This window comes from Heptranchias perlo, chromosome 16 (assembly GCF_035084215.1).
Source record: "Heptranchias perlo isolate sHepPer1 chromosome 16, sHepPer1.hap1, whole genome shotgun sequence".
Taxonomy (NCBI): domain Eukaryota; kingdom Metazoa; phylum Chordata; class Chondrichthyes; order Hexanchiformes; family Hexanchidae; genus Heptranchias; species Heptranchias perlo.
The window spans coordinates 62,404,199-62,548,377 of record NC_090340.1 but is presented as its reverse complement, the minus strand read 5'-3'; the positions used below and the strand labels follow the sequence as shown (position 1 = coordinate 62,548,377).

Genomic DNA, 144,179 nt, shown 5'->3' with positions numbered 1-144,179 from the left:
GGGAGGGGGGATGGGGATAGGGGAGGGGCAGGGGGAGGGGGAGGGGGGCTGCGTATTACGTGCTGTTGATCCAATATTGCCTGTTTAACACCATCGCCTAAAGGCAAAATTAACCCCTGATCTTCGTAACCTCTTTCTCTCCTCAAAATACTTTGGACTTGGGAAAGTACATTTTGTAGCTACACCGTTCTACATCCATTGGGTAAAGATTACTACAGAAAAAGACTAGAGTAGACAGAGAATCTTCTGTGAGAAGTGCCAATCATGCTTTTATATACCCTAAGCTCAAAGAAAAACCCCCTTTACATTCAATTGATCAACCTGAGTGACACATTTAACAGAAGGGTTCAACTCTTCTGCTGTCAATCATTTCTAATGGTCACGGGAGATGTGAAAATTAATGAGGCACAAATACCTAGGCATACCAAGGTCTACTTTTATTCCCTAATAAAATCATAGACATTTATGGCACAGAAGGAGGCCATTCGGCCCATTGTGTCTGTGCCAGCCGAAAAAGAGCTATCCAGCCTAATCCCACTTTCCAGCTCTTGATCCATAGGTTAACCTGTAGGTCACGGCACTGCAAGTACACATCCAAGCACCTTTTAAATGCAATGAGGGTTTCTGCCTCTATCACTCTTTCAGGCAGTGAGTTCCAGACCCCTATCATCCTCTGGGTGAAAAAAATTTTCACCTCTTTCTTTAACAAAGGGTCCTACAAAGGACCAGATAAGACATGGTATATTTTCATTCCACTGACAAGCTCTTGATAGAGTAAATAGGAAGAAGCTGTTTCCAGTGGCAGGAGGGTCAGTAACCAGAGGACACAGATTTAAGATAATTGGCAAAAGAGCCAGAGGTGAGATGAGGAGACGTGTTTTTACGCAGCGAGTTGTTATGATCTGGAACGCGCTGCCTGAAAGGGCGGTGGAAGCAGATTCAATAATAACTTTCAAAAGGAAATTGGATAAATACTTGAAGAGGAGAAATTTGCAGGGCTGTGGGGTAGGAGCAGAAGAGTAGGGCTAATTGGATTGCTCTTTCTTCAAAGAGCTGGCACAGGCACAATGGTGCATTGTTACATCGAAACCAGAACACCAAAACACCCAACTGGTGTATCCCGGTGTTTATGCTCCACATAAGCCTCCTCCCTCCCGACTTCATCTCACTCTACCAGCATATCCTCCTATTCCTTTCTCCCCCATGTGTTTATCGAGCTTCCCCTTAAATGCATCTATGCCATTCACCTCAACCACTCCTTGTGGTAGCGTGTTCCTCATTCTTACCACTCTTTGAGTAAAGAAGTTTCTCCTGAATTCCCTATTGGATTTATTAGTGGCTATTTTATATTTATGGCCTCTAGTTCTGGTCTCCCCCACAAGTGGAAACATTTTCTCTACATCTACCCTTTCATAATCTTAAAGACCTCTATCAGGTCACCCCCTCAGCCTTCTCTTTTCTAGAGAAAAGAGCCCCAGCCTGTTCAGCCTTTCCTGATAAGGATATCCTCTCAGTTCTAGTATCATCCTTGTGAATCTTTTTTGCACCTTCTCCAGTGCCTGTATATCCTTTCTATAATATGGAGACCAGAACTGTGCTCAGTACTCCAAGTGTGGTCTAACCAAGGTTCTATACAAGTTTAACATAACTTCACTGCTTTTCAATTCTATCCCTCTGGAAAGAAACCCCAGTGCTTGATTTGCCTTTTTTTATGGCCTTATTAACCTGCGTCACTACTTTTAGTGATTTGTGTATCTGTACCCCCAGATCCCTCTGCTCCTCTATCCCATTTAGACTCTTATTATCCAAGCAGTATGTGGCCCCCATACTCTACCTACCAAAATACACCACTTCACACTCATCTATATTGACATTGATTTGCCAATTAGACGCCCATTCTGCAAGTTTATTCCTGCTGGGAAGTGCATGTGCACGCGTGTATATGTGTATATGCATGTGTGTGTGCACATGTGCGTGTGCATGCTGAGTAATAGTTAAAGATTTATATCAGTCTACAATTACGAAGGGTTTTAGAGTAGAGACAGTTAGGAGAAGATTTAATACAGGTGTTCGAAATTATGAGGGGTTTTGATAGAGTAAATAAGGAGAAACTGTTTTCATTGGTAAGAGGGTCGGTAACCAGAGGACACGGATTTAAGATAATTGGCAAAAGAACCAGAGGGGAGATGAGGAGAATATTTTTATGCGCAGCAAGTTATGATCTAGAATGCACTGCCAGAGTGGTGGGTGCGGATTCAATAGTAACTTTCAAAAGGGAATTTGATAAATACTTGAAGGGGAAAAGATTGGCAGGGCTATTGGGAACGAGCAGGGGAGTGGGACTAATTGGATAGCTCTTTCAAAGTGCCAGCACAGGCACGATGGGCCGAGTGGCCTCCTTCTGCACTGTATGATTCTATTCTATGTTCTCTTGCATTATGATGCATTCCCCCTTTGTATTAACTACACCTGCCAATTTGGTGTCGTCCGCAAATTTTGAAATTGTTCTTCCGATTCCCAAATCCAAATTGTTTTTGTAAATTGTGAACAACAGTGGTCCCAGCATCGATCCCTGTGGAAAACCACTTCCCACCTTTTGAGTCATTCCAGATCTTAACAACCCTCAGTGTGAAAAATTTCTCATTTCCCCTCCAGTTCTTCGGCCAATTATTTTGAATCTATGACCTCTGGTTGCCGACCCACTTGCCAGTTTCTCCCTACTTCCTCTGTCAAAATCCCTCATAATTTTGAGCACCTCTATCAGGTCTCCCCTTAACCTTCTCTGCTCTAAGGAGAACAATCCCAGCTTATAGAATCATAGAATCATAGAAGTTACAACATGGAAACAGGCCCTTCGGCCCAACATGTCCATGTCGCCCAGTTTATACCACTAAGCTAGTCCCAATTTCCTGCACTTGGCCCATATCCCTCTATACCCATCTTACCCATGTAACTGTCCAAATGCTTTTTAAAAGACAAAATTGTACCCGCCTCTACTACTGCCTCTGGCAGCTCGTTCCAGACACTCACCACCCTTTGAGTGAAAAAATTGCCCCTCTGGACCCTTTTGTATCTCTCCCCTCTCACCTTAAATCTATGCCCCCTCGTTATAGACTCCCCTACCTTTGGGAAAAGATTTTGACTATCTACCTTATCTATGCCCCTCATTATTTTATAGACTTCTATAAGATCACCCCGAAACCTCCTACTCTCCAGGGAAAAAAGTCCCAGTCTGTCTAACCTCTCCCTATAAGTCAAACCATCAAGTCCCAGTAGCATCCTAGTAAATCTTTTCTGCACTCTTTCTAGTTTAATAATATCCTTTCTATAATAGGGTGACCAGAACTGTACACAGTATTCCAAGTGTGGCCTCACCAATGCCCTGTACAACTTCAACAAGACATCCCAACTCCTGCATTCAGTGTTCTGACCAATGAAACCAAGCATGCCGAATGCCTTCTTCACCACCCTATCCACCTGTGACTCCACTTTCAAGGAGCTATGAACCTGTACTCCTAGATCTCTTTGTTCTATAACTCTCCCCAACGCCCTACCATTAACGGAGTAGGTCCTGGCCCGATTCGATCTACCAAAATGCATCACCTCACATTTATCTAAATTAAACTCCATCTGCCATTCATCGCCCACTGGCCCAATTTATCAAGATCCCGTTGCAATCCTAGATAACCTTCTTCACTGTCCACAATGCCACCAATCTTGGTGTCATCTGCAAACTTACTAACCATGCCTCCTAAATTCTCATCCAAATCATTCATATAAATAACAAATAACAGCGGACCCAGCACCGATCCCTGAGGCACACCGCTGGACACAGGCATCCAGTTTGAAAAACAACCCTCTACAACCACCCTCTGTCTTCTGTTGTCAAGCCAATTTTGTATCCAATTGGCTACCTCACCTTGGATCCCATGAGATTTAACCTTATGTAACAACCTACCATGCGGTACCTTGTCAAAGGCTTTGCTGAAGTCCATGTAGACCACGTCTACTGCACAGCCCTCATCTATCTTCTTGGTTACCCCTTCAAAAAACTCAATCAGCTTCTCCAATCTCTCCACATAATTAAAGTCCCTCATCCTTGGTATCATCCTGGTAAACTTCCTCAGTACCCTCTCTAAGGCCTTGACATCTTTCATAAAGTGTGGTGCCCAGAATTGAACACAATACTCTAGCTAAAGTCTAACCAGTGATTTGTAAAGGTTCAGCATGACTTCCTTGTTTATGTATTCAATACCCTTATTTACAAAGCCAAGTGTCCCATACACTTCCTTAACCGCCTTATCAACTTGCCCTTCCACCTTCAAAGATTTGTGAATATGTACCCCCAGGTCTCTCTGCTCTTGCAGCCCCCTCAAAATAGTACCGTTTAGATTATACTGCCTCTCCATGTTGTTCCTCCCAAAGTGCATCACTTCACACTTATCCGCATTAAATCGTATCTGCCCATTTCACCAGTCTGTCCATGTCCTCCTGAAGTCTGTTACTATCCTCCTCACTATTTACTACGTAGCCAAGTTTTGTATCATCCGCAAACTTCAAAATTGTATTCCCTACACCCAAGTCCAGGTCATTTATATATATATATATATATTATACAAAAAGCAACGGTCCTAATACCGACGCCTGGGGGACCCCACTGCATACTTCTCTCCAGCCAGATAAACATCTGTTCACCACTACTCTCTGCCTCCTATCCTTTAGCCAATTGCATACCCAAGTTACCACCGTCTCTTTAATCCCATGTGCTTCTATTTTCCAAATAAGTCTGTTATGTGGTACTTTAGCAATTGCCTTTTGAAAGTCCATATATACATCTACTGCACTACCTTCATCAACCCTGTGTTACTTCATCAAAGAACTCAATCAGGTTAGTCAGACACAATTTGCCTTTAACAAATCCGTACTGGCTGTTCCTTATTAACCCATGCTTCTCCAAATGAGAATTAATTTTGTCCTTGACAATGTGTCTAGTAATTTTCCCACAACTGACATTAGACTGACTGGCCTGTTGTTACTAGGTTTGTCCCTCTCCCCTTTTTGAACAAGGGTGTAACTTTGCAATCCTCTCCTCCAGTCCTCTGTCACGGCTCCCATATCGAAGGAGGACTGAAAGATTGTGGTCAGAGCTTCTGCTATCTCCACCTTTACTTCCCTCAGCAACCAAGGAAACATCCCATCTGGACCAGGTGACTTCTTGACTTTGCGTGATGCCAATCTATTTAGCACCTCCTTTCTATCTATTTTTATCCTATTGAATATCTCCATTCCTCCTCCTCTCCTGCGACATTAACTTCATCCTCTTCTGTGAGGACAGATACAAAGTCCTCATTCAGTACCTCAGTCGTACCCTCTGCCTCCACAAAAGGATTTCTTTTATTATCCCTAATTGGCTCCACCATTCCTTTAACTATCCTTTTACTTTTTATATGCTTATAAAAGATTTTTGGGTTCCCTTTTGTTGCATTCTGGAAATCCAGGGAGCGGTTCATGGAGAGAGATCACAGCAGTGGTCATGTCCGTACCACTGAACTTGAGAGAGTTGTGGTTCACTTCAACAAATCAGTCAGGGTCAAAGCAACTTCAAACAGTAACAATTTATTTTGTCTAAACCGAACAAAATATAAGACAGTCGCGGGACACTAGGTAGGTTCATGGCAAATCAAGCAAGGCAATTTAACAAGAAAGTCACTGTTTCCCAGTCAGCAGCTCGACGAGGTAGGACGATGGAGAACGGGAGTATGGCAGAAGTCTTGAAAAGTCTCCAGTCGGGTTCTCTCTCTGATCTGGTTGAAGACTGTTGCCCTGCTCTGGAGCTAGTCCTTATATAGTAATGATTGTGTTCAAGTCACAATGTTCTTTGACCATATGGATGGGATCAAAACTAACAATCACCTGAGTCTGAGTAACGCCTATTCTTTCATATGATTGTCAGCTATTTCATCGCTTAGGTCAGCTATTGTCGTGTTTGTGGTTCCTTGATCTTATTCATCTGGACTTTGTAACTGAGTCCCAGCTGACTGTCATCAGTGCAGTTTATGCTCACATGCACAGAAATAAGATTTAGGTCCCGGAACAATGGGAAATCAAATGGACCTTGGTTACATATATTAATCATTACTCTACCGTCCCGATGGTCACCACTGCCTGCCCTAATCAATGCGTTGCTCTTCATTAGATATAACTTGTTCAGGGGGCATCAGGACCCTCGATGGGGAAACAATTATCAGTGATTATGTTATTAATCTGTAGTTGGTTAGCTTTTATGTTACCTGCTAATCTTTTCTCAGATTTTCCCTTTACTTTTCTTATATCCTTTTTTAATTTCCCCCTGCACTCTCCGCATTCTAATGTATTCCCATTCACCCATCGCCCCTCGCTGACCTACACTGGCTCCTGGTCCGGTAAGGACTCAAATTTAAAATTCTCATCCTTGTGTTCAAATCCCTGGTGCATTTATGTAGCACCTTTAACATAGTAAAAACGACCCAAGGCGTTCACAGGAGCGTAATCAGACAAAAACTGATACAGAGCCAAAGAAGGAGACATTGGGACAGGTGACCAAAAGCTCGGTCAAAGAGATAGGTTTTAAGGGACTATTTGAAAAAGAGCAGGTGAGTTCTCTCCGGTGAACTGGTTATTTCACAAGCGATTTCTGCGCCATTGCGTTCAATTCTGGGCACCACATGTTAGAGAGGGTGCAGAAGAGATTTTACTGGAATGGTACCAGGGATGAGGGACTTCAGTTATGTGGAAAGATTGGAGAAGCTGGGGTTGTTCTCCTTAGGACAGAGAAGGTTAAGGGGAGATTTGATAGATGTGTTCAAAATCATTAACGGTTTTGACAGAGCAAAGGAGAAACTGTTTCCAGTGGCAGAAGGGTCAGTAACCAGAGGACACAGATTTAAGGTGATCAGCAAAAGAACCAGAGGAGACATGAGGAATTATGTTTTACGCAGCGAGTTGTTATGATCTGGAATGTGCTGGCTGAAAGGGTGGTGGAAGCAGATTCATTAATAACTTTCAAAAGGGAATTAGATAAATACTTGAAGGGAAAATGTTTACAGGGATATGGGCCACGGTCAGGCTAACTGGCCTGTAGTTCCCTGTTTTCTCTCTCCCTCCTTTCTTGAATAGCGGTGTTACATTTACTACCTTCCAATCCGCTGGGACCGATCTGGAATCTAGGGAATTTTGGAAGATCACAACCAATGCATCCACTATCTCTGCAGCCACCTCTTTTAGAACCCTCGGATGTGGGCCATCAGGTCCAGGGATTTATCGGCTTTTAGTCCTATTAGTTTCTCCAGTACTTATTCTCTACTGATATTAATTACTTTTAAGTTCCTCACTCTCATTAGCCCCTTGGTTCCCCACTATAATCTCTAAATGGGGTGAAACCAGAGCTTTATATGAGCTGTGATATAATTTCCACCCCTTTGTATTCCAGCCCCCTTGAGATAAAAGCCAACATTCCATTAGCCTTTTTAATTATTTTTTGTACCTGTCCACTAACTTTTAGTGATTTCTGTACTTGGACCCCTAAATCTCTCTGTTCCTCCAGTTCTGAGTTTCTTGCCATTTAGAAAATACACTACTTTATCTTTCTTAGATCCAGGTAGCCTCTTTTGATGGGATCGTCTAATAACGGGGCTAGTCACCATTTTGAAGTGGTGTTTCACGATAACTAAGTTTAGTTAGTTGACTTTGCATGTCCCATTGAAATGGGATTTCAGTGGATCCTCCTGGTACAGTATTGGACTAGATCCCATTCAAGAGGAACAAGAGTTCCAAAACCAGTCATGGCTGTCATTTGACCTTAAGGCCAAGCCTCACCAGCTCTGACTATTCCAATGCTCTCCCAGCTGGCCTCCCCCATTCCACACTCTGTAAACTTCAGTTTGTTCAAAGCTCTGCTGTCCGTATCCTGAGTCCCGTTCACCCATCACCCCTGTGCACACTGGCTCCCGGTCCAGCAACGCCTTGATTTTATAATTCTCATCCCGGTGTTCAAAATTCCTCCATGGCCTCACACCTCCCTGTAACCTGCGCCAGCCCTTCGAGGTCTCTGCGTTCCTCTAATTCTGGTCTGTTGCACACCCCGATTACCCTCGCTCCACATAGGCAGCAATGCCTTCAGCTGCCTGGGCCCTAAGATCTGGGATTACCTCCCTAAACCTCTCCACCTCTCTCTCCTCCTTTAAGGCGCTCATTAAAACCTTTTTTTAAAGTCAAATCTTCGTCTGATAATCACTCGTGAAGCACCTTGGGATTAGGGGCGGGGGGGTACAGCTTGCAACAAAAGATCAGCCCGGCCAGGATAAAACCATCCACCGCACGACTGACCTATCCAACGTCCCCATCCCACACCACACGACTGACCTATCCAACGTCCCTATCCCACACCACACGACTGACCTATCCAACGTCCCTATCCCACACCACACGACTGACCTATCCAACGTCCCTATCCCACACCACACGACTGACCTATCCAACGTCCCTATCCCACACCACACGACTGACCTATCCAACGTCCCCATCCCACACCACTGACCTATCCAACGTCCCTATCCCACACCACACGACTGACCTATCCAACGTCCCTATCCCACACCGCACGACCGACCTATCCAACGTCCCCATCCCACACCGCACGACTGACCTATCCAACGTCCCAATCCCACACCGCACGACTGACCTATCCAACGTCCCCATCCCACACCGCACGACTGACCTATCCAACGTCCCCATCCCACACCGCACGACTGACCTATCCAACGTCCCAATCCCACACCGCACGACTGACCTATCCAACATCCCAATCCCACACCGCACGACTGACCTATCCAACGTCCCCATCCCACACCGCACGACTGACCTATCCAACGTCCCCATCCCACACCACACGACTGACCTATCCAACGTCCCTATCCCACACCACACGACTGACCTATCCAACGTCCCAATCCCACACCGCACGACCGACCTATCCAATGTCCCTATCCCACACCGCACGACTGATCTATCTAACGTCCCTATCCCACACAAGAGTGGATCAGAAAGCAGCATGGAGCAGGAGGCGAAGATAGACAGCAATTGGATAATCAAGCTCACAGCACATGGATGGAATGAACTAAGATTGAACAGTTGGGCAACAGGAGGGAAAGAGGAAAACTGGTTAAACGTTACTTCTGATCATTCCCTTCCGGGAAGTACATGTGGAGTCTGGGTGAGGACTAGATCAGGGCAGGCCGCAGTGTCCCCAGTTGAATAGCCTGCAGTTGTACTCACTGCGTTGACTCAAACGTGAAGAATAGGCACTTGGACGAGCTACTGGAAGTGGGGTGGGAAGAAATCACAGGGGAGGTTGAGCAGGAATTGTGCACCCCTGTTGTGGATGTTTCAGTGGCCGTACAGCATCTGTGTGAATGGCTATAGGTGGGGGAGGGCGTTGGTACCAATCGATCAACTCACACGCTAGGCCTGTCCCACCGTACCATTTCCCCTCTCCTTCTCTATTGGCTGCCCTCCAGTACCTCCCCCAAGAACCCATTCTACATCAGGTTATTTGATCGGGGGCGGGGGGGGGGGGGGGGGGGGGGGAGGAGGAGAGAGAAACTACAACCAAGCCCAAAAAAAGAGAAATAGAGGGAGAAGGTGCAAAAAGAGATTTACAAGGATGATACCAGAACTGAGAGTTTATAAATATCAGGAAAGATTGAACAGGCTGGAGCTCTTTTCTCTAGAAAAGAGAAGGCCAAGGGGTGACCTGATCGAGGTCTTTAAGATAATGAAAGGGTTTGATGGGGTAGACGTAGAGAAAATATTTCCACTTGTGGGGGAGACCAGAACTAGGGGCCATAAATATAAGAGTGTTGCTAATAAATCCAATAGGGAATTCAGGAAAAACTTCTTTACCCAGAGAGTGGTGAGAATGTGGAACTCGCTCCCACAAGGAGTGGTTGAGGTGAATAGTGTAGATGCATTTATGGGGAAGCTAAATAAGTACATGAGGGAGAAATGAATAGAAGGATATTCTGATGGGGTGAGATGAAGTATGGAGGGAGGAGGCTCATGTGGAGCATAAACGCTGGCACTGGCTAGTTGGGCTGTGCTGTAAATTCGATATAAAAGCCTGATCTTTTCCACACTCAATCTCCCACCTGTGCACCTTCCTGAGGGAGAAGTAATTCCAGAGGCAAATCGGGCGAGTGGTTGGCCACGATACCTGTAACTCCCATATACAGCCCTAAACATTCTGCAGTGTGTCTCCATTGGATAGTTTAAGGAGGACATGGGGGTCACACTGACACGTTTTGTAAATGCAGAACTAGGTTGGATGTTAGGCGGTTGTTCTTTTCTGTGGAACAAGCGACTGAGCAGCCAGATCGAGAGAGAAGTCATCGGTTCAACAGGTCCTGCAGCCATGTGGGAGGGAAAACAGGATCGGAGCACAACAGGAACAGGAGAAAACAGACGAGTGTAAACACAGCACTTTCAACGCACGGAAGCTTTTATTGGATCTCCCAGGACTGAGTAAGTTTCACAACTTGACAGCTGAAATCACAGCAGCAATACTGACTGCAGTCCCCAGGGCACGATGGCACTGATAGTGGGGAAAGGGCCACTTTGCACAATACCCATCTTAACAGGAACACTGCAAAAGGGACCTCGATTAAAAAAAAACAAATGAAACATTCTCACTCCTCCCAACAACCCTAAATATCATAACTGCATTAAATTATTCACTGATCTAAGTTGACTCAATTGTTTATTTTGCTGTGGTGAGTTGTGGACTGTGAATGAGTTTGGTTTTGTTGTAAAGTACGAGGGGTCGGAGTGGAATGTTCAATTCCTGTAATAAACTGCAACTCCGTCAAAGTAACATCAGCAAAACGCAGGCAGGCGGAGGTTTGTAAACCTCATTTTGTTAGAATGATCCATACCTCCCCAGAAATCATTTTCAGATATACATTTACAATGTCACTTCTCACATATTACACACATCCCGATGCAGTGTGTGTGAGCGAATGAGTGTGAGAGAGAGTGAATGAGTGTGAGTACCGATATACGGTGCCAAGGAGCTTCGGGAAGAGGGTTTGCACCTGCAGCTCCCCCCAGTAAATTCCTGATCTCAGTCATCTCACTGCAGGATAGTGCTGAGCAGAGGGCGAGAGCCCAGAATGGGGCAGTAACCCCTTCCCCCTCCTCTCCTGGGACATACAGAAACCTCCCCCTGCCTGTTCCCATCAGCTGGCTGGGACCTGACCAGCAGAGGGGCAAAGACAAACAGAAAAACAACCGGGGAAGAGAGGAGCAGCAGAGCATGGTCCCATTAAAAATAATACACCAATCATTCTCGACCTACAAACTGACACAACCCACCGATTGACTTACAGACCCTGGTCACACAAGCCATTTGTTTTTGGATTGTATCATGTGCAGAGAACCCCAGACACACGCAGAGACCCCCCCCTCCCCCCAGACACACGCAGAGACCCCCCCCCCACAAGACACACGCAGAGACCCCCCCCAAGACACACGCAGAGACCCCCCCCAAGACACACGCAGAGACACACCCACCCCCCCAGACACTCGCAGAGACACCCCCACCCCCCAATCACTCGCAGAGACGACCCCCCCCCAGACACTCGCAGAGACCCCCACCAGTCACACAGAAAGTGTTGTGATGGTTTAGCACCCGCCCTGTGTCCTTCAGGATGAATCTCACTCCATTCTCTGGTCACAACCTTGCCGACAGACACTGATTAACAACCTCCAGTAGGTGGGAATTCTCCAGGGCTGCTGCCACTCGCTCCTTATCTGCCAGCTGCTTGTTCACTGTGAAATGGAGAAGGAGATTTTACTGAGGAAGGAAGCCCAGCCCAATGTAAAGGACGACTAAAAAAAAAACTGTGCAGTTAATCTCATTGGTAGCCAATAAAAAGAGAGAAATAGAAAATGCTGAAAACCCTCAGCGGGTCAGGCAGCATCTGTGGAGAGAGAAACAGAGTTAACGTTTCAGGTCAACGACCTTTCATCAGAACTGCTGATGTTTGTCTCTTTTACCCTGTTCGGTGTCATTGCTTTCTGTTTCCCGTCTTGTCTTTGAACGCGTTTCTGCTAAAACTCACTTTCAAAGCCCCATCTCCTTCCTCAGCAACTCAGCATCCTGTGGATGGTACACACTGCAGCCACTGTGCGCCGGTGGTGAAGGGAGTGAATGTTTAGGGTGGCGGATGGGGTGCCAATCAAGCGGGCTGCTTTGTCCTGGATGGTGTCGAGCTTCTCGAGTGTTGTTGGAGCTGCACTCATCCAGGCAAGTGGAGAGTATACCATCACACTCCTGACTTGTGCCTTGTAGATGGTGGAAAGGCTTTGGGAGGTGAGTCACTCACCACAGAATACTCAGCCTCTGACCTGCTCTTGTAGCCACAGTATTTATATGGCTGGTCCAGTTAAGTTTCTGGTCAATGGTGCCCCCCAGGATGTTGATGGTGGGGGATTCGACGATGGTAATGCAATTGAATGTCAAGGGGAGGTGGTTAGACTCTCTCTTGTTGGAGATGGTCATTGCCTGGCACTTGTCTGGCGCAAATGTTACTTGCCACTTATGAGCCCAAGCCTCGATGTTGTCCAGGTCTTGCTGCATGTGGGCACGGACTGCTTCATTATCTGAGGGGTTGCGAATGGAACTGAACACTGCAATCATCAGCGAACATCCCCATTTCTGACCTTATGATGGAGGGAAGGTCATTGATGAAGCAGCTGAAGATGGTTGGGCCTAGGACACTGCCCTGAGGAACTCCTGCAGCAATGTCCTGGGGCTGAGATGATTGGCCTCCAACAACCACTACCATCTTCCTTTGTGCTAGGTATGACTCCAGCCACTGGAGTTTTCCCCCTGATTCCCATTGACTTCAATTTTACTAGGGCTCCTTGGTGCCACAATCGGTCAAATGCTGCCTTGATGTCAAGGGCAGTCACTCTCACCTCACCTCTGGAATTCAGCTCTTTTGTCCATGTTTGGACCAAGGCTGTAATGAGGTCTGGAGCTGAGTGGTTCTGGCGGAATCCAAACTGAGCATCGGTGAGCAGGTTATTGGTGAGTAAGTGCCGCTTGATAGCACTGTCGACAACACCTTCCATCACTTTGCTGATGATTGAGAGTAGACTGATGTGGCGGTAATTGGCCGGATTGGATTTGTCCTGCTTTTTGTGGACAGAACATACCTGGGCAATTTTCCACATTGTCGGGTAGATGCCAGTGTTGTAGCTGTACTGGAACAGCTTGGCTAGAGGCGCAGCTAGTTCTGGAGCACAAGTCTTCAGCACTACAGCTGGGATGCTGTCGGGGCCCATAGCCTTTGCTGTATCCAGTGCACTCAGCCGTTTCTTGATATCACGTGGAGTGAATCGAATTGGCTGATGACTGGCTTCCGTGATGGTGGGGATATCGGGAGGAGGCTGAGATGGATCATCCACTCGGCACTTCTGGCTCAAGATGATTGCAAACGCTTCAGCCTTGTCTTTTGCACTCACGTTCTGGACTCCGCCAACATTGAGGATGGGGATGTTTACAGAGCCTCCTCCTCCCATTAGTTGTTTAATTGTCCACCACCATTCACGACTGGATGTGGCAGGACTGCAGAGCTTTGATCTGATCCGTTGGTTGTGGAATCGCTTAGCTCTGTCTGTAGCATGTTGCTTCCACTGTTTAGCATGCATGTAGTCCTGAGTTGTAGCTTCACCAGGTTGGCACCTCATTTTTAGGTATGCCTGGTGCTGCTCCTGGCATGCTCTTCTACACTCCTCATTGAACCAGGGTTGATTCCCTGGTTTGTTGGTAATGGTAGAGTGAGGAATATGCCGGGCCATGAGGTTACAGATTGTGCTGGAATACAATTCTGCTGCTGCTGATGGCCCACAGCGCCTCATGGATGCCCAGTTTTGAGCTGCTAGATCTGTTCTGAATCTATCCCATTTAGCACGGTGGTAGTGCCACACAACACAATGGATGGTGTCCTCAGTGCGAAGACGGGACTTGGTCTCCACGAGGACTGTGCGGTGGTCACTCCTATCAATACTGTCATGGACAGATGCATCTGCGACAGGTAGATTGGCGAGGACAAGGTCAAGTAAGTTTCCACCGTGTTCTCTCTGTTTGCTTTATATTAATATCCTGTGGTCGCACAGCACTGATACCCGAGCAAGAGGACCTTCAGGCAGCAGGTGCATGGAAAAGCTGCTCCCAAAAGGTCTACAGTTACCAAATCAAGACTGGTTTGGGAGGGGAGGGGGAGGAACAGAGGGATAAACACAAACGGGAAATTTTGGAAATTACAAGATTAAAACTCAGATATTTCTTTACAACCATCCCTCCTGCTTCAAAAACAACTACAGAAATACTTTTTCAAAAAAAAAATTATAATTTGACCATAAAAAAGGATCGCAAAGGGTTAACCTACACTGTTCTGCTGCAGGGCGAGTGAGAGAACACTTGCCAAGAATATCTTTCAACTGCAACTCACGATGGAAGCAATTGTTTGTTTAAATATTTGCACCTATCTGTGGATCTAAACATTACAAATTCAGGAGCTAATGTCGCTCCACACCCCTCTCCCTCTCCGAGTTGTGAAGAACGACACCGCGATTCTGCATTAAAAATCTAGTTTAACCCGAACACGGAGCTCACCTAAAGAAATCTTGGCGTGCGAGACACTTCAAAGAGAACACGAGCACCACACCATAACCCCCCAGCCCCACTCCCCGCCCCGTCCCAGCGGAGCTGCATGTCAAGGTGGCGCTGTCTGAACTGTCCCGGGTTACCTGAGTTGATCCAGTATTAGCCCCGCCCCTTGCTCACCTGCGTTTTCCGAGGCGTGAGTCCCCGGAGTTATGTGAACATCCACCTGCAGGAAGAACTCGACGTTAGAAATATAAGCCGATGCAAAATGCTGCAAAACAAAAGACAGGTCCTGGGGGGGGGGGGGGGGGAAAGAGACGGGAACGAGCATCCCACAGCCTTTCAAGCTGCATTCTGAGCAGAGGGAAGTTGTGCTAAATGTATTCATCCCCTCCCTCAGTCTTAGAATCACAGAATCTCGCACAGGAGGCGGCCATTCGACCCATTGCGCCTGTGCAGGCTCTTTGAAAGAGCTATCCAGTTGGTCCCACTCCCCCAGCTCTTTTGCTATACCTCGTCCAAGTGAGCCAAGACAGTGGGTGTCAGCAGGACAGACGACCATGGGTGGGAAATCACATCTGAGCTCGGTCCTGTCCTCACCCGGTGTCCACACGTACACTTTGTGGAGTGAACAGTGGTCAGGAGCAGGAACTGTGGCTCTTTAGCCCCAACCCCCATCCCCAACCGTAGTGGGGGGGGAAATGGGAATTGCAGACCCTGACAACAGCACAGACTCAAATCGGACGACTCAGGTCAGAGATTGGACCTTGGATTTTCCTGGTTCATTTTTAGAGCAGCGCGGCATTTACCCACTGAGCCAACAATGCAGAGCCTGTCTTCAATCTTTACACACCGCCCCGGCCCACCGGCACCGCCCCGGCCCACCGGCACGCCCGCACCGCCCCGGCCCACCGGCACGCCCGCACCGCCCCGGCCCACCGGCACGCCCGCACCGGCCCACCCGCCCCGGCCCACCGGCACGCCCGCACCGCCCCGGGTCACTAACACTCACCTTGAAACGTTCAGGCAGCGATCGCAGCAACTTAACTTTGATCGACAAGCCAATCAGTGTGGCCATGCTGCAGTGAGGGATTGTGGGAGTGAAAGCCACCGACACACTGTTCTCCTGATCAGTTACCTGGGCACAGACAGGAAAGAAAAACAACTTCAACACAGTTCACAGGGAATCTTCCTTTCAAAATCCAAGCCCACCGAGGGTATTAAAGGAGGAGGGAGAGGGCGGAGAGGTTCAGGGAGGGAATTCCAGAGCTTAGGGCCGAGGCAGCTGAAGGCACGGCCGCCAATGGTGGAGCGATGGAAATCGGGGATGCGCAAGAGGCCAGAATTGGAGGAGCGCAGAGATCTCGGAGGGTTGTAGGGCTGGAGGAGGTTACAGAGATAGGGAGGGGCGAGGGCCATGGAGGGATTTGAACAGGAGGATGAGGATTTTAAAACTGACCGGGAGCCAATGTAGGTCAGCGAGCACAGGGGTGATGGGTGAACAGGACTTGGTGCAAGTTAGGATACGAGCAGCAGAGTTATGGTTATTGATCCAACTCCCTTTAATGGCAGAAAATGCTGGAAATACTCAGCAAGTCAGGCAGCATCCGCGGAGAAAGGAACAGAGTTAACATCTCAGGTCGATGACCCGTCGTCAGAACTGGCAGAGATCTGATCATCGACCTGAAATGTTAACTCTGCAAAAGAACCAAAGGCGACATGAGGAAAAACTTTTTTGCACAGCGAGTGATTAGGATCTGGAATGCACTGCCCGAGGGGGTGATGGAGGCAGATTCAATCATGGCCTTCAAAAGGGAACTGGATAAATACTTGAAAGGAAAAAAATTTGCTAGGGGGTAGGGCGGGGGGAGTGGGACTAGCTGGATTGCTCTTGCAAAGAGCTGGCGAGGACTCGATGGGCCGAATGGCCTCCTTCTGTGCTGTAACCCATGATTCTATCATTTTCTCCACCCCTGAAATCATAATGTAATTTTTTTTTTTTTTAAATTACTAACATTAGAACACACTTACATTAACTCGAACTTGTTCCACAACATTTAGTTCCTCGAGACTCAGCGGGTGCTCAGGGTCGTTGATTGATCTGATCAGATGTAGGAAGTTAAGGAAAAGTGTCAGCAACAATATCCCCTCAGGGGATGTGCTTCCTGCAAACTGCCACAGGGCTCGACCCCTTTTATTAGACTCGCGGCTGTCAGCGGTTGAGGGGCTGAGAGGGGATTGACTTTACAGGTTAGAGGACTTGAAATAACGCGATCGAATTCCCCCCTCACAAAAAAAATGTTCCTGATCCGAACCGCCCACAGATAGGGGCGGGGGGCTCCTCAAACTCAAACTAAAGATGATGTGGAGATGCCGGTGATGGACTGGGGTTAATAAATGTAAAGAATTGTGATTTTCAAATAAAATTGTTGGACTATAACCTGGTGTTGTAAGATTCTTTACATTTGTCAAACTAAAGAGCCAGTGGGTCAGAGTGAACTCTGGACCCCAGTTCCCAGAGTATGTAAATCCCCCTCCCCCACCCCGAGCAGCTCCCCCAGCCCGGGGGCCCCCTGTAAACCCCCCCCCCCCCACAGCCTGGGGGCCCCCTGTAAACCCCCCCCCCCCACAGCCTGGGGGCCCCCTGTAAACCCCCCCACCCCACAGCCTGGGGGCCACCTGTAAACCCCCCCACCCCACAGCCTGGGGGCCACCTGTAAATCCCCCCCCCCACAGCCCGGGGGGCCCCCTGTAAACCCCCCCACCCCACAGCCTGGGGGCCCCCTGTAAATCCCCACCCCACAGCCCGGGGGCCCCCTGTAAACCCCCCCCCTCACCCCACAGCCTGGGGGCCCCCTGTAAACCCCCCCCCCCCCACAGCCCGGGGGCCCCCTGTAAACCCCCCCACCCCACAGCCTGGGGGCCACCTGTAAATCCCCCCCCCCACAGCCCGGGGGCCCCCTGTAAACCCCCCCACCCCACAGCCTGGGGGCCCCCTGTAAATCCCCACCCCACAGCCCGGGGGCCCCCTGTAAACCCCCCCCTCACCCCACAGCCCGGGGGCCCCCTGTAAACCCCCCCACCACAGCCCGGGGGCCCCCTGTAAATCCCCCCCCCACCCCACAGCCCGGGGGCCCCCTGTAAACCCCCCCCCCCCCACAGCCCGGGGGCCCCCTGTAAATCCCCCTCCCCCCAGCCCAGGGCCCCCTGTAAATCCCCCCCCCCCCCACAGCCCGGGGGCCCCCTGTAAATCCCCCCCCCCCACCCCACAGCCCGGGGGCCCCCTGTAAACCCCCCCCCCCCCCACAGCCCGGGGGCCCCCTGTAAATCCCCCCCCCCACCCCACAGCCTGGGGGCCCCCTGTAAATCCCCCACCCCCCAGCCCAGGGCCCCCTGTAAATCCCCCCCCCCCCACAGCCCGGGGGCCCCCTGTAAACCCCCCCCCCCACAGCCCGGGGGCCCCCTGTAAACCCCCCCCCCACAGCCCGGGGGCCCCCTGTAAACCCCCCCCCCCCCACAGCCCGGGGGCCCCCTGTAAACCCCCCCACCCCACAGCCCGGGGGCCCCCTGTAAATCCCCCCCCCCCACCCCACAGCCCGGGGGCCCCCTGTAAATCCCCCCCCCACCCCACAGCCCGGGGGCCCCCTGTAAATCCCCACAGCCCGGGGGCCCCCTGTAAATCCCCCCCCCCACCCCACAGCCCGGGGGCCCCCTGTAAATCCCCCCCCCCACCCCACAGCCCGGGGGCCCCCTGTAAACCCCCCCCACCCCACAGCCCGGGGGCCCCCTGTAAATCCCCCCCCCCACCCCACAGCCCGGGGGCCCCCTGTAAATCCCCCCCCCCACCCCACAGCCCGGGGGCCCCCTGTAAATCCCCACAGCCCGGGGGCCCCCTGTAAATCCCCCCCCCACCCCACAGCCCGGGGGCCCCCTGTAAATCCCCCCCCCCCACCCCACAGCCCGGGGGCCCCCTGTAAATCCCCCCCCCCACCCCACAGCCCGGGGGCCCCCTGTAAACCCCCCTCCCCACAGCCCGGGGGCCCCCTGTAAATCCCCCCCCCCCAGCCCGGGGGCCCCCTGTAAACCCCCCCCCCCCCACAGCCCGGGGGCCCCCTGTAAACCCCCCCCCCCCACAGCCCGGGGGCCCCCCCCCACAGCCCGGGGGCCCCCTGTAAACCCCCCACCCCCGGGGGCCCCCTCTCTCTCTCAGTCCCCTGTCCCCCGGATTTTAGTTCCCCCGCCGCCGGATATCGAAGATCTCCCTGTCGTCGATGGCATCGGCCGCCTCCTCATCCTGCTCCCGGGCGGTGAGCGGCCGCTCCGAGCTCCGCCGGTAAATCAGCGGGTTCGCGTTCTCCAACTGCGGGCCCGCCGCCATCACACCCCCCACTTCCGCTTCCGGGTCAGAGAGCGCACAGTCATTGGGCCAGGAGAGGGGCGGGGCCAGAACGGCACTGCTGTCAATCACAGCCCAGCAACACAGTACGGAGTATTACAGGGAGTAATAATACTATAGAGGGAGTATTACAGGGAGTAATAAAACTACAGGGGGAGTATCACAGGGAGTAATAAAACTATAGGGGGAGTATCACAGGGAGTAATAAAACTACAGGGGGAGTATCACAGGGAGTAATAAAACTATAGGGGGAGTATTACAGGCAGTAATAATACTACAGGGGAGAGTATTACAGGGAGTAATGATACTACAGGGGGAGTATTATAGGGAGTAATAATACTACAGGGGGAGTATTACAGGGAGTACTAATACTACAGGGGGAGTATTACAGGGAGTAATAAAACTACAGGGGGAGTATTACAGGGAGTAATAATACTACAGGGGGGAGTATTACAGGAAGTACTAATACTACAGGGGGAGTATTACAGGGAGTAATAAAACTATAGGGGGAGTATTACAGGCAGTAATAATACTACGGGGAGTATTGCAGGCAGTAATAAAACTACAGGGGGAGTATTACAGGGAGTAATAATACTGCAGGAGGAGTATTACAGTGGGTAATAATACTACAGGGGGGAGTATTACAGGGTGTAATAATACTACAGGGGGAGTATTACAGGGCTTAATAAAACTACAGGGGGGAGTATTACAGGGAGTAATAATTTTTTAATTCATTCTCAGGATGTGGGCGTCGCTGGCGAGGCCGGCATTTATTGCCCATCCCTAATTGCCCTTGAGAAGGTGGTGGTGAGCCGCCTTCTTGAACCGCTGCAGTCCGTGTGGTGAAGGTTCTCCCACAGTGCTGTTAGGAAGGGAGTTCCAGGATTTTGACCCAGCGACGATGAAGGAACGGCGATATATTTCCAAGTCGGGATGGTGTGTGACTTGGAGGGGAACGTGCAGGTGGTGTTGTTCCCATGCGCCTGCTGCTCTTGTCCTTCTAGGTGGTAGAGGTCGCGGGTTTGGGAGGTGCTGTTGAAGAAGCCTTGGCGAGTTGCTGCAGTGCATCCTGTGGATGGTACACACTGCAGCCACAGTGCGCCGGTGGTGAAGGGAGTGAATGTTTAGGGTGGTGGATGGGGTGCCAATCAAGTGGGCTGCTTTGTCCTGGATGGTGTCGAGCCTCTTGAGTGTTGTTGGAGCTGCACTCATCCAGGCAAGTGAAGAGTATTCCATCACACTCCTGACCCGTAATAATACTACAGGGGGAGTATTACAGGGAGAAATAATACTACGGGGAGTAATAATATTACGGGAGAGTATTACAGGGAGAAATTATACTACAGGGGAGAGTGTTACAGGGAGAAATACTACACAGGAGAGTGTTACAGGAAGAAATAATACTACAGGGGAGAGTATTATAGGGAGAAAGGTGCAAAATAGATTTACCAGGATGATACCAGAACTGAGAGAAAGGAATAGAATAATATTCTGATAGGGTTAGATGAATTAGGGAGGAAGGAGGCTCGTGTGGAACATAAACACCGGCATAGACCTCTTGGGCCGAATGGCCTGTTTCTCTGCTGTACATTCTATGTAATTCTATGTAAGTAATACTACAGGGGAGATCATTACAGGGAAAAATAATACTACAATACTACTAATACTACAAAATGGTACAATTCTAAAGGGGGTGCAGGAGCAGAGAGATCTGGGGGTACATGTGTACAGATCGTTGAAGGTGGCAGGGCAGGTAGAGAAAGCGGTTGAAAAAGCATAGGATGTCCTGGGCATAGATACAAAAGCAAGGAGGTCATGATGAACCTTTATAAACACTGGTTCGACCACAACTGGAGTATTGTGTGTAATTCTGGGCACTGCACTTTAGGAAAGATGTGAAGGCTTTAGAGAGGGTGCAGAAGAGATTTACTAGAATGGTTCCAGGGATGAGGGACTTCAGTTATGTGGATAGACTGGAGAAGCTGGGGTTGTTCTCCTTAGAGCAGAGAAGGTTGCAAGGGGATTTGATAGAAGTGTTCAAAATCATGAGGGGTCTAGACAGAGTAGATAGAGAGAAGGGTTGAGAACCAGAGGACACTGATTTAAGATGATTCGTAAAAGAAGCAAAGGCGACATGAGGAAAACTTTTTTACGCAGCGAGTGGTTATGATCTGGAATGCACTGCCTGTAAGGGTGGTGGAGGCAGATTCAATCGTGGCTTTCAAAAGGGAATTGGATAGGTACTTAAAAGAAAAAAAATTGCAGGGCTACGGGGGAAAGGGTGGGGGAGTGGGACTAGCTGGATTGCTCTTGCAGAGAGCCGGCATGGACTCGACGGGCCGAATGGCCTCATTCTGTGCTGTAACCTTTCTATGATTCCATGATACGGGGGGAGAATAGGTGCAGAGCCACTCAAAGATCAGCTTCCAGAAGTAACAGGGACAAATAATACTACATGAGAAAGAGGAGGACTGAGATGAGGAGAAATTTCTTCACTCAGAGAGTTGTAAATCTTTGGAATTCTCTACCCCAGAGGGCTGTGGATGCTCACTCGTTGAGTAAAGTCAAGACTGAGATCGATAGATTTTTGGACTCTAAGGGAATCAAGGGATATGGGGATCGGGCGGGAAAGTGGAGTTGAGGTTGAAGATCAGCCATGATCTTAATGAATGGCGGAGCAGGCTCGAGGGGCCGTATGGCCTACTGCTGCTCCTATTTCCTATGTTCTTATGAGAGAGTACTACAGGGAGAAATAATACTACAGGGGAGTGTTTGATGGGACAGTGTAGAGGGAGCTTTACTCTGTATCTAACCCATGCTGTACCTGCCCTGGGAGTGTTTGATGGGACAGTGTAGAGGGAGCTTTACTCTGTATCTAACCCGTGCTGTACCTGCCCTGGGAGTATTTGATGGGACAGTGTAGAGGGAGCTTTACTCTGTAACTAACCCGTGCTGTACCTGTCCTGGGAGTGTTTGATGGGACAGTGTAGAGGGAGCTTTACTCTGTATCTAACCCGTGCTGTACCTGCCCTGGGAGTGTTTGATGGGACACTGTAGAGGGAGCTTTACTCTGTATCTAACCCGTGCTGTACTTGCCCTGGGAGTGTTCTCTGGGACACTGCTCATCCTGCACTCCCTCTGCTCTACTTCTGGAAGCTGATCTTTGAGTCGCTCTGCACCTATTCTTTGAATGTGTGAGGTGGTGCGTTTTGGTAGGAAGAATAAGGGGGCCTCATACTTCTTGGATAATAAGAGTCTAAATGGGATAGAGGAGCAGAGGGATCTGGGGGTACAGATACACAAATCACTAAAAGTAGCGATGCAGGTTAATAAAGCCATAAAGAAAAGCAAACCAAGCACTGGGGTTCATTTCTAGAGGGATAGAATTGAAAAGCAGAGTTCTGTTAAACTTGTATAGAACCTTGGTTAGACCACACTCGGAGTACTGAGCACAGTTCTGGTCATCATATTATAAAAAGGATATAGAGGCTCAGGAGAAAGTGCAAGAAAGATTCACAAGAATGATACCAGAATGGAGAGGTTATAATTATCAGGAAAGGCTGAACAGGCTGGGGCTCTTTTCTCTAGAAAAGGGAAGGCTGAGGGGGTGACCTGATCGAGGTCTTTAAGATTACGAAAGGGTTTGATAGGGTAGGCGTAGGGGAGATGTTTCCACTTGTGGGGGGAGACCAAAATTAGGGGCCATAAATATAAGATAGTCACTAATAAATCCAATAGGGAATTCAGGAGAAACTTCTTTACCCAGAGAGTGGTGAGAATGTGGAACTCGCTCCCACAAGGAGTAGTTGAGGCGAATAGTGTAGATACATTTAAGGGGAAGCTGGATAAACACATGAGGGAGAAAGGAATAGAAGGATATGCTGATAGGGTGAGATGAAGTGGGGAGGGAGGAGGCTCGTGTGGAGCCGAATGGCCTGTTTCTGTGCTGTAGACTCGATGTAACTCCACGGATGTAGAACCTTGCTATCTTTCTCCCCCTTCTTCAAAAGCTCTGTCAGTACGTTAAATTAGAGTCATAGAGTCATAGAGTTATACAGCACGGATAGAGGCCCTTCGGCCCATCGTGTCCGCGCCGGCCATCAGCCCTGTCTACTCTAATCCCATATTCCAGCATTTGGTCCGTAGCCTTGTATGCTATGGCATTCCAAGTGCTCATCCAAATGCTTCTTGAATGTTGTGAGGGTTCCTGCCTCCACAACCCTTTCAGGCAGTGAGTTCCACACTCCAACCAATTGTGCTTTCAATTTTTTTAAACTTCCCTGCCTCCCACCTTTGGTTGGCACTCTCTTCTAATCTGAAATGCCGTACGAACACAAGTTATTCTCCTCACTCCCCCCACCCCCCCCCCCGCTCTCTGCTCGTTCCCCCCCCCCCCCCCACCCCGGGGTGCAATGCAGTCCATATCACCAGGAGGTGGCGCTGTGCCACAACTTTCCTGAAGCAAGCGGTTTGAGGCAGTACCGGCGCTGATCAGATAGGGGTCGCTGTTCCCCCCCCCGACGCTAATTGAACAAACAGAATGGAATCATATTGACTGTGAAAGGAAATGGGCAATAAGCCAGTGGGCAAGAACGCCACAAATGTTCATTCTGCCTCACTGCTTTCCCACAGACAGGCAGCACGTGAAGTCAGGGAAAGGGAAACAAAAAAAAAACCAAAGGCCTCGGAGAGGGTGCAGAGGAGATTTACTAGGACGGTGCCAGGGATGAGGGACTTCAGTTACGTGGAGAGACTGGAGAAGCGGGAATTGTTCTCCTTAGAGCAGAGAGGGTTAAGGGGAGATTTGATAAGAGGGGTTCAAAATCACGAAGGGTTTTGATAGAGGAAATAAGGAGAAGCTGTTTCCAGTGGCAGAAGGGTCGGTAACCAGAGGACACAGATTGAAGATAGTTGGCAAAAACACCAGAGGGGAGACGAGGAGAAATTTATTTATGCAGCGAGTTGTTCTGATCTGGAATGCGCTGCCTGAAAGGGCGGTGGAAGCAGATTCAATAATAACTTTCAAAAGGGAATTGGATAAATACTTGAAGGGGAAAAATTTGCAGGGCTATGGGGGAAGAGCAGGGGAGTGGGACTAATGGGATAGCTCTTTCAAAGAGTCAGCACAGGCACGATGGGCCGAATGGCCGCTCTCTGTGCTGTACCATTCTATGACTCTATGAATTCTGGGTCAGCTGGGTCACAAGCAGGGATCTGTTTGCCCAATATGGACAGACCGTAGGGACAACCCACACCATCCCACTTACCCAAGTCCAGAGAGCTTAGGTGCAGACTCAGGGACTCCCAGGGGTGCACAAGGTAAACTTGACCTCATCCAAAACTCTGCTGCCCGAATCCTAACTCGTGCCAAGTCCCGTTCACCCATCACCCCCGTTGCTCGCTGACCTACATTGGCTCCCGGTCCGGCAACGCCTCGATTTTAAAATTCCCATCCTTGTTTTCAAATCCCTCCATGGCTTCACCCCCTCCCTTTCTCTGTAACCTCCTCCAGCCCTACAACCCTCCGAGATCTCTGCGCTCCTCCAATTCTGGTCTCAAGCCCATCCCCGATTTTAATCACTCCACCATTGGCTGTGACTTCAGCTGCCTAGGCCTGTGATTGAGACCATGGGAGTAGAGAGGCCACAGAAGATGGCATGGTTCTGGCCGTAGGAGAGTTTATATAGAGGGAGAGGTTAAGGGAGGACAGTTGAGGAGTTCCACTCCTGGATTTGGGAACATAATCTAGGCTGACACTCCAGTGCAGTTCTGAGGGAGTGCTGCACTGTCGGAGGTGCCGTCTTTCAATTGTGACATTAAACCAAGACCCCGCTCAGCTGAATGTAGAAGATCGCACAACATTATTCAAAGGGTACAGGAGGCTATTGGTCATGGTACTGGATTATCAATGCAAGGGTTATAAATTCAAATCTCACCTTCCATGGCGAGCTCTGGAACTGAGTTCAATAAATCTGGTGATTTGTAAGCTGGCACCAGAAAAAAATCAACACCAATATTCATCCCATTGCTGTCTGTGGGGCCTTGCTCTGTGCAAATTGCCATCATAGGAAAGACGAACTGGAATACAATCCCAGGAAAGGGACATGGGAAAATCTGGAATACCAGGAAAGGGCCACTGGAATACAATCCCAGGAAAAACACTGGAATACAATCCCAGGAAAGACACTGGAATACAATGCCAGGAAAGGGACATGGGAATACATGGAATACCAGGAAAGGGCCACTGGAATACAATCCCAGGAAAGACACTGGAATACAATCCCAGGAAAGAGACATGGGAATACCTGGAATACCAGGAAAGGGCCACTGGTGTACACTCCCAGGAAAGCCACTGGAATACAATCCCAGGAAAGGGACATGGGAATACCTGGAATACCAGGAAAGGGCCACTGGAATACAATCCCAGGAAAGACACTGGAATACAATCCCAGGAAAGGGACATGGGAAAATCTGGAATACCAGGAAAGGGCCACTGGAATACAATCCCAGGAAAGACACTGGAATACAATCCCAGGAAAGGGACATGGGAAAATCTGGAATACCAGGAGAAACACTGGAATACAATCCCAGGAAAGAGACATGGGAATACCTGGAATACCAGGAAAGGGACACTGGAATACAATCCCAGGAAAGACACTGGAATACAATCCCAGGAAAGAGACATGGGAAGACCTGGAATACCAGGAAAGGGCCACTGGAATACAATCCCAGGAAAGGGACATGGGAATACCTGGAATACCAGGAAAGGGGTACTGGCATACCATCCCGGGAAAGACACTGGAATACCATCCCAGAAAAGAAGCACAGAGAATTTTCTCCCAGAAAAGAAATACTGGAGATTCTGTTTCAGAAAAAAAGACACTGGGAATACTATCCCAGGAAGGAGACACTGGAATTCCATCCCAGGAAAGAACCTCTGAGAATTCTGTCCTTGAAAGAACCCCTGGAAATACCATCTTAGGAAAGGGACAAGTGGAATACCCTCCCGGGTATTTGTGTCAAAGCTCCACTGGACCCAATTGTGGGAAGATGATTCAACACACCTGTGGCACATTAAAGGTTAACATCGTTAGGGAGCAGGAAACCACAGGCTGAGTGTATACCGCTGAGGCATTCTTGTAACTTTATACAATGTACCACGTCATTTACTGTATAAAAATACCAGGGACAAGTAACGTGGAGTAACCTGATATGGAGGCCAATTGCACAGCTCATGTAGAACATCCATTGACCACTTATATCTGGGCTAAAAAAGAAAGGGCTGAAAGAGCGAAGATTTATTTCAGTTTCCTATGCAATCATCATTGAAAGAATCCTCCTCCTCAGATGTTAGACATTCCAAAGTCACAAAGCCCTGCGTGTTAGCTTCACCTCTACCAGATGATTCACCCACCATCCGACCTCCTCTGCTGATTCCTCAGCATGAAATATGGTCACATCCGAGGGAAGGGGAATCTGATGATTTTTTTAAGGATGTGAAATTGGCTTTTCATAGGTAGAATCAACATCCTCACCCAAAGGTTGAGGACGTCTGGGGAGAGGGCTAGAAAGAATGAAGTGACAGGTCAGCCAAGGGGTTGCCTCTTTAGCGCCCAGTCATCCCATAATATGAGACCGTAAGTGCCCCAAGTGTTTAGGTTGTTGACGTGTGGCTCAGTAGGTCGCATCCTCACCTCTGAGTCAGCCAGGTCATAGGTTCAAATCTCCCTCCAGTGACTTGAGCAAGCTTAATCCAGGCTGACCCTCCCAGTGTAGTACTGAGGAAGTGCTGTACTGTTGGAGGGGCCACCTTTTGGATGAGACTTAAACCGAGTCCACATTTACCCTCTCAGGTGGTTTTAAAAGATCCCATGACACTCTTTTAAAGATCTGGGGCATTCTCCCTGGTGTCCCGACCAATATTTGTCACTCACCCAACATCACTAAAATAGATTATCTGGTCATTTATCATATTGCTGTTTGTGGGATCTTGCTGTGCGCAAATTGGCTGCTGCCTTTCCTACATTACAACAGTGACGGCACTTCAAAGGCACTTCATTGGCTGTAAAGCGCTTTGGGACGTCCTGAGATTGTGACAGGTGCTATAGAAATGCAATTCTTTCTTTCCCAAAACTCCTTAAAGAGGGAATAAGAGCTTCTGAGCCCCTTTACAAAGGGAAGGGTGAAAATGGGACCCGCTTAAAGAGAAAACGTTTCCGACTGGGACCCAAAGGAAAGACGTAATATTACAACGAAGGGGAGCTACAGTCCAGGTGACTTCCCATCAAACTCTGAAAAGGGTGGAAACATTGACTGGAACACTTACAAAACCTGACACTTCACCCTGAATAAACCATCCGACTGCAGCCGTGCAAGGAATGAACCCGCACTCCTTCCCAGGAGAGTGACTTGAGCAAATGTGTCCCAGAAGTGTTTGGCGGCCGAGTCTGAGCCGGTCGGCAGCAGTTTGCAATGGTCCTGCTGTGTATCATCCAGCTGTCATCAGAGATTAAAAACAGCAAACTCCCAGTGCTGACTTCCCAGCAACAACTCAATGAGCAACAGCAACCTGGTAACACATGGCAGTGCCAACAGCCGCCCAGAGATACCTGCCAACTATTCCACACCAAAAATATTTGATGAAAGGGCCATTAAAACGGCCAGATTCCCAAGCCCGGTAATACATTGAGACGTAGCACTATCTCTGGGCTGTTGTTGACAGTGTTGATGTAATGAGCGGAGAGTATTGGCTGATTTGGTGATGTTGGACTGACAGCAGGATCTTGTTAATGGTTCATTTGTTCCTTCTTCTTCCCGAAGGTGTTTTCCATTGACTGCCAGGAAACGACGGAGGTTTCCAAATAAGAAAACCATTGAGAACACTGATGTGTTAACATATTTACGAGGACAGAATGTACTGGGGTTACACACAAGTCTCTCCCGATCTTTGAGCAGTGACAAAGCCCTTAGACTGCAAGATAGACATGAATGATGAAGGCCATTCGGCCCATCCAGAAAGACCTCACAGTCTCTCCATTGCAGCATCCAATTGGTTCTCAAATGGTTCCAGGGTCTTCGCCCCTAATCACCTACCCAGGAGTCCATTCTATGTGTTGGTTAGTCTCTGTGTGAAGGGTTTGTCGACATCAGTCCTAAATTTCCCTTCACCCAGGGTGACCTTGCCTCCCCCCTCCCACCTCCCATCCCCCCATCGTACTGTCATGGTTTAGTTTGAAGATACACTCCTGATCTATTTTTTCTATACACTTAACTATCTCATATCCTCGCTTTCCAGGCTGAGGAGCCCACACTGCTCCGTTTTTCCTCATAACTCAGACCTCTGACACTAAGGAACAGCCCTACGGGTCTTATCTGCATTGTCTTCAATGCTTGACTGTCCGCCTTGTGTCTTTGTGACCAGAACTGGACACAGTACTTAAGGTGTGGTCTGACCAGAAATGATGTGGAGATGCCGGTGATGGACTGGGGTGGACAAATGTAAGGAGTCTTACAACACCAGGTTATAGTCCAACAGCTTTATTTGAAATCACACCTGACGAAGGAGGAAGCCTCCGAAAGCTTGTGATTTCAAATAAAGCTGTTGGACTATAACCTGGTGTTTTAAGACTCCTTACATTTGACCAGAAATGGACACAGTGCTCAAGGTGTGGTCTGACCAGAACTGGCAGCATTATAATATAGAGGATGAATTTCCTCAAGGTTCTTCCAGCGCTGCTGACATAACTGTGATGGGAACACTGATTATGCGTGTAACCGGGACACCCACCAAACTTCCCCCCAAGTTAGAAAGAAAGACTTGTGTTTCTACAGCGCCTTTCATGGCCTCAGGACGTCCCAAAACACTTTGCAGCCAATGAAGTACTTTTGAAGTGTAGTCACTGTTATAATGTATGGTGTAGGGTACGGTAGCATAGTGGTTATGTTTCTGGACTAGTAATCCAGAGTTATGAATTCAAATCCGACCATGGTAGCTGTGGAATTTAAATTCAATTAATTAAATAAAATCTGGAATTAAAATACTAGTATCAGTAATGGTGACCATGAAACTACCGGATTGTCGTAAAAACCCATCTGGTTCACGAATGTCCTTTAGGGAAGGAAACCTGCCGCCCTTACCCGGCCTGGCCTATATGTGACTCCAGACCCACAGCAATGTGGTTGATTCTTAATTGCCCTCTGAAATGGCCTAGCAAGCCACTCAGTTGTAAAATCTCGCTAAAAAAAGTCATAAGAGTAAAACCGGACGGACCACTGGGCACTGGACACGACAAAGGCAAACCAAGCCCAGTTGACCCTGCAAAGTCCTCCTCACTAACATCTGGGGACTTGTGCCAAAATTGGGAGAGCTGTCCCACAGACTAATCAAGCAACAGCCTGACAGAGCCATACTCACAGAATCATATCTTTCAGCCAACATCCCAAACTCTTCCATCACCATCCCTGGGTATGTCCTGTCCCACCGGCAGGACAGACCGACCAGAGGTGGCGGTACAGTGATATACAGTCAGGAGGGAGTGGCCCTGGGAGTCTTCAACATTGACTCTGGACTCTCGACCCCATCAGGTCAAACTATGGGCAAGGAAACCTCCTGCTGATTACCACCTACCGCCCTCCCTCAGCTGATGAATCAGTCCTCCTCCATGTTGAACACCACTACCTGGAGGAAGCACTGAGGGTAGCAAGGGCACAGAATGTACTCTGGGTGGGGACTTCAATGTCCATCACCAAGAGTGGCTCGGTAGTACTACTGCTGGCCGAGTCCTGAAGGACATGGCTGCCAGTCTGGGCCTGCGGCAGGTGGTGAGCGAACCAACACGAGGGAAAAACCTACTTGTCCTCACCAATCTACCTGTCGCAGATGCATCTGTCCATGACAGTATTGGTAGGAGTGACCACCGCACAGTCCTCGTGGAGACCAAGTCCCATCTTCGCACTGAGGACACCATCCAACGTGTTATGTGGCACTATCACCGTGCTAAATGGGACAGATTCAGAACAGATCTAGCAGCTCAAAACTGGGCATCCATGAGGTGCTGTGGGCCATCAGCAGCAGAATTGTATTCCAGTACAATTTGTAACCTCATGGCCTGGCATATTCCTCACTCTACCATTACCAACAAGCCAGGGGATCAACCCTGGCTCAATGAGGAGTGTAGAAGAGCATGCCAGGAGCAGCACCAGGCGTACCTAAAAATGAGGTGCCAACCTGGTGAAGCTACAACTCAGGACTACATGCATGCTAAACAGCGGAAGCAACATGCGATAGACAGAGCTAAGCGATTCCACAACCAACGGATCAGATCAAAGCTCTGCAGTCCTGCCATATCCAGCCGTGAATGGTGGTGGACAATTAAACAACTAACGGGAGGAGGAGGCTCAGCAAACATTCCCATCCTCAATGATGGTGGAGTCCAGCATGTGAGTGCAAAAGACAAGGCTGAAGCGTTTGCAATCATCTTCAGCCAGAAGTGTCGAGTGGATGATCCATCTCGGCCTCCTCCCAATATCCCCACCAGTCTGCAGCCAATTCGATTCACTACCACGTGATATCAAGAAACAACTGAGTGCACTGGATACAACAAAGGCTATGGGCCCCGACAACATCCCAGCTGCAGTGCTGAAGACTTGTGCTCCAGAACTAGCTGCGCCTCTAGCCAAGCTGTTCCAGTACAGCTACAACACTGGCATCTACCTGACATTGTGGAAAATTGCCCAGGTATGTCCTGTCCACAAAAAGCAGGACAAATCCAATCTGGCCAATTACTGCCCCATCAGTCTACTCTCAATCATCAGCAAAGTGATGGAAGGTGTTGTCGACAGTGCTATCATGTGGCACTTACTCACCAATAACCTGCTCACTGATGCTCAGTTTGGGTTCCGCCAGGACCACTCGGCTCCAGACCTCATTACAGCCTTGGTCCAAACATGGACGAAAGAGCCGAATTCCAGAGGTGAGGTGAGAGTGACTGCCCTTGACATCAAGGCAGCATTTGACCGAGTGTGGCACCAAGGAGCCCTAGTAAAATTGAAGTCAATAGGAATCGGGGGAAAACTCCCCAGTGGCTGGAGTCATACCCAGCACAAAGGAAGATGGTAGTGATTGTTGGAGGCAAATCATCTCAGCCCCAGGGCATTGCTGCAGGAGTTCCTCAGGGCAGTGTCCTAGGCCCAACCATCTTCAGCTGCTTCATCAATGACCTTCCCTCCATCATAAGGTCAGAAATGGGGATGTTCACTGATGATTGCACAGTGTTCAGTTCCATTCACAACCCCTCAGATAATGAAGCAGTCCGAGCCCGCATGCAGCAAGACCTGGACAACATCCAGGCTTGGGCTCATAAGTGGCAAGTGACATTCGCGCCAGACAAGTGCCAGGCAATGACCAGGCAAGTGTGATGGAATACTCTCCACTTGCCTGGATGAGTGCAGCTCCAACAACACTCAAGAAGCTCGACACCATCCAGGACAAAGCAGCCCGCTTGATTGGCACCCTATCCACCACCCTAAACATTCACTCCCTTCACCACCGGCGCACCGTGGCTGCAGTGTGTACCATCCACAGGATTCACTGCAGCAACACGCCAAGGCTTCTTCGAGAGCACCTCCCAAACCCGCGACCTCTACCACCTAGAAGGACAAGAGCAGCAGGTACATGGGAACACCACCACCTGCATGTTCCCCTCCAAGTCACACACCATCCCGACTTGGAAATATATCGCCGTTCCTTCATCGTAGCTGGGTCAAAATCCTGGAACTCCCTTCCTAACAACACTGTGGGAGAACCTTCACCACACAGACTGCAGCGGTTCAAGAAGGCGGCTCACCACCACCTTCTCAAGGGCAATTAGGGATGGGCAATAAATGCCAGCCTCGCCAGCGACGCCCACATCCCATGAACGATTTAAAAAAATGTAACCCAGCAGCCAATTTGCACACAGCAAGGTCCCACAAACAGCAATGTGATAATAACCAGATAATGTGTTTTAATGATGTTGGTTGAGAGATAAATATTAGTCAGGATATTGGAGAGAATTCCCCTGCTCTTCTTCAAATAGCTCTTTCAAAGCACTGGCACAGGCACAATGGGCCGAATGGCCTCCTCCTGTGCTGTATCTACCATGAAGAAGGCATTCGGCATGCTTGGTTTCGTTGGTCAGAACATTGAATACAGGAGTTGGGATGTCTTGTTGAAGTTGTACAAGACATTAGTAAGGCCACACTTGGAATACTGTGTACAGTTCTGGTCACCCTATTATAGAAAGGATATTATTAAACTAGAAAGAGTGCAGAAAAGATTTACTAGGATGCTACTGGGACTTGATGGTTTGACTTATAGGGAGAGGTTAGATAGACTGGGACTTTTTTCCCTGGAGAGTAGGAGGTTTAGGGGTGATCTTATAGAAGTCTATAAAATAATGAGGGGCATAGATAAGGTAGATAGTCAAAATCTTTTCCCAAAGGTAGGGGAGTCTATAACGAGGGGACATAGATTTAAGGTGAGAGGGGAGAGATACAAAAGGGTCCAGAGGGGCAATTTTTTCACTCAAAGGGTGGTGAGTGTCTGGAACGAGCTGCCAGAGGCAGTAGTAGAGGCGGGTACAATTTTGTCTTTTAAAAAGCATTTGGACAGTTACATGGGTAAGATGGGTATAGAGGGATATGGGCCAAGTGCAGACAATTGGGACGAGCTTAGTGGTATAAACTGGGCGACATGGACATGTTGGGCCGAAGGGCCTATTTCCATGTTGTAACTTCTATGATTCTATGATAGTACCATGGGATCTTTTACATCCACCTGAGAGGGCTGACAGGGACTCAGTTTAACATCTCATCATGAAAGATGGCCCCTCCAACAGTGCAGCACTCCTTCAGTACTGCATTGGGAGTGTCAGCCTAGATTATGTGTTCAAGTCTCATGGCATGTGGTTCGAACCCATGACCTTCATGACTCAGATGATGAGAGTGCTACGCACTGAGCCACGGCTGGACATAGCTGAGCAAAGAGAAGCCCTGAGGAAATTCACCCCTAATTGTTTTAGCAACAGTTTAATGAAAGCTTTAGCACAGTATAAATATGGTGTAACCCAGCTATAAGAGGACGCCGTGATGGTGTGACTTATATACCAATCTTACCGTAATATCAGTTACCTGCATATGATGCCCTAGCCTCAGTTGTCACCTGATTCTTCCACTCTAATTCGATGCCAAGTCAGTGAGGTACATTTCCAAGTCTAATCTGCAGAATGCCAGTTAACGTGGGCAGGCTGCCAATGGAATGCCAATGTAAAACGGAACATATGGTAATGAATCTCTCCCCTCCGCTTGTGTCTAGACTCTTTGACCTTGCTTCAAGGTACTCCTTGACTAGAATTAATAACCCTCTGTATCAACAACATGGTCAGTTGACTCCTCTACTTGCACCTTCTCCTTAACCTACAACTGACAAGTCACCAAGTCATGAGTTGGGCACAAGACAAAACTTATTCAATGGGCTAAAGCTCACTCATTGGAAACATGACAGTTCTTCACAGGGGTGAGTCAGCCCCTTGACTGTAGGATAATAACTAGTAATGAGTTAACACTGTAACCCTGACCAGATAACACACCACCCAAGTTATCACTAGTGAGTGATGGTGTCTCACTGCCAACTGTGGCACCCTCTACTTGTACATCAGTGCAGCAAGGCTTCTTCAGCAGCACCTTCCAAACCCGCTACCTCCACGGCCTAGAAGGACAAGGGCAGCAGGCACACGGGAACAACACCACCTCCAAGTCACACACCATCCCGACTTGGAAATATATCGGCCGTTTCTTCATTGTCACTGGGTCAAAATCCTTGAACTCCCTTCCTAACAGCACTGTGGGAGAACCTTCACCACATGGACTGCAGCGGTTCAAGAGGGCGGCTCACCACCACCTTCTCAAGGGCAATTAGGGATGGGCGATAAATGCCGGCCTCGCCAGCGAAGCCCACATCCCGAGAATGAATTAAAAAACTCTGGTCTCTGACTCAGAAGGTCATGGGTTCAAGATCCATTCCAGGACGTAACACCTACTCTCGGCTGCCCCTCCAGTGCATTACTGAGGGAGTGCTGCATTGCCAGGGGTGTTGACCTTTGAATAAGATGTTATGCTGAGGTCCTGTTACTGTTCTGGTGCTTGTGATAGATGCCACTGTCCTAGTCATAGAGGGTTCTCCTGCCTCAGACAATGACAACCATTTTGACTACGACCACCAACAAAATGTTGCCTCCTTATTTCTTGCTCTCCCTGGGACCTCTGAGCCTCACTGACACATGCGCTGGGAAATTCCCCAGGGATTCTCCCAATCGACTGCCCTGTTTTGGTTTCTGCCGGGGTTACGCCTCCCCTTCCCCCGAGGAAACTCCCAGGGCGGAGTGGGGAATACACCCCATGACAAAAATAAGATTTGTGGGGACACTTCCCCCTCAGCTCAGGCGGTTTCTATAAAGGGCGGCTGATCCGCAAACATTAGATTTACACCCGGGGCAGGAAGTTTAAAATCTACCCCATGGTGTCCCGCCTGCCCTCCGGGTGGATGTAAAAGATCCCACGGCCGCTATTTCGAAGAAGAGATGGGGAGTTCTCCCCGGTGTCCTGGGCCAATATTTATCCCTCAACCAATATCAGTAGAACAGATTATCTGATCATTATCTCATTGCTGTTTGAGGGAGCTTGCTGAGTGCAAATTGGCTGCTGTGTTTAACGTACCTTATAAAAAAACAAAGTAAAAGATAAAACTAGAAAAGCACATTGAAAATCTTGCAGTATGGGGTGGGGGCACAAGACTAATCCCCTCCCTCTCCAACACTCCCTTTGGGCAGCAGAGATGGTCACACACACCAGCAGGACATCCCAGTACCAGCAGAAGTTCCCACTATTAGCAGGACATCCCAGTAGCAACAGGACATCCCAGTACCAGCAGAACATCCCAGTACCAACAGGATATCCCAGTACCAGCGGAACATCCCAGTACTAGTGGAACATCCCAGTACCAGCAGGACATCCCAGTACCAGCAGGACATCCCAGTACCAACAGGATATCCCAGTACCAACAGGATATCCCAGTACCAGCGGAACATCCCAGTACTAGCAGGGCATCCCAGTACCAGCAGGGCATCCCAGTACCGGCAGGGCATCCCAGTACCAGCAGGACATCCCAGTACCAACAGGACATCCCAGTACTAGCGGAACATCCCAGTACCAACAGGACATCCCAGTACCAACAGGACATCCCAGTACTAGCGGAACATCCCAGTACCAGCAGGGCATCCCAGTGCATACAGGATGTCCCAATACCAGCAGGACATCCCAGTACCAGCAGGAGCTGGAACTAGAGCCTGTGATGACACCTGTTTTTTTTTCAGGAGGAAAAGAATTGCGATCTATATAAAAAAAAACCTATGGATGAAATAAATAGATGAGTGAGGGGGCGGAGAGCTTCTGAGAAACCCTTGGACTGTGTCTCCTCAACTCAGGGTCAGCTGTTCTCTGCCTAATGGAGGCTATTCTGGGCACTGATAGTAATCGAGCTGGGTGATGTCAGGGGCTGACTTGACTGACTAGGGGATTATAAATAGAGCCTGGGCTGGGGATCAGCGCAGCAAATAGAGTCAGATCCCAGCTCAGCAAGAGCTGGACAGAGGACTGGTTAATTACAAACAACTCCAAAAGAGAACAGGTAGGGAGCTCTGCTTTTAATCGTTTGGGAGCGGTATGGAGTTTAAAAAAAGCTCTTGTGGGTCAGTGACTGAGGGCTGAACAATGTCCGGGACAGGGCTCGGAGAGTTTCAGGGGCTCTGAGCTAACACTGACTGTATTGCAGGATTCGCTCTGATCTCGGTTGCAAACAGGAGAGTTGTTGGGATCGTTCTGTGCAGCCTCCTCTACAGTCACTTCTGAGACTGACTGGTGGACAGTAAGGAACGACTTTCTCTGATTTAACCTTTAAAAAAAAACGGGGGAACAGAACTGGCCGTGAAGATATTTAGTATGGATAAAAATATTAATAATGAAAGAGAACTGGGTGTTCAGTGGGGATTTATGTGACGTGCCTGAAGTCGGCAAGAATATCAAAAAAGCCGGAGAAAGAATTTTAAAGACATATTTTACCCTTTCTCTCGGATCATTACTAATTCTCACTGACTTTATTATTTACGAGAGGTAGATGAGTGGACAGAAATCTGATTTAAATCTTGAACTGGCAGCTCGGTCATTTCTCAGATGGACTGGGTGAAGAGGCAGATCTGATTTAAAAGGGTGAGTCAGCCTGACAGAGCGAGTGAATCCCAGACTCACCCTCTGTCTCACTCACTCTCACTGATTCTCACTCACTCACTATCTCACTCAAACTCACTCTCTGTCTCACTCACTCTCACTCTCTCACTGATTCTCACTCACTCACTCACTATCTCACTCTCTCACTCAAACTCACCCTCTGTCTCACTCACTCTCACTCTCTCACTGATTCTCACTCACTCACTATCTCACTCTCTCACTCAAACTCACTCTCTGTCTCACTCACTCTCACTCTCTCACTGATTCTCACTCACTCACTATCTCACTCTCTCACTCAAACTCACTCTCTGTCTCACTCACTCTCACTCTCTCACTGATTCTCACTCACTCACTCACTCTCTCACTCAAACTCACTCTCTGTCTCACTCACTCTCACTCTCACTGATTCTCACTCACTGTCTCACTCTGTCCCACACTCTCACTCACCTCTCACTCACTCACTGTCTCACTCACTCACTCTGCCTCTCTCTCTCTCTCTCACTCACTCACTCAGTATTTCTCTGATCTGAGACCATCCAATGTCGATGGGATAAGGAGCCTGAACTGTAAACACATTGAGTGCAGTGAATCAATTTAAAGGGGCATGGACTTAAAGAGAAAGTATTTGGCAAATATTTGGGGTGGAAAATTGGTAACAAAAATGTTAATATGTTCGCATGAAACTTAAAATAAATGACATTCCCTTAGAGCAGCAGACGGGAGAGAGGAGGATTAAATCCTTGTGTTTATATAAGGCCGTAACAGGTCCTGAACCTACACACACAATCAATTACTTTGACCTGTTGTTAATGTAGGTAAATACAGTAGCCATTTTGAGCACAGCAAGATCACATGAATAGTAACAAGGTGACTGTTCAAGATTAAGGAGTAATGTGATCAGAACAACTCCCCTTTGTTTTGAGCAATGCTTATGGGTTATCCCGAATATACATCACAAACAGGAAGAACCTCAGTCAAAGGCTAGTACCTCCGACAGTGCAGCACTCCCTCAGTACTGACCCTCCGACAGTGCAGCGCTCCCTCAGTACTGACCCTCCGACAGTGCAGCACTCCTTCAGTACTGACCCTCCGACAGTGCAGCGCTCCCTCAGTACTGACCCTCCGACAGTGCAGCACTCCCTCAGTACTGACCCTCCGACAGTGCAGCACTCCCTCAGTACTGACCCTCCGACAGTGCAGCACTCCCTCAGTACTGACCCTCCGACAGTGCAGCGCTCCCTCAGTACTGACCCTCCAACAGTGCAGCGCTCCCTCAGTACTGACCCTCCGACAGTGCAGCGCTCCCTCAATACTGCACCTCTGACAGTGCAGCGCTCCCTCAATACTGCACCTCTGACAGTGCAGCGCTCCCTCAGTACTGACCCTCCGACAGTGCAGCGCTCCCTCAGTATTGACCCTCCAACAGTGCAGCGCTCCCTCAATACTGCACCTCTGACAGTGCAGCGCTCCCTCAGTACTGACCCTCCGACAGTGCAGTGCTCCCTCAGTACTGACCCTCCGACAGTGCAGTGCTCCCTCAGTACTGCCCCTCCGACAGTGCAGCGCTCCCTCAGTACTGCTCCTCCGACAGTGCAGCGCTCCCTCAGTACTGCCCCTCCAACAGTGCAGCGCTCCCTCAATACTGACCCTCCGACAGTGCAGCGCTCCCTCTGTACTGCCCCTCCGACAGTGCAGCGCTCCCTCAGTACTGCCCCTCTGACGGTGCAGCGCTCCCTCATTACTGACCCTCTGACAGTGCAGCGCTCCCTCAGTATTGCACTGGAGTGTGAGTCTGGATTATTTTCCCAAATCTCTCGAGTGGGGCTTGAACCCATGACCTTCTGACTCAGAGGTGAGAGGGAAATGATATATAAATTTGTGAACGTGTCAGTTACTAATCTCACAGGCCCTCTCCTGGCCTGGAGATCGAGTCCAGGCAGCAAGAGGCATTATTTCCAGCTCACTGTTCTCAGGTGTAAGTCCTGTGGGATCTCTTTAATCTGATTTACATCCTCACAATCTATATTTAGAAATAGAGACCACTTGCAAAACATTTTCTCAGAAATTGTATTCTCTTTAAATGATTATCAGACGTGATATTTAAAACAGATGTGATATTTAGAATCATGTTAAATTTTAAAAAACTGTACTAATTGTTGACCTTATGTAAATTAAAGGAGCAGTGTCATCAATGAATAAATAACCGGAGGGAGTTTCATATTGACATGCTTTAGTGCAGATGATGTCATCGGATGACACGTTTTAGTGCAGATGATGTCATCGGATGACACGTTTTAGTGCAGATTATGTCATCGGATGACACATTTTAGTGCAGATGATGTCATCTGATGACACGTTTCAGTGCAGATGATGTCATCTGATGACACGTTTTAGTGCAGATGATGTCATCTGATGACACGTTTCAGTGCAGTCTTTCTTTTCCCCCTCCAGTTTCCCCCCTTTCCTGGGGTTTGGGGTCCACGACCATTCCTCACGTAGGACCCCAGGTCGGCAGTGTCGGTGGGCTATATATCATGAGGGGCATCGCAGCCAAGCCCCATCCTGCCCTGTACAGTCGCACCAAACCCGTTTGACAAAAGAAATGTTGGCCAAACACATTTGATAAAGGCTCCGCCCCTTTAAATAAGAAAATGCCAGAAACACACAGTTGGCCAGTCAGTATGTGAAAGAGAAAACCTTTCGTGCAGAGAACTGATCATAGAACCATAGAAAGTTACGGCACAGAAGGAGGCCATTTGGCCCATCGTGTCCGTGCCGGCCAAAAAAGAGCTATCCAGCTTAACCCCACTTCCCAGCACTTGGTCCGTAGCCCTGTAGGTTACGGCACTTCAAGTGCACATCCAAGTACTTTTTAAATGAGTTGAGGGTTTCTGCCTCTACCACCCTTTCAGACTTGAGTTCCAGACCCCCCACCACCCTCTGGGTGAAAAGATTTCTCCTCAGCTCCCCTCTAATCCTTCTACCAATTACTTTAAATTGATGTCCCCTGGTCACTGACCCCTCTGCTAAGGGAAATAGGTCCTCCCTATCCACTCTATCTAGTCCCGTCATAATTTTATACACCTCAATTAAATCTCCCCTCAGCCTCCTTTGTTCCAAAGAAAACAACCCCAGCCTATCCAATCTTTCCTCATAGCTAAAATTCTCCAGCCCTGGCAACATCCTTGTAAATCTCCTCTGTACCCTCTCGAGTGCGATTACATCTTTCCTGTAATGTGGTGACCAGAACTGTACGCAGTACTCAAGCTGTGGCCTATCTAGTGTTTCATACAGTTCCAGCATAACCTCCCTGCTCTTATAGTTTACGCTTTGGCTAATAAAGGAAAGCATTCCATACGCCTTCTTAACCACCTTATCTACCTGTCCTGCTACCTTCAGGGATCTGTGGACATGCACTCCAAGGTCCCTCACTTCCTCTACGCCTCTCAGTATCCTCCCATTTATTGTGTACTCCCTTGCCTTGTTTGCCCTCCCCAAATACATTACCTCACACTTCTCCGGATTGAATTCCATTTGCCACTTTTCTGCCCACCTGACCAGTCCATTGATATCTTCCTGCAGTCTACAGCTTTCCTCCTCACTATCAACCACACGGCCAATTTTTGTATCATCTGCAAACTTCTTTATCATGCCCCTTACATTTAAGTCCAAATCATTAATATATTTCACAAAAAGCAAGGGACCCAGTACTGAGCCCCGCGGAACCCCACTGGAAACAGCCTTCCAGTCGCAAAAACACCCGTCGACCATTACCCTTTGCTTCCTGCCACTGAGCCAGTTTTGGATCCAATTTGCCACTTTCCCTTAGACCCCATGAGCTTTTACCAGTCTGCCATGTGGGGCCTTGTCAAAAGCTTTGCTAAAATCCATGTGCACTACACCAAACGTGTTACCCTCATTGACCATCCTTGTTACTGGCTCAAAAAATTCAATCAAGTTAGTTAGACATGACCTTCCCTTAACAAATCCATGCTGACTGTCCTTGATTACTCCGTGCCTTTCTAAATGACAATTTATGCTGTCCCTCAGAATCAATTCCAATAATTTGCCCACCACCGAGGTTAGACTGACTGGCCTATAATTACTCAGTCTATCTCTTTCTCCCTTTTTAAACAACGGTACAACATTAGCAGTCCTCCAATCCTCCGGCACCACGCCTGTAGCCAGAGAGGATTGGAAAATGATGGTCAGAGTCTCCGCTATTTCCTCTCTTGCTTCTCTTAGCAGCCTGGGATATATTTCATCTGGTCCTGATGATATATATACTTTCAAAGATGCTAATCCCCTTAATACTTCCTCTCTCACTATGTTTATCCCATCTAATCTCTGCATCATCCCTCTCTTTTGTGAGGACAGACGCAAAGTATTCATTAAGAACCATCCCCACATCTTCCGCCTCCACACATAGGTTATCTTTTTGGTCTCCAATAGGCCCTACTCTTTCCTTTGTTATCCTCTTCCTCAATGTATTTATAAAATATCTTTGGGTTTTCCTTAATTTTACTTGCCAATATTTTTTCATGTCCTCTCTTTGCTTTCCTAATTTCCTTTTTAATTTCACCCCTGCACTTTCTATACTCCTCTAGGCTTTCTGCAGTATTAAGAGCTCTCGGTGTCTGACATAAGCTTCCCTTTTTTGCCTTATTTTATCCTGTCTGCCCTTTGTCATCCAGGGGCCTCTAGATTTGGCAGTCCCACCCTTTTTCTTTGTGGGAACATGTTTACTCTGAACCCCTTGAATCTCTCCCTTGAATGCCTCCCACTGCTCTGACACTGATTTACCTTCAAGCAGTTGTTTCCAGTCCACTTTTGCTAAATCACTTCTCAGCTCAGTAAAGCAACTTAGAACACCGTTATCCAAGGCATCAACTGATTGTTTCTCTTTCAGCTGCTGACCAATGCTGTCTGTTTCCAGCATTCTCTGTTTTAATTTCAAATTTCTGATGTTCATGTTTTTTTTAACTTTCCATCATATCCCTTTAAATAATCTCTCCTGTCTCTCCCATCTCTCACTCCTCCTCTCTCCCACCTCTCTCTCCCCTCTCTCTTCCCCCTCTCTCTCCTTCTCTCCCCTTCTCTCTCCCCCTCTCTCTTCTCTTGCCTCTCTCCCCTCTCCTCAAACTCTATCTCTCTCTTCTCTCCCTCCTTCTCTCCTCTCTCTCTTCGATCTCCCTTCCCTCTTTATCCCTTCTCCCACCTCTCTATCTCCTCTTTCTCTTTCCCCTCTCCATCTCCTCTCACCCTGCTTTCACCTCTCTCCTCTCTCACCTCTCTCTCCTCTTTCTCTTCTCCCTCTCTCTCCCCTCTCGCTCTTCCCTCTCTTTCCCACCTCTCCCTCCTTCTCTCTCCTCTCTCCCTCTCCCACCTCCCTCTCCCCTCTTTCTCTTCCCCGTCTCTCTCCCCTCTCGCTCTCCCCTCTCTTTCCCACCTCTTCCTCCTTCTCTCTCCTTTCTCCCTCTCCCACCTCTCTCTCTTCCCCTCTCTCCTCTCTCTCTCCCCCCTCTTTCTCCCCCCCCCTCTCCTCTCTCTCTCCCCATGCTCTATCTCCCCACTCCCTCTTTCTCACTCCCCTCTCTCCTCTCTCTCTCCCCCCCCCCCCCTCTCCTCTCTCTCTCCCCATGCTCTATCTCCCCACTCCCTCTTTCTCACTCCCCTCTCTCCTCTCTCTCTCACTCTCCCTTCTCCCTCCCTCTATCAATCTCTCCTTCTAGGTGAGTAAGATGACTCTAAACAAGACGGACAAAACCAAGACCCTGGACAAGCGGCGGGGGAGCATACCCGTGCACATCCACCACCAGTTACACCGGAGGAGTATGCCAGTGGATGACCGGGAGCTGCGCGCCTCGCTCCAGGCGGGGAACCTGTCCAACCTCGTCCGCTGTACCTCCTACAACCCGGGCGAGCCCCAGCGGGACAGCTGGGCATCGGGCTCCTCGGACTCGGTCATCTCCAGCGGGAGTGAGTCCGACACCAGCGTTTACAAGGTGGTCCTGCTCGGAGAGCATCGTGTGGGCAAATCCAGCCTGGCACGGATATTCGGAGGGGTGGAGGAAAGCGACCCACATGAGACTGAAGGGAGAGGTGAGTGCGACTGCAGGGGTGGGTATAGCGGAGTGAAAGTGTGTGACAGAGAGGGGGAGAGAGAGACAGAGAGAGGGAGAGAGGGAAAGAGAGAGAGAGAGAGGGGGGGAGAGAGAGAGAGGGGGGGAGAGAGAGAGAGAGGGGGAGAGAGACAGAGAGGGGGAAAGAGAGACAGAGAGAGAGAGAGAGAGAGGGAGAGAGACAGAGAGAGGGAAAGAGAGAGAGAGAGAGGGGGAGAGAGACAGAGAGAGGGAAAGAGCGACAGAGAGAGGGAAAGAGAGACAGACAGAGAGGGGGAGAGAGACAGAGAGAGAGAAAGAGAGACAGACAGAGAGAGAAAGAGAGACAGACAGAGAGAGGGAGAGAGAGAGAGAGAGAGAGAAAGAAAGACAGAGGGGGACAGAGAGAGAGAAATGCAGAGAGAGAGGGAGGGAAAGAGAGAGAGAGGGGGGAGAGAGACAGAGAGAGGGAAAGAGAGAGAGACAGAGAGGGAGAGAGAGAGAGAAAGAGAGACAGAGAGGGAGAGACAGAGAGAAGGCTAGAGACAGAGAGAGAGAGAGAGACACAGAGAGAGGGAAAGAGAGAGAGAGAGAAAGGGGGGGAGAGAGAGAGAAAGAGAAAGAGACAGAGGGGGACAGAGAGAGAGAAATACAGAGAGAGAGGGAGAGGGAGAGACAGAGAGAAGGCTAGAGACACAGAGAGAGAGAGAGACAGAGAGAGAGAGAGACAGAGAGAGTGAGATACAGAGAGAGAAGAATAGAGAGACTGAAAGAGGGATAGAGTGACCGAGAGACAGAGAGAGAGGGAGACAGAGAGAGGGAGATGGAGAGATAGAGAGAGAGTGAGATACAGAGAGAGAGAGACAGAGACAGAGAGAGAGACTGGGATTAGAGAGATAGAGAGAGTGAGAGAGAGAATACTCACTGGGGTGTGTGACAGGCCCCTGTATGTGATAGTGCTGTGGCTGGAGAGACAAAGGGAGGGAAGATAAGGAGAAACCAAAACCTACATGGTCACTTTTACTGGTTTTTATTTCCAGATTTTTAAAACTGAACTCAAATTCTTAAAGTGACAGGATTGTGAACACAGCGTCTCTGGATTATTAGTCTGGTAACAGTTACACTACCAAACCAGTTCCTTCACTAACTCATTCTTTCTCAGGATGTCAACATGGCGGAACTCCTCACCTCCCTTAGTCTTCCCGTCCTCCTACAATCTACAGGTTTTTAAACCCGTTTGTTGTCATTTAACCCTTAAGTGTCAGCCATGGGTCAGTGGGTAGTACTCTGACATCATGGGTCCAAGCCCCACTCCAGAGACTTTAAGAACATAATGTAGGCCGACACTCCGAGTGCAGTACTGAGGGAGCGCTGCACTGTTGGAGGTGCTGTCTTTTGGATGAGACGTTAAACCGAGGCCCCGTCTGCCCTCTCAAGTGGATGTAAAAGATCCCACAGCCACTATTCGTAGAAGAGCAGGGGAGTTCTCCCCGACGTCCTGGGCCGATATTTATCCCTCAACCAACATCACTAAAACAGATTATCTGGTAATGATCATATTTCTGATTGTGGGATCTTGCTGTGCGCAAATTGACTGCCCGTTTCCTAAATTACAACAGTGACTACACTTCAAAAAGTGGCTGTAAAGCGCTTTGGGACGTCCTGAGGTCCCAGGTGCTATATAAATCCAAGTATTTTCTATCGCATCTCCTACGGTCTCCTCCCTTGGCGCTGTCCTGCTATCTGCGCCTCGCTCCTTTATCTGGGTTTCCCAGCGCTATAAAAATAAAAACATTGTGCAGCTCCGAGTCTGGAATCACGAGCTCTGGGAACCTGAAACACTTCATTGATTCTGTGAAAATTGGCCCTGTAAGATCCAGTTCCTGGCTCCTGTGTCAGCAATTTGCAAGGCTTGCTCGTGTTATTAATAGATTCCTCCTCCCTAGATCGCGGTTTCTCCCGATAGCTAGAATAAACATTAATCATTTCAACCTACAATAAGTGATAGAAAATTAAACCTCTTTGCTTGTACCCAGATAGTGATGGCTGGAGGCCTGTGCATTAAACAGAGTGTGCCAGCTGCAGGCTCACTCTAGAGTATCGATGGTCCAGAGACTGCCAACAGCTTAATCCCATTGCCTGAGCCACATAGGCTTTAATAATGGAGGGGTAGAGGGTGCAGAGTTAGGGCCCCAGCACTGACCACTGTCCAGAGTCAGGTCAGACTGGCACTGCACAAGCCAGGAAGTTATCTCAGAGCAACTTAGGGCTTCCTAACAAGTGTGATAAACTGGGAGTCACCATTGTACACCTGGGAATCACCCTGAGAATCACCATTGTACACTTGGGAATCACCCTGAGAATCACCATTGTACACTTGGGAATCATCCTGAGAATCACCATTGTACACCTGGGAATCATCCTGAGAATCACCATTGTACACCAGGGAATCGCCATTGTACACCTGGGAATCACCATTGTACACCTGGGAATCACCATTGTTCACCAGGGAATCACCATTGTACACCCGGGAATCACCATTGTACACCTGGGAATCATCATTGTACACCCGGGAGTCACCATTGTACACCCGGGAATCACCATTGTTCACCAGGGAATCACCATTGTACACCCGGGAGTCACCATTGTACACCCGGGAGTCACCATTGTTCACCAGGGAATCACCATTGTACACCCGGGAATCACCATTGTACACCTGGGAATCATCATTGTACACCCGGGAGTCACCATTGTACACCCGGGAGTCACCATTGTACACCTGGGAGTCACCATTGTACACCCGGGAATCACCATTGTTCACCAGGGAATCACCATTGTACACCCGGGAATCACCATTGTACACCCGGGAATCACCATTGTACACCCGGGAATCACCATTGTACACCCGGGAATCACCATTGTACACCCGGAAATCACCATTGTTCACCTGGGAATCACCATTGTACACCTGGGAATCACCATTGTACACCCGGGAGTCACCATTGTACACCTGGGAATCACCATTGTACACCCGGGAATCACCATTGTACACCCGGGAGTCACCATTGTACACCCGGGAGTCACCATTGTACACCTGGGAATCACCATTGTACACCCGGGAATCACCACTGTACACCTGGGAATCACCATTGTACACCTGGGAATCACCATTGTACACCCGGGAGTCACCATTGTACACCCGGGAGTCACCATTGTACACCCGGGAATCACCATTGTACACCTGGGAATCACCACTGTACACCCGGGAATCACCATTGTACACCAGGGAATCACCATTGTACACCTGGGAATCACCATTGTACACCCGGGAATCACCATTGTACACCCGGGAGTCACCATTGTACACCCGGGAATCACCATTGTACACCCGGGAATCACCATTGTACACCTGGGAATCACCACTGTACACCCGGGAATCACCATTGTACACCAGGGAATCACCATTGTACACCTGGGAATCACCATTGTACACCCGGGAGTCACCATTGTACACCTGGGAATCACCATTGTACACCTGGGAATCACCACTGTACACCCGGGAATCACCACTGTACACCCGGGAGTCACCATTGTACACCTGGGAATCACCATTGTACACCCGGGAGTCACCATTGTACACCTGGGAATCACCATTGTACACCCAGGAGTCACCATTGTACACCTGGGAATCACCATTGTACACCTGGGAATCACCATTGTACACCTGGGAATCACCACTGTACACCCGGGAGTCACCACTGTACACCCGGGAATCACCACTGTACACCCAGGAGTCACCACTGTACATCCGGGAATCACCATTGTACACCCGGGAATCACCATTGTACACCCGGGAATCACCATTGTACACCTGGAATCTTTAAATCCACAACCCAACGTCCCTGAGGGGGAGAGGAAAGCCTACAGGTTCGTTCTGGATGGATAGGTGAAGATGGGTCTATGACCTCCCTCATCCTGATCTACCTTGGGATCTTGCCTAAAGCACAGTGACCGCTCATATTCACATGGAGAATGCAGAGTCAGAGGTCATGAGGTCATGTGTCTGGTCACTCAAGGGTTTAGTCGCGTGTTTTTGTCTTTGCGGAGTTATAACGAGACCCGATCTAAATCCAATCTCCTTTCTTTCAGGAGACACGTTCGACAGATCGTTCATGGTGGACGGAGAGGAAGCAAATCTCCTCGTGTTCGATATTTGGGAGCAGGTACTTGCCTTGTTATGTGTAGTCCCATTCTCCGTACAAGGCTCTTGCTTTCTGGTTTTCTCCTGAAGGTCGTCGACCCCTCACTCTGGTGCCTCGATGCGTGAAGCTGGATGTTGAATGTCAGCAGGCCCGTCCTCACCTGATGCACATACTCACTTTCCAAGAACACCCACTTCCATCTCTGTAACACCTCCCGTCTCCACCCCGCCTCAGCTCATCTGCTGCTGAAATCCTCATCCATGCCTTTGCTACCTCCAGACTCGATTATTCCGATGCTCTCCTGGCCGGCCTCCCACCTCCACCCTCCATAAACTTGAGCTCATCCAAAACTCTGCTGCCCGTATCCTAACTCGCACCAAGTCCCGTTCACCCATCACCCCCTGTGCTCGCTGACCTACATTGGCTCCCATCCTTGTTTTCAAATCTCTCCATGGCCCTCGCCCCTCCCTATCTCTGTAACCTCCTCCAGCCCTACAACCCTCCGAGATCTCTGCGCTCCTCCAATTCTGGCCTCTTGCATGTCCCTGATTTTAATCGCTCCACCATTGGCGGCCGTGCCTTCAGCTGCCTGGGCCCTAAGCTCTGGAATTCCCTCCCTAAACCTCTCCGCCTCTCTCTCCTCCTTTAAGACGCTCCTTAAAACCTACCTCTTTGACCAAGCTTTTGGTCACCTGTCCTAATGTCTCCTCCTTTGGCTCGATGTCAAATTTTGTTTTATAACGCACCTGTGAAGCGCCTTGGGACGTTTTACTACGTTAAAGGCGCTGTAAAAATGCAAGTTGCTGTTGTTGTTTCCAGCAGGGGATCACTGGGAGGGTGGAAACCCCGGCTGATTTCTGTCTAATAGCAAGGATTCTTCAGGCCAATTTTTGAGTCAGAGCAAAATAAATTCCAAAACAAAGGATACAATCCGAAGTTAGGGAGCTGGCCAATGAGAACAGGGAGGAGCTACGACAGAGCACAAGTAAACTGATTAACACAAAAAGATTAGTGAGCGAGGGGCCCCCCCGGCGGACGGGAGGGTAGCAATTACTCCGTACCTGGCCGCTGATCCACTTTCCTTTCCAATCTCGCCAAAGCTGCAGTGCCGCCTGTCCAATCAGAGGGAGACATTACCCACCTTGGGTGTTCAACCAAAGTTGGATTGCACATTGATGGAATGGCACCAACGCAAAGTGCCTGGTTTTGAACCATTATTTGTCACATTTCACGTGGGCGCAGTGTGTGTGTGTGGCCCCAGCACAGGATAGATTGACATTACATCGAGCTGCATTGAAACTACACCACAGAAAAAGGCCATTCGGCCCAACAGGTCTGTGCCAGCGTTTATGCTCCACACGAGCCTCCTCCCTCCCTACTTCATCTCACTCTCTCAGCATATCCCTTCTATTCCTTTCTTCCTCATGTGCTTATCTAGATTCCCCTTAAATGCATCTATTTGCCTCAACTACTCCTTGTGGTAGTGTATTCCATATTCTTACCAGTCATTGGGTAAAGAAGTTTCTCCTGAATTCCCAATTGGATTTATTAGAGACTATCTTATATTTATGACCTCTAGTTTTAGACTCCCCCACAAGTGGAAACATTTTCTCTATGTTTACCCTATCAAACCCAATCATTATCCTAAAGACCTCTATCAGGTCACACCTCATCCTTCTCTTTTCTAGAGAAAAGAGCCCCAGCCTATTCAATCTTTCCTGATAAGGATATTCTCTCAGTTCTGGTATTATCCTTGTGAATCGTTTTTGCACCTTCTCCAGTGCCTCTAAATCCTTTCTGTAATTTGGAGACCAGAACTGTGCACAATACTCCAAGTGTGGTCTAACCAAGGTTCGATACAAGTTTAATATAACTCCTTTGCTTTTCAATTCTATCCCTCTGGAAATGAACCCTGACGTTGGTCCCAGTAATAGTGCAAGCATCTCAGAATGTGGCTGAGATATATTTGTTCCTATCAGGAGAGTAAAAACCTGATCTTTGTTCATCATTCAAGGATGACACGAACTGGATCCGGGATCACTGCATGAAGCTGGGAGACGCCTACATCATAGTGTATTCCGTGACTGACCGGAGCAGCTTCGAGAAAGCCTCAGAGCTGCGGATCCAGCTGAGGAGAGCCAGGCAGGCGGAGGACATCCCCATCATCCTGGTCGGGAACAAAAGTGACTTGGTGCGGTCCAGAGAGGTGTCGGTGGATGGTAAGTGGGCCTCGCCATCGTGCACTCGCCGCTTCGGAAAACAGCGTCTGAAACGGGAACAAGTCAACGCTCAATCTGAGAGAGCTCCAAATTGGAAGACCCTCCAAGCGCTCAATCCAAAGGGAAGCAAATTCTGAGCCCTGGGGCTGAAGGGGAATTACTCATGAATAGTCGGGAGTATCTCTCTGTCTCTCTCTCCCTCTCTCTCTCTGTCTGTCTCTCGATCTCACACTCCTTCTCTCTATCTCTTTGTGTGTCTCTATCTATCTGTGCCTGTATTGTTTTTCTCCATGTTAGCTGTGGCTCAGTGGGTAGCACTCGTGCCTCTGAGTCTGTGGTTTCAAGCCCCACTCCAGAGACTTGAGCCCATAATCCAGGCTGACACTCCCAGTGCAGTACAGAGAGAGTGCTGCATTTAAGGAAGGATATACTTGCCTTAGAGGCGGTGCAACAAAGGTTCACTAGATTAATTCCTGGGCTGAGAGGGTTGTCTCATGAGGAGAGGTTGAGTAGAATGGGCCTATACTCTCTGGAGTTTAGAAGAATGAGAGGTGATCTCATTGAAACATATAAGATTCTGTGGGGGCTTGACAGGGTAGATGCTGAGAGGTTATTTCCCATGGCTGGAGAGTCTAGAACTAGGGGGCATAGTCGCAGGATAAGAAGTCGGCCATTTAAGACTGAGATGAGGAGGAATTTCTTCACTCAGAAGGTTGTGAATCTTTGGAATTCTCTACCGTAGAGGGCTGTGGATGCTCAGTCGTTAAATATATTCAAAGTTGAGATAAATAGGTTTTTGGACTGTAGGGGAATCAAGGGATAGGGGGATTAGGCAGGAAAGTGGAAGTGGAGTTGAAGTTGAAGAACAGCCATGATCTGATTGAATGGCGGAGCAGGCTCGAGGGTGCCGTACGGCCTACTCCTGCTCCTATTTCTTATGTTCTTACGTTCTGCACTGTCGGAGGTGCTGTCCTTCGGATGAGACATTAAACCGAGGCCCCGTCTGCCCTCTCAGGTGGACGTAAAAGGTACCATAGCCACTATTCAAAGAAGAGCAGTGGCCAATATTCATCCCTCAACTAACATTACTAAAAAAACAGATGATCTGGCCATTATCACATTGCTGTTTGTGGGATCTTGCTGTGCGCAAATTGGCTGCCGCGTTTCCTACATTACAACAGTGACCAAACTTCAAAAGTACTTAATTGGCTGTAAAGCACTTTGGGATGTCCTGACGTCCTGGTGAAAGGCGCAAGTTCTTCCTATCTTTCTACTTAAACGCTAATGCGATTCTCGGTTTTCTCCGCAGAAGGGAGGGCCTGCGCTGTGGTATTCGACTGCAAGTTCATCGAGACCTCTGCTGCTCTTCATCACAATGTGAGGGACCTCTTTGAGGGCATCATCCGGCAGATCAGGCTACGCAAAGACAGCAAGGAGGACAACGAAAGGCGGCTGGCGAGCACCAAGAGGCGGGAGAGCATCGGGCAGAAGGCCAAGCGGTTCCTGGGCCGCCTCGTAGCCAGGAACAACAAGAAGATGGCCTTCAAGCAGAAATCCAAGTCCTGCCACGACCTGTCTGTCCTCTGAAGTTAGATTGAGAAGATGCAGTGGGTCACCTTGGATGCTGTGCAACTGTTAATCAAACGTGTGTGGGTATTGAATGAAAAATATTGGACTCGGAGATTAAAGTCAATGAGAACCAACAATGCAAAAGGAATCTGAGGGCTGCCTGGTGGTGTGGCAGTGCATTTCTTGCATGTTGCCTTTTCTGCAGCCCAAAGACCGCCCTCAGACACTGTGACGCCAATAAGGTCCATGACTTCGCAGCCCTGGAGCTCCTCCTCGGATAGCGCAACTATACGATTAATAATCTCTTCACCACCAATATCAGTGCCGTCCTACTGCCACGGTCGCCTGCAATCTAGACCAAAGTATTTTAACTTGTCTTCTGGCACGTCTTATCTCGCTCACATGTCCATCTCCCCTCCAGTGCCAATGGCGAGCCATCTCATCAGCGACAGACAGACACCTGATGGAGGTGGGCTGCCAGTGGGAGCTGGGGCACAATGAAAATGTTATGGTAACATACCAGAAGTGACATTGCCTTGTTTTTCAGGCCGATGCCTTACAGTATGGAGCGACCTGAAGGTTCCTGTTGTTAACAAGGCCCCAAGTTTTTGAAAAAAATGTAAATTTTTTCCCCAAAGGTTATTGGCATAACTTTAAAGAGTAAGGGTCAAGAGTGGGAAATACAGGGAGTGGAATCTCACTGGGTGACCTCCGTCACTCAGGGGTCAATTTCAAGCTCTGTTTGATTGGAATCAAGAGGAGGAGGACAATCGGGGAGAAGGGGTGAGGTTGCCAATCTAGATAGACACTGTAGAGCAGATCCAAGTTCTCCCAGTTGGGCAGTCTGCCAACCTAATCAGATACATCAGGTCAAGTCAGCCCTGGGTCAGGGTTGTGGACGGCAGGTTTAGGTCAGAAGTATTTCTTTACACAGAATTTGATCAACAAGAGGTTTCTAGGAAGGGTGGTCGAAGAGAGGACACTGGACTCATTTAAGAAAGAGTTGGATGCTGTAATGGGGAGATTGTAAGGTTGGTATTCCGGAAGGATGAGACCCAATGGGCTGAAAAGCTTTCTTCATCCAAACTCTTCTTGTGATCCCGTGAATTAAGTCTGCTGCAGTATCCCATCTTCTGCCACTAGGTGTCACAGGTGTAATTGGTAAATGTTATAGTCCATTCAAAGCTCGCTATCGACACCTAGGGGCAGAAAAGGATCACTGCATCAGTTCCTCAATCCAATATTGGACTATTGAACATTGGCCAGTAGGAGTTAGAGAAGCTGGGATTCTTCTCCATAGAACAGAAAAAGTTCAGGGGAGGTTTAATAGAGATGTTCAAAATTATGATGCTGAATCTGTTTCCACTGGCAGGAGGGTCAGTAACCAGAGGACACAGATTTAAAATAATTGGCAAAAGAACCAGGGGGGAGGGGAAGAGCAATTTTTTTTACGCAGCGAATTGTTGTGATCTGGAATTCACTACCTGAAAGGGCGGTGGGAGCAGATTCAACAGTAACTGTCAAAAGGGAATTGGATAAATACTTGAAAAGGAGAAATTTGCCAGGGCTATGGGGAAAGACTAGGGGGAGTGGGACTAATTGGATAGCTCGTTCAAAGAGCCGGCACAGGCAGGATGGGCCGAATGGCCTCCTTCTGTGCTGTAAGATTCTGTGATTCTATAGGAGTCCGAATGGACTCACTAGCCCTGAAATTGTGACTCTCCGTCCCAACGTGCGGGAGTGTTGGGCATTCATTGGCATGTAGTGTCCTGGTGAATCTAATCATTGTGACCAACAGATGCTGACTGGCCGAGGAATGTGGCAATTTCAGGGCTGTTGTTTCAGAATCGGAGATGTGACCTGGATTGTCTTGTTTTTTTGGTGTGACCAATCGCCAACAATAACAGGGTGGGTGAGGCGGGGACTTCAAATTTATTTAAAAGGAACAGTTAACCAACCTTACCTTTTCTGATTTATAAAGCAGTGTGGCGGTGTAATTGGCAGGATACTTTTTGAAAAGCACCAAGATTGGTGGGATTTTAGTTGTGAGCGGGTTTATTGAACTGACCTTTGAACAATATAAAAGGAAACTGAAGACTGTCTAGGTCTGTTTGAAGAATCGTAAAGTGCGCAGGTTCGTACAAAATGATCGCATAGGATAGTCGGTCGTGTAATGATCACAAATCCACGTGGGCAGCTGATGAGAAATAAATAAATAAGCAATAATACAACATCGCTGCGTTTCACTGCTAGATTCTGTCAGGTTCATTTGCACTTCTGTGTAATATTATTCAAATAATTTCTTAACTGTTTACATATAAATTTTTGTATTTAAAATAAAATTTATTTAGCATTGCAATCCTGTGTGTTGAATTGTTTCTCCAATGGTGAGGATTTACTGTAACATAATGTCCACTCGACTCGATGCGAACACTCATCTCAGTCTGTGTTACTGATGTTAATCCCGCTCCCTCACACTGTCCCTCAGTAACCCCTCCCTCCAACGCCCTGTGTTACTGACTGTTTCTCTACTGATGTTAATCCCCCTCCCTCACACTGTCACTCAGTAACCCCTCTCCCCCAGCACCCTGTGTTACTGACTGTTTCTGTACTGATGTTAATCCCCCTCCCTCACACTGTCACTCAGTAACCACCCTCCCCCCAGCGCCCTGTGTTACTGACTGTATCTCTACTGATGTTAATCCAGCTCTCTCATACTGTCACTTAAAACCCACCCCCCCAGCACCCTGCGTTACTGACTGTATCTGGCGGCCTGAAAAGCTTTGAAATAGTGACGTATAAGTGGCTGGATGTAATTTTATTAACAGCAGAATATATCAGCCTCTCCTGAGTTTCTGAGCAATGGATTTCTTCTGTGTGGACAGACACAAGTGCTGCAATGTTGGGCATACTTGCAGTTTAAGGCAAGTGAAGCCTGTGTCCCACTGCACTTTCAGTGTAACTATTTGTTATCACATATCTTGGGCTTATATTTAGGGCTGTTTTTGAGTTGTCCGCTTTGTTGGGAGCTGTATCGGCTGTGTTGAAGCCAGTGGTGAACTTTTTCTAGGCTGGCATGTGTGCTGGAGTCTGGTGCCGATGAGGAGAAGATTCCAGGCTTCCGTCTTTCAGATGAGACCTTAAACCGAGGCCCCTTCTTCCCTCTCAGGAGGATGTAAAAGATCCCATGGCACGATTTGAAGAAGAGCAGGGGAGTTCTTCCCGGTGTCCTGGCTAACATTTATCCCTCAACCAATACCTAAAAACACATTATCTAGTCATTCTCACATTGCTGTTTGTGGGATCTTGCTGTGCGCAAATTGGCTGCCACATTTCCTACATTACAACAGTGACTACACTTCAAAAACACTTCATTGGCTGTGAAGCACTTTGGGACATCCTGAGGTCATGAAAGGTGCTAAATAAATGCAAGTGAAAAACACTGGCACAGACTTGATGGGCCAAATGGCCTGTTTCTGTACTTTAATATTCTTTCATTTGTTTTTCTTTCTCTCTGCTCATTGTCTCTGTCTCAGTCTACCAATTTGTGCCTCTCTCTTTGTCCATCTATCTGTGCTTCTCTGTCTGTCTGTTTATCTCTTTCTCTGTGGTTCTGCCTGTTTGTTTTTCTCTGCTCACCCTCTGCCCTTCTGTCTCATTTCTCCGTGCCTCTGCTCATTTTGTCCATCTCTTGCCTCCTCCTACCTCTCCTCACTCTCTGCCCATCTCTGTCTTGGTCTCTCTTTGTTTCTCTCTATTTGTCTCTCTCTGTCTATCTGCCTCTGTCAGTTTGTCTGTTTCTGTCTACCGTTTCTTTCTGATTGTTTGCAGCCCTGACTCTATCTATCTTTCTGTTTTTTCCTCTCTGTCTGTATCCCTCTCTCTATCTCTGACTCTGTCTCTCTGTTTCTCTCCCTCTGTCTGTCTGTCTCCTTCCGTCTCTGTCTGTCTTTCTGTTTTTCTCTCTCTCTCTCTTTCTATGCTTCTGCACTCTCTCTATCCCTCTGTTCCTCTGTCCCTCTATCTCTTCCTCTCGTTTTGTCTACCCTCCCTCTCTCTGTCTCCCCATCTGAAAAGAAGTAGGATGTAGAAGAGGTGACTGTGGATTGTGAAGGGTTTAGGATTGGTCTGTGTGAAACAAAAAGTCAATGATTAACGTTGAATTATTAGTCGTTTATAAGAATGTTTCCCTGAGGCTCGGAACTGTCTGAGACACGGGGCAGATCGACCAGGTAAGGACTATTCCTTTCGATGGCTTGTATCTGACTCTACCTTTCATTTAACCTGAAAACTAAAAGTGAAGAGAGGTTTTAAAAGCTGACGGGCCTGTGACAGACCGTGGGGAGAGAGGATGAACCTACCTGTTGATCCATCCTCCCCGTGAGATCAGAAAATCACGTTTACACCTTCCCATCGACAAGGAAAAATCTTACTTGCATTTCATTAAAATCAAAATAATCCGGCTTTCTGAATTTCAGCAATGTGTACGCAGCCTCAAGCTGAAATTTGGGGAATGTTTTTAGAATCTTCAATCCTTGAAGAGTTCGCATTAGAAAAATGACCAGTTATTAAAAATATTTTTCCTAAATGTTAGATGTGGGGGAATGAACATACTCCTTATTGCTTAAAGATTAGATGAGACATATGTGAGATTACTCACTTCGCTCACTGAGGGTTTTCTATGTATGTGTTACGGTTTATATTGTAAACAGAAAACTGGAGTTCAAGGTCACCCTGAATCTGTTGAATTTGCCTTTAAACTATATTTTACTGCTGTATAAGCCGCATTAACTGGAATCAAAATGTCATTAAACGGGAAGGAAAAGAAACAGGTCATTTCCATTGTTGGAGCTGACGCTGAATGATTGGGGGAGGGGGAAAAAGAGAGGCAGGGAGGGAAGGAGGGAGACAGGCAAGCAAAGGAGAGACAGAGAAAATGAGAGAGCAGCTGGGAGAGAGAGAGAGAGAGACAGCAAGAGAGTCGTAGAGGGAGAGAGGAGAGAACAAGAGAGAGGTGAGAGAACAAGAGAGAGCGACAGAGGGAGAGCTAGAGAGGGAGAGAGCGACAGAGAGAGAGGAGAGAGCGAGCGAAAGACAGGGAGAGACACAGAGAGAGAAAGGAGAGAGGGAGGAAGAGAGAGACAGAGGGAGAAAGACAGAAGGAGAAAGAGAGAGAGCAAGAAAGAGACAGAGAGAGAACAACTGGGAGGAGAGAGAAAAACAGAGGGAAAGACAGTCAGGGAGAAAGTGAGAGACAGATACAGAGCGATGGACAGAGAGAAACAGAGACAAAGAGAGAGAGAGAGAGAGAGAGAGAGATCAGCCAAGAATGCTGGTATGTGACTTTAGAAAGGAGAAAGGGAATGAAGTCCTTGGGTTCAGGTCACTGAAACAAGGTCATTACAAAGACGATTTTAAATGAGGAAGCACGTGAATAATGGTAGCTGCAGGAGTGGAAAGGTCACCCTGTCTGTGAGGTCCCAGACTCTGAGTGCTGGCACTCATTGAATTGGCTTTTAACCATGGATTTTCTGGGGGCTTTTGCTCCGTTTCTGGGGGGGCTTCACTAACAGCTGATGTACTTCTGATCTGCAGACTCCGCAGCAATGATTCCCACGGGATTTCTGCACATCAAAGAATTCAGCCAGGTGGGTAATTGCAGCACCCACATCTCCGCAACCCGTCTCAAAACTGGGCAACGTTTGGGATAGAGAATAGTTTTTGAAGGATATTTGGAGAATAAAATTGCTTTCATCCGCTCTGTCTCACTTTGCTTTAATTCTTTTTCTCGCTCTCTATTTCTGTCTCACTTTTCTTTCTCACTCTTCTTTTCACTTCTTTTCTTTAATTTTTATCTCCCTAATTCTTTTTCTCAATTTTTTCTCTTTCACTTTTTTTTCTCTCACCTCCTTTTCCTCTGATTTTCCTTGCTCACTCTCTTTTTCTCTCCTCTCATCTCTCAATTTTTTTTTACTAATTCTGCTTATTTCTCACTCTCATTTTCTCTTCCGCTCTCTTTTGTCTACTTTTCTTTTTCATTCTTTTTTCTCTCTCACTCAACCGTTTCACTCTAATTCTTCACTTTATTTTTCCTCACCTTTACTTTGTCACTTTTTCTTCTTCTTCTTCTCACTCTCTTTTAGTCTCTCATTCTCTTTCTTTCCCTTTCTTGCTGTTGTTCTCTATTCCTTCTCACTCTCGTTTTCTCTCTTCATTTGTCATTTTCTTTCATATTCTTTATCTCTCTGTTTCTGTTACTTTCTTTCCTTTGTTTACACTTGATCATATCAAATTGACGGGCAGGGAAAGACCAACTGGTCCATCCAGCCTGCCCCACACACCATGATGCCCGGAACATCGCGACGAGACGCTCCCTCCCTCCCCGCAGGCATGTAATCTCCTGGGGAGAGGCAAAAAAAAAGCAAAAAAACCACAGGGCCAATAAGACTTGTCTTCCTCTGTCTATCTTCTCTTTTTTTCTATCCTCAATGGATAGCATGGATTTGTTAAGGGAAGGTCGAGTCTGACTAACTTGATTGAATTTTTTGAGGCGCTAGCAAGGAGGCTCGATGAGGGTGGCCCATTTGATGTAATCTACATGGATTTTAGGAAGCCTTTTGACAAGGCCCCACATGGCAGACTGGTCAGAAAAGTAAAAGCCCATGGGGTCCAAGGGAAAGTGACAAATTGGATCCAAAATTGGCTCAGTGGCAGGAAGCAAAGGGTAATGGTCGACGGGAGTTTTTGTGACTGGAAATTTATTTCCAGTGGGGTTCTGCAGGGCTCAGTACTAGGTCCTTTGCTTTTTGTGGTATATATTAATGATTTGGACTTAAATGTAGGGGGCATGATTAAGAAGTTTGCAGATGATACAAAAAATGGCCGTGTGGTTGATATTGAAAGCTGTAGACTGCAGGAAGATATCAATGGACTGGTCAGGTGGGCAGAAAATTGGCAAATGGAATTCAATCTGGAGAAATGTGAGGTAATGCATTTGGGGAGGGCAAACAAGGCAAGGGAATACACAATAAATGGGAGGATACTGAGAGGTGTAGAGGAAGTGAGGGACCTTGGAGTGCATGTCCACAGATCCCTGAAGGTAGCAGGACAGGTAGATAAGGTGGTTCAGAAGGCATATGGGATACTTTCCTTTATTAGCCAAGGCATAGAATATAAAAGCAGGGAGGTCATGCTAGAACTGTATAAAACATTCATTTGGCCACAGCTTGAGTACTGCATACAGTTCTGGTCACCACATTACAGGAAAGATGTGATTGCACTAGAGAGGGTACAGAGGAGATTTACAAGGATGTTGCCAGGGTTGGAGAATTTTAGCTATGAGTAAAGATTGGATAGGCTGGATTTGAGATTTAATTGAGGTGTATAAAATTATGAGGGGCCTGGATAGAGTGGATAGGGAGGACCTATTTCCCTTATCAGAGAGGTCATAACCAAGAGGCACAGATTTAAAGTAATTGGTAGAAGGATTAGAGGGAAGTTGAAGATAATTTTTTTTCACCCAGAGGATGGTGGGGGTCTGGAACTCACTGCCCGAAAGGGTGGTCGAGGCAGAAACCCTCATCACATTTAAAAAGTACTTGGATGTGCACTTGAAGTGCTGCAACCTACAGGGCTACGGACCAAGAGCTGGAAAGTGGGATTTGGCTGGATAGGTCTTTTTCGGCCAGCACAGACACGATGGGCCAAATGGCCTCCTTCTGTGCCATACATTTCTATGAATCTATGAATTCTATGAATCTGTTGTTCTCTCTACCCCTACCAATCTATATTAGCTCTGCTTAATGTTCCAGTTCTGACCCAAAGATCTGTCTCTGGGATATGAGTTTTGGAGATAGGGTCTGTGCTGAGTTCCCCATTTTTAGCTGGGACAGTGGTTGGGGTAATACAACTGGCTCCAAAATCCCTGACCTCGGGAGGAGAGAAATCAGCTGGGGTTCCCTGTTTATGTGACTCGGTGCCAAATTTTGTCTGATAATCGCTCCTGTGAAGCAACTTGGGATGTTTTACTTTGTTAAAGGCGCTATATAAATGCAAGTTGTTGTTGTTGATTACCATCCAGTAACCACTGCCGAAAAGGGTGTGTGTAGGGATAGAAAGAAAGAAAGACTTGCATTTATATAGCGCCTTTCACGACCTAAGGATGTCCCAAAGCGCTTCGCTGCCAATGAAGTAACTTTGAAGTGTGGTCATTGTTGTAATGTAGGAAATGCGGCAGCCAATTTGTGCACAGCAAGATCCCACAAACAGCAATGAGATAAATAACCAGATAATCTGTTTTAGTGATGTTGGTTGAGGAATAAATATTGGCCCAGGACACTGGGGAGAACTCCCCTGCTCTTCTTCGAATATTGACGTGGGATCTTTTACATCCACCTGAGAGGGCAGACAGGGGCCTCGGTTTAACAAAATGAACTTTAATTTCTTCAAACATATGCTGCCTGACTCCATCTTCTCAAATCAGGTGGTCGGCCATAGTTGTGCCGTAGGACTTTGGTGATGTCAGGATCTTCGTTTGAGAAGCACATCCTGTAGTTGAGAATTGCTATTAACTATTTAATTTCATTAATTTATATATGTATACATTGACCCAACTCCTTTTACAAACCATATCCAACTTACCCTATCATGGACTCCAACCCCCCATTTAATCTCCTCCCACGGCCCATCTACACTCTCCCCTATCATGGACTCTACCCCCCCATTTAATCTCCTCCCACGGCCCATCTACACTCTCCCCTATCATGGACTCTACCTTCCCCCCCCCCCTATTAAACTCCTTCAATACCCCCAGATCCAATAGCACAGGAGCTATCATATCCCAATGTAATTTCTCTCCCAGATAAAGACGGGATGGGGCTGGTATTTCAGGTGTTGATACTTTTGACCGAAGCCGGAGAGGAATTTGCTGAACTCGGAGCTGCTTTTGTTTGCAGTGCATTTCCTGGTTGGCGAGCACCTTCCTTCAGCTTGCAGGTTTGATGAGTGAAGCATGTTACAAAACTATTTCCTCTCATTAAGGGAACTGGTTCAGTGAATTCCAAGTGCAGAAACACTCATTTCCCAAAACTCAACCTGACTGACTGAAGAAACAGGAGCTTTTAGTGTCAGCCGTGTCTCCGGGGGTAGCACCCTCTCTCGCCTAATTTATAGAAGGTCATGAGTTCAAATCCTCACTCCAGAGACTTGAACACATAAACCAGGCTGACACTCCCGGTGCCAGTACTGAGGGAGTGCTGCACTGTTGGAGGTGCTGTTTTTTGGATGAGATGTTAAACATCTGCCCTGCCAGGTGAATGTTTAAAAATCCCATGTTGCTATTTCGAAGAAGAGCAGGGGAGTTCTCCGTGGTGTCTTGGTTAATGTTTATCCCTCAACCAACATCTAAAACAAATTATCCGGTCATTATCAAATTGCTGTTTGTGGGATCTTGCTGTGCACAAATTGGCTGCTGCGTTTCCTACATTACAACAATGACTACACTTCAAAAGTACTTCATTGGTTGTAAAGCGCTTTGGGACTTCCTGAGATCGTGCTGTACTGTGTAAATGCAAGTTCATTCTTTCTTTTATATGGGCTGTGGAAGGAGATTAAATGGGTGGGTTGGGGTCCAGTGCAACACAGGTTAGATACAGAGCAAAGCTCCCTCTACACTGTCCCATCAAACACTCCCAGGGCAGGTACAGCACGGGTTAGATACAGATTAAAGCTCCCTCTACACTGTCCCATCAAACACTCCCAGGGCTGGTACAGCACAGGTTAGATAGAGAGTAAAGCTCCCTCTACACTGTCCCATCAAACACTCCCGGGGCAGGTACAGCACGGGTTAGATATAGAGTAAAGCTCCCTCTACACTGTCCCATCAAACACTCCCAGGGCAGGTACAGCACGGGTTAGAAACAGAGTAAAGCTCCCTCTACACTGTCCCATCAGTCTGCCTCAACCAGCCTCTGAAGAGCACCTCTTAGTATACCATTATAAATTCCTTAAATCTCATTCCAGCCATCCTTGTAGTCTCTCACAGTGAGTTTGCTGATTTACTTCTTGTTGTTGCAAGGTTTCGTGCTGCAGAATCAGACCTGCAAGGAACTCAGTTGAAACGATCCCAAACTCTTTTCACTTAGGACTTGCAACCAGAAAAGAAATGGGATAGTGGGCATGATTCTAACCTGAACAAGGGAAAGACAGTGGTTTAACCAATTAATCCACATAGTCTCACACTCCCCTAGGAAGAGCTTTCTCCTTTCTTTTATTCGTTCATGGGATGTGGGCGTCGCTGGTGAGGCCGGCATTTATTGCCCATCCCTAATTGCCCTTGAGAAGGTGGTGGTGAGCCGCCTTCTTGAACCGCTGCAGTCCGTGTGGTGAAGGTTCTCCCACAGTGCTGTTAGGAAGGGAGTTCCAGGATTTTGACCCAGTGACGATGAAGGAACCTGAAGGGGGGTGGGTTAAAACACCCCGGTCCATTGCAAGACCTAAGACCGCCCAATATTGACTGCTTTGATCTCACTGGGACTTCTAGTCATCAGAGAATCATAAGAACATAAGAAATAGGAGCAGGAGTAGGCCATACGGCCCATCGATCCTGATCCTCCATTCAAGAAGATCATGGCTGATCTTCGACCTCAGCTCCACTTTCTCGCCTGATCCCCTTATCCCTTGGTTCCCCTAGAGTCCAAAAATCTATCAATCTCAGTCGTGAATATACTCAACGACTCAGCAACCACAGCCCTCTGGGGTAGAGAATTCCAAAGATTCACAACCCTCTGAGTGAAGAAATTCCTCCTCATGTGAGTCCAAAATGGCTGACCCCTTATCCTGAGACTATGTCCCCTAGTTCCAGACTCTCCAGCCAGGGGAAACAGCCTCTCAGCATCTACCTTGTCAAGCCCCCTCAGAATCTTATATGTTTCAATGAGATCACCTCTCATTCTTCTAAACTCCAAGGAGTATAGGCCCATTCTACACAATCTATCCTCATAGGACAACCCTCTCATCCCAGGAATCAATCCAGTGAACCTTTGTTGCACCGCCTCTAAGGCAAGTATATCCTTCCTTAGATAAGGACACCAAAACTGTGCACAGTGCTCCAGGTGAGGTCTCACCAAAGCCCTGTACAATTGTAGCAAGACTTCCTTCCTCTTGTACTCCAACTCCCTTGCAATAAAGGCCAATGTACCATTTGCCTTCCTAATTGCTTGCTGTAACTGCATGTTAACTTTCTGTGTTTTATGTACAAGAACATGATAGAATCATACAGCACAGAAGGAGGCCATTCGGCCCATCGTGCCTGTGCTGGCTTTTTGAAAATTAGTCCCACTCCCCCTGCTTTTTCCACATAGCCCTTCAAATCTTTCCTTTTCAAATATATATCCACTTCCCTTTTGAAAGTTATTATTGAATCTGCTTCCACCGCCCTTTCAGGCGGTGTATTCCAGATCATAACAACTCGCTGCGTAAAAAAAATTCTCCTCATCTCCCCCCTGGTTCTTTTTCTAATTATCTTAAATCCGTGTCCTCTGGTTACCGACCCTCCTGCCACTGGAAACAGTTTCTCCTTATTTACTCTATCAAAACCCCTCATGATTTTGAACACCTCTATTAAATCTCCCCTTCACCTTCTCTGTTCAAAGGAGAACAACCCCAGCTTCTCCAGTCTCTCCACATAACTGAAGTCCCTCATCCCTGGTACCATTCTAGTAAATCTCCTCTGCACCCTCTCTAAGGCCTTGACATCCTTCCTAAAGTGCGGTGCCCAGAATTGGACACAATACTCCAGCTGGGGCCAAACCAGTGATTTTATTAAAGGTTTACCATAACTTTGTTGCTTTTGTACTCTATACCTCTGTTTATAAGGGTTAAGAAATAGTCACTAAAACGTTTGCTTCTTATCAGGTCATTGTTGTGTTGTCCACACTCAGCATCCTGCTCGCTGCTAGACAAGTGACCGTGCCAGAGAATTACGATGGTGAATTTCCCTGGTTCCTGACGAGGGTGAGAAGCCCCTTTTTTTTAAAAGAGTGGTTGTTGTCGGCTTTGCTCAGTGTGGTCCTGAGCCAGTTTCCATTGACAGTGGGTACTGAGATCAATAATCTCCGGTAGGATGGCAGCAGGGGGGACCTTGTATTTGGCCTCAGTGTCATGGTGGGGTGGGCGGGTGGGGGTCATGAGGGAGGGAAGAGGAAAAAAAAACCACCATCTGTTTAAAGAAAACATTTCTAATTTCAGATTGACACAGGTGTTACTGGCGAATTCAAACTCCATCTTGTCGATGATTACAACGGGACCTTTGGGATTGAAGGGCGAGCCCTGCTCTTCACTCTCATGTCCTTCGACCGAGAAGAGCAAGCTACGTACGAGCTGGAGGTATGTATCTGTAAAGGAGAGGCTCTCGTTCCACGGCAGAGGAGCAAAGCTCTGCACTAGACAGTTACATAGTTACATCCACCTGCATCTCCCACTCTGGTCACATCAGGGAAGAGAACGAAAAAAAATAAAAGAACGTCTTGTTACATAGAATTTACAGCTCAGAAACCAGCCATTCGGCCCATCCGGTCTATGCTCCACACGAGCCTCCTCCCTCCCGACTTCATCTCACCCTATCAGCATATCCTTCTATTCCTTTCTCCCTCATGTGTTTACCGAGCTTCCCCTTAAATGTATCTACACTATTCGCCTCAACTACTCCTTGTGGGAGCGAGTTCCTCATTCTAACCACTCTCTGGGTAAAGAAGTTTCTCCTGAATTCCCTATTGGATTTATTAGTGACTATCTTATATTGATGACTCCTAGTTCTGGTCTCCCCCACAAGTGGAAACATTTTCTCTACATCTACCCTATCAAACCCCTTCATAATTTTAAAGACCTCTATCAGGTCACCCCTCAGTCATCTCTTTTCTAGAGAAAAGATCCCCGGCCTGCCCAGTTGTCTAGGTACAGGCAGGTTCCATCTCCATCCACTCTCATTTCTATTTGGTTTTCTTTGCTCTCTGAAGTTATCACCTCTCATCACCCGTTCACCATTCAATAGAGGCATTTGAAAGGGTGTCACACGAACCATCCCCACCTGGTATTGCCTTATACTTCATAACAAGAAGCAAACCAAGCACTGGGGTTCATTTCTAGAGGGAGAGAATTGAAAAGCAGTGAAGTTATGTTAAACTTGTATAGAAGCTTGGTTAGACCACACTTGGAGCACTGTGTACAGTTCTGGTTTCCATATTATAAAAAAGATACAGAGACACTGGAGAAAGTGCAAAAAAGATTTACAAAGATGATACCAGAACGGAGAGGTTATAACTATCAGGAAAGGCTGAACAGGCTGGGGCTCTTTTCTCTAGAAAAGAGAAGACTGAGGGGTGACCTGATAGAGGCCTTTAAAATTATGAAGGGATTTTATAGGATAGACGTAGAGAAGGTGTTTCCATTTATGAGAGAAACCAAAACTAGGGGCTATAAATATAAGAGAGTCACTAATAAATCCAATAAGGAATTCAGGAGAAACTTCTTTACCCAGAGAGTGGTGAGAATGTGGAACTCACTCCCACAAGGAGTAGTTGAGGTGAATAGTGTAGATACATTTAAGGGGAAGCTGGATAAACACATGAGGGAGAAAGGAATAGAAGGATATGCTGATAGGGTGAGATGAAGTAGGGAGGGAGGAGGCTCGTTTGGAGCATAAACACCGGGATAGATCTGTTGGGCCGAATGGCCTGTTTCTGTGCTGTACATTCTGTGTAATTCTATGATACCTGGGTGCATCCAGATTGGCATCCATTTTGGGACGTTTTGTTTTTCACTAACCTCGGCAACCCAGAATTGGAGGAGCGCAGAGATCTCGGAGGGTTGTGGGGCTGGAGGAGGCTACAGAGATAGGGAGGGGGGGGGCGAGGGGCCACGGAGGGATTTGAAAACAAGGATGAGAAATTTAAATCGAGGTGTTCCCGGATCGGGAGCCAATGTAGGTCAGCGAGCACAGGGGGTGATGGGTTAACGGGACTCGGTGCGAGTTAGGATACGGGCAGCAGAGTTTTGGATGAGCTCAAGTTTACAGAGAGTGGAAGGTGGGAGGCTGGAGAGGAGAGCAAAGCTGTCCAACTCGTATTCTTTCCACAGAGAGTATACAAATTGCCCTATCATTGATCACACACAATTTACTCAATCACTTTAAGAAAAGTTCTGGAATATTTGTCCCTGACTCCAAAAGTCAATCAAGTGCAATCTCAGAAAATATCTATCTAACCTTCAGCATTCATCTCTGATGAGTTGCTTCCCAGAACATGACATCTGCAGAGACTAAGCAGCCCAGGAATTGGACCATGTGCAATAGTCGGTCATGACATCCCTTTGCAAGGCAACAATATGTCAGCCTTGGCTCAGTGGGTAGCACTCCCGCGTCTTAGTCAGGAGGTTGTTGGGTCAAGTCCCACTCCAGAGATTTAAGCATAAAATCCAGGCTGACACTCCCAGTGCAGTGCTGAGGGAGTGCTGCACTGTCGGAGGTGCCGTCTTTCAGATGAGAGGTTAAACTGAGGCCCAGTTTGCTCTCTCAGGTGGATGGAAAACATCGCAAGGCACTATTTCAAAAAAGAGCAGGGGAGTTCTCCCCGGTTTCCTGGCCAATATTTACCCCTCAACCAACGCCTGAAATGGATAATCTGGTCATTATCTCGCTGTTTGTGGGACCTTGCTGTGCGTAAATTGGCTGCGGCATTTCCTACTTAACAACAGTGACTACACCTCAAAAACATTTCATTTGCTGTAAAGCGGTTTGGGGGCAACCTGAGGTTATGAAAGGTGCGATATAAATGCAAGTCCTTTCTTTTTTCTTTCTGATTTTCTTTTTCTTTTGTCCTAGGTGAATGTCACAGACGCTGAGGGAAGGCAACTTGACGATCCCATTTCTATTGCGATCATTGTCAACGATAAGAATGATAATGCTCCACTGTTTGAGCAGGAGAGATTTTTAGCAAGTGTCCACCAGGGATCAAAATCAGGTAACAATACCAGAAAAAGTAAAGTACTGCAGGTGCTGGAAATCAAGAACAGAAAATGCTTGAAGCACTCAGCAAGTCAGGCAGCGTCTGTACAGAAAGGAAACATGTTGATCTTTCTGACATGTTTCTTCATCTGATGGTGACTGACTTGCTGAGCGTTTCCAGCAAAATACCAACCAGCCAATCGCTCAATTAGTCCAACCATCAGCCAAACTAACTGAGCAAAGCAAACCAGCTATTCCACCAATCTAGCTAATCAACTGTTCAATTGAACAAACAAGCAACCCTTCAACTCAACCAACCAACCAGCAAACAAACCCAACCAGTTACCCCAACCAGCCAAACTCTCCAAATTGCTCAACCAGTAACAGGACAGCCCATCAAATTAGCCAGTCGTGGAACTAATCGAAACAACCAGCTGACTATCCCGACCGAATAGCTCAGCTGTTTCAAACAGGACTGACCGAAAGAGCCAGCCAAACAACGAGCCAAACCAGCCAACCAACCGTTCAACTTACACAACCAGCCGGCAAATAAAGGGAATTAGTGGCAGCTGGTGCCGATCCAGGTATTTACACTGGACAATCCGGCCTGTTTCGGGAGGGCCTCAGATGAGACGCTAACTTCAAGGGCGCCCGCCATTTTCAGGCAAGTTTCGGAACCTCCGCCCCCCCCTACCAACCCCAAAAGTCCGCTAGGGTCAACGATGTAAGTGTCGGGATAGCGGACCTGTGGATGTTTAGAGCTACTGGGGGCAGGAGGGAAATTTCCATCACGATCCCATCTGAACTCGGGGCACGATTGCGGGCGGAGGTGGCAGGAAAACGGGCTGGTGAGGCCGATCGTCCTGACCGGGGGTTGCCCTACCCCTGCCCCCTGCCGGGAGCACCACGGCCCGCCCCTCCCCCACCCACCGCAGTGTAAACTACCCTGGACGAGAGGGGAGGGGGGCTGAGGTCCCGGGGGGATGTTTACTCTTTTCCGCCCGTGTCATCGCCGGTTCCCGAGTGGAAGCTCAGTGGGTATCGGACTCTCTCCTCTGAGTCAGAAGGTCATGGGTTCAAGCCCCGCTCCAGAGGCTTGAGCCCCATAATCCAGGCTGACCCTCCCAGTGCCAGCACTGAGGGAGTGCTGCATTGTCGGAGGTGCCGTCTTTCACATGAGATATTAAACCGAGGTCCCCGTCTTCCCCCTCAGGTGGACGTAAAGGATCCCATGGCACTATTTCAAAGAAGAGCAGGGGAGTTCTCCCCGGTTTCCGGGGGCCAATATTTATCCCTCAACCAACATCACTAAAACAGATTATCCGGTCATTATCACATTGCTGTCTGTGGGATCTTGCCGTGCGCAAATTGGCTGCCGTGTTTTCTACATTACAACAGTGACCACGCTTCGAAAAAAGTACTTCATTGGCTGTAAAGCACTTTGGGACGTCCTGAGTTTGTGAAAGATGCCAATTAATTCAAGTCCTTCTTTCTATAATCGTGGGCGTCAAGTGAGGAGGAAAGTGTGGGGAGAACAGGGTGGAAATCGGTTAACTCATTAACCCGCCGATTCAGATGATCGAGAGATAGGACTGAGAGCAGCGTGTGATCTGCAGTCTCTGCCCTCGCCAACCGAGGTCCTCACAGAGTGAAGCGATGGATGGTCAACTGTTAGTGAGCCGGTCGGTTCCATTTTAAGCTCACTTTATCTCTGCTCGTTTTAACTGCTCGATATCTATGGGTGATTTACAACTGCATGACAGCACTCTCATCTATTCCTGGCCAAGAGCGTTTCATATTTGTGTAAAGACACGGATAGTTTAACCCTTTAAAGAACTGAATGCCTGTAGCAGCTTCACCAGCTCATTTCTCCAAATGTTAACGCAAGAACTTGCATTTCTACAGCGCCTTTCATGACCTCAGGACGTCCCAAAGTGCTTCACAGCCAATGAAATACTTTTGAAGGGTAGTCACTGTTGTAATGCAGGGAAACGAGGCAGCCAATTTGTGTACAGCAAGATCCCACAAACAGCAACGTGATAATGATCAGATAATCCGTTGTAGTGATTTTGGCTGAGGGATAAATATTGGCCCAGTTCATTGGGGAGAAGACCCCTACTCTTCTTCGAAATATTGGCCGTTGGATCTTTTACATCCACCTGAGGGGGCAGACGGGGCCTCGGTTTAATGTCTCATCCAAAAGACGGCACCTCCGACAGTGCAGCACTCCCTCAGCACTACACTGGGAGTGTCAGCCTGGATTTTGTGCTCAAGTCTTAGGAGTGGGACTTGGACCCACGACCTTCTGACTCAGAGGTGAGAGAGCTGCCCACTGAGACACGGCTTCTTTTTAAATTCATTCATGGGATGTGGGCGTCGCTGGCGAGGCCGGCATTTATTGCCCATCCCTAATTGCCCTTAAGAAGGTGGTGATGAGCCGCCTTCTTGAACCGCTGCAGTCCGTGTGGTGAAGGTTCTCCCACAGTGCTGTTAGGAAGGGAGTTCCAGGATTTTGACCCAGCGACGATGAAGGAACAGCGATATATTTCCAAGTCGAGATGGTGTGTGACTTGGAGGGGAACGTGCAGGTGGTGTTGTTCCCATGTGCCTGCTGCCCTTGTCCTTCTAGGTGGTAGAGGTCGCGGGTTTGGGAGGTGCTGTTGAAGAAGCCTTGGCGAGTTGCTGCAGTGCATCCTGTGGATGGTACACACTGCAGCCACAGTGCGCCGGTGGTGAAGGGAGTGAATGTTTAGGGTGGTGGATGGGGTGCCAATCAAGCGGGCTGCTTTGTCCTGGATAGTGTCGAGCTTCTTGAGTGTTGTTGGAGCTGCACTCATCCAGGCAAGGGGAGAGTATTCCATCACACTCCTGACTTGTGCCTTGTAGATAGTGAAAAGGCTTTGGGGAGTCAGGAGGTGAGTCACTCGCCACAGAATACCCAGCCTCTGACCTGCTCTCGTAGCCACAGTATTTATATGGCTGGTCCAGTTAAGTTTCTGGTCAATGGTGACCCCCAGGATGTTGATTGTGGGGGATTCGGCGATGGTAATGCTGTTGAATGTCATGGGGAGGTGGTTAGACTCTCTCTTGTTGGAGATGGTCATTGTCTGGCACTTGTCTGGTGCGAATGTTACTTGCCACTTTACAGCCCAAGTTGTCCAGGTCTTGCTGCATGCAGAAACGGACTGCTTCATTATTTGAGGGGTTGCGAATGGAACTGAACACTGTGCAATCATCAGCGAACATCCCCATTTCTGACCTTATGATGGAGGGAAGGTCATTGATGAAGCAGCTGAAGATGGTTGGGCCTAGGACACTGCCCTGAGGAACTCCTGCAGCAATGTCCTGGGGCTGAGATGATTGGCGTCCAACAACCACTACCATCTTCCTTTGTGCTAGGTATGACTCCAGCCACTGGAGAGTTTTCCCCCTGATTCCCATTGACTTCAATTTTACTAGGGCTCCTTGGTGCCACATCGGTCAAATGCTGCCTTGATGTCAAGGGCAGTCACTCTCACCTTACCTCGGGAATTCAGCTCTTTTGTCCATGTTTGGACCAAGGCTGTAATGAGCTCTGGAGCCGAGTGGTCCTGGTGGAACCCAAATTGAGCATTGTTGAGCAGGTTATTGGTGAGTAAGTGCTGCTTGATAGTGCTGTCAATGACACCTTCCATCACTTTGCTGATGATTGAGAGTAGACTGATGGGGCGTTAATTGGCCGGATTGGATTTGTCCTGCTTTTTGTGGACAGGACATACCTGGGCAATTTTCCACATTGTCTGGTAGATGCCAGTGTTGTAGCTGTACTGGAACAGTTTGGCTAGAGGCGCTGCTAGTTCTGGAGCACAAGTCTTCAGCACTACAGCCGGGATGTTGTGGGGGCCCATAGCCTTTGCTGTATCCAGTGCACTCAGCCGTTCCTTGATATCACGTGGAGTGAATCGAATTGGCTGAAGATTGGCTTCTGTGATGGTGGGGATATCGAGAGGAGGCTGAGATGGATCATCCACTCGGCACTTCTGGCTAAAGATGGTTGCAAATGCTTCAGCCTTGTCTTTTGCACTCACGTGCTGGACTCCGCCATCATTGAGGATGGGGATGTTTACAGAGCCTCCTCCTCCTGTTAGTTGTTTAATTGTCCACCACCATTCACGACTGGATGTGGCAGGACTGCAGAGCTTTGATCTGATCCGTTGGTTGTGGAATCGCTTAGCTCTGTCTATAGCATGTTGCATCCGCTGTTTAGCATGCATGTCGTCCTGTGTTGTAGCTTCACCAGGTTGGCACCTCATTTTTAGGTACGCCTGATATTATAGATGCACTTGCTGAAATAGTAAAGGAACTTCATACAAACTTATTAACATATTCATTACTAATATCACACAGCGTGAATTACATGTTATTATGTGTTTAAGAAGGGGACCATTTAACTGTTAGTCACTGCTCATTAGCAGGGTGGATTTCACATTTCACAGTTCACAATCACAACTCTGGCAGTGGTTCAATTTGGCACATGCACCGTCTGGTGTGGTACTGAACCACGCCGGAGAGGGAGATCACATGTTCAGATACCTGGGCTACGGTTAGATAACCGGCCTTTGCCAGGGCAGTCGTTTGAGGTGAGAGAGGCTGCAATAGTCCTCAGTGGCTCTGGGTTAGAAGGAGAGAAACCGCCCAGGGTTCCCGCTCCTGACTGTTATCTGGTGCCTCCCCCTCCGAGACATTCAGGTGTGTGGATGTTGGTTGAGAATGGGGTGCGATGCTCTTATAGCTGAATAGCTAACCACCACTCACTGTCTAAGCTCACACGGGTGAATGAGCATCGGGGTCACTAAGTGACCCCTGAAAATATATCCCAGCAAGGGGATAGGAGGGGAGAAATATGCAGAAAGATATTTTCTTTTAAAACACAGCGAACAATCAAATCCGTTTGGTTTGCAGAGATAACCACATTTGCCCTCTGAACTCCTTGTTTGTTTATTTTCATAAATATAAGAGAGTCACTAATAAATGCAATAGGGAATTCAGGAGAAACTTTTTACCCAGAGAGTGGTGAGAATGTGGAACTCGCTCCCACAAGGAGTAGTTGAGGTGAATAGCATGGATGGATTTAAGGGGAAGCTCGATAAACACATGAGGGAGAAAGGAATAGAAGGATATGCTGATAGGGTGAGATGAAGCAGGGAGGGAGGAGGCTCGTGAGGAGCATAAACACCGGGATAGACCTGTTGGGCCGAATGGCCTGTTTCTGTGCTGTACGTTCCATGTAATTCTATTTTCTGTCGTAGGATACAGAATCTTGTCCACAATGGCCACCGACCTGGACGACCCCTCACTTCCCAGTGCTGACCTGCGCTACGCAATCCTCTCGCAGATTCCGGCACAGCCCTCCGAGAACATGTTCCAGATCGACGTCCTGACTGGCGACATTTCACTGACTGCGGAAGGTAAGGCCTCTCTCTCCCCACCCCATGGCGCAGTAGAAAAACAGCGACTCAGCAGCCAGTCTGTGCCATGCCAGGCTGTGCCATGCCAGGCTGTGCCATGCCAGGCTGGTTTCAGTCCCATTGATGCTCCCCCTTTTACTAAGTCCAAAGCCAACACAGGCGAGGTTTGGTTCAGGGACTTGGAGTGCGTTGCTGATCAATTTTGCAGATGTGAATCGAGGTCTTTAAAATGACGAAGGGATTCAATCGGGTCGATTCCGCTGGTGGGGGAATCCAGAACAAGGGGAATATAATGTTAAAATTAGAGCCAGGCCGTTCAGGAGTGAAATCAGGAAACACTTATTCCACACAAGGGGTGGTGGAAATCTGGATCCCTCTCCCCTAGAAAGGTTGTGGTCAATTGAAGCTTTCAAGACTGAGATCGATAGATTTTTGTTGGGTGAAGGTATCGAGGGATATGGAGCAAAGGCGGGTAAATGGAGGTTGAGATACAGATCAGCCACGATGTAATAGAATGGCAGAACAGGCTCGAGGGGCTGAATGGCCTCCTCCTGTTCCTATGTTTCCAATGTTAAATTCTCGGCTGGGGAACCATGAGCACAGAGCCGGGCCCATCGCTCTGTGGCCTGAGGTCCCAACGCTGCGGAGAGTTCTCCATGATCCGCGCCCTCCAACACTCAGTGAGCCTCTGGAGAGAACCAGTGGGTAACACTGGACCAGTCTACGAAAGATACCTCCCTTCAGGTTTATTCATTCTCTGATTTCTCCTCCCCCAGTCTCTGGAGACAGAGAACATAAGCAAAGTCCATCCTCTTTATCTAAGGAAGGATATACTTGCCTTTGAGGCGGTGCAATGAAGGTTCTCTAGATTAATTCCTGGGCTGAGAGGGTTGTCCTATGAGGAGAGGTTGAGTAGAATGGGCCTATACTCTCTGGAGTTTAGAAGAATGAGAGGTGATCTCACTGAAACATATAAGATTCTGAGGGGGGCTTGACGGGGTAGATGCTGAGAGGCTGTTTCCCCTGGCTGGAGAGTCTAGAACTAGGGGTCATAGTCTCAAGATACGGGGTCGGCCAATTAGGACTGAGATGGGAAGGAATTTCTTCACTCAGAGTGTTGTGAATCTTTGGAATTCTCTACCCCAGAGGGCTGTGGATGCTGAGTCGTTGAATATATTCAAGGCTGAGATCGATAGATTTTTGGACTCTAGGGGAATCAAGGAATATGGGGATCGGGCGGGAAAGTGGAGTTGAGGTTGAAGATCAGCCATGATCTGATTGAATGGTGGAGCAGGCTCGAGGGGCCGTATGGACTACTCCTGCTCCTATTTCTTATGTTCTTATGTTCCGTTACTGCGCCCAAGTCTCCATCCTTCACTGTGACCATACACAGTGAGTATCGGCAAGCTGTTCAACTGTGAGAGCATCAAACCGAGCTCGATCGTGTCTATGCTCAACATGCAGATAAGTGCACTTTCTGGATCTGGGACTGGGCTCAGGATAGGAGCTCAGGCTGATCCTGTACCACCCCCACCCCCAAGATCCTGGTGAAGTGAATTGTACATCGAAACTGCAGCCCAGAAACAGGCCATTCGGCCCAACTGGTCCATGCCGGTGTTTATGCTCCAAACGAGCCTCCTCCCTCTCTACTTCATCTCACCCTATCAGCATATCCCTTCTATTCTTTCTCCCTCATGTGTTTATCCAGCTTCCCCTTAATTGATCTACGCTATTCACCTCAATTATTCCATGAGGTAGTGAGTTCCACATTCTCACCATTCTCTGGGTAATGAAGTTTCTCCTGAATTCCCTATTGCATTTATTAGTGACTCTCTTATTTTTATGGCCTCTAGTTCTGGTCTCCCCCACAAGTGGAAACAGCTTCTCTACGTCTACCCTGTCGAACTCCTTCATAATTTTAAAGACCTCTACCAGGTCACCCCTCAGTCTTCTCTTTTCTAGAGAGAGGAGCCCCAGCCTGTTCAATCTTTCCTGTGTCGGTGCTTCTCCTCCACATAAACATTCACCGTAGCAATCCTCCTGCAATCAGCTACTGAGCTGGGTCTGATCTGTGAGGGTCTGTTCCACACTGGGGCGATTGCACTTAGCACAGAGTTTGACTGCACTTCTAATGAAATCCCAACACTGGCAAGAGCATGACCTTCAGTGAATTAGCAAGGGAAGAACATCAGCCAGGCATGTAATAGAATACTAACAATACCTGCAGTTAAATGGAACCTTATCACAGTGAAACAGCTCCCCGCTTCACACAATGAATTAGTTTTTGAAGTGTGCTGACTGAAGTGTTGTATCATAGCAGGAGATGACTCAACCGTCCTTGTCTATAGCTGTTAAAATGACGTCTACTCGTTATGATTCCTTGATCAAACTTTTACTCACAACAAATGTCATTGCCAGTTGTCATAGCAACGTCAGTAAGCTGTTTCTGAAACAGCCGTCAAGGTTGAGAGGAGTGAGACGCCGTTTCCCTCGAGTGGACGAAACACTTCGTTGGTGCAAAGAAACAGAGGTTGGAAATGGTTTTTGAAAGAAAAAGAAACATTGGCTTTTCACTCCGTTCCTCTGTTCTTTCGAACTGATTCATTTGAGCTATTTGATGAGCACCCTGTGTCGCACTGATTTGCAGATGACACCAAGATTGGTGGCATTGTGGACAGTGAAGAAGGTTATCTAGGATTGCAACGGGATCTTGATAAATTGGGCCAGTGGGCCGATGAATGGCAGATGGAGTTTAATTTAGATAAATGTGAGGTGATGCATTTTGGTAGATCGAATCGGGCCAGGACCTACTCCGTTAATGGTAGGGCGTTGGGGAGAGTTATAGAACAAAGAGATCTAGGAGTACAGGTTCATAGCTCCTTGAAAGTGGAGTCACAGGTGGATAGGGTGGTGAAGAAGGCATTCAGCATGCTTGGTTTCATTGGTCAGAACATTGAATACAGGAGTTGGGATGTCTTGTTGAAGTTGTACAAGACATTAGTAAGGCCACACTTGGAATACTGTGTACAGTTCTGGTCACCCTATTATAGAAAGGATATTATTAAACTAGAAAGAGTGCAGAAAAGATTTACTAGGATGCTACCGGGACTTGATGGTTTGACTTATAGGGAGAGGATGGATAGGCTGAGACTTTTTTCCCTGGAGAGTAGGAGGTTTCGGGGTGATCTTATAGAAGTCTATAAAATAACGAGGGGCATAGATAAGGTAGATAGTCAAAATCTTTTCCCAAAGGTAGGGGAGTCTATAACGAGGGGGCATAGATTTAAGGTGAGAGGGGAGAGATACAAAAGGGTCCAGAGGGGCAATTTTTTCACTCAAAGGGTGATGAGTGTCTGGAACGAGCTGCCAGAGGCAGTAGTAGAGGCGGGTACAATTTTGTCTTTTAAAAAGCATTTGGACAGTTACATGGGTAAGATGGGTCTAGAGGGATATGGGCCAAGTGCAGGCAATTGGGACTAGCTTAGTGGTATAAACTGGGCGACATGGACATGTTGGGCCGAAGGGCCTGTTTCCATGTTGTAAACTTCTATGATTCTATGATTCTATGATTACTATCCATACCTCAAACTCATCCTGGCCTCATCCCCCACCCCCCCTCCTTCTCAGCCCCAGGATTTACTCTCCTTTGTTCTTTTTAACGTGCTTTCTCTTCCAAATATTTTTTTTTGGCTGATCCTTCCACCCATCACAAGGGGGTACATTATCGTCTAATAATAATCTGCCGGAGAGAATCTCCCGCCCTCTGTAGATCCTGCCCAATATCCTTGCCGGTGAAATCGGTGCAGTTAAAATCAGGCCGGTTCTGGAACTGGCGGACAATCCACTCCTCATGAGGACCACCCATGGAGACGAAGAATTTACCCCAAGGTGACAAGATTGGTTTGGATACACATGGTCTTTCAGTATCAATAAATATAGGAACATTAGGAACAGGAGGAGGCCATTCAGCCCCTCAAGACTGCTGCACCATTCAATCAGCTCATGGCTGACATGTACCTAAACTCCATTTACCCGCCTTTGCTTCATGTCCCCGATACCCTTACCCAACAAAAATCGAACAATCTCAGTCTTAAAAAATTCAAGTGACCCCTAGTTTCCACTGCCTTTTGGGGGAGAGAGTTCCTGATTTGCACCACCCTTCCTGATTTCACTCCGAAATGGCCTTAAGATTGTGCCCCCTTGTTCTTGATTCCCCCATCAGAAGAAAGGATCTCTCTGCATCTACCCTATCGAATCCTTTCATCACTTTGAACCCCTCGATTTGATCAGCCCTTAACCTTCTAAACTCAAGGGAATACAAATACTTCCTGAATTCTGCCCCAAACCCGCCCTCCGCACCCTGACCCCGTGCCCTCTTGCCCTGCTTGTTCCAGGTTTCTTTACTCTATTTCTTTCAGAAGTTGTAACGTTCTTGCGTCTGATATTTTCAGGAGCTGCATCGTTGGACTGTAGCATAATTGACCAATATGAGCTGATCGTGCAAGTTAAAGACATGGGGGATCTAAACCAGGGCCACTACGCACGTGCGGGCGTCATAATCACTGTCACAGAAAACGTCTGGGTCCCTCTTAATCCTGTCGCTGTGCGGGAGAACCACGAAGGGCCGTACCCCCTGGTTATCTCAAAGGTAAGGAACCTGCAACTAGAGCTGGAGCACTTGAAAGAGGGACTTGGACTGATATGGGGCCTGTCACCTTTTGGGTTCCGATACTAGTCATTTCCTCGGGTTTAGCACCACCGGAGCTCCCATAAGTGGACCTCAAGACCCTTACGATCCGGAGTGCACCTTTCCTGCTCAATATCTGGGTAAACAGTAGCAAGACCCAGAGATGGGGGGACATGATTGAGGTGTACAAAATTATGAGGGGCACAGATAGGATGGATACTAAGGAGCTTTTTCCCTTCGTTGAGGGTACTATAACAAGGGGACATAGATTCAAGGTAAAAGGCGGGAGGTTTAGAGGGGATTTGAGAAAGAACTTTTTCACCCAGAGGGTGGTTGGAGTCTGGAACTCACTGCCTGAAAGGGTTGTGGAGGCAGGAACCCTCACAACATTCAAGAAGCATTTGGATGAGCACTTGAAATGCCATAGCATACAAGGCTACGGACCAAATGCTGGAATATGGGATTAGAGTAGACAGGGCTGATGGCCGGCGCGGACACGATGGGCCGAAGGGCCTCTATCCGTGCTGTATAACTCTATGACTCTATGACTCTATGGAACATAATCTGTACTATGGGATATCAGCAACTGGAATGTGCTGTAACATGGTTCTCTCATCTTCCAAAAGGAAACTGAATGTAGATTATATCCAAACAAAATTCATCAACTACTTGCATTTATATAGCGCCTTTAACGTGGTAAAACGTCCCAAGTCACTTCACAGGAGCGTAACCAGACAAAAATTGACACCGAGCCAAAGAAGGGGACATTAGGACAGGTGACCAAATCTGTATCTTAACTCCATTTACCCACCTTGTTCCATATCCCTTAATACCCTTACCTAACAAAAATGTAACCCATAGTAACATAGGAACAGGAGGAAGCCTTTCAGCCTCTCGAGTCTGTTCGCCATTCAATTAGATCATGGCTGATCTGTATCTTAACTCCATTTACCCACCTTGGTTCCGTAACCCTTAATATCCTTACCCAACAAAAACTTCAGAGGCGAGAGTGCTGCCCACTGAGATCTCAGTTTTGAAAGCTCCAATTGACCCCCAGCCTCAACAGCTTTTAGGGGGGAAGAGAGTTCCAGATTTCCACTCCCCTTTGTGTGAAGAAGTGCTTCCTGACATCACCCCTGAACGGCCTGGCTCTAATTTTAAGGTTCTGCCCCCTTGTTCTGGACTCCCCCCACCAGAGGAAATAGTTTCTCTCTATCTACCCTATCAAATCCTTTAATCGTCTTAAACACCTCAATTAGATCATTCCTTAATCTTCTATACTTGAGGGAATACAAGCCTAGTCTAGACTAATCAGGAGACAGGGATTATTGCCCATGAGAGGGAACAGAGGAGGCCACAAACGATCACAAATATCAGAATTTAAAGTATGAGAGCAGGTTAAGGGAGTTGCAAATGTTTTCATTGGAAAAAAGATTTTGAGGTGACCTGTGGCGAAGAGTCAAATCCAAGGGGACAGAAGTCAAAATTGAGGAAGTTAAAAAAGAAAAAAAAAGACTTGCTTTCACGACCTCAGGACGCCCCAAAGCGCTTTACAGCCAATGAAGTACTTTTGAAATGTAGTCACTGTTGTAATTTAGGAAACACGGCAACCAATTTGTGCACAGCAAGATCCCACAAACAGCAATATGATAAATGACCAGTTGATCTGTTTTTTAGTGATGTTGGTTGGGGGATAAATATCGGCCAGAACACCGGGGAGAACTCCCTTGCTTTTCTTCAAAATAGTGGCATGGGATCTTTTACATCCGTCTGAGAGGGTAATGTCTGATCCAAAAGACGGTACCTCTGACAGTGCAGCACTCCCTCAGTACTGCACTAGGAGAGTCAGCCTGGATTACAGGCTCATGTCTCTGGAGTGGGACTTGAACCCATAACTTTCTGACTCAGAGGCGAGAGGGCTGCTACTTCAGTTAGAAGTACAAAGGGAAGTCAAGAGGGAACTTTATCAGCCCAAAGGGGTTATCGAGTTACGGAATAAGTTACCAGCGGAGGACATTGAAGTGGATTCAAAGAGCAACTGGATGGGCTTCTGGAGAGAGAAGGGACTGAGGGACATGAGAAGGAAGGGGATGGAAAGGAGGGGGAGGGGGTTGTTTATCAAAGAAAGGGACAAGCTCGGCCAGCCTCATGACCTCTCGCTGGTCTTCCAGTTGTTTGCGTGGCACTGGGATCACATTCCCTTAATGAGCCGTGTGGTGAAGGAACTTGCCGAGATAATGGAAACCTGCTTGAGGTATCAGTTTGAAGGCAGGGTCAGAGAGGGGGAGAAGAGCAGGGTCAGGGGTCAGAGAGGGGGAGAAGAGCAGGGTCAGGGGTCAGAGAGGGGGAGAAGAGCAGGGTCAGGGGTCAGAGAGGGGGAGGAGAGCAGGGTCAGTGGTCAGAGAGGTGGAGAAGAGCAGGGTCAGGAGTCAGAGAGGGGGAGAAGAGCAGGGTCAGGAGTCAGAGAGGGGGAGAAGAGCAGGGTCAGGAGTCAGAGAGGGGGAGAAGAGCAGGGTCAGGGGTCAGAGAGGGGGAGGAGAGCAGGGTCAGTGGTCAGAGAGGGGGAGAAGAGCAGGGTCAGGGGTCAGAGAGGGGGAGAAGAGCAGGGTCAGGAGTCAGAGAGGGGGAGAAGAGCAGGGTCAGGGGTCAGAGAGGGGGAGGAGAGCAGGGTCAGTGGTCAGAGAGGGGGAGAAGAGCAGGGTCAGGGGTCAGAGAGGGGGAGAAGAGCAGGGTCAGGGGTCAGTGAGGGGGAGAAGAGCAGGGTCAGGCAGTCTGGGACGGTGGAGGGTGGGCACCGAAGGGAGATAATGGGCTCTGATATGAGTCAGAGCAGCTGCTATTATTCTAGTCATGATTTTTATTTTTGTCCTTTTCTGAAACAAAACCTCAGGGATATCGAGCTGTATTTAAATATAGAACCAAGCTGTGTAAAGGAGAGAAGCTGAGCTAATTCTGGACAGAAAACTCAATAAAATATTTATTTTTCTAGATGGAGATGGTGTAATTATTTGCTGGGCTGACAAGGAGTGTCAGTCAGTGATGGGATTTCTCCTTTATAGGGTTTGTTATTGTGGGAGAAGAGACGGGGCCAGATTCTGAGACAGGCTTGTCTCAATGTTCTGGTATTTTCATTTTATAAACACTTTGCCCTAACTCCCCTGTTGGGGCTGCAGCCTATGATGGGGAGAGTCTATCCAACCATCACTCTCTGATCCCTTCCTAAATTCTGTCCTTCTCCCTCTGTCCTTACTCTTCAGCCTCATCATTTGGCATTGTCTGTCTGTCTTTTTATTTTTTGTTCTCTCTCTCTCTCTTTCTCCGTCTCCTCTCTCTCTTTCTCTCTCTCCGTCTCTCTCCCTCTGTCCGCCTCTTTCTATCCCTCTCTCTCTGTCTCTCCCTCTCTCTCTCTTTCTCTGCCTCACTGTCTCTTTCTCACTGTCTCTTTCTATCTCTCCCTGTCTCCCTCTTTCTTTCTGGCTTCCTCTCTCTCTCTGTCTCTCTCTCTCCTTGCCTCTCTCTCTCTGCCTCTCTCCCTCTCTCTCCGTCTCTTTCTCTCTCTCCCTGTCTCCCTCATTCTTTCTGGCTTCCTCTCTCTCTCTGCCTCTCTCTCCTTGCCTCTCTCTCTCTGCCTCTCTCCTTCTCTCTCCGTCTATTTCTCTCTCTCCCTGTCTCCCTCTCTCTTTCTGGCTCCCTCCCTCTCCCTGCCTCTCTCTCCCTGCCTCTCTCTCTCTGCCTCTCTCCTTCGCTCTCTCTTTCTCTCTCTCCTTACCTCTCTCCCTCTGCCTCTCCCCATCTCTCTCTCTTTCTATCTCAACCGAGTCGATTCTCTGCAGCCATTTGGCCATTCAATCCTGGAGCCAAGCAGGCGTATAGTACTCGAGGGATGGGGGTGTTGGTTGACCAGCCCACCTCCCTCTTTGATGGAACCTGGAGAGATGAACCTGGGATTTGAGGTTCATCATGATAGTGGAAATCTGGAACTGTCTCCCCAAAAAAAGCTGTTGAGGCTGGGGGTCAATTGAAAATTTCAAAACTGAGATTGATAGATTTTTGTCGGGTAAGGGTATTAAGGGATATGGAACCAAAGCGGGTAGATGGAGTTAAGATACAGATCAGCCAAGATTTAATTGAATGGCAGAACAGGTTTGCATTTATATAGTGCCTTTCACAACCTCAGAATGAACCAAAATGCTTTGCAGTCAATGATGTACTTTTTTGTGAAGTGCAGTCACTGTTGTAATGTGGGAAACGCGGCAACCAATTTGCGCACAGCAAGATCCCACAAACAGCAATGAGATAAATGACCAGATAATCTGTTTTAGTGATGTTGGTTGAGGGATTGGCCCAGGACACCGGGGAGAATTCCCCTGCTCCTCTCCGAATAGTGCCATGGGATGTTTTACATCCGCCTTAGAGGGCGATCGGGACCTCGTTTTAACGTCTCACCCAAAAGACAGCACCACTGACAGTGCGGCACTCTCGCAGTACTGCATTGGGAGTGTCAGCCTGGATTTTATGCTCAAGTCTCTGGAGTGGGATTTGAACCCACGACCTTCTGACTCAGAGGGTAGAGCCCTACCCGCTGACACACATGACACAACGCACCTGTGTGTTCTCCCGAGCGTTACCAGACGACAATCTGGGAACAAGAAAGGCAAGGCTGCGCTACACAGTTTATTTTTGTTGTTGAAACTTCTCAAAGTCTGAATGACTCCGGTTCTCATTTGGAATTGTGATCCTTAGGTTCAATGGAACAATGACCGAGTGGATTACAGACTGGAGAGCAAACTGCCCTACCCCGAGGGACTGTTTATCATTGACGGAGAGGGCAGCGTTTACCTGACCCAACCTTTAGACCGGGAGCAAGAAGCAGAGGTAAACTATCTGTGACCAAAAGCACAAGCCCTAAATTGGACTTGAATCATCCCAGGGCTGGATTGTTAATATGGGCACCAAGATGTTTGACCAACCTTACTGAATTCTTTGAAGAAGTAACAGAAAGGGTAGACAAGGGGAATGCAGTAGATGTAATATATTTGGATTTTTCGATAAGGTGCTGCATATTAGACTCATGATTAAGGTCAGAGCACGCGGAGTCAGGGGACAAGTAGCAGAATGGATAGCAAGCTGGCTACAAAACAGAAAACAGAGAGTAGGGGTTAAAGGTAGTTACTCAGACTGGCAAAAGGTGGGAAGTGGTGTTCCACAGGGATCGGTGCTGGGACCACTGTTGTTCACCATTTACAGAAACAATTTGGACTTGGGAATCGGAAGTACAATTTCAAAATTTGCGGATGACACCAAATTTGGGGGATAGTTAATACCGAGGAGGACAGCGATAAAATACAGGAAGACATTAATAAACTTGCAGAATGGGCTTGTAATTGGCAAATGAATTTCAATATAGATGAGTGTTAGATATTACATTTTGGTAGGAAGAATAAGGAGGCCACACACTGCTTGGATAATAAGAATTTAAATGGGGTAGAGGAGCAGAGGGATCTGGGGGTACAGACACACAAATCACTAAAAGTAGTGACGCAGGTTAATAAGGCCATAAAAAAGGCAAACCAAGCACTGGGGTTCATTTCTAGAGGGATAGAATTGAAAAGCAGAGAAGTTATGTTAAACTTGTATAGAACCTTGGTTAGACCACACTTGGAGTACTGTGCACAGTTGAAGCACTGAAGAAGGTGCTAAAAAAGATTCATTAGGATGATACCAGAGCTGAGAGGTTACACCCATCAAGAAAGATTGAACAGGCTGGGACTCTTTTCTCTAGTGTAAATTCTATGTAATTCTAGGTAAGCGTCCCCGGGTTAGGAGCGTTCCTGCTCCTGATCACATCCAGTAACTCCCCCGCCCTGGAAAATACCTGTGGTTAGAGCTCTCCCGAGGACAGGATTGACTGGCCTGTGATGCCTTCTGTGGCTTAACAGCCTCCCAACATCCTCGTCAGTGAAGGAAGTGACCACTTGGACACGAGATCCCTCACAGCAAAAGTCAGCTCCTTCAGAGGTGGGAGGGGGTGGGGGCGGATAAATGGAGCGAATTCTGCTGTTAAAACCCGGGATTATTTTTCCGGAGCAGTTTTCTGACGTTTGTGGAAGGAGTGAAGTATTACTCGTGTTTAAAGCTGTGTCCCTCTCCCTCTTTAGTACCTGTTGCTAATTTCTGCGGTGGGTTTTGACGGAGAACTTTACGACGAGCCGCTGGAACTGAGAGTGACGGTCACCGATGAAAATGACAACGCACCCGCGTGTTCTCCAAAGAGTTACCAGGCAACAGTCCGAGAAGGAGAGGTCAAAGGTGCAGGGGCAGATGACATGCTTAATGCTGAGGGGGGAGTGTTTACACCGCAATAAACACAACAGAGAACTGTTTATAGAGGAAAAAGAAAGAAAGACTTGCATTTATATAGCGCCTTATGAGATGGACAATGGTTGGATAATGGAATGGGTGAGGACAGGCTGGCCTCGCCTCCCATAGTTGGACTTTGGTGAGGACAGGACTGGGCTGGGCTGGTGATAGTCCCCTCACTGTCCAAGCTCACATGAGCAGAATGGGCACCTGGCTGAGTTACCAGGTGGGATTGTCTCGCAGCAGGAGAGGAAGGATAAAGATTGTTAGTGGGTGAGGGGAGGGGTAGAGGGAGTTGGGAGTGTGACATTTTCGCAAAAACCATTTTAATATTTCATGTAAGTTATGAACCAGAATGTAAAGAAAGACAGACTCCCATTTATACAGCGCCTTTCGTGACCTCAGGACGTCCTAAAAAGCTTCACAGCCAATCAATTACTTTTGAAATGTAGCCACTGTTGTAATGTAGGAAATGCGGCAGCCAATTTGTGCACAGCAAGATCCCACAAACAGCAATGTGACAATGACCAGATCATCTGTTTTAGTGATGTTGGTTGAGGGATAAATATTGGCCCCAGGACACCAGGGTGAACTCCGCTGCTCTTCTTCGAAATAGTGGCCGTGGGATCTTTTGCGTCCACCTGAGAGGGCAGGCGGGGCCTCGGTTTAACGTCTCTTCCAAAAGACATTACAATTTGCGATATTGGTCTGTCATATCTCTGTCTGCGATTTTAATGGACTCATTAACCTGTTTACAGTAAATGCCCTATCTGTGCGATGAACATTTGCCCAATATCACTTGGGTGTCTGTAACTGTGCGTGAGGAGCCTTGGGGTATGTAGCAAGTTATGGTAAACCTTTAATAAAACCACTGGTTCGGCTCCAGCTGGAGTATTGTGTTCAATTCTGGGCACCGCACTTTAGGAAGGATGTCAAGGCCTTAGAGAGGGTGCAGAGGAGATTTACTAGGACGGTGCCAGGGATGAGGGACTTCAGTTATGTGGAGAGACTGGAGAAGCTGGGGTTGTTCTCCTTAGAACAGAGAAGGTTAAGAGAAGATTTGATAGAGGTGTTCAAAATCATGAATGGTTTTGATAGAGTAAATAGGGAGAAACTGTTTCCAGTGGCAGGAGGGTCGGTAACCAGAGGACACAGATTTAACGCGATCGGCAAAAGAACCAGAGGGGAGATGAGGAGACATTTTTTTATGCAGCGAGTTGTGATGATCTGGAATGCACTGCCTGAAAGGGCGGTGGAAGTAGATTCAATAGCAACTTTTGAATGGTTAATTGGATAAATACTTGAAAAGGAAAAATTTGCAGGGCTATGGGGGAAGAGCAGGGGAGTGGGACTAATTGGACAGCTCTTTCAAAGAGCCGGCACAGGCACGATGGGCTGAATGGCCTTCTCCTGTGCTTATGATTCTGTGCATTACTCACCGTTTTCCAGGGGCACCTGTAGTTACTCTGAGGGCAGCTGATCAGGATGACCCCTCGACAGTGAATGCGCGTCTCTCCTTCCGAATCCTTGGCCAGGAACCGCGGGGTCCCAACGACTCCCTCTTCACGATCAATGCCGAAGGGATCGTCACGTTGGCCAGGGACATGACGGGCTACAGCTCGATGGAATACCAGCTGGAGATCGAGGTAGCTGACCTCGCTGGAGAAGAGGGAGGTAAGTGTACGCAGGGGGTGATCTCACCTGAAATGTTGTTTAAACACATATTTCGTAGAATTGCATAGAACTTTACAGCACAGAAACAGGTCATTCAGCTCAACGGGTCTATGTCGGTGTTTATGCTCCACACGAGCCTCCTCCCTCCCCTCTTCATCTCAACCTATCAGCATATCCTTCTATTCCTTTCTCCCTCATCTACTTATCTAGCTTCCCCATAAATGCATCTGTGCTATTCTCCTCAACTCCTCCTTGTAAGAACATAAGAAATAGGAGCAGGAGTAGGCCATCCGGCCCCTCGAGCCTGCTCCGCCATTCAACAAGATCATGGCTGATCTTCTACCTCAACGCCATTTTCCTGCACTATCCCCATATCCCTTGATGCCTTTAATATCTAGAAATCTATCGATCTCTGTTTTGAATGTACTCAATGACTGAGCCTCCACAGCCCTCTGGGGTAGAGAATTCCAAAGATTCACCACCCTCTGAGTGAAGAAATTTCTCCTCATCTCAGTCCTAAATGGTCTACCCCTTATTCTGAGACTGTGACCCCTGGTTCTAGACTCCCCAGCCAGGGGAAACATCCTCCCTGCATCTACCCTGTCGAGCCCTGTAAGAATTTTGTATGTTTCAATGAGATCACCTCTCAATCTTCTAAACTCTAGAGAATACAGGCCCAGTCTACTCAATCTCTCCTCATACGACAATCCCGCCATCCCAGGAATCAGCCTGGTGAACCTTTGTTGCACTCCCTCTATGGCAAGTATATTCTTTCTTAGGTAAGGAGACCAAAATTGTACACAATACTCCAGGTGCGGTCTCACCAAGGCCCTATATAATTGCAGTAAGACATCTTTACTCCTGTACTCAAATCCTCTTGTAATAAAGGCCAATATACCATTTGCCTTCCTAATTGCTTGCTGCACCTGCATGTTAGCTTTCAGTGACTCATGTACAAGGACACCCAGGTCCCTTTGTACATCAACATTTCCCAATCTGTCACCATTTAAAAAATACTCTGCCTTTCTGTTTTTCCTACCAAAGTGGATAACTTCACATTTTTCCACATTATATTCCATCTGCCATGTTCTTGCCCACTCACTTGGCCTGTCTATATCCCCTTGAAGCCTCTCTGCATCCTCCTCACAACTCACATTCCCACTAGTTTTGTGTCATCAGCAAACTTGGAAATATTACATTTGGTCCCTTCATCCAAATCATTGATATAGATTGTGAATAGCTGGGGCCCAAGCACCGATCCCTGCGGTACCCCACTAGTCACAGTCTGCCAACCTGAAAAAGACCCATTCATTCATAACTCTGTTTTCTGTCTGTTAACCAATTCTCAATCCATGCCAGTATATTACCCCCAATTCCATGTGCTCTAACTCTGTTCACCAACCTCTTGTGTGGGACCTTATCGAAAGCCTTCTGAAAATCCAAATACACCACATCCACTGGTTGCCCCTTATCTATTCTACTTGTTACATCCTCAAAGGATGGTAGTGAGTTCCACATTCTCACCACTCTCTGGGTAAAGACGTTTCTCCTGAATTCCTTACTTGATTTATTAGTGACTAACTTAAATTTATAGCCCCTAGATTTGGTCTCCCCCATAAATGGAAACATCTTCTCCACCCTTTCGAACTCCTTCATAATTTTAAAGACCTCTGTCAGTTCACCTTTTCATTTAATTTCTCTTTATTTTTGCTCGGGGATTATGTACTGATTTTATGTCTAAATAAGTGGTGTGGGACTGGGAGTGCGGACGGTTTCATGGCCAACAATCTCATCTGTAGTTGGGTGAAATCGAAAGTCAATGGCATCATTCACTTCACATCCCTTTGCCAATGTCAACGGTTTTTGAAAAATCTTTCATCTTGTGTTCATTAAATAAAGCATCTTAGTGCTGCAGAATGAGACACTATCCATTTCAAGATTCCAGTGTCCCATCAAATACTCCCAGGGCAGGTACAGCACGGGTTAGATACAGAGTAAAGCTCCCTCTACACTGTCCCATCAAATACTCCCAGGGCAGGTACAGCACGGGTTAGATACAGAGTAAAGCTCCCTCTACACTGTCCCATCAAACACTCCCAGGGCAGGTACAGCACGGGTTAGATACAGAGTAAAGCTCCCTCTACACTGTCCCATCAAATACTCCCAGGGCAGGTACAGCACGGGTTAGATACAGAGTAAAGCTCCCTCTACACTGTCCCATCAAACACTCCCAGGGCAGGTACAGCACGGGTTAGATACAGAGTAAAGCTCCCTCTACACTGTCCCATCAAACACTCCCAGGGCAGGTACAGCACGGGTTAGATACAGAGTAAAGCTCCCTCTACACTGTCCCATCAAACACTCCCAGGGCAGGTACAGCACGGGTTAGATACAGAGTAAAGCTCCCTCTCCATCCATGTGTGGTCCAAAGGTGAGACAAGAACTACAGAAAGATCTTGCATTGATATGATGTCTTATCATCACCCTGGGAACCTTCTAAAGGCCTTTACTGTTTCTATGCCGACAGATACCGCAGTCAGTGAAAATGATATAAGGGTTAAATGAAGTATGGAGGGGGGAGGCTTGTGTGCAGCATAAACACCGGCATAGACCTGTTGGGCCGAATGGCCTGTTCCTGTGCTATAAATTCTCTGCAATAAACGAGCAGTTAATCTGTTTTTTTTCATGGTGCTCGTTGGGGGAGGAATGTTGGCCCAGGACACTGGGGAGAACTCTCTCCTTCTCTTCAAATCACACCGTGGAATCTTTAACAACCACCTGAGCATGTAGGCAGGACTACGGTTTCAAGTCTGATGTGAAAGACACCTCTCCAACAATGCAGCACTCCCTCCGTGCTGCACTCGAGTGTCAGTCAAGGTTACACCCTGGAACGGGGCTTAAACCCACAACCTTCTGACTCAGAGGGGCAACTGAGCCAAGCTGACATTGAATGTAGTGATGTGGGGGCTTGTCCCATATCTGGGTGAGGGTGGCCTTCAGTACTACTCCGCTGTATTGTGTGTCCTCACAGGTGCCTGATCTACAATCTAACTTTGAGGATATGCCTTATTTTATTTGACAGGCTTGTCAAGTGTCTGCACGGTCACAGTAAATGTGGATGAATTGAACGACAATCCTCCTGTGTTCCCACAGAAACAGGTATTGGAGCAGAGATCTGTCGCTTGGTTTAGTACATTTAACAACAAAAGTGTAAAGTTCAGGAAAAGTCATGTTGCTCAAGAATGAATCTGTCAATCTCAGATTATAGATCCCTCTACACTGTCCCGTCAAACACTCCCTCTACACTGTCCCATCAGACACTCCCCCTACACTGTCCCATCAAACACTCCCTCTACACTGTCCCATCAAACACTCCCTCTACACTGTCCCATCAAACACTCCCTCTACACTGTCCCATCAAACACTCCCCCAACACTGTCCCATCAAACACTCCCTCTACACTGTCCCATCAAACACTCCCCCTACACTGTCCCATCAAACACTCCCTCTACACTGTCCCATCAAACACTCCCCCAACACTGTCCCATCAAACACTCCCCCTACACTGTCCCATCAAACACTCCCCCTACACTGTCCCATCAAACACTCCCTCTACACTGTCCCATCAAACACTCCCTCTACACTGTCCCATCAAACACTCCCTCTACACTGTCCCATCAAACACTCCCTCTACACTGTCCCATCAAACACTCCCTCTACACTGTCCCATCAAACACTCCCCCTACACTGTCCCATCAAACACTCCCTCTACACTGTCCCATCAAACACTCCCTCTACACTGTCCCATCAAACACTCCCTCTACACTGTCCCATCAAACACTCCCTCTACACTGTCCCATCAAACACTCCCTCTACACTGTCCCATCAAACACTCCCTCTACACTGTCCCATCAAACACTCCCTCTACACTGTCCCATCAAACACTCCCTCTACACTGTCCCATCAAACACTCCCTCTACACTGTCCCATCAAACACTCCCTCTACACTGTTCCATCAAACACTCCCCCTACACTGTCCCATCAAACACTCCCTCTACACTGTCCCATCAAACACTCCCTCTACACTGTCCCATCAAACACTCCCTCTACACTGTCCCATCAAACACTCCCTCTACACTGTCCCATCAAACACTCCCTCTACACTGTCCCATCAAACACTCCCTCTACACTGTCCCATCAAACACTCCCTCTACACTGTCCCATCAAACACTCCCTCTACACTGTCCCATCAAACACTCCCCCTACACTGTCCCATCAGACACTCCCTCTACACTGTCCCATCAGACACTCCCTCTACACTGTCCCATCAAACACTCCCCCTACACTGTCCCATCAGACACTCCCTCTACACTGTTCCATCAAACACTCCCCCTACACTGTCCCGTCAAACACTCCCTCTACACTGTCCCGTCAAACACTCCTTCTACACTGTCCCGTCAAACACTCCCTCTACACTGTCCCGTCAAACACTCCCTCTACACTGTCCCGTCAAACACTCCCTCTACACTGTCCCGTCAAACGCTCCCTCTACACTGTCCCGTCAAACGCTCCCTCTACACTGCCCCGTCAAACGCTCCCTCTACACTGTCCCGTCCAACACTCCCGGGTTAGATACGGAGTAAAGCTCCCTCTACACTGTCCCATCAAACACTCCCAGGGCAGGTACAGCATGGGTTAGATACAGAGTAAAGCTCCCTCTACACTGTCCCATCAAAAACTCCCAGAGTACCTAACCCATGTGCAAAATACTCACTGGCCTAAAATTCAGGCCTGGGATATTTTAGCTCTGAGTCCCATTTAAATGCCATTGGTCAATTTCCCCCTGGAATGTGTGGTTTGAGGACGCAGAGTGGCTCTCCCCCCTCGCCCTCCCATTCCCATCCCCTCCTCCCCGTCCCTCTCCCCCCTACCCCAGCTTCCAGTTGTGATGGGAAAGAGGTTTCGGGAGAGTCTCGTGGAAGAGAAGGGGTGGGGTGGGGGGGACGGAGAGGGAGTCTGGGGCGGGGGAGGCCATGACTTTTCTCATGGGACCTGGTGGAGCCCTCCTGCTCCTCCTGGCCCCATAAAAGGAAAGTCCCACCTGCTCCAGCCCCGTGGGAGAACCCCGGGCAGCTTCCCCGCTCAGGACCCCAGTTAAAATTCCTCATTTGGGGGTCCCATTGATGTCTTAGGGCCCTGATTGCGTTGATGCATGGGGCACCCACTTGAGTCCGGGGCGGTGGAGAGTGGGGGGGCCTTGTCCACCCCAAGACCCTCAGCGATGGAATCGGGGGAAATGGAGCAGGAAATGGCCTGAACCCGCTCACAAGAAGAGTCAAAACCCCTCCCTTTGTAAATCGGATCTGAGAGGGCAAACGGGGCCTTGGTTTAATGTCTCATCCAAAAGACGGCACTTCCAACAGTGCAGCACTCCCTCAGTACTGCACTGGGAGTGTCAACCGAGATTATGTGCTCAAGTCTCTGGACTTGAACCCATGACTTTCTAACTCAGTTGGTGAGAGAGATACCCATCGAGCCACCAGCTGATTGGAGAGAGAGTGAGGAAGAGTGACTGGGAATGGTCCTATGGATTTAAAGCTCTAAACTATGAGGAGAGACTCACCAAGAGATTAGTTGGTTTTATTTTTAAATGGAAAAGATTGAGTGGGGCATGATTCAGGGTGTTTAAAACATTGGATGGAATGTTGATTCAAACATATTAGTTTGGGTCTCACAACAATAATCAAATAGAGAATCTGAGTATAAAACTAATGAGACCAGAATAAAACCCTCCGACAAGGTCATTGTCATATGGAAAAGTCTCTCGCTGATGCTGAGGTGATTTAACTCTTTCCAAAAAGGAGTTGGATAAACGTCTGGTTGGGAGCGGGAGTTTGCTGCTTCCTGTAAGGCACCTCCGAACATCCTCCCCCCACCATGTGACCAATGAGAGGCTTTGGTAACTGTGATTGGCTGATGTTCGGACCCATGAGTATTCTGTTAACTTTTCATTGGCCTTTTTTTCCCCTTGCAGTATGGTCCAATCGCCATACCTGAGGACATTAACATTGGACATCTCGTCACCACCATCAATGCTACAGATGACGACTACCACATGACAGAGAGCTGGTTTGTTACGTACGCTTTTGAGTCTGGGAATGAAGAGCAAACATTTGGAATTCTCCAAGAGGGACAAAGCAATGTAGGGAGCCTCATCCTCTACAAGGTGCAGCAAGTATCCCATCTCTATCTCTCTATATCAGTCAGTTTGTCTCTCCATTTATCTCTGTGATAGAATCATAGAATCATAGAAAGGCTACCGCACGGAAGGAGGCCATTCAGCCCATCGAGTCCGCACTGGCTTTATACAATCCAGCCAGTCCCACTGCCCCACCCTATCCCCGTAGCCCTGCAAAATAACCCTGTCTTCCTTTCTCAATCTCCTTCCATCTCTGGTCATGTCTCTGTCTGTCTCTCCTCCATATATCTCTCCAGTGTCATCTGTGGGTAGCATTCTTGCCCCTGATGTTATAAGGTTATGGGTTAAAGTTCCACTCCAGAGACTTGAGTACATGATCCCAGGGTGACACTCCCAGTGCCAGTACCGAGGGAGTGCTGCGCTGTCAGAGGTGCCGTCTTTCGGATGAGACATTAAACCAAGGCCCCATCTGCCCACTCCAGTGGACGTAAATGATCCCGTGACCACTATTCAGTCACTAGTTATCCCTCAACCAACATCACTAGGACAGATTATCTGGTCATTATCTCATTGCTGTTTGTGGGATCTTGCTGTGCACAAATTGGCTGCTGTGTTTCCTACACTACAACAGTGACTACACTTCAAGAGTGCTTCATTGGCTGTAAAGCGCTTTGGGACGTCCTGAGTTTGTGAAAGGTGCTATTGAAACACAAGTCTTTCTTTCTTTCCTGTATCCCACTCTGTCTCCATCTCTTTCTTTCCCTGTCTCTATCTCCCCTTTATGTCTCGATCTCTGTCTGTTTCCCATTCTGTTCACTGTCTCTGTCTGTCTCTCCTCCGTGTATATCTCTTTCTCTCTGTCTCCATCTCTCTTTCCATCTTTCACTCTCCCTGTCGACTCTCCTCCGTGTATCTATCTCTCTCTGTTTCCCACTCTGCCTCCATCTCTCTTCCTTTCCATCTCTGTCTCACTGCATCTGTTTGTCTGTCTCTCCACCTCTCACTCTCTTGTCTGTCTGTAACTCTCTCAGTCTGCCTCTCTGTGTCTCTTTCCATTTCTGTCACTCTCTTTTCCACATATCTGTATCTCTCACTCTCTGACTGTCTTCCTCTCTCTGCCTCTTCCCATCTCTGTTTCGGTCACTCTGCTTCTCTGTCTCTTTCCATCTTTCTCTCTGTCTGTCTCCATCTCTCTTTGCCTCTAAGTCTCTCTCCATCAGTTTCTTTGTCTCTTTCCATGTCTGTGTCTGTATCACTTTCTCCATCTACCTGTGTCTGTCTCTCTCTCCATCTCTCTGTCTGCCTCCATCTCTCTCTGTCTCTCGAAGTCTCTTTCCATCTCTGTCTCTGTTTTTTTTGGCTGTCTCCCGGTTTCTGTCTCTTCCCACGTGCGTGTCTCTGTTTCTTTCCATGCCTGTCTCTATCTCTCTCCATCTCCATGTGTCTGCCTGTCTCTCTCGCCGACTCCGAAAAGGTTAAGTGTTCCCTGCGCTCACATTTCTCACATCAACGATCACAAAGCTCCATTTAAAAAAAAGATAAATTGACAGGAAACAGGAAGGTGATGGGTCCCAGTGAGTGCGACATTTCCAACGTTCAAACTGTGCTTCCAGGCTCTGGACTACGAGACAGTGAGTGAGTACAGCCTGGTCATCTCCGTCAGGAATCTGGCTGAGCTGGTTGGGTCGGAGTATGGCCCCAGCTCCACGGCAACGGTCTCCATCCTGGTCGGAGATGTCAATGAAGCGCCAATACTTTCGCAGAGCGAGTACGAGGTGACAGTTCCCAAGGACGCTCGGTCGGGCAGCGTGCTACTGACGGTGGAGGGGCATGACCCCGACGTTCCTCCCACTCCCGTTAGGTAAGGACGTGCCAGGAAATGTGACCAACTCAACAACTACAACATAGGAACATGGGGACAGAAGGAGGCCATTCAGCCCCTCGAGCCTGTGCCGCCACTCGATTAGATCATGCCTGATCTGTATCTTAACTCCATCCACCCGCCTCGGACCCGTAACCCTTAATCCCCTTACCCAACAAAAATCTATCGATCTCAGTTTTTAAACTTTCAATTGGCCTCAACACCATCTTTGGGGGAGAGAGTTCCAGATTTCCACTCCCCTTTGTGTGAAGAAGTGCTTCCTGACATCACCCCCGAACGGCCTGGCTCTAATTTTAAGGTTAGGTCCCCTTGTTGTAGCGTGTGCACCGGCTGTTGTAGCGTGGGCACCGGCTGTTGTAGCGTGGGCACCGGCTGTTGTAGCGTGGGCACCGGCTGTTGTAGCGTGTGCACCGGCTGTTGTAGCGTGTGCACCGGCTGTTGTGGCGTGTGCACTGGCTGTTGTAACGTGTGCACCGGCTGTTGTAACGTGTGCACCGGCTGTTGTAGCGTGTGCACCGGCTGTTGTAGCGTGTGCACCGGCTGTTGTAGCGTGTGCACCGGCTGTTGTAGCGTGTGCACCGGCTGTTGTAGCGTGTGCACCGGCTGTTGTAGCGTGTGCACCGGCTGTTGTAGCGTGTGCACCGGCAGTTGTAGCGTGTGCACCGGCTGTTGTAGCGTGTGCACCGGCTGTTGTAGCGTGTGCACCGGCTGTTGTAGCGTGTGCACCGGCTGTTGTAGCGTGGGCACCGGCTGTTGTAGCGTGTGCACCGGCTGTTGTAGCGTGTGCACCGGCTGTTGTAGCGTGTGCACCGGCTGTTGTAGCGTGTGCACCGGCTGTTGTAACGTGGGCACCGGCTGTTGTAGCGTGTGCACCGGCTGTTGTAGCGTGTGCACCGGCTGTTGTAGCGTGTGCACCGGCTGTTGTAGCGTGTGCACCGGCTGTTGTAGCGTGTGCACCGGCTGTTGTAGCGTGGGCACCGGCTGTTGTAGCGTGTGCACCGGCTGTTGTAGCGTGTGCACCGGCTGTTGTAGCGTGTGCACCGGCAGTTGTAGCGTGTGCACCGGCTGTTGTAGCGTGTGCACCGGCTGTTGTAGCGTGTGCACCGGCTGTTGTAGCGTGTGCACCGGCTGTTGTAGCGTGGGCACCGGCTGTTGTAGCGTGTGCACCGGCTGTTGTAGCGTGTGCACCGGCTGTTGTAGCGTGTGCACCGGCTGTTGTAGCGTGTGCACCAGTGTGCACACACACCCTGAATGCTTCTCCTCAGACTAAATTCTGCAGAGGATGTGTGGGTGGAAATGACTGCTCGACTTGTGTAAGTGTAACGGGAGACTTTATTGCGTTTCGCAGATACCGCCTGGGCAATGGTACGAGCCGGTGGTTCTCGGTCGACGCAGAGTCCGGGCAGGTCATTCTCCTCGGCCGAGACCGGGCAGGAGGCAGTCACGCGGTGGAGGTGTTGGTGGAAGATGGAGGTAAGGAACCAAAGTTAGTCAAAGTTAGAGACAAGCGTTCACAGATTTCCCGAGGTTCGGCTCCAGGCGCCTATAGGAGCATAGGAGCAGGAGTAGGCCATTCAGCCCCTCAGGCCTGTTCCGCCATTCAATGAGATCATGTCTGATCTGTATCCTAACTCCATTTACCCACCTTGGCTCCATATCCCTTAATACCCTGGGTGAGCAAAAATCTATCGATCTCTGATTTAGAATTATTAATTGAGCATCGACTGCTGCTTGTTGGAGAGAGTTCCACACTTCTCCCACCCTTTGTGTGAAGAAGTGTTTCCCAACTTCTCTCCTGAACAGCCTGGCTCTGATTTTAAGGTTATGTCCCCTTGTCCCGGACTCCCTCACCAGCGGAGAAAGTTTCTCCCTCTCTACCCTATCAATTCCTTTCAAAATCCTAAAAACCTCAATCAAATCACCCCTTAACCTTCTATATTCCAGGGAATACAAGCCCAGTTTATGTAATCTCTCCTCATAATCTAACCCTTGGAGCCCTGGTAACATTCTGGTGAATCTGGGCTGCACTCCTTCCAAGGCCAATATATCCTCTCTAAGGTCCGGTGCCAGTATCGACCGGCGGGAGCTGTAAGGCATCGCGAGAGATATCGGGCAGCATCCCACTCATGAGATGTCTGGGGCAGAACTGTAGCAATCCCTGGGCCACACATTCCAGCCAAGAGCTCTCTCGGTCTTCCTGTTTCTATCTCTCTGATTGTGTCTGCCTTTTTCTTGGTTTCTATTCCCTTCTCTCTCTCTCTCTTTTTCTATGTTAGTCCCTATCTCTGTCTCCCTTTCTCTCTCTCTCTCTCTCTCTGTCAATGTGCTCTCAACCCTCTCTTTCACGCTGTCCCTCCATCTCTCTCTCTCGTGTGTCTCTATCTCTTATTTCTATTTATCGTTTCTTTTCAAAGAAATTCCTCTCTGTTACTTTTAAGAAGAAAAAAGACGTGAGTATAAAATAGTGAAATATCATTTTTTACTTTTTTGCATTAGTTAGAAAAGAATTTTACCGTCTGTCTTATTCTTTTTGTCTCTGTTTCTGTCTCTGCCTTTCTGTCTCTCACAGTCTTCTTGTTCTCTCTCTCTCTCTATATCTCTCTCTCTTTCTGTCTTTCTCTCTTTCTGTCTTTCTCTCTCTCTGTCTCTCTCTCTTTCTGTCTCTCTCTCTCTGTCTCTCTGTCTGTCTGTCTTTCTCTCTCTGTCTCTCTCTCTGTCTGTCTCTCTCTCTCTCTCTCTCTCTGTCTCTCTCTCTCTGTCTGCCTCTGTCTGTCTGTCTCTCTCTCTCTGTCTGCCTCTGCCTCTATCTGTCTGTCTCTCTTTTTTTCTCACTTTACTCCTTCTTTGTCACCATCTCTCTATGTCTTCCTTTGTGAATCTAGTCTCTTTTTTCATCTCTCCTCTTGTCTCTATCTGCTCATTTCCTGCTCACTAACTCTCCTCTCCCTCCCTCCCTCTGGTAACACTATCACTCTCGTCTCCCTCTCTCTCTCTCTCTGTTTGTCTCCCTCTATCTCTTGCCTCTTGCTTTTGATAGATCAGTTTGAATTGAAGAATTCAGTGACGTGCCTTTAACATCCGTTAGTGCTGTATTAATGTAAAAAAAATAAGCAACCAGTTAGATCCAGACTGAAGAAGTCAGTCAGCCTGCAAGGCCAGTTTGAGAAGCACTGGTTTGAGCTGCCGTAAATCAAAGTGTAACAATAAAGCTGGAATAAATCGAGGTGTTATCCCCTTTGTTGCTCAATGCTGTTCGAAGCCCAGTGACAATAAACAGAAGCTCCTTCGGCTCTCCTCCGTTTATCTGATGGTGTTTGTTGACCACACGTCCGGTCACTACACCGCGTCACCCCAAACCCTCGATGAAATCCCAGACTATTCAGGCGGCTCGTGGTTTACGTTCCCGACGCTCGTCTTGTGCTCGAGCTCATGAAAACTGCCCAACTCCCTCAGCGAACTGTCCGCCCCTGAGGATAGGGGGCTGTCAGCTTTGGCTGCGCTGCGTTCACATAAACTCTTGCCTGCTGTGGAGAGGGAGAGGGAGGGCCTGCGGGCCGACTGATTCATGTCCCGGCGATTCTCTCTCCGGTCTTTGGTTAACCCTGTCAGGGAGAAGGTTCCATCCTCCTGCTGGGGCTTTCATCGCTGGTCACCGTTGGGTCTGATGGAACAGTCCTGTCTCGGGGTTGCCAACACTCCAGGATTGTCCAGGAATTGAAGATTAATCTCCAGGTCACTGCTGGGAGCAAAGAAAACCGGGAGAAGCATCATTGAGGCAATTAAAAAAAAATATTGTGGGTTTTTTTCATTTTCTTTGAACAGCTTCGCTTATTAGTTACTAAAATATTGGAGATGAGAGGAAAAATCTTTGAGAGTCGAGAATCATCCAATCGGGTAACGAGGAGTCTGTCCATTTTCCAATTGGCCATGGGAAGGCGGGGCACCGAGAGGACGGACATGTTGGGTGACCAATGGTGGGAGTGTGGGGGTGGGGCAGTTGGATAAAGGAGGCCATGTGATGAAACCTCCAGGAATCCGTCCAACCAGAGTTGGCGACCCTAGTCCTGTCAGATATGTTTTTTAACTGCCTTTATTTAGAGCACTGTGCACAGTTCTGGTCTCCATATTACTAAAAAGATATAGAGACATTGGAGAAGGCACAAAAAAGATTTACAAGGATGATACCAGAACTGAGAGGTTATAACTATCAGGAAAGGCTGAACAGGCTGGGGCTCTTTTCTCTAGAAAAGTGAAGACTGAGGGGTGACCTGATAGAGGTCTTTAAAATTATGAAGGGGTTTGATAGGGTAGATGTAGAGAAGATGTTTCCACTTGTGGGGGCCATAAATATAAAATAGTCAATAATAAATCCAATGGGGAATTCAGGAGAAACTTCTTTACCCAGAGAGCGGTGAGAATGTGGAACTCACTCCCACATGGAGTAGTTGAGGCGAATAGTGTAGATACATTTAAGAACATAAGAACGTAAGAAATAGGAGCAGGAGTAGGCCAATCGGCCCTTCGAGCCTGCTCCGCCATTCAATAAGATCATGGCTGATCTGATCCTAACCTCAAATCTAAATTCATGTCCAATTTAAGGGGAAGCTAGATCAACACATGAGGGAGAAAGGAATAGAAGGAAATGCTGATAGGGTGAGATGAAGTAGGGTGAGAGGAGGCTCGTGTGGAGCATAAACACCGGCATGGACCTGATGGGCCGAATGGCCTTTTTCTGTGCTGTAAATTCTATGTAAATTCATTTTCATAGAGAAGGATGTGAAGCTGGGATTGTTCTCTTTAGAGCAGAGAAGGTTAAGGGGAGATTTAATAGAGATGTTTAAAATCATGAATGGTTTTGATAGAGTAAATAAGGAGAAACCGATTCCAGTGGCAGAAGGGTCGATAACCAGAGGACACAGATTTAAGATAATTGACAAAAGAACCAGAGGGAGAGATGAGGAATTTTTTTTTTACGCAGCGAGTTGTTCTGATCTGGAATGCGCTGCCTGAAAGGGCGGTGGAAGCAGATTCAATAATAACTTTCAAAAGAGAATCAGATCAATATTGAAAAGGATAAAAATTTCAAGAGCTTTGGGGAAAGAGCAGGGAGGAGTGAGTCTAATTGGAAAGCTCTTTCAAAGAGACGGCACAGGCTCGATGGGCTGAATGGCCTCCTTCTATGCCCTACGATTCTATGATCTTCAAGGCGTTCAGTCTTCTTCAGAGCAAAGGTGCTTGGCAAACCTCTTTGCTCGTCAAACACGTTAAGTTGTTAGTGTGGGAATGGGTCAGTTACACGGGATGTGATCGAGTTGACGTTGCCTGTTGTGGCTCCACTTACTGTGTCCAAGTCGAGATTGTGCGGACCAGGTGGTGCAGTGTGCTGGACACAATAAGGTGACAGCCTCTGAGGTGTCAGCCATGGCTCAGTCGGTCGAGCTCTCGCCCCTGAATCAGAAGGTCATGGGTTAAGGCCGCCAACTCTGATTGGACATATCCCCGGAGGTTTCATCACATGACCCCCCGCCATTGGTCGCCCGACACATCCAACCTTGCAACGCCCTGCCTTCCCCAGCCAATCGGAATGCGAGCAGACTCATCTTTAGCTGATTGGATGATCCTTGACTGTCAATCAAATAACCTATCTTCCCATCTCCAATATTTTTATGATGTGGAGATGCCGGTGATGGACTGGGGTTGACAATTGTAAACAATTTTACAACACCAAGTTATAGTCCAACGATTTTATTTGAAATTTACAAGCTTTCGGAGGCTTCCTCCTTCCTCAGGTAAATGTCAGGAACTCCTCGAAGCCTACGCATTTATAAATCACAGAACAATACATGGTGATTACAGACAGTCTTTGCAACTGCCCGTTGCCAAGGCAATCACCGTGTTCAGACAGAGAGGTGTTACCTACAGAGCCCCCGAATGTACAGTCAACAAAAAAAACCAAACAAACAGAAAAAAAAAACAGAGAGAGAGAGGCAGAAACATCCGGAAGGCAGAGAAAGCCAGCAAATGACCCGTTATAATAAAAACAGGTAGCTTTTGTTCGCTGGTGGGCTTACGTGTAGCGTGACATGAACCCAAGATCCCGGTTGAGGCCGTCCTCCAGGAGACTCCAGGACAATCTTATAAATCAGAAGGTTGTGGGTTCAAGTCCCACTCCTGAGGCTCGAGCACATAACCCAGGCCGACACCTCCCAGAGGCAGTACTGAGGGAGCGGAACCTTGCAAAATTAATTCTCGGGCTTCCCTGAACGGGAAAATATTCCATGCCCCAACACCAACGCTCCCTGAAATCAAAACCGCAAATTCCTGGATTGCACAGCAGGCCGGTCAGCCTGTGAAAAGGGTAAAGACAGATCAGCGTTTCGGGTGGGGACCTTGGATGGGAACTTCAAGAAATGTTTCTCACCCGAATCGTTAACTCTTTCTCCCCCTTTTCAGAGGCTGACTGACCCGGTGGATACTGCTGGCATTTGCTGTTTCGATTTCGGGTTCTAGCATCTTGTGTCCCTTTTCATCACCAAACACCCCTCACCTTGTTGAGCGAAAAATAGCACGCGCAGAAATAGACCATCGTTTGTAAGGACAGTGCTGTGATTCCAGTAACATGAATGGTGATAAGGAAGGCAGCCACGCATCTCCATAGCAACCCAGCTGTGTTGCACTCACAATGATGTGATGGTTCAGTAATGTTTGTGGAACACAGAGTCTAATATTTATCCTGGCTCCACTCAACTTGACAGGCCGTTTATTGCGGTTATTTCATCACCCAGGTTACTGCACCCATGCACGTTACAGTCAGGATGACACAGTAACTGACACCAGACTCCCACACACAGTTATAGTGGTGTCAGCTGTGGCTCACCTCTGAGTCAGAAGGTCGGCGGTTCGAGTCCCGCTCCGGACACTTGAGCACATAATTTAGGCCGACGCTCCCAGTGCGGAACTGAGGGAGTGCTGCTCTGTTGGAGGTGCCGTCTTTTGGATGAGATGTTAAACCGAGGCCCCGTCTGCCCCCCTCAGGTGGACGTCAAAGATCCTAAACGCGATCCTTTAGGGCATGTTCATGAATTCGCAGGGAATAGGAAGCAGATGGAATCTCCCCTTGGGCGTTCCATGTAAGGAGGGGATGAGTGGACTCAGTGCCCAAGGTCACCTCTGGCACCTGGTTTCAAACCCAGCCTCGTCCCCAATGAGATGCAAGCCTCCTCTCTCCTGCAGTCTGTAAGAATCCTACGTGAGGCAAAACTGCCTTCCATGGGATGGAGGATCAGGGGCTGGGGGTTACACGGATTCCCGATATCAACTCCTCGTGATCCCAGCTCCAAGTGAGAAGCTCGAAAGCAAAAAATTCCCCCTATAGTGAATCAGAAAATCAGAAAAATACGGCATAGAAGGAGGCCATTCGGCCCATCGTGTTTCTTACAACAACAACAACAACAACAACTACTACTACTACTACTACTACTACTCGCATTTATAGAGATCATAGAATCATAGAAAGGTTACAGCACGGAAGGAAGCCATTCGGCCCATCGAGTTTACACTGCCTCTATGCAAGAGCAATCCAGCTAGTCCCACTCCCCCGCCCTATCCCCGTAGCCCTGCAAATTTTTGCCTTTCAAGTATTTATCCAGTTCCCTTTTGAAAGCCATGATTGAATCTGCCTCCACCACCCCCTCGGGCAGTGCATTCCAGATCATAATCACTCGCTGTGTAAAAAAGTTTTTCCTCATGTCACCTTTGCTTCTTTTGCCAATCACCTTAAATCTGTGTCCTCTGGTCCTTGATGCTTCCGCCAATGGGAACAGTTTCTCTCTATCTACTCTGTCTAGACCCTTCATGATTTTGAACACCTCGATCAAATCTCCTCTCAACCTTCTCTGTTCCAAGGAGAACAACCCCAGCTTCTCTAGTCTATCCACGTAACTGAAGTCCCTCATCCCTGGAATCATTCTAGTAAATCTCTTCTGCACCCTCTCTAAGGCCTTCACATCTTCCCTAAAGTGCGGTGCCCAGAACTGGACATAATGCTCCAGTTGTGGCCGAACCAGTGTTTTATGAAGGTTCATCATGATTTCCTTGCTTTTGTACTCTGTGCCTCTATTTATAAAGCCCAGGATCCCGTATGCTTTTTTAACCGCTTTCTCAACCTGCTCTGCCTCCTTCAACAGTTTGTGCACATATACCCCCAGATCTCTGTTCCTGTACCCGTTTTAGAGTTGTGCCTATAACATAGTAAAACGTCCCAAGGCATTTCACAGGATTATCAAACAAAATTTGACACCAAACCACATAAGGAGATATTAGGACAGGTGACCAAAAGCTTGGTCGAAGAGGTAGGTTTAAAGGAGCGACTTAAAGGATGAGAGAGAGGCGGAGAGGTTTAGGGAGGGATCTCCAGGGCTTAGGGCCTAGGCAGCTGAAGGCACGGCCGCCAATGGTGGAGCAATTAAAATCGAGGATGCGCAAGAGGCCAGAATTGGAGGAGCGCAGAGATCTCGGAGGATTGTAGGGCTGGAGGAGGTTACAGAGATAGGGAGGGGTGAGGCCACGGATGGATTTGAACACGAGGATGAGAATTTTAAAATCGAGGCGTTCCCGGACCGGGAGCCAATGTAGGTCAACGAGCACAGGGGGTGATGGATGAACGGGACGTGGAGCAAGTTAGGATTTCCTTCCCCTTTAAGCTTACAAGCTCTGAAACCCATCTATTAGTGCTCAGGAAACAATTTAATAAAGATTTGTTCACGTTGCAGTAAGTGATGGTAACTCCATTTTCTTTTTCAAAAAAAAAATTGTAGCCAACCCTTCTTTATTCGTGACTGCGCATTTGGTGATTCACATCGAAGAAGCCTGGGAAGAGGAACCCTCCGCACTGCTGGAATATTTCGGAGATTTCCTGTGCACACCACGGAGAGAGGAGCAGTCGATCACCATCACCGCCTCGCATCATGACGGAAGAGGAGACAGCGTACCGATAATTTTCTCCGTCGATGGCAAGCCAATGGAACGAAGGAACTGGAAGATCAATCAAGTCAATGGTAAGGTGAGGGCAGGCGGTGATCGAAATAGTCCACAGTGTCATTCCCATCTTCACCAAAATCTGATCAGCTGTGGCTCAGTGGGCAGCACTCTCGCCTCTGAGTCAAAACGTCATGTGTTCAAATCCCATCCCAGAGACTTGAGCACCAAATCTAAGCTGACATTCCTGGTGCCAGTACTGAGGGAGTGCCGCACTGTCGGAGGTGCCGTCTTTTGGATGAGATATTAAACTGAGGCCCCGTCTGCCCCCTCGGGTGGACACGAAAGGTCCCACGGCACAATTTTGAAGAAGAGCTGGGGAGTTCTGGCCAATATTTATCCCTCAACCAACATCACTAAAACAGATGATCTGGTTATTATATCAATGCTGTTTGTGGGATCTTGCTGTGTGCTAATTAGCTGCCACGTTTCCGACATTACAACAGTGACTACACTTCAAAAAGTACATCATTGGCTGTAAGATGCTTTGGGACATCCTGAGGTCGCGAAAGGTGCTATATAAATAAATTCTTTCCTTTTATAATGGTATTCCGCTGATAATCAATCAGCCCTGGTAGATCTCAGATCACTGGGTTTACAGAATCAGTGCACACTTCACAGTATTTACGCGTTATTCCCAATCTGACTCTCCGTGTCTCTTTCAGGCACACATGCCTTTCTGTCTATTGCACTTAGCTGGGTGGATCCAGGAGTGCATCAGGTTCCCATTGTCCTCAGCGAGAAAGGAGAAACCAGCCAGAAGCAGAGTGAGACCATATCAGGTAAAGCAAAGGGTTTTAATGTCCTAACAACACCCGCGTTATGTAGGATCACTCGCTGCTGTGTACGTGCATATTAATAACTGTTATGGTTCTCAATTAATTAGATATTTCAATTAATTAGATATTACAAAGTGCTCCAGTGAAAAGAAAATCCTCAATAAAAACTCTGGAAGCCTTCCATGGTTCACCCGGACAATCAGAACCCAGGACAATAATTAGATAACATTCGAATACATTCATGGTGCAGACCTAGACAATAATGACATTTTTTAGTAGTCTGGGGTAGTCCGCTTGCTGTCAGAGTTTGACGTGAAACTCAGGCAGTCCCAACAGTCCTTAGTTGACATCTTACTCTCAGAGAGGAAATAAGGACAACAATAGGAAAGGTCACTTTGAATTTTTGGATTAAGGCAGATTATTGGGAGAGTGTAGAGGGAGCTTTACTCTGTATCTAACCCTGTACCTGCCCTGGGAGTGTTTGATGGGACAGTGTAGAGGGAGCTTTACTCTGTATCTAACCCTGTACCTGCCCTGGGAGTGTTTGATGGGACAGTGTAGAGGGAGCTTTACTCTGTATCTAACCCTGTACCTGCCCTGGGAGTGTTTGATGGGACAGTGTAGAGGGAGCTTTACTCTGTATCTAACCCTGTACCTGCCCTGGGAGTGTTTGATGGGACAGTGTAGAGGGAGCTTTACTATGTTTATAACCCGTGCTGTACCTGCCCTGGGAGTGTTTGATGGGGCAGTGTAGAGGGAGCTTTACTATGTTTATAACCCGTGCTGTACCTGCCCTGGGAGTGTTTGATGGGACAGTGTAGAGGGAGCTTTACTATGTTTATAACCCGTGCTGTACCTGCCCTGGGAATGTTTGATGGGACAATGTGGAGGGAGCTTTACTCTGTACCTAACCTGTGCTGTTCCTACCCTGGGAGTGTTTGAAGGGACAGTGTAGAGGGAGCTTTACTCTGTATCTATCCCGTGCTGTACCTGCCCTGGGAGTGTTTGAGGGGAGAGTGTAGAGGGAGCTTTACTCTGTATCTAACCCGTGCTGTACCTGCCCTGGGAGTGTTTGAGGGGAGAGTGTAGAGGGAGCTTTACTCTGTATCTATCCCGTGCTGTACCTGCCCTGGGAGTGTTTGATGGGACAGTGTAGAGGGAGCTTTACTCTGTATCTATCCCGTGCTGTACCTGCCCTGGGAGTGTTTGAGTGGAGAGTGTAGAGGGAGCTTTACTCTGTATCTAACCCGTGCTGTACCTGCCCTGGGAGTGTTTGAGGGGAGAGTGTAGAGGGAGCTTTACTCTGTATCTAACCCATGCTGTACCTGCCCTGGGAGTGTTTGAGGGGAAAGGATAATCAAATGATACAAGGGCAAGGCACTAATAAATATGTGAGACATGGACAAGTGTAGAATGCAAACATCTCTTTGAACTTGATTGATTGACAACTCTTCATTCAGAGACCTTTCGACCTGGACTGTGTACTGGAGACTTCCCTCAATATCTTTAGTTCAGTTCAGTTCCATGAGATCAACATAGGAATTACCTTGTAAAGAGGATCTTTTAATCCATTGTGGACCGATTTCATCTCCATTGTTTTAAACGCTTTTCTTTCAGTTTCTTGCTGGCTTACTGCTTCTGTGTAATTATCTAACTTGTAAATAGACACCACCGTTAATTTTAGCCTGAATGTAAGGGTCTGACAGTGCACTCTTCACCACTGTTTGGAGAAGACAGGAGATTCATTTTGGTAGGAAGAATGAGAAGAGGCAATATAAACTAAATGGTACAATTTTAAAGGGGGTGCAGGAACAGAGAGACCTGGGGGTGCACATACACAAATCTTTGAAGGTGGCAGGACAAGTTGAGATGGCTGTTAAAGAAGCATATGGGATCCTGGGCTTTATTAATAGAGGCACAGAGTACAAAAGCAAGGAGGTTCCCAGTGTCCTGGAAATAGTTTTTTCCTACTTACTCCATCAAAACCCTTCATGATTTTGAACACCTCAATTAAATCTCCCCTTAACCTTCTCTGCTATAAGGAGAACAATCCCAGATTCTCCAATCTCTCCACATAACTGAAGTCCCTCATCCCTGATTTCATTGCTAAGAAACGTATTTAAAATTATACACCATATCTTCATGGGTTCTTGCCCGAATCTTCCTTGACCTGTCCATTCTTACAACTACACTATCACAGCGGTGGAACTTAGGATCAGCACCTCTTAGTACTGAGGACCTGATCTTAGCCATGCAGCTGTGAGAAGGTGCTGGGAAAGGATATGGTGGGGAATGGGGGCGGGGGGGGTTAATGGAATCAGAACGATGTTCAACCCCAGACTGGTCCCACACTTCTACTGAGGCAGCAATGGAGCCCACCCACAAAAACACAAACCCCCAGCCCTGCATAAAAGCAAAATGCCATCAATTCCAAAAACCTGGTCCAAACCCTCGGGTGAGGTAATTTAATGGGAATTGTAGGCATGAAATCTGAAATGTGAGTCTCACCTTCTCTCATTCCCTTTCGCAGTGAATATTTGTACTTGCAGTTCCAGAGGTGAATGCATGACACAAGTTGGGCCTATTCCGGGTAAACCCACTATACTGACCACAGTGGGCACCACTGTTGGCACATTGGGTGTGATAGGTAAGGAACTCGGTTCATATAGATTCATTACTTGATGCATTACAAGACTGAGAACCTGAGTAGGAATGTAAAAGTATAAAGAGTTCCCACAGGGATTGAGTGTGGCAATCCATTGGGTTGTCTCCGGGAGGAGTGCTGGGGTCCGCAGGGGAGGGAACACTGCCCGATCTCCCGCCAGAGAGGGTGAGCGAGCGAGCTTCAGATCAAAAACTGCCAGCTGTGTCTCAGTGGGGAGCACTGGCCTCTGAGTCAGAAGGTCGTGGGTTCAAGTCCCACTCCAGAAACAAGAGCACGTTAATCCAGGCTGACACTCCCAGTGAGGGAGTGCTGCACTGTCGGAGGTGCCGTCTCTCGGTATGAGACGTAAAAGATCCCACGGCCAGTATTCGAAGAAAAGCAAGGGAATTCTCTCTGGTGTCCTGGCCAATGTTTATCTCTTAACCAATATACCTAAAAACAGATTATCTGGTCATTATCACATTGCTGTTTGTGGGATCTTGCTGTGCACAAATTGGCTGCTACATTACAACAGTGACTACACTTCAAAAAGTACTTAATTGGCTTTGAAACGTGCTGAGTTTGTGAAAGGCGCTATATAAATGCAAATTCTTTTCTCCTTTCATTGCTATCGTGAAGATAATTCCTTCATTGTCCTTCTTCTCTTTCCCCACGGACAGGCTTTTTCCTGATCATCATCTTTGTGCACTTGTCTATTTCTGGAAACCAGCGCAAGAAGAAGAAAAGGAACCTCAGCATTGACTCCACTCCTTTACGCTCTTCAGCGTAACACGGACCAGCCCAGCTCACCGCCCTCTGCCCACCAGCCCGACCCACCCAACTGATTGGACAGGTTAATTTGAACATCCCGTCGAATGGGTGGAGAGAACATTCCCTCTCTTTGGTGTATCAAATCCTAGACGTGAGACTCTCCACCTGAAGGCTAAAGTGTTACAGAGTCAGGGTGTACACCGGGATCAGGGTGTACACGGGGATCATGGTGTACACCGGGATCAGGGTGTACACCGGGATCAGGGTGTACACGGGGATCAGGGTGTACACCGGGATCAGGGTGTAAATTGGATTTCTTCTATTTCATTTATCACTATACTATTTGATGACACATTGTTGAACGGTGATTGTAACCAGGGTTGACACAATGTAGAACAGATAGGGACTGTTTTATCTCCTCATTATAGATAAAAGCCAGGGGAATCAGAGCATTTTTAGCCCCGATTTTAACCTAACTCATTTTACACTCTGCCCTCCTGAATTTTGCTCTGTGTGGTAACCAGGATTGCATGTCTTGCACAGGCTGCATGTGTCCCACAGAGTCAGTGCAGTTGCCTCAAGTCGGGGGGGTCGGGAGGGGGGGAACACCATGGATACGAACATACGAAAATGATGGGCAAGAAAAGGCCAGCTGGTCCATCCAGCCTGCCCGACACTCATTATAGCTGGAGCATCGTGTCTGGACACTTCCTACCCCCCCCTTCCCTCCGCAGCCATAATGGCTGGAGCACTGTGTCTAGACACTTTCCACCCCGCCTCCCCCCCCCCCCCCCCCCACAGCCATGTAACCTCCTGGGAGAGGCAAAATAAATAGAAAAACCCCTGGGCTAATAAGGGAAAAAAAACTTTATCAGATCAGAGTCTGCCCGGCCCATCCATAATATACAGTCCAGTGTTATTCACAGTGACGTGTAATCCTAATCTTTACAAGTCTCCCAGTCTATCGAAATTGTTTGTGGTGTATCCCAATCTCAATCAATGTTGCAGGCAAACTTCTCACTGCATTCTTCAATTGCTCACATACTCCAGTGTGTGGAGTACGGGATATTGAATATGTGGGATATTATGTGTGTGACTTATTACGTGTATGGTATTTTGGATGTGTGGTACATTGTGTGAGTGGTATATTAGGGGTGTGATATATTATGGGTGTGGTATATTGGGGAGGGAGACATAATGGGTGTGGTATATTTGGGGTATGGTGCATTGCTGGTGTGATATATAATGGGTATGGTATATTGGGGGTGTGATATATAATGGGTGTGGTATATTAGGGCTGTAATATTATGTGTGTGGTATATTGGGGGAGATATATAATGGGTGTGGCATATTAGGGGTGTGATATATTATGGGTGTGTAATATATAATGGGTGTAATATATAATAGATGTGATATATTGGGAGTATGATATATAACGGGTGTGGTATATAAGAACATAAGAAATTGGAGCAGGAGTAGGCCATACGGCCCCTCGAGCCTGTTCTGCCATTCAGTAAGATCATGGCTGATCTTCGACCTCAACTCCACTTTCCCCATATCCCTTGATTCCCCGAGAGTCCAAAAATCTATCGATCTCAGCCTTGAATATAATCAACAACTGAGCATCCACAAGCCTCTGGGGTAGAGAATTCCAAAGATTCACAACCCTCTGAGTGAAGAAATTCCTCCTCATCTCAGTCCCAAATGGCCAACCCCGCATCTTGAGACTATGACCTCTAGTTCTAGACTCTCAAGCCAAGGGAAACAGCCTCTCAGCATCTGCCCTGTCAAGCCCTCACAGAATTTTATATGTTTCAATGAGATCACCTCTAATTCTTCTAAACTCCAGAGAGTATAGGCCCATTCTACTCAATCTCTCCTCGTGGGACAACCTTCTCATCCCAGGAATCAATCTAGTGAACCTTCGTTGCACCGCCTCTAAGGCAAGTATATCCTTCCTCAGATAAGGAGACCAAAACTGTACACAGTACTCCAGGAGTGGTCTCACCAAAGCTCTATACAATTGCAGCAAGGCCTCCTTACTCTTATACTCCAACCTCCTTACAATAAAGGCCAACATACCATTTGCCTTCCTAATTGCTTGCTGTACCTGCATGTTAACTTTCTGCGTTTCGTGTACAAGGACACCCAAATCCCTCTGAACACCAACATTTAAGTTTTTCACCATGTAAAAAATATTCTGTTTTTCTATTCTTCCTACCAAAGTGAATAACCTCACATTTCCCCACATTATACTCTATCTGCCACCTTCTTGCCCACTCACTTAACCTGTCTATATCCCTTTGCAGACTCTTTGTGTCCTCCTCACAGCTTACTTTCCCACCTAGCTTTGTATTGTCAGCAAACTTGGATACATTACACTCGGTCCCTTCATCTACGTCATTATAGACATAGATTGTAAATAGCTGAGGCCCAAGCACTGATCCTTGTGGCACCCCACTAGTTACAGCCTGCCAACCTGGGAATGACCCGTTTATCACTACTCTCTTTTCTATCAGTTAACAATCCTCTATCCATGCAAATATATAGAGAGGGAGGGAGATCGATAGAGAGAGAGTGGAGATAGATAGATAGAGAGAGAGGAGATAGATAGATAGAGAGAGAGAGGAGATAGATAGAGAGAGAGAGGAGATAGATAGATAGAGAGAGAGAGGAGATAGATAGATAGAGAGAGAGGAGATAGATAGATAGAGAGAGAGAGGAGATAGATAGATAGAGAGAGAGGAGATAGATAGATAGAGAGAGAGAGGGGAGATAGAGAGAAAGAGAGAGAGAGAGGGGAGATAGAGAGAGAGAGAGGAGATAGAGAGAGAGAGAGAGGGGAGATAGAGAGAGAGAGAGAGAGGAGATAGAGAGAGAGGGGAGATAGAGAGAGAGCGAGAGGGGAGATAGAGAGAGAGAGAGAGGAGATAGAGAGAGAGAGGAGATAGATAGATAGAGAGAGAGGAGCTAGATAGAGAGAGAGAGGAGAGAGAGGAGAGAGAGAGAGGAGATAGATAGAGAGAGGAGATAAATAGAGAGAGGAGATAGATAGAGAGAGAGGAGATAGATAGATAGAGAGAGAGAGGAGATAGATAGAGAGAGAGAGAGAGGAGATAGAGAGAGAGAGAGAGAGGAGATAGATAGAGAGAGAGAGGAGATAGATAGATAGAGAGAGAGAGCAAGAGGGAGGAGAGAGAGAGAGGGAGGGAGGAGATAGAGATAGAGAGAGGGGAGGGAGGGAGAGGGAGAGATATGGGGGGTGTAACATATAATGGCTCTAAAAACTGAACAGGCTGGGGCTCTTTTAGAATCATAGAATGATACAGCACAGAAGGAGGCCATTTGGCCCATCGTACCTATGCCGGCTCCTTGAAAGAGCTATCCAATTAGTCCCACTCCCTTGCTCTTTCCCCATAGCCCTGTAATTTCCCCCTTCAAGTATTTATCCATTCCCTTTTGAAAGTTATTATTGAATCTGCTTCCACCGCCCTTTCAGGCAGCGCATTCCAGATCATAACAACTCGCTGCGTAAAAAAATTTCTCTTCATCTCCCCTCTGGCTCTTTTGCCAATTATCTAAAATCTGTGTCCTCTGGTTACCGATCAGCTTTAATAGAGGTCTTTAAAATTACAAAGGGGTAGACGTAGGGAAGATATCTCCACTTGTGGAGAGTCCAAAATTAGAGGACACAAATATATGAAACAGTCACTAATAAATCCAATAAGGAATTCAGGAGAAACTTCTTTACCCAGAAAGTAATTAGAATGTGGAACTTGCTACCACATGGAGTGATTGAGGCAAATAGCATAGATGCATTGAAAGGGAAGCTCGATAAACACATGAGGGAGAAAGGAATAGAAGGATATGCTGATAGGGTGAGATGTAGTAGGGGGGAGGAGGCTCGTGTGGAGCATAAACACCGGCACGGACCATTTGCCGAATGGCCTGTTTCTGTGCCGTAAATTCTATGTAATTCTACGTAATTATGTGTGTGTTATAATGGGAGTGTGGTGTATTTTGTACATGATATATTGGGTTCACGGTACATTATGTACATGGTGCATTATGCATATTATATATTAGATGTGTGGAATACTGGGGGTTTAGTACATTATGGGTGCAATACATTATGAATGTGTTGTGTTGGGTGTGTGATGTACTATGTGCATGGAATACCATGCCCATAGTATATTGGGTGTGTGCTATATTATGTATTGGTATATTGGCCATGTGGGATACTGTTCCTGTGGTGTAACCTGACATGTGGGGTATAATGATCATGTGGAATATCGGCACTTGGTCTGTTGATTTCTTGTCCTCTGCAGTTCTTGCTCAGTGTTTCTTCTCCTTCAATCTCCTGCCATTCTGATGAAGAGTTCATTTATTGAAGGACTCGAGCGAGAGCTGGAGAGACGAGAGGGATCGGTACAATCGGAACAGTCACAAAGTCCTTGTAGTCTCGCCTGGATTTATTTGCCTCTCTGTGATGGAAACGTGAATTGTATCTGTGCCTGAGATTTAAAAGTGAATTCGATGGAGGTATCATTAATGAAGACCTATCATTATTGGTATCGATATGAAGTGTAAAACTGTGCTACCCGCCCAGTGGTAGAGTTCCCATTAAAACATGCTCTGTGATTGAAGGCTCTTGCTCTACATTGGTTTCCTTGAAGTGTTGGAGCCTGAGAAAAACAAAAGGGACGAATATATTGGTGGGATAAGTGCCTAATCTCACCTTTTAGAGGTCGTAATCTCTCAATAAAATGATTCAAGTACGCAGAGGAGCAAAACAATAGACTCAATCAGCTCTATTCTACCCCTCTGTCCAAGAATTGCACTTTATATATTTTGTTTCTTTGTTTATGAAGGAGTGTAGAGACAACAGGAAGAGGGCCAGGTGTGTCACAGTCCTTGACCCTGATGGTCACAGCAAGCACACAGAGATTTGGAAGTTTTGCACTGGGATATTACACGGTACGTCAGCCTTGGAGGGCGCCAAATCTGGTTGGAAGTTTTTTGCGATCTTTCATCACATGACCTCCCGCCTCCAACTGCCCCAACCCCATTGGTCGCCGACGCGTGACGCCCCGTCTTCCCCACGGCCAATCAGAAAGCGAACACACTCTTAGCTACCCCCATTGGCTGATTCTTAACTGTCAGTAGAACTGCCTTTTTTTTTCCCCCATCGCCAAAATTTTTATATCTGATCAACAAAAGTGTTCAAAGAAAATTTTTAAAATCCAATTTTTTTTAATTGTCCCAATGATTTTTCTCCGGGGTTTTTGCTTGCTGCAGTGTCTGGGGAGATTAGTCTTTCAATTCCTGGAGACTCCAGGCCAATCCTGGAGGTTTGGCATCCTCTATCCCAATGACATCATCAGTATGTGACATGCCAATGTAAAGAAGGACCTTGATGGCTATGGGGTGGGGTTCTTTCTGCCTGCTCAGAAGAATGGGTTAAAAACGTGTTTGACAAGTTCCTGGCGTCACCAGAGCAGGTAAGTAACTCGAGGAACTTTAACTGCCCAGATTCCGCAGGGCAGGAAGGGTTAAAATCGCCAACGCCCGGCAGGATTCAGGAACGAGGGCAGGGAGAGAAGTGACACAGGATGTGTAGCAAAGGCACTTAGACTGAGGTTTTATTTCTGATTATCTCTAGATTTGAGCCGTTGCCTTATTCAACACTTTGTGAAATAAATTTTTCCTCTGCCTTCCCGCCCTCCCAGGGTCACATGCCTTTAGGGTTGCCAACTCTGGTTGGAGGCATTCCTGGAGGATTGATCACGTGACATTCTGACCACATGGCATCTGACTGTTGATCGCATGACTTCTAGAAATGTTATTGCATTTTCCTTAAAGGTTGCGTCCCCAAACACACAAGACCCTTACAACCAGCAGAGAAAAGAGTCGTCTCCTGTTAGTCAGCACTGGAGTCAAACGTAGCTCCCAGAGATGAGAAGGACTATGATTGTCCCCTGTGTCCTCACTATATTTAATAGCTTTCTATAAATACATTTAAAAAGTAAATTAGGATATATAGATTCAGCCAGGCTCACATCTAATGACCTGCTAATGGATGGAAACTGATGAAAGTGCCTCAGAGAACCAGCAGGGAAAACCCTTTCTGCAATACGTGAGTGACTCACTGTCACATTTTCCAACTTAGACCACAGTTAGAAGTCGCACTGCCTGAATTAACCCATGATTCACCCGACAACACTGTGACTGGAACCTCCTCCTGCACCCGACCGCTCCACACTACCAACCTTGCACCTCTCCCTCACATCCTCCTCCTCTCCCTCACATCCTCCTCCTCTCCCTCACATCCTCCTCCTCCTCTCCCCAACAGAGTCCTGCTCCTCTCCCTCACATCCTCCTCCTCCTCTCCCCAACAGAGTCCTGCTCCTCTCCCTCACATCCTCCTCCTCTCCCTCGCATCCTCCTCCTCCTCCTCTCCCCAACAGAGTCCTCCTCCTCTCCCTCGCATCCTCCTCCTCCTCCTCTCCCCAACAGAGTCCTGCTCCTCTCCCTCACATCCTCCTCCTCCTCTCCCCAACAGAGTCCTGCTCCTCTCCCTCACATCCTCCTCCTCCTCTCCCCAACAGAGTCCTGCTCCTCTCCCTCACATCCTCCTCCTCTCCCTCGCATCCTCCTCCTCCTCTCCCCAACAGAGTCCTGCTCCTCTCCCTCACATCCTCCTCCTCCTCTCCCCAACAGAGTCCTGCTCCTCTCCCTCACATCCTCCTCCTCTCCCTCGCATCCTCCTCCTCCTCTCCCCAACAGAGTCCTCCTCCTCTCCCTCGCATCCTCCTCCTCCTCCTCTCCCCAACAGAGTCCTCCTCCTCTCCCTCGCATCCTCCTCCTCCTCCTCTCCCCAACAGAGTCCTCCTCCTCTCCCTCACATCCTGCTCCTCTCCCTCACATCCTCCTCCTCCTCTCCCCAACAGTGTCCTATACCTCCCCCAAACCCCCTCCCCCTCCCTCGCCCCTTCCTCTCCCTCACCCCCTCTCCTCTTCCTCCTTCCTCTCTCCCCTGCGATGGCCGTTGGGCCCGGATTACGGCCGTTGGGCCTGGATTACGGCCGTTGGGCCTGGATTACGGCCATTGGGCCCGGATTACGGCCGTTGGGCCTGGATTATGGGCAGCTTTGCCCTCGTACTCATCAGGCACTAGGTTCTACTTGCCCCTAAACTCATTGCACTTAAGACCCGTCCTTCGAATGAAATGTTAAACCGAGGCCCTGCCTGCCCTCTAAGGCAGATGTAAAAGATCCCATTGCACCATTTTGAAGAATCCTGGCCAATGTTTATCCCTCAACCAACACCTAAAAAAACAGATTATCTGGTCATTATCTCATTGCTGTTTGTGGGATCTTGCTGTGCGCAAATTGGCTGCTGCGTTTCCTACATTACAACAGTGACTACACTTCAAAAAGTACTTCATTGGCTGTAAAGCGCTTTGGGATGTCCTGAGGTCATGAAAGGCGCTGTAGAAATGCAAGTCTTTATTTTTCTTTTATGAAGGAAAGGGTATCCTGGTCTTCTAGCTTCTGGCCTTCTCTACGCGATGATATCTCTACCCAAATAATTATTTAGTTTGGAACACTGCCAGAGTTTGGCTCAGAATTTGGAAACTTCCTAAGTGATCTTAAATCATTATCACTGTATCTCAGGATTACACAAACTTTATTTATTTTCCTTTCTATTTTCTGTTCCTACCAAAATTTTACAACACCAAGTTAAAATCCACAATAAAATTGTTGGACTATAACTTGGTGTTGTAAAATTGTTTACAATTTAATAGATGGCTTTCACAACCACGGTGCATTGTGGGATTTCCTCTCCTCCATTGCAGTCTTTTTCGGTAAAGCTGTGCAAAGTGGATATAGAGAAAGGGGAACGGGGAGAAAGGTGAAACAGAGGATGAGAGAGAGAGAGAGAGAGGAGGGAAGAATACAATAACACCCACTTGGTAGGAACAGAAAATAGAAAGGAAAATAAATAAAGTTTGTGTAATCCTGAGATACAGTGATAATGATTTAAGATCACTTAGGAAGTTTCCAAATTCTTTCGGAGGCTTCCTCCTTCCTCAGGTGAATGTGGAACTGAAATCCTCGAACCTATCGCATTTATAAATCACAGAACAATGCCTGGTGATTACAGAGAGTCTTTTCAACTGCCCGTTGCCAAGGCAACCAAAGTGTTCAGACAGATAGGTGTTACCTACAGGCCCACCGAATATACAAACGGCCAGAACTAAAAAAACAGATGATGTGGAGATGCCAATTAAAAAAACAGAGCGAGAGAGGCAGAAACATAGAAACATCCGGAAGGAAAAGACAGCAATTGACCCGTTATATTAAAAACAGATAACATTTGTTCGCTGGTGGGGTAACGTGTAGCGTGACATGAACCCAAGATCCCGGTTGAGGCCGTCCTCATGGGTGCGGAACTTGGCTATCCTCTGCTGTTCGGGGAACAGTCGGGGAACACTTCAGCAGTCAAGGACAGTCAGCCACCGACCTTCGGGTAAGCGTACTCCAAGGCAGCCTTCGAGACACTCAACAACGCAAAATCGTCGAGCAGAAATTGATAGCCAAGTTCCGCACCCATGAGGACGGCCTCAACCGGGATCTTGGGTTCATGTCACGCTACACGTTACCCCACCAGCGAACAAATGTTATCTGTTTTTAATATAACGGGTCAATTGCTGTCTTTTCCTTCCGGATGTTTCTATGTTTCTACCTCTCTCGCTCTTTTTTTAATTGGCATCTCCACATCATCTGTTTTTTTAGTTCTGGCCGTTTGTATATGCGGTGGGCCTGTAGGTAACACCTATCTGTCTGAACACTTTGGTTGCCTTGGCAACGGGCAGTTGAAAAGACTCTCTGTAATCACCAGGCATTGTTCTGTGATTTATAAATGCGAAAGGTTCGAGGATTTCAGTTCCACATTCACCTGAGGAAGGAGGAAGCCTCCGAAAGCTTGTGGATTTTAAAATAAAATTGTTGGACTATAACTTGGTGTTGTAAAATTGTTTACAATTGTCAACCCCAGTCCATCACCGGCATCTCCACACCATCTATTAAAGTCATAGGTCTGGCAATTGCCAGCGCGATGCCACCCAGATTGTAATCTGATGCGTGAGACTCCTAGGTGAGTTGGCAGGTCTGGAGAGAGACCAATCCAGGTTTAATTCATGGCTCCAAGTTGGTAAATATGCCAGAGGGAAGGGATCAAATCAATGCCTCACCAGGTGTGACAGGGGCGAAGCCTTCAGGCGAAATGATTTGGTCATAAAACTTGGGATCATGATACCGTACGATGCATTTCTGTTTTTGAATTGATCAATAAAGAAAACCATATCAAGTATTATTTTAATTTTTAGAGAAAAAAATATTAGTGATTTTTTTTTCTTGCCATCTTGATTTTTAAACTCCTATCCTTATGTTCAAATCCCTCCCTATCTCTGTCACCTCCTCCAGCCCTACAACCCTCCGAGAACTCTGCGCTCCTCCAATTCTGGCCTCTTGTGGATCCCCCCCACTCCCTTCGACCCACCATTGGGGGCCGTGCCTTCAGCCAACTGGGCCCCAAGCTCTGGATTTCCTGCCCTAAACTCTGCTCCTTTCTCCTCCTTTTAAGATACGCCTTAAAACCTCCCTCTTTGATCAAACTTTTGATCACCTGTCCTGATATCTCCTTATTTGGCTCGGTGTCAATTTGTGTTTGATAATCGCTCCTGTGAACCGCCTTGGGAGATTTTACCACGTTAAAGGCATTGACTAAATGCAAGTTGTTGTGAGATAGGGAACTTGCCACCAGGCAGGGAAATCATTGCCAGTTAAGTACATTCTAATGTTCTGTGCTGCAGAATGTTGATGTACCAGAGTTAATCAGTAACTTTCTGTTAAGGGCTTTCCTCAAGAAAGTCACATCAAACTGTACAGAGCTCTGGCCAGACCCACCTCGAGCACTGCGTCCAGTTCCAGTCAGACCCACCTCGAGCACTGTGTCCACTTCCGGTCAGACCCACCTCGAGCACTGCGTCCAGTTCCGGTCAGACCCACCTCGAGCACTGTGTCCACTTCCGGTCAGACCCACCTCGAGCACTGTGTCCAGCTCCGGTCAGACCCACCTCGAGCACTGTGTCCAGCTCCGGTCAGACCCACCTCGAGCACTGTGTCCAGTTCCGGTCAGACCCACCTCGAGCACTGTGTCCACTTCCGGTCAGACCCACCTCGAGCACTGTGTCCAGCTCCGGTCAGACCCACCTCGAGCACTGTGTCCAGTTCTGGTCAGACCCACCTCAAACACTGTGTCCAGTTCCGGTCAGACCCACCTCAAACATTGTGTCCAGTTCCGGTCAGACCCACCTCAAACACTGTGTCCAGTTCCGGTCAGACCCACCTCAAACACTGTGTCCAGTTCCAGTCAGACCCACCTCGAGCACTGCGTCCAGTTCCGGTCAGACCCACTTCAAACACTGTGTCCAGTTCCGGTCAGACCCACCTCGAGCACTGCGTCCAGCTCCGGTCAGACCCACCTCGAGCACTGCGTCCAGTTCCGGTCAGACCCACCTTGAGCACTGCGTCCAGTTCCGGTCAGACCCACCTTGAGCACTGCGTCCAGCTCCGCGGAGTCAGACCCACCTCGAGCACTGCGTCCAGTTCCAGTCAGACCCACCTCGAGCACTGCGTCCAGTTCCAGTCAGACCCACCTCGAGCACTGCGTCCAGTTCCGGTCAGACCCACCTCGAGCACTGCGTCCAGTTCCGGTCAGACCCACCTCGAGCACTGCGTCCAGTTCCGGTCAGACCCACCTCGAGCACTGCGTCCAGCTCCGGTCAGACCTACCTTGAACACTGCGTCCAGTTCCGGTCAGACCCACCTCGAGCACTGTGTCCAGTTCCGGTCAGACCCACCTCGAGCACTGCGTCCAGTTCCGGTCAGACCCACCTCGAGCACTGCGTCCAGTTCCGGTCAGACCCACCTCGAGCACCGTGTCCAGTTCCGGTCACAGAGACACAGGAGACAGTCGGACTGTGGACGGGATACAGAGAAGAACCGTGAGATTGATCCTGAGCACGAGAGGACTGAGTGATGAGGAAAGACTGGAGAAACCTGAGCTTCTCAGCTTTGAAAGGCGGTGACTGAGAGGGGTCCTCATATAGGAACGTAAGATAGTAAAATGGACAGATTAGGAACATCACTTCAAACTAAACTGTGGCAATAAAACAAGAGATTCAAATGAGTAAAAAATAAATTTAGTATGGATAGGAACAGAGAGACCTGGAGGAGTACGTAGACAAACCTTTGAAGGTGGCAGGACAAGTTGAAAAGGCTGTTAAAAAAGCATATGGGGTCCTGGGCTTTATAAACAGAGGCATAGAGTACAAAAGCAAGGAAGTCATTCTAAACCTTTATAAAACACTGGTCAGGCCCCAGCTGGAGTTTTGTGTCCAATTCTGGGCACCGCACTTTAGGAAGGATGTCAAGGCCTTGGAGAGGGTGCAGAGGAGAGTTACTAGAATGGTTCCAGGGATGAGGGAATTCAGTTATGTGGAGAGACTGGAGAAGCTGGGATTGTTCTCCTTAGAACAGATAGGGTTAAGAGGAGATTTAATCGAGGTGTTCAAAATCATGAAGGGTTTTGATCGAGTAAATAAGGAGAAATTTTTCCCGTGGCAGAAGGGTCAGTAACCAGAGGACACAAGTTTAAAGTAAATTGGCAAAAGAACCAGGGGGGAGATGAGGAGAATCTTTTTTACACAGCGAGTTGTTATGATCTGGAATGTGCTGCCTGAAAGGGCGGTGGAAGCAGATTCAATAGTAACTTTCAAAAAGGAATTCCATAAATACTTGAAGGGGGAAGGGCAAGGGAGCAGGACTAATTGGGTGGCTCTTTCAAAGAGCCGGCACAGGCACGATGGGCTGAATGGCCTCCTTCTGTGCTGTACCATTCTATGATTTTATGATTCTATGAATAGTAGGCCATTCAGCTCTTTGAGTCTGTTCTGCCATTCAATTAGATTGTGGCTGATCTGTACCTCGACTCAGTTCACCCACCATTGTTCCAGATTCCTTGCTACCCTTACCTAATAAAAATATATCGATCTCAGCCTTGAAAGTTTCAATTTCCGGGTATCTGTTATTCTATATATAAACCCCCCCGAACCCCTCGATTAGATTCCAGCCTGTAACTCGCTCCCGGGTATCTGTTATTCTACATATAAACCCCCCGAACCCCTCGATTAGATTCCAGCCTGTAACTCACTCCCGGGTATCTGTTATTCTATATATAAACCCCCCGAACCCCTCGATTAGATTCCAGCCTGTAACTCACTCCCGGGTATCTGTTATTCTATATATAAACCCCCCGAACCCCTCGATTAGATTCCAGCCTGTAACTCACTCCCGGGTATCTGTTATTCTATATATAAACCCCCCGAACCCCTCAATTAGATTCCAGCCTTTGTTTATTTATTTTGCTTTATTTTGCTGATATTGTGCCGATCCTGGCCTGTGGAAAACTGATCAGTGAAGGCCGTTAAATTAAGGCCGAATGTGGCCTGCCTCACTCTCTCTGGGAACACCCTGAAATGCTTCGCACTCTGCCCGTGAGCACGATCCCCTGAATTAGCAGCGTGATAACTAAATGCAGCCGGGAGAGTCAGGGAGATGGAATATTTCTGACCCTGCTATCAGGCAGCTGCCCAACAAACACATTCCCCCTTATCAGACACATTTACTGGAAACTTGGAGTCAGCCCATGATTGGGGGAATGGCCCTGTCAGTTAGTGTTTCTAAGGAGGTTTTATTTTGATGTTTACTAAATAGAAGCTGTAGCTTCCCGGTCCCAGTGTCAAGCTTGGCTTTGAAGAGCATCTGTCAGCGCATTGCATATAAATACACCTCAGGGACCTAACTGACGTGAATATATGTGTGTGTTGCTGCTTTCAGTTTGTCTTAGATTAGGGCTTTTTATTTTGGTTTAAGCATTTGCTATTTATAACGGTGACCGTGGATTGATTTCAAGCACGTGGCAGCTGATACATGTACATTGTTCATTCAGACTACAGTGATGAAGCCTGCTGCGGAGAGACAGAGAAACATGCTAGGCCTGAGGCTGGGGCCTGAGGCTGAGGGTGAGGCAGAAATTGAGGCTGAGGCTTTTTAATCCGTCCTCAGAATATGGAAGTTGTTGGCACGGCCGGAATTTATTGCCGAACCCTAGTGTCCGGGGCGGGGGGTGGGGGGCACTGACCAGTTACCGAGAGTGATGTCACAACTGCAGGGACAGAGGTCCTGAACGATTGGGAGAATTGCCGCATTATCCTTCACACTTGATTTCTCGCCTCCGCTCCTGGTATGTCAGGGAGTGTGGGATGAAAAGTCTATCTGTGAATGGAGGGAGGGAGGTGGAAAGTCTATCTGTGAATGGAGGGAGGTGGAAAGTCTATCTGTGAATGGAGGGAGGTGGAAAGTCTATCTGTGAATGGAGAGAGGTGGAAAGTCTATCTGTGAATGGAGGGAGGGAGGTGGAAAGTCTATCTGTGAATGGAGGGAGGGAGGTGGAAAGTCTATCTGTGAATGGAGGGAGGTGGAAAGTCTATCTGTGAATGGAGGGAGGGAGGTGGAAAGTCTATCTGTGAATGGAGGGAGGTGGAAAGTCTATCTGTGAATGGAGGGAGGTGGAAAGTCTATCTGTGAATGGAGAGAGGTGGAAAGTCTATCTGTGAATGGAGAGAGGTGGAAAGTCTATCTGTGAATGGAGGGAGGTGGAAAGTCTATCTGTGAATGGAGAGAGGTGGAAAGTCTATCTGTGAATGGAGGGAGGTGGAAAGTCTATCTGTGAATGGAGAGAGGGAGGTGGAAAGTCTATCTGTGAATGGAGGGAGGTGGAAAGTCTATCTGTGAATGGAGGGAGGTGGAAAGTCTATCTGTGAATGGAGAGAGGGAGGTGGAAAGTCTATCTGTGAATGGAGGGAGGTGGAAAGTCTATCTGTGAATGGAGAGAGGGAGGTGGAAAGTCTATCTGTGAATGGAGGGAGGTGGAAAGTCTATCTGTGAATGGAGGGAGGTGGAAAGTCTATCTGTGAATGGAGAGAGGGAGGTGGAAAGTCTATCTGTGAATGGAGGGAGGTGGAAAGTCTATCTGTGAATGGAGGGAGGGAGGTGGAAAGTCTATCTGTGAATGGAGGGAGGTGGAAAGTCTATCTGTGAATGGAGAGAGGGAGGTGGAAAGTCTATCTGTGAATGGAGAGAGGTGGAAAGTCTATCTGTGAATGGAGAGAGGGAGGTGGAAAGTCTATCTGTGAATGGAGGGAGGTGGAAAGCCTATCTGTGAATGGAGAGAGGTGGAAAGTCTATCTGTGAATGGAGAGAGGGAGGTGGAAAGTCTATCTGTGAATGGAGGGAGGTGGAAAGTCTATCTGTGAATGGAGGGAGGGAGGTGGAAAGTCTATCTGTGAATGGAGGGAGGGAGGTGGAAAGTCTATCTGTGAATGGAGGGAGGGAGGTGGAAAGTCTATCTGTGAATGGAGGGAGGTGGAAAGTCTATCTGTGAATGGAGGGAGGTGGAAAGTCTATCTGTGAATGGAGAGAGGGAGGTGGAAAGTCTATCTGTGAATGGAGGGAGGGAGGTGGAAAGTCTATCTGTGAATGGAGGGAGGGAGGTGGAAAGTCTATCTGTGAATGGAGGGAGGGAGGTGGAAAGTCTATCTGTGAATGGAGGGAGGTGGAAAGTCTATCTGTGAATGGAGAGAGGGAGGTGGAAAGTCTATCTGTGAATGGAGGGAGGGAGGTGGAAAGTCTATCTGTGAATGGAGGGAGGTGGAAAGTCTATCTGTGAATGGAGGGAGGGAGGTGGAAAGTCTATCTGTGAATGGAGGGAGGTGGAAAGTCTATCTGTGAATGGAGGAAGGTGAAAGTCTATCTGTGAATGGAGGAAGGTGAAAGTCTATCTGTGAATGGAGGGAGGGAGGTGGAAAGTCTATCTGTGAATGGAGGGAGGTGGAAAGTCTATCTGTGAATGGAGGGAGGGAGGTGGAAAGTCTATCTGTGAATGGAGGGAGGTGGAAAGTCTATCTGTGAATGGAGAGAGGTGGAAAGTCTATCTGTGAATGGAGGAAGGTGAAAGTCTATCTGTGAATGGAGGAAGGTGAAAGTCTATCTGTGAATGGAGAGAGGTGGAAAGTCTATCTGTGAATGGAGGAAGGTGAAAGTCTATCTGTGAATGGAGAGAGGTGGAAAGTCTATCTGTGAATGGAGGAAGGTGAAAGTCTATCTGTGAATGGAGGAAGGTGAAAGTCTATCTGTGAATGGAGGGAGGGAGGTGGAAAGTCTATCTGTGAATGGAGGGAGGTGGAAAGTCTATCTGTGAATGGAGGGAGGGAGGTGGAAAGTCTATCTGTGAATGGAGGGAGGTGGAAAGTCTATCTGTGAATGGAGAGAGGTGGAAAGTCTATCTGTGAATGGAGGAAGGTGAAAGTCTATCTGTGAATGGAGGGAGGGAGGTGGAAAGTCTATCTGTGAATGGAGGGAGGTGGAAAGTCTATCTGTGAATGGAGGGAGGGAGGTGGAAAGTCTATCTGTGAATGGAGGGAGGTGGAAAGTCTATCTGTGAATGGAGGAAGGTGAAAGTCTATCTGTGAATGGAGGGAGGGAGGTGGAAAGTCTATCTGTGAATGGAGGAAGGTGAAAGTCTATCTGTGAATGGAGAGAGGTGAAAGTCTATCTGTGAATGGAGGGGGGCAGGTGGAAAGTCTATCTGTGAATGGAGAGAGTGATAGTGGATTTAACTTTTCTCTCCTGTTTTCAGTTGCTCACTTTGCTAAATTGAGCACTGGCCCGAGCTCTGAGTCATAGCCATTTGAGAATCTTTGATTCCCTGAGCTGCCTACTCCTCTCCTCCACCAGGCTGGTCTCAGTAGAGATTCTTGTGGTGATATATTCAGTCGCTCACAAACAAGGCTATTTTGGGGGACGTTCCTAGTTTATTACGTTTCTACTTTTATTAGGTAAGGGTATCAGGGGACGTGGACCAAAGGCTGGTTAATTTAGTTGAGGTACAGATCAGCCATGAGTTAATTGAATGGCAGAACAGTCTCGAGCAGCTGAATGGCCTCCTCCTGCTCCTATGTTCCAATGATTCAGGAGGCCCTACATGAATAAAGCAAATCCTGCACCATCTCCTCTCAAACTGTAACTAAATAAAGGAAATCACACTCTGTTTATAGGCTGATCTATTCACCGATCTCTATCTGTTGTTAAAGCTCTTGTGAGTGTAATTATTGTAGGATTTTATTGAGCCTCTAATGTAGCTGACTAGTCAGTAGTATTATGCGGTTAGCAATGGACCAAACAGATTGCCTAATGCTAACCACGTGAGACCACCGGTCAATCAGAGTGATGTCAGAGTGAGCGTAGTCTGGGTCAGCACGGTGTGAATGGAGGGAGGGAGGTACATTGAATTGCATAGCGATAACAACACCAAATACGTCATTCGGCCCAACAAGTCCATGTTGGTGTTTATCCTTCACATGAGCAATAGTCTTAATCCCAAGTGCCCACTCTGTTCCCATATCCCTTTATCCCCCTTTCCTACAACCACCTATCTAACCTATCAGCTCAGTGGGTAGCACTCTTGCCTTCTGAATCAGAGGGTTGTAGATTCAGGTCCCACTCCAGAGACTTGAGCACGAAATTCAGGCTAACGCAGCACCGAGGGAGCGCTGCACTGTCGGAAGTGCCGACTTTTGGATGCGACGTTAAACCGAGGCCCCGTCTGCCCTCTTAGGTGGACATAAAAGATCCCACGGCCTCTATTTTGAAGAAGAGCACAGAAACAGGAGGAGGCCATTTAGCCCCTCGAGCCTGTTCCGCCATTCAATGGGATCATGGCTGATGTGTGGAGTTCTCCCCGGTGTCCTGGCCAATGTTTATCCATCGACAGATTATCTGGTCATTAACACGTTGCCTTTTGTGGGATCTTGCTGTGCGCAAATCAGCTGCTGCGTTTCCTGCATTACAACAGTGACTACACTCCAAAAGTACTTCATTGGCTGCAAAGCACTTTGGGATGTCCTGAGGTCATGAAAGATGCTATATAAATACAAACTCTTTCTTTAAACTATTCTTAAATATTGACATGATCTCTGCTTCAATCACTAACTCCAGCAGTGGATTCCAAGGCCTCACAACCTGTTTAAAAGAAAAAGTTTCTCCTGCTCTCTGTCCTAAATCTTATTTAACCTTATATCCATGTCCCCTCATTCTGCACCTCCTCAATCATTGGAAACAGTCTGTTTCTATCTATTCTGCCTCAATCCTTCATAAGTTTTAAACATCTGTATCAAATCACCCCATAATCTCCTCTGTTCTAAAGTAATTTAAAAGAAAGGGTTAATTTTTTTTTTAAAAGGGTGCTTTTTTTTTTAACAAAAACAATTTGAAAGACAGAAATGACGGCTGAATCCTCCCGGCTGCCATCATGGCACCCAGTGAACGTATCCCGGGAGGCTCTCTGCTCATGCTGTTGGCCTGGACTGATTCGAGTTCTGACATTCAACGAATCTCCTCTCACCTTTTATCAGGAGGCCTCGGACATGGCCTGCTGAGTGTTTGTGTGAGATGTTTACTTGGTGCAAGCACTGATTGGCAAGTGTCAGGAGCGAGCGAGTGTTAACCATCGCCATCACCTGGGAACCCCAGCTTTTGGCTCTAGCAGTGGAAAGTTTATTACTGCTCGGCTAAATTCCAGCAATTTATCTTTCCCAATGCTCCCTGGTTAGTCAAATCAGAAACGCGATACTACACTTTATACAGCAGCAGTGTGAAGCCAAAGGTAATGTTGATTTAAAAATATGTTTTTAACTTCTATTTTAGTGCCAGTTTTCACCCCTCCCCCACTGCGTTTCCCCCGCCCCCGGGTCACCAACTCTGGTTGAACATATTCCGGGAGGATTCGTCACATGGCCTCCTGCCGCCAACCGCCCCGTCCCTCCCCACGCCTCCGCCATTGGTCGCCCGACACATCCATCTTGATGGTGCCCCGCCCCTTCGCCCCCACCATTGGTCGCCCGACATGTCCATCCTCCAACCAACCCCCCCCCCCAACACATGCGCCATTGGTCGCCCAACACATCCATCTTGATGGTGCCCCGCCCCTTCGCCCCCACCATTGGTCGCCCGACGTGTCCATCCTCTAACCGCACCCCCCACACACACACACACTCGTGCCATTGGTCGCCCAACACATCCATCTTGATAGTGCCCCGCCCCTCACTCCCGCCATTGGTCGCTTGACGTGTGATGCCCCGCCTTCCCATCCAATTGGAAAACGAACAGACTCTTTGTTACCTGATTGGATGATTCTTGACTGTCAGTCAAACAGCCTTTTTTCCTATCTCCAATATTTTTATAATTAATAAACAAAATTGTTTGAGGAAAATGAAACAGAATACACAATTTTAAAAAATAAAACTGGAACTCTCTTCCCCCAAAAGGCTGTGGATGCTGGGAGTCAATTGGAGCTTTCAAGACTGAGATCGATAGATTTTTTGTTGGGTAAGGGTATCGAGGGATATGGAGCAAAGGCGGGAATCTTGAACGCCTCAATTAGATCATCCCTTAACCTTCTATACTCGAGGGAATACAGGCCTAGTCTATACAAACTGTCCTCATAATTTAATCTCTTTAGCCCTGATATCACTCTGGTGAATCTGCACTGCACCCACTCCAAGGTCAATATATCCTTCCTGAGATGCGGTGTCCAGAACGAATGCAGTCTCCAGATGGGCTCTGACCAGAGGAAAGAATCGTTCCCTTTTACCCGCTGTGTACTGAACATGTACAGGAGCTGACACTGAGACACACACGGGCCGTACAGCACCAGACCGGAGTGAATCGTTCCCTTTTACCCGCTGTGTATTGTATATGTACAGGAGCTGACACTGAGACACACGCGGGCTGTACAGTACCAGACGGGAGTGAATCGTTCCCTTTTACCCGCTGTGTATTGTATATGTACAGGAGCTGACACTGAGACACACGCGGGCTGTACAGTACCAGACGGGAGTGAATGGTTCCCTTTTACCCACTGTGTACAGTACGTGTACAGGAGCTGACACTGAGACACATGATGGTCAGTTTCCTGAATCAGAGCAGACACTCCTAGATCTGAACACGTAGCACAATTTTATCACATGAGGTCTACGAAATGTGAAGATGCTTTTCATCTCCCTTAACTGGTTAGATCATAAAAACATTTAATCATTTAACAAATATAGACTGTGTATATGCTTCATAAACAAAGTGTGTCGTGTAGATAAATATACTCACTCAGGCAGTTAATTATTACTCTCTCCGTCTTGTCTACTCAATCTCACTTCTGGACTCTCCTGTTCTATCTCAGAATTGTCCAAGGCGAATCCCTTGGTTACCTAACATATATGGAGCGTGACTACTGAACCTCCAGGACACGGGGTCAAATTTAGTTCAAACTGATGGGATGAGAATCTTTTCAGTGCTGGCTGCGAGTGGCTCTGGGGCTGTTTCTATCAGGCAGGGAGTCCCCAGTACCGATTTGCCCTGCAATATGCTCTTCTCTCCTCTGCCAAAACTGCTCACTATTCCAGCATCACCCCGAAATGTAAAGGTGACCCCCCCACCCCCGGCTTCTCTTCTCCACTACAAACCGTCTCCTTAAATCCCTCCCCCCTGCTCCCTCCACCCTCACCTCCAACAACAGGTGCGAGGAGCTCATGGACTTCTTTGTCTCTAAGATTGAGACTATCTGTTCAGCTGCCTCTGCCTTTTCCCTCCCTTCCCCTAGCCCACCGAGCCAAACTTCCCCTAGGGTTCCCCCCTGCCCTAGCCCTGAACTCCCATCTTTCTCTAGTTTCTCTCCTATCTCCCCTCATGCCCTCTCCGAGCTCACCTTGACCATGAGACCCACCTCCTGCTCCCTCGACCCTATTCCCACTAAACTGCTGACCATCCGACTTCCCTTCCTGGCCCCCATGTTCACTGATATTGTTAACGGTTCCCTCTCCTCAGGTACTGTCCCCCTCCCCTTCAAATCTGCTGTCATCACCCCCCTCCTCAAAAATCCCACCCTTGACCCCTCTGTCCTTGCAAACTACTGCCCCTTCTCCACCCTCCCTTTCCTCTCCAAACGTGTTGTCGCCTCCCAAATCCGTGCCCATCTTTCCCATAACTCCATGTTTGAATCCCTCCAATCAGGTTTCCACCCCTGCCACAGTACTGAAATGGCCCTCATGAAAGTCACAAATGACATCCTATGTGACAGTGACCGTTGTAAACTATCCCTCCTCATCCTTCTCCACCTGTCTGCAGCCTTTGACACTGTTGACCACACCGTCCTCCTCCAATGCCTCTCCTCCGTCGTCCAGCTGGGCGGGACTGCCCTCGCCTGGTTCCATTCTTATCGATCCAGTTGTAGCCAGAGAATCTCCTGCAATGACTTCTCTTCCTGCTCCCGCACCGTTACCTCTGGAGTCCCCCAAGGATCTATCCTTGGCCCCCTCCTATTTCTCATCTACCTGCTGCCCCTCAACGACATCATCCGAAAACACAACGTCAGATTGCACCCGTACGCTGACGACACCCAGCTCTACCTCACCACCACCTCCCTCGACCCCTCCACTGTCTCTGATTTCTCACACTGCTTGTCCAGTATCCAGTACCGGATTACCAAAACTTCCTCCAACTAAATATTGGGAAGACGGAAGCCATTGTCTTCGGGCCCCGCTGCAAACACCATTCTCTAACCACCGACTCCATCCCTCTCTCTGGCCACTGTCTGACGCTGAACCAGACCGTTCGCAACCTCGGCGTCCTATTTGACCCTGAGATGAGCTTCCGACCACATATCCACTCCATCACCAAGACCGCCTACTTCCACCTCCATCGTCCGTCTCTGCCCCCGCCTCAGCTCATCTGCTGCTGAAACCCTCGTCCATGCCTTTGTTACCTCCAGACTGGGCTATTCCAATGCTCTGCTGGCTGGCCCCCCCATCTTCCACTCTCCATAAACTTGAGCTCATCCAAAACTCTGCTGACCGTATCCTAACTCGCACCAAGTCCCGTTCACCCATCACCCCCTGTGCTCACTGACCTACATTGGCTCCCGGTCCGATTTTAAAATTCTCATCCTTGCTTTCAAATCCCTCCATGGCCTCGCCCCTCTCCATCTCTGTAACCTCCTCCAGCCCTACAACCCTCCGAGATCTCTGCAATCCTCCAATTCTTGCCTCTTGCGTATCCCCGCTTTCCATCGTCCCTAAGCCCTAAGCTCTGGAATTCCCTCCCTAAACCTCTCTACCTCTCTCTTCTCCTTTTAAGATGCTCCTTAAAACCTGCCTCTTTGACCAAGCTTTTGGTCACCTGTCCTAATGTCTCCTTATGTGGCTCAGTGTGAAATTTTGTTTGATAATCGCTCCTGTGAAGCACCTTGGGACGTTTTGCTTCGTTAAAGGCGCTATATAAATGCAATTAGTTGTTGTTGTTAAGGGGTGATTTGATTGAGGTTTTTAGGATTTTGAAAGGAATTGATAGAGTAGATGGAGAGAAACTTTTTCCGCTGATTAGAGATTCTCGGACAAGGGAACATAACCTTAAAATCAGAGCCAGGCCGTTCAGGAGAGAAGTTGGGAAATACTTCTTCACACAAAGGGTGGTAGAAATGTGGAACTCTCTCCAACAAAAAACAGTAGATGCTAGCTCAATTAATCATTTTAAATCAGAGATCGATAGATATTTGCTAGCCCAGGGTATTTAGGGATATGGAGCCAAGGTGGGTAAATGGAGTCAGGATACAGATCAGCCATGATCTCATTGAATGGTGGAACAGGCTCGAGGGGCTGAATGGCCGCCTCCTGTTCCTATGTTCCCTTAATTTGCCACCAGGTTGTTAAGCAGACGCTGAGAAGCCGTAGGATTTCAGTCAAAGGAGACCAGGAACGAGAGAGAGTGTAGTCACGAGTTAAGGATTAAAACATTGGAGCATTCTTCACTGGAACAGGGGTGATCTATTGGAGATGGGTTTGCCAACCCTCCAGGATTGTCCTGGAATTTCCAGCAATTGAAGATTAATCTCCCAGACACTCCTACGAGCAAATTCCCGGGAGAAAAATCATAGGGAGCATTAAACAAAACTGTGTCTTTTTTTTGGAACACTTTTATTTATTAGATATAAAAATATTGGAGCTGGGGGAACAAGGTTATCTCAGTAACAGTCAAGATTAATCCAATTGGCTAACAAAGAGTTTGTTCCCTTTCCAATAGGCCGTCAGAAGGCAGTGTGGCTGGAGGATGGGCCAATGGTGGGACTGTGGGGGCGGGGCGGTTCGAGGCAGGAGGTCATGTGATGAAACCTCCAGGAATACCCCCCAACCAGAGCTGGCGACTCCTAATTGGCGGTTTTCAAAGTTCTGAAAGGTTTTGAGAGGATAAAGAGTGAAACATTGTTCCGACTGGTCGGAGAATCAGTAACAAGGACTGGGGATTAATCCTGGAAGAAGGAAGGGGGATGTTCGAAGAAATGTTTTCACACGGAGGGTTACTGGAACAAGGAATTCTTCACCACAAGCGGGTGTTGGGGGCAGAGACTTGAGCATCATTGAAAAGTGTTTGAACAGAAGAATTTAAAAGGATCTGGGGAAAGGGCAGGTGAATGGGATTAGAGCGGGCAACTCCAGTTGAAGATCTAGCACCAGCACAGACTCGATGGGCCGAATGGCCTCCGTCTGTGCTGTTAATTCCACGGGGCCGATGTTAACCTCGGCCAGGCGAGGGGAGGAGCTCTCCTGCCGCATTCCGCAGTGACTGGGCGAGAGGCTCGAGTTATTTTGAGTGCCTTGAATCAAATATCAACGGTGAGCTGTGAGCGTAGAACCAGTGATCACTGGAAGCTTGCCATTCGGTGGTGGGTGGGGGGGGTGGTGAGGGGGGGCAGGGGGGAGGGGAGGGGAGGTCTGCTCCTACTGGCCCCACAAAAAAAAACTCAGGACAAAAAAAAACTAGTAACGTACCTTTACCTGCGTGGTTGGCAGGGTTTCCCTTTAATGATCGCCAATTAGGCTCCTCGGTACCTGATACTGGTTGTGAGAGTCTCGGGGGTGTCTCAGTGGGCAGCGCTCTCGCCTCTGAGTCAGGAGATCGTGGGTTCGAGTCCCACTCCAGAACCCTGAGCGCAAAATCTAGCACTGCACTGTCGGAGGTGCCGTCTTTCGGATGCGACGTTAAACCAAGGCCCTGTCTGCCCTCTCAGGTGGATGTAAAAAAAAGTCCCATTGCCATTGTTTTGAAAAAGAGCAGGGGAGTTCTCCCCGGTGTCCTGGGCCAATAGTTATCCCTCAACCAACATCACTAAAACAAATGATCTGGTCGTTGCTCTTTGTGGCACCTTGCTGTGCGCATGTTGGCTGCTGAGTTTCCTCCACTGGCTGCACTTCAAATGTACTTCTTTGGCTGTGAAACGCTTTGGGACATCCTGAGGTCATGAAAGGCGCTATATAAATGCAAGTTCTTTCTTCTTTTTAGCTGCACGCTACACTCTGAATCTAACCCGTGCTGTACCCACCCTGGGAATGTTTGATGGGACAGTGTAGAGGGAGCTTTACCCTGTATCTAACCCCGTTGTACCTGCCCTGGGAGTGTTTGATGGGACAGTGTAGAGGGAGCTTTACTCTGTATCTAACCCGTGCTGTGCCTGCCCTGGGAGTGTTTGATGGGACAGTGTAGAGGGAGCTTTACCCTGTATCTAACCCGTGCTGTACCTGCCCTGGGAGTGTTTGATGGGACAGTGTAGAGGGAGCTTTACTCTGTATCTAACCCGTGCTGTGCCTGCCCTGGGAGTGTTTGATGGGACAGTGTAGAGGGAGCTTTACTCTGTATCTAACCCGTGCTGTACCTGCCCCGGGAGTGTTTGATGGGACAGTGTAGAGGGAGCTTTACCCTGTATCTAACCCGTGCTGTACCTGCCCTGGGAGTGTTTGATGGGACAGTGTAGAGGGAGCTTTACTCTGTATCTAACCCGTGCTGTGCCTGCCCTGGGAATGTTTGATGGGACAGTGTAGAGGGAGCTTTACCCTGTATCTAACCCCGTTGTACCTGCCCTGGTCAGAGTACATGGAGTGTATGGATGCTGGGTCATAGAATGCAACAGCATGAGTGCAGCAGACTCTGATTCTTCTTCTAATGGAGGTTTTGACACACTGCCTCAGAGATATTCTCAAATCCCCTGTGATCACACATCCATCTGCTGATCCTGAGGGAATCTCCATTTAGAACTGAAGTCGTCTTTCTCTGAACTCCTTGACCTTTCCCACAATTGCCTCTCATTTCCCACGATGCGCTTTCCAGAATATTAAATGTCGGAATCCCAGTGCCTCTGGCAATCTGTCTTAGTTTGTCTTATGTGTGAGTTGAATCTCACTGCATATGAAGCATGTTTATATAAACCAAACTCAGTGTGTATAAGACTGTAAGCCAGTGATGGTCTAACACCGATTAACCCTTTACTAATTGTAATTACAGTACTGCCCCTCGCTCTCTCCCTCCCTCTCTCAATCTGTGGGCTTCTAAATCTTGAATTCACCTTGTCCTGACTGATCTTGTTTGGACCATGGTGCCCTCCTACACTCTATGACCCAGCAGCCATGACCAGCCTCTAGTTTTCACCCCTTTTATGGGGAAGAGATTCTAACTCCAGCCCCCTCCGCCCCCCACCCCAGGGATCAGTACTTGTGCCTGATTGATTATTAATTCTTGGGATATTGGCATCGCTGGCGAGGCCGGCATTTATTGCCCGTCCCCCAGTTGCCCCTTAAGAAGGTGGTGGCGAGCCGCCTTCTTGAACCGTTGCAGTCCGTGTGTTGATACAATGCTGATAGGTCAGGAGTTCCAGGATTTTGATCCGGCGACAATGAAGGAACAGCCGATATATTTCCAAGTCGGGACGGTGTCTGACTGGGAGGGGAACGTGCAGGTGATGGCGTTCCCATGTATCTGCTGCCCTTGTCCTTCTAGGTGGCCGATCGAGCAGGCTGCTTTGTCCTGGATGATATCGAGCTCTTGAGTGTTGTTGGAGCTGCCCCCATCCAGGAAAGTGGAGAGTATTCCATCACACTCCTGACTTGTGCCTTGTAGATGGTGGAAAGGCTTTGGGGAGTCAGGAGGTGAGCCACTCGCTGCAGAATACCCAGCCTCTGACCTGTTCTAGTAGCCACGGCATTTATGTGGCTCGACTAGTTGAGTTTCTGGTCAATGGTGACCCCCAGGATGTTGCTGGTGGGTGGGAGAAAGCATCAAACCCCCCCACCCCCACCCTGGGGCACAACATGCTGGTGCCAAAATGAAGAGAGTCACCCTATCAATAATGGAACCTCACCCACCAATCCTAGAGCCCCAAAAGGCAGCACCATCATCTCAATCCTGGAACCCCCATAGACGGTGTCCCCAGTGAATACTGAACCCCCATAGACAGTGTCCCCAATCAATACCGAACCCCCATAGACAGTGTCCCCAGTGAATCCTGGAACCCCCATAGACAGTGTCCCCAATCAATACCGAACCCCCATAGACAGTGTCCCCAGTGAATACTGAACCCCCATAGACAGTGTCCCCAATCAATACCGAACCCCCATAGACAGTGTCCCCAATCAATACCGAACCCCCATAGACAGTGTCCCCAATCAATACCGAACCCCCATAGACAGTGTCCCTAATCAATACCGAACCCCCATAGACGGTGTCCCCAGTGAATCCTGGAACCCCCATAGACAGTGTCCCCAGTGAATACCGAACCCCCATAGACAGTGTCCCCAGTGAATCCTGGAACCCCCATAGACGGTGTCCCCAGTGAATCCTGGAACCCCCATAGACAGTGTCCCCAATCAATACCGAACCCCCAAAGACAGTGTCCCCAGTGAATACCGAACCCCCAAAGACGGTGTCCCCAGTGAATCCTGGAACCCCCATAGACAGTGTCCCCAGTGAATCCTGGAACCCCCATAGACAATGTCCCCAGTGAATACTGGAACCCCCATAGACAATGTCCCCTGTGAATCCTGGAACCCCCATAGATGGTGTCCCCAGTCAATACTGAACCCCCATAGACGGTGTCCCCAGTGAATACCGAACCCCCATAGACGGTGTCCCCAGTCAATACTGAATCCCCATAGACAGTGTCCCCTGAGATTACTCAAGTCCCAGGGCACCAGTCATTTCCAATGGCCATTCTTCGTGTGTGAGCCCAGACAGTTAGTATTGGCAGTGCTATTCAACTATGAGGGAGGGTTGGCATCACAGCTAGGTCTGTCCTGCCCCTCACCTGGTGTCCATGCAAGGACAGTCCAGTATGGGCCACTGGACGGTGATCAGAAGTGCAATCCCTGGCTGATCTTTCCCACCCAAGTCCACCAGGCAACGTTGGACCCAACTGGCATTCTGACTGGGCGCAACCAGCTCAGGGCAGACCAGGAAACTGCGAACTTTGGTGCCAATGTCTTAACATGGAGCACTATTATATGGCAGGGATCAGGAGTAATAAAGTTATAAATTAAAACAGAAAATTCTGGAAACACTCAGCAGGTCAGGCAGCATCTGTGGAGAGAGAAGCAGTGTTCACGTTTCAGGTCGATGACCTTTCATCAGAACTGGAAGAAGTTCGAGCCAGGGAAAGAACAAAAGGGAAAGGTTTGTGAGAGGGTGGAGAGCAGAAAAAAGGGGCTTATGACAGATGTCAGGTTGATAACACAAATGAGAACCAGGCAGAGTATAGAAAGTTCAGAGGGGAAGTGAAAAAGCAAATAAGAGGGGCAAAGAGAGAGTATGAGAATAGACTGGCGGCCAACATAAAAGGGAATCCATAAGTCTTCTACAGGCATCTAAACAGTAAACGGGTAGTAAGAGGAGGGGTGGGGCTGATTAAGGACCAAAAAGGAGATCTACTCATGGGAGGCAGAGGGCATGGCCGAGGTACTAAATGAGGACTTTGCATCTGTCTTTACCAAGGAAGAAGATGCTGCCAAAGTCACAGTAAAAGAAGATGTAGTTGAGATACTGGATGGGCTAAAAATTGATAAAGAGGACCCACTGGAAAGGCTGGCTGTACTTAAAGTAGATAAGTCACCCGGTCCGGATGGGATGCATCCTAGGTTGCTGAGGGAAGTAAGGGTGGAAATTGCGGAGCTACTGGCCATAATCTTCCAAACATCCTTAGATACAGGGGTGGTGCCAGAGGACTGGAGAATTTAGAATGTTACACCCTTGTTCAAAAAAGGGTGTAAGGATAAACCCAGCAACTACAGGCCAATCAGTTTAACCTCAGTGGTGGGGAAACTTTTGGAAACGATAATCCGGGACAGAATTAACAGTCACTTGGACGAGTGTGGATTGATTAGGGAAAGCCAGCACGGATTTGTTAAAGGCAAATCGTGTTTAACCAACTTGATAGAGTTTTTTGATGAGGTAACAGAGAAGGTAGATGAGGGCAATGAAGTTGATGTGGTGTATATGGACTTTCAAAAGACGTTCGATAAAGTACTGCATAATAGACTTGTCATCAAGATTGAAGCCCATGGAATAAAAGGGGGCAGTAGCAGCATGGATACAGAATTGGCTAAGTGACAGGAAACAGAGAATAGTTTTTTTCGGACTGGAGGGAGGTGTACAGTGGTGTTCCCCAGGAGTTGGTGCTGGGACCACTGCTTTTCTTGATATATATTAAGGACTTGGACTTGGGTGTACAGGGCACAATCTCCAAATTTGCAGATGACAAAAAATTTTGAAGTGTAGTGAACATTGAGGAGGATAGTGACAGACTTCAAGAGGATATAGACAGGCTGGTGGCATGGGCGGACACGTGGCAGATGAAATTTAATGCAGAAAAATGTGAGGTGTTACATTTCTGTAGGAAGAATGTGGAGAGGCAATATAAACTAGAGGACACAACCCTTAAAGTGGTACAGGAATAGAGAGATCGGGGGGTATATGTGCAAAAATCGTTGACAGTGGCAGGAGAGGTTGGGAAAGTGGTTAAAAAAGCATACGGGGTCCTGGGCTTTATAAATAGAGGCATAGAGTACAAAAGCAAGGAAGTCATGATGAACCTTTATAAAACACTGGTTCGGCCACAACTGTTGTATTGTGTCCAGTTCCTGGCACCGCACTTTAGGAAAGATGTGAAGGCCTTAGAGAGGGTGCAGAAGAGATTTACTAGAATGATTCCAGGGATTAGGGACTTCAGTTACGTGGATAGACTGGAGAAACTGGGATTGTTCTCCTTGGAACAGAGAAGATTGAGAGGAGATTTGATAGAGGTATTCAAAATCATGAAGGGTCTAGACAGAGTAGATGGAGAGAAACTGTTCCCATTGGCGGAAGGGTCAAAAACCAGAGGGCATAGATTTAAGGTGATATGAGGAAAAACCTTTTTACACAGCGAGTGGTTAGGATCTGGAATGCACTGCCCGAGGGGGTGGTGGAGGCAGATTCAATCATGGCCTTCAAAAGGGAACTGGATAAGTACTTGAAGGGAAAACATTTGTAGAGCTGCGGGGAAAGGGCGGGGGAGTGGGATTAACTGGATTGCTCTTACAGAGAGCAGGCACGGACTCATTGGGCTGAATGGCCTCCTTCCATGCTGTAACCTTTCTATGATTCTATGATTAAATGAAAAAGGGATGATGGTGCAAGGCAAGGAGGGTGGTAATGGGACAAGTAAAGAAACAAAAGATGGGTCTAGAGGAGCTGTAAATGGCAACATCAGAACCATTTCCTTCATTTGCTGTCTGAGAAAATGGGAGCAGTGGTTCTGATCTAAAGTTATTGAAATCATTGTTGAGTTCGGAAGGTTGTAAAGAGCCTGAACGAAAGATGAGGTGCTGTTCCTCGAGCTTCCATTGAGCTTTACTGAAACAGTGTAAGAGGCCGAGGGCAGAGAGGTCAGAGTGGGAGTGAGTCAGGGAATTAAAGTTATAAAGTTCTGTCAGCACCTAAAGGGTTAACCCTTTTGCTACACACATGCTGGACCTGGGATCGCAAGAAACACAAAATCATTTGAAACTTATATTTTGAATATATGACCCAGAAATAGAACTCTTTCCTGGCCAGCTAGAAGAGCTGATAAACATCTCTCGACAGAAGTCATAACTCATTGCAATGTTCCTGGTGAGTGAGTGATTTGGACAGCCCAAGCATTTACTTAGCAGAGGATTGTGCCAATTCCTAACCACACTTAGTGGCTGATAACGGTCCTCGCAAAATCCCTGAATCAGCTGGTTTACTCTGATCCTTGTTTATTGTTAACTGAGCACGCCTTGTTCTTTTTTTATTCATTCTTGGGAACTGGGCGTCGCTGGCGAGGCCGGCATTTATTGCCCATCCCCTAGTTGCCCCCTTGAGAAGGTGGTGGTGAGCCGCCTTCTTGAACCACTGCAGTCCGTGTGGTGAAGGTTCTCCCCACAGTGCTGTTAGGTCGGGAGTTCCAGGATTTTGACCCAGTGACGGTTAAGAAACTTTATAACTTTAATTCCCTGACCCACTCCCACTCTGACTGATATATTTCCAAGTCGGGATGGTGTGCAACTTTGGAGGGGAACGTGCAGGTGATGGTATTCCCATGCACCTGCTGCCCTTGTCCTTCTCTGTTCTTCTCTGTAACCTCCTCCAGCCCTACAACCCTCCGACATCTCTGCGCTTCTCAAATTCTGGCTTCTTGCGCATCCCCGATTTTCATCGTTCCACCATTGGCGGCCGTGCCTTCAGCTGCCTAGGCCCTAAGCTCTGGAATTCCCTCCCTAAACCTCTCCGCCTCTCTCTCCTCCTTTAAGACACTCCTTAAAACCTACCTCTTTGACCAAGCTTTTGGTCACCTGTCTTAATATCTCCTTATGTCTATGGACTTGTCATCGAGTTTGAAGCCCATGGAATAAAGAGGGCAGTAGCAGCACGGATACAAAATTGGCTAAGTAACAGGAAGCAGAGAGTGGTGGTGAACGGTTATTTTTTGGACTGGAGGGAGGTGTACAGTGGTGTTCCCCAGGGGTCGGTGCTGGGACCACTGCTTTTCTTGATATATATTAAGGACTTGGACTTGGGTGTACAGGGCACAATTTAAAATTTGCAGATGACACAAAACTTGGGAGGGTAGTAAACAGTGAGGAGGATAGTGATAGACTTCAAGAGGATATAGACAGGCTGGTGGAATGGGCGGACATGTGGCAGATGAAGTTTAACGCAGAAAAATGCGAAGTGATACATTTCAGTAGGAAGAACGAGGAGAGGCAATATAAACTAGAGGGCACAATTCCAAAAGGGGTACAGGAACAGAGAGATCTGGGGGTATATGTGCATAAATCGTTGAAAGTGGCAGGGAAGGTTGAGAAAGCGGTTAAAAAAGCATAAGGGATCCTGGGCTTTATAAATAGAGACAGAGAGTACAAAAGCAAGGAGGTTATGATGAACCTTTATAAAACACTGGTTCGGCCACAACTGGAGTATTGTGTCCAGTTCCTGGCACCGCACTTTAGGAAAGATGTGAAGGCCTTAGAGAGGGTGCAGAAAAGATTTACTAGAATGATTCCAGGGATGAGGGACTTTAATTACGTGGATAGACTGGAGAAACTGGGATAGTTCTCCTTGGAACAGAGAAGATTGAGAGGAGATTTGATAGAGGTGTTCAAAATCATGAAGGGTCTAGACAGAGTAGATAGAGAGAAACTGTTCCCATTGGCGGAAGGGTCAAAAACCAATGGGCATAGATTTAAGGTGATTGGCAAAAGAACCAAAGGTGACATGAGGAAAAACTTTTTTACACAGCGAGTGGTTATGATCTGGAATGCACTGCCTGAGGGGGTGGTGGAGGCAGATTCAATCATGGCCTTGAAAAGGGAACTGGATAAGTACTTGAAAGGAAAAAACTTGCAGGGCTACGGGGATAGGGCGGGGGAGTGGGACTAGCTGGATTGCTCTTGCATAGAGCCGGCACGTACTCAATGGGCCGAATGGCCTCCTTCCGGGCTGTAACCTTTCTATGATTCTCAGTGGCTCAGTGTCAAATTTTGTTTGATAATCGCTCCCGTTAAACGCCTTGTGATGTTTTACTTCGTTAAAGGCGCTATATAAATGCAAGTGTTGTTGTTGCTGTTGGAGGAGGAGGTGGCGGAGGTCGTGGGTTTGGGAGGTGACGTCGTGCTCATGGACAGAGAGCTCTCCAGACCTTTCACCTCCAGAATTCTGCTTCGTGTTTTAGGCCGGACCGATGGGAAGGCTGCGATGATTTTACATGAATCGAGTTTGGGCCGACCCGATCCAGCTCCCAGTGGGCGTGAGTGACACAGCACAAAGCTGGCACCAAGTTTGTAATCTCACTCAGGGAGGCCACAAGATGGCAGCTGTGAGAAATGGACAGACCCTGGCAGCGTCAGAGAGGACAAAGGGGATTTAATTTCTTCCAGGGTTTATTTTTGATGCACTGGTTAACAGTGATGCCCGAACTATGTTCCGTGGGCCACATACAGTTCCCAAGCCCTGCACACAACCATCCCTGGAAAAGCTATCTTGAACTCCCAAATCTCTTCGCTCCTCCACAGTTCCCAGTCACTCATCATTTAAAAAATACTCCAATTTGTCTTCCTTAGGTCAAAAGTGACCTCACACTTGCCCACATTGACCTCCATTTTCCGTAGTTTCGCCCACTCACTTAATCTCTCTATGTCCCTTTGCAACTCCCTGCTCCCGTCTACACTACTTACTGTCTCTGCTAACTTAGTAACATCCGCAAACTTGTGTATCCAACTCTCTATTCCTTCATCCAAGTCATTGATAGATATGGTGAAATGGTGAAGCCCCAGAATAGATCCCTGGGGAACACCATTTGTCACATCCTGTCAATCAGAGGACGTTCCCTTTATCCCTACTCTCTGTCTCCGACCTCCCAATCAATTATCGACCCAAGTCAAAAGGCCACCTCCAATTCCACGTGCTCTCATTTTTGCCAATAATCTCTTGTGTGGAACCTTATCGAATGCCTCCTGGCAGTCCATAGAGATAACAGCCATAGACACTCCTTCATTCAACTTAGCAACCTCCTCAAGAAATTCATTTAGTTAAGTCAGACCTGTCTTACCCTGAACAAAGCCATGCTGGCTCTCGCTGATCAGCTCATATTTATTCAAGCGCTCAGTCACTCCATCCCTAATGGCGGATTCTTTCCGCTTCCCCACAACTGAGATTAAACTGACAGGCCTGTAGTTACCTGGGGCATCACTCTCTGTGCACTTCCTCACCTCCCCATTTATGCAACCACCATTGTCACTTACCCCAGTCCTGATGCAATGTGATGCATCTGTCTGATAGTCACCCTCTGATGCATCTGTCTCATCGTCGGCCTCACCCAAAGCAATGCATCCATCGGGTCACCCTCGCTCACTCGTAGGTCTGTTCTTTCTCCTCAAAACGCACGGGAGAGGACGAGGACTGGAGGTGGGCCGTCACAAATAGTGCAGCTCACAGCTGCAGAGGAGGAGACCATGGAGATAAGTGCCACCGTCGCATGACAATCCGTCGTAGATGGAGAGACTGGCAACGCGCAGATGGCTGGTGACAGAACCTTAACATCTTTCACACAAATAATGAATTGATTTTATCAATGATTGAACACCGGCATATTCCTCACTCTACCATTACCAACAAGCCAGGCGATCAACCCTGGTTCAATGAGGAGTGTAGAAGAGCATGCCAGGAGCAGCACCAGGCATACCTAAAAATGAAGTGCCAACCTGGTGAAGTTACAACACAGGACTACATGCATGCTAAACAGCGGAAGCAACATGCTATAGACAGAGCTAAGCGATTCCACAACCAACGGATCAGATCAAAGCTCTGCAGTCCTGCCACATCCAGTCGTGAATGGTGGTGGACAATTAAACAACTAACCGGAGGAGGAGGCTCTGCAAACATCCCCATTCTCAATGATGGCGGAGTCCAGCACGTGAGTGCAAAAGACAAGGCTGAAGCGTTTGCAACCATCTTCAGCCAGAAGTGCCGAGTGGATAATCCATCTCGGCCTCCTCCCGATATCCCCACCATCACAGAAGTCAGTCTTCAGCCAATTCGATTCACTCCACGTGATATCAAGAAACGGCTGAGTACACTGGATACAGCAAAGGCTATGGGCCCCGACAACATCCCAGCTGTACTGCTGAAGACTTGTGCTCCAGAACTAGCTGCACCTCTAGCCAAACTGTTCCAGTACAGCTACCACACTGGCATCTATCCGACAAAGTGAAAAATTGCCCAGGTATGTCCTGTCCACAAAAAGCAGGACAAATCCAATCCGGCCAATTACCGCCCCATCAGTCTACTCTCAATCATCAGCAAAGTGATGGAAGGTGTCGTCGACAGTGCTATCAAGCGGCACTTACTCACCAATAACCTGCTCACCGATGCTCAGTTTGGGTTCCGCCAGGACCACTCAGCTCCAGACCTCATTACAGCCTTGGTCCAAACATGGACAAAAGAGCTGAATTCCAGAGGTGAGGTGAGAGTGACTGCCCTTGACATCAAGGCAACATTTGATCGAGTGTGGCACCAAGGAGCCCTAGTAAAATTGAAGTCAATGGGAATCAGGGGAAAACTCTCCAGTGGCTGAAGTCATACCTAGCACAAAGGGAAGATGGTAGTGGTTGTTGGAGGCCAATCATCTCAGCTCCAGGACATTGCTGCAGGAGTTCCTCAGGGCAGTGTCCTAGGCCCAACCAGCTTCAGCTGCTTCATCAATGACCTTCCCTCCATCATAAGGTCAGAAATGGGGATGTTCGCTGATGGTTGCACAGTGTTCAGTTCCATTCGCAACCCCTCAGATAATGAAGCAGTCCATGCCCGCATGCAGCAAGACCTGGGCAACATCCAGACTTGGGCTCATAAGTGGCAAGTAACATTCACGCCAGACAAGTGCCAGGCAATGACCATCTCCAACAAGAGAGAGTCTAATCACCTCCCCATGACATTCAATGGCATAATCATCACCGAATCCCCCACCATCAACATCCTGACGGTCACCACTGACCAGAAACTTAACTGGACCAACCATATAAATACTGTGGCTACAAGAGCAGGTCAGAGGCTGGGTATTCTGCGGCGAGTGACTCACCTCCTGACTCCCCAAAGCCTTTCCACCATCTACAAGGCACAAGTCAGGAGTGTGATAGAATGCACTGCACTTGCCTGGATGAGTGCAGCTCCAACAACACTCAAGAAGCTCGACACCATCCAGGACAAAGCAGCCCACTTGCTTGGCACCCCATCCACCACCCTAAACATTCACTCCCTTCACCACCGGCGCACTGTGGCTGCAGTGTGTACCATCCACAGGATGCACTGCAGCAACTCGCCAAGGCTTCTTCGACAGCACCTCCCAAACCCACGACCTCTACCACCTAGAAGGACAAGAGCAGCAGGCACATGGGAACAACACCACCTGCACGTTCCCCTCCAAGTCACACACCATCCCGACTTGGAAATATATCGCCGTTCCTTCATCGTCACTGGGTCAAAATCCTGGAACTCCCTTCCTAACAGCACTGTGGGAGAACCGTCACCACACGGACTGCAGCGGTTCAAGAAGGCGGCTCACCACCACCTTCTCAAGGGCAATTAGGGATGGGCAATAAATGCTGGCCTCGCCAGCGACGCCCACATCCCATGAACAAATAAAAAAAGAACTGTTCCAGACCTCAGTATGGTCAGTGGAAAGTGTCACTTTTCCGATGAATAAATAACGTCGGCTTCTGTTGTCTTCCAGGGTCTTCAGGCCTTCAAGGGGAAGGAGCCGAGATGGAAGAAAGCGATTCCTCGGAGGACCTCAGTCCTTCTGAGGGCACACCGTCACGTGACATCCAGCCAAGCAGCAGCGCCGATGCTGGCACATCGGTGGGTCCTGTTAGGCGGATAATTCGGTTGCCGCCTGGTGATTCACCACTCACAAGCAGTCACCGGTGGCAGCGACAGCTGTGGAGAGTCCACGTCAGGGCAGGGCGGGGGTGGTCGCACTCCTCCGCAAGCTCTGCTCAGCTGGACACAGGGGGCCATTGTTGAGAAGGTTAATGATCGAGGTGCTGCAGCAACTTTGCGAGGTACTGGAGAATGTGGCACGCACGCTCTCCACAACAGCGGAGAGGATGGAGGAGTCCAGCCCCATCGCTGGTGGATTGTTGTCGCAGCTGGTTTGTGACGACCGGAGGAGGTTTGGGCAGGCGTGTGCCGGATTCCCTGGCAGCTGCCATGATTCATTCATTTTGCGCAAGTCCGACATCCCGGCCCTCTTCCCACACAGAAGACGGACGTAAAGGCTGGCCGCTTGGAGACAAGGGGTAACCCCCTGCGGACGTGGCTCCTGCCACCTGTGAGAAACCCCACCAACGAGGCACAGCAGCGGTACAACGACAGTCACATCACCACCAGGTCTGCCAATGAGCAAGACAAAGGAATGTTCAAGATGCGTTTCAGATGCCCGGATAGGTCTGGGGGAGCCCTTCAGCACTCACCAGCGAGGGTGTGCAGAATAGTCACCGTGTGCTGCGTCCTGCACAACATCGCACAGATGAGATGGTTGCAGGTGGAGGGGCCCGGAGGGGTTCATCAAGCATCCGCATCTGGCGGCAACACGGAGGAGGGGGAGGAGGAGGAGGATAAGGATGGGGAAACCATCGCCAGAGCAGCTGCCCGTGATGCTGGGGATTCCCTGCGGAGATGCTCTCGGCCTACGCCCTCTAGGTTTTGGAGCCCGTGAGGGCCCCGCCAAGGGGGCTGCTCCACCTGCACCTGAGGTGAAGAAATTGAGGGCAGTGGTGACTTTAACTGCGACGGGCAATGCGTGGCCACCAGGCCCTGCCGGGAGCAGCTCTGCACGAAGGAAGCTGCAGATATCTGTGACCACCCGCCGACTCAACCTGAGCCCGCATAGGCACAGCTCCTCAGGGGGGGGTGGGGGGGTTCAGGAAACACAGCCTCTGCCTACAAACCCTCTCACGTGGGTAGCGCCTCCTGAGACCTGGGCCCCTCCGTTGGTCCCCTCTCTGCTCGTCTCCAGGTCCGTGTGACGAACCTCTGTCCTGTGGAGCTGCAACTCCCGGAAACTGCACGCCGTGCCTGCCGCGGATGGTGAAGTGTCTCCTCCTCAGATGGACCGTGGAATAAATCCATTGCCCCCCCCAATCCTGATCTTGTCATTTTGTAGGTAAATTTGTCTGAACAAAAGAATTCTCAGTCTCAACAAAGAAATCTCAGTCTAAACACAAAGGACTCCCGGCCAAAGGTTTGTCCGAGAGAGCCGAGTGCCCGGGTACAATCCCTCACCTATTATTGAGATGTGTCCATCACTGGTTTAAAGGGCCGAATAAGCCTTTGTTTCGATGGCGTTTTTCAGAAGCCACGGGAGACACGTTCAGGAGAAGTTAAATCCGTTTCTGTTGCAGAATCCACAAAAAGTTAACTTACAAAAGTATTTCAACTACCTGAATTGGCCCTTTAAATATCGTGCAGAAAATAATCAATAAGGCTAATGGAATGCTGGCCTTTATATCTAGAGGACTAGAGTACAAGGGGGCAGAAGTTATGCTGCAGCTATACAAAACCCTGGTTAGACCACACCTGGAGTACTGTGAGCAGTTCTGGGCACCGCACCTTCGGAAGGACATATTGGCCTTGGAGGGAGTGCAGCGTAGGTTTACTAGAATGATACCCGGACTTCAAGGGTTAAGTTACGAGGAGAGATTACACAAATTGGGGTTGTATTCTCTGGAGTTTCGAAGGTTAAGGGGTGATCTGATCGAAGTTTATAAGATATTAAGGGGAACGGATAGGGTGGATAGAGAGAAACTATTTCCGCTGGTTGGGGATTTTAGGAGTAGGGGGCACAGTCTAAAAATTAGAGCCAGACCTTTCAGGAGCGAGATTAGAAAACATTTCTACACACAAAGGGTGGTCGAAGTTTGGAACTCTCTTCCGCAAACGGCAATTGATACTAGCTCAATTGCTAAATTTAAATGTGAGATAGATAGCTTTTTGGCAACCAAAGGTATTAAGGGATATGGGCCAAAGGCGGGTATATGGAGTTAGATCACAGATCAGCCATGATCTTATCAAATGGCGGAGCAGGCACGAGGGGCTGAATGGCCTCCTCCTGTTCCTATGTCCCGCCGGCTTTAAGTGTGTCCGGGTTTCTGTTGTGAGCGTGCATCCAAACACGCCCAGGTTAAAGCGGGAAGTGGGCGTGTTGGAGTCGGGATGCGGTCCCCCTCCAAAAGGCTGCTACTTTAAACCTCCCACCCGTCCCCAACCCACCTATTCTAGGGGGTTAAAATTACCCCCTTGGTTTCTCTCTCCCACCCTTCTTAAATAATGGAGTGACAGTAGTGAAATTTCCAATCTAACAGCACAATTCCCAAATCAGGAGAGCTTTGAAAGATTATGACGAACACTTCTGCAATTCCCTCAGCTATTTCTTTTGATACCCTGGAATATATGAACCAGAGACAGTGAAATGCAACATATAACATTGAATCATAGAATGATATAGTGCAGGAGGAGGCCATTCTGCCCATTGTGCTTGTGCCAACTCTTTGAAAGAGCTAGCCAATTAGTCCCACTCCCCCTGCTCTTTCCCCATTGCCCTGCAATTTTTTCCTTTTCAAGTATTTATCCAATTTCCTTTTGAAAGTTATTATTGAATCTGCTTCCACCGCCCTTTCAGGCAGCACATTCCAGATCAGAACAACTCGCTGCATAAAAAAAAATTCTCCTCATCTCCCCCTCTGGTTCTTTTGCCAATTATCTTAAATCTGTGTCCTCTGGTTACTGACCCATCTGCCACTGAAAACAGTTTCTCCTTATTTACTCTATCAAAACCCTTCGTAATTTTGAACACCTCTATCAAATCTCCCCTTAACCTTCTCTGTTCAAAGGAGAACAATCCCAGCTTCTCCAGTCTCTCCACATAACTGAAGTCCCTCATCCCTGGTACCATTCTAGTAAATCTCCTCTGCACCCTCTCCATGGCCTTGACATCCTTCCTAAAGTGTGGTGCCCAGAATTGAACACAATATTCCAGCTGAGGCCTAACCAGTGTTTTATAAAGGTTTAGCATAACTTCCTTGCTTTTGTACTCTATGCCTCTATTAATAAAGCCCAGTATCCCGTATGCTCTTTAACAGCCTTCTCAACTTGTCCTGCCACCTTCAAAGATTTGTGTACATACACCCCCAGGTCTCTCTGTTCCTGCACCCTCTTTTAAAATTGTACCATTTAGTTTATATTGCCTCTCCTCATTCTTCCTACCAAAATGAATCACTTCACTTCTCTGTGTTAAATTCTATCTGCCGTGTGTCTGCCCATTTCACCAGTCTGTCTCTGTCCTCCTGAAGTCTGTTTCTATCCTCCACAATGTTTACCACATTTCCGAGTTTTGTGTCATCTGCAAACTTTGAAATTATACCCAAGACCAGGTCATTATTATATATCAAAAGGACAGAAACCAGAGACAGAAACAACACGTATTTTATTTATGTGTAAAATTGGTGGTTGGAATTTTTTTATGGTTATACACTGCCACCTGGTGTGTGAGGAAAGTATTTATTAACATGTTAAGTAAAACGTTAGCACAGGACCTGCCACGACTGAAACAGACACCTGGGCTGCCTTAAATGGCAGCAATTGGACTGGACCTAACAGCATAAAGCTTACAATCAGATATTTCCACCGAGAGACTAGAATGCTTTGTAAAAATGATCCTTTCAGCCTGGCACCTCTTGATTAGTACGATACAGTTCCACACAGGGCAATGTATTTACCCATGAGGCAGAATCCCAGAGGCAGACTGCTTTAAAGGAAGTATCATAACACAGTATCATAGTAGGTACAGGACAGGAGACCATTTGGCCCATCATGATTGTGCCAGATCCAATTAGTCCCACTCCCCCCGCTCTTTCCCCATTGCCCTGTAAATTTTTTCCCGTCAAATATTTATCCAATTCCCTTTTGAAAGTTATTATTGAATCTGCTTCCACCGCCCTTTCAGGCAGCACATTCCAGATCAGAACAACTTGCTGTGTTAAAAAAGTGTTTCCTCATCTCCCCTCTGGCTCTTTTGCCAATCACC

General features: G+C 48.1%; 3 protein-coding genes across 3 annotated transcripts; 2 read left to right on the top strand and 1 right to left on the bottom strand.

Annotated features, from left to right (window-relative positions):
- Positions 1–11,664: 11,664 nt before the first annotated feature.
- On the bottom strand, positions 11,665–19,129 carry ciao2b (cytosolic iron-sulfur assembly component 2B). Its single transcript, XM_067997527.1, has 5 exons — positions 18,959–19,129; positions 16,739–16,818; positions 15,720–15,845; positions 14,888–14,933; positions 11,665–11,862 (listed from the first exon to the last, which is right to left on the bottom strand). Exons 1-5 carry the CDS (start codon positions 19,083–19,085, stop codon positions 11,765–11,767), a joined length of 477 nt encoding a protein of 158 aa, XP_067853628.1. The 5' UTR covers positions 19,086–19,129; the 3' UTR covers positions 11,665–11,764.
- Positions 19,130–35,756: 16,627 nt separating this feature from the next.
- On the top strand, positions 35,757–52,872 carry rrad (Ras-related associated with diabetes). The gene is made up of 5 exons (XM_067998183.1): positions 35,757–35,826; positions 42,155–42,524; positions 46,673–46,746; positions 48,740–48,944; positions 50,254–52,872. Exons 2-5 carry the CDS (start codon positions 42,164–42,166, stop codon positions 50,529–50,531), a joined length of 918 nt encoding a protein of 305 aa, XP_067854284.1. The 5' UTR covers positions 35,757–35,826; positions 42,155–42,163; the 3' UTR covers positions 50,532–52,872.
- A 1,827-nt stretch (positions 52,873–54,699) lies between these two features.
- Positions 54,700–109,636, top strand: cdh16 (cadherin 16, KSP-cadherin). Its single transcript, XM_067998182.1, has 18 exons — positions 54,700–54,745; positions 56,109–56,161; positions 62,427–62,525; positions 62,760–62,897; positions 65,389–65,527; positions 70,800–70,958; positions 75,410–75,606; positions 80,389–80,520; positions 81,804–81,954; positions 83,455–83,679; positions 86,762–86,838; positions 89,714–89,905; positions 91,492–91,739; positions 93,109–93,233; positions 100,577–100,816; positions 101,462–101,578; positions 104,106–104,222; positions 104,900–109,636. The coding sequence occupies exons 2-18, from the start codon at positions 56,120–56,122 to the stop codon at positions 105,007–105,009; spliced, it is 2,508 nt and encodes an 835-aa protein (XP_067854283.1). The 5' UTR covers positions 54,700–54,745; positions 56,109–56,119; the 3' UTR covers positions 105,010–109,636.
- The last annotated feature ends 34,543 nt before the right edge of the window (positions 109,637–144,179 follow it).

Bases quoted from the DNA above. Each gene is read 5' to 3' on its own strand.
- ciao2b (XM_067997527.1), bottom strand. From the start codon at position 19,085: ATGGCGGCGGGCCCGCAGTTGGAGAACGCGAACCCGCTGATTTACCGG. The intron at 15,846-16,738 runs GTAAGTGTGTTC...GTCTGTGCCCAG, and splicing joins TGGAACAAGTTCGAGTTAAT to GTAACTGATCAGGAGAACAG. The intron at 11,863-14,887 runs GTGAGCAAGGGG...TCCATTTCACAG, and splicing joins TCACGCCTCGGAAAACGCAG to TGAACAAGCAGCTGGCAGAT.
- rrad (XM_067998183.1), top strand. From the start codon at position 42,164: ATGACTCTAAACAAGACGGACAAAACCAAGACCCTGGACAAGCGGCGG. The intron at 42,525-46,672 runs GTGAGTGCGACT...CCTTTCTTTCAG, and splicing joins ACATGAGACTGAAGGGAGAG to GAGACACGTTCGACAGATCG. The intron at 46,747-48,739 runs GTACTTGCCTTG...TCATCATTCAAG, and splicing joins TGTTCGATATTTGGGAGCAG to GATGACACGAACTGGATCCG.
- cdh16 (XM_067998182.1), top strand. From the start codon at position 56,120: ATGATTCCCACGGGATTTCTGCACATCAAAGAATTCAGCCAG. The intron at 62,526-62,759 runs GTGAGAAGCCCC...TTCTAATTTCAG, and splicing joins TTCCCTGGTTCCTGACGAGG to ATTGACACAGGTGTTACTGG. The intron at 104,223-104,899 runs GTAAGGAACTCG...CCCCACGGACAG, and splicing joins TGGCACATTGGGTGTGATAG to GCTTTTTCCTGATCATCATC.